The sequence below is a fragment of the Polyodon spathula genome, chromosome 7 (genome assembly GCF_017654505.1).
Source record: "Polyodon spathula isolate WHYD16114869_AA chromosome 7, ASM1765450v1, whole genome shotgun sequence".
Taxonomy (NCBI): Eukaryota; Metazoa; Chordata; class Actinopteri; order Acipenseriformes; family Polyodontidae; genus Polyodon; species Polyodon spathula.
The window spans coordinates 44,445,468-44,578,053 of NC_054540.1; the positions used below are offsets into that span (position 1 = coordinate 44,445,468).

Consider the following 132,586-nt stretch of genomic DNA (forward strand, 5'->3'; position numbering starts at 1 on the left):
GAGGCACAATCAAACTGACTGCCACAGATCAGATTGCTCTACTTAATAATATTCCTTTAATACAAATGAATATCCAAGATAACTGTCCTTTACTGGTGGGAAAATATTTTCTATGGAAATTTCACCTGCAATGAAACCACCCTATTTTCAGAAGTGATGTAATCCTACGTAAGCCCTCTTAACAATTTTACTCATTAAGGTTTTTTATTTTACTTTGCACCATTTTCTTGGTGAGCATCATATTCAACCAACTTCAGTCTTAAATTAAAAGAAGATACAGTTCAATCTAAGAAATAAGGCAGCACCCACATTAAAAAAAGATGGATGAAAAATAGGAAAAATGACCTTAAAATTAGCAGAACTGCAAGAATGGGTAGACATAGGCTTCTATACTATAAAAGTGTGGCAATAAAGAAATTAATTTCACCAACTACATCCTATGCATATGTGAAGCAACTTCTACAGTAAATTGCACAGAAATATTAGATGTGGTGCCCCAATCAAATTCACTTTACACACAACAGCACCTTGCTTTCTGTTTACTGTAGCTGCCAAACTGAAAATATGTCCCATCACATGCAATAATACTTATGCCTATACTTTACCTCCAAAAGGTAGTAGTGTTGTATACGATTTATAAAATCAGAAGTTTAAACATCCACTCTGTAGCTTTAGAAATGTCAGTATTTGCTTACGATTTGTTAGAGGCAGAACCAAGATCAATGTGTTGTTTCAGTTCAGTACTTGATGTGTAAATGCTTGATTACTTTTTTTATTTTCTCATGTGTGAAGACTGTTAATTGTTTTTCTGTTCTCTGATAAAAATGACACCCTGTCAATCTGAAGCTACTCTAGTGGGTCTTTCTTGTCTAAATATGCAGTATTTTTTATCCACACATAAAAGCAACACAGAACAATACAAGCAATCCAGACATAACTCAGTTTTTAATTTTTTTTTTTTTATTGGATAAATGATTAAATGGTAACAATAGTGTTTTAAAACTACAATATAATTGCCACAACCTTCTCAAAGACCCACCGATAACCTGCCTAGATATATTTAATTATTTATTTAAATTTTTTTTGCCTTTTAATTTTTTTTGGTTTTTTTTTTTGGAGCCTTACTTACTATCATGTTAAATGCTCACTTGGAGCGTTTGTCACACTAACAGCAACTCAATGTGGAAGGAAAAGGAAGGAGGATCTTGTTCAAATCAAAGGGCACTTTCTTTCAGGTCTACTTTCAAGTTTCTATGAAGTAAAACAAGTGAGGGCCAGAAACTACACCAGGCAGCCCTTAGCCCAGAATATCACATCTCTCTGTTGGCGATAAATTCAAACTCATTCTCTTGGAACATGTAAAAACACTAAAATAACTAGATCCAAAATATTTTGAAAAAAATCAACTTTGATATACAAAAACAGTTATTTATTTTGTTTTTTTTTTTACAAAAAGTTCCAAACACAAGTTTATTGTAGTATTGTATTATTATTTTGTATAATTCTATCAGTGCGATTGTATACCAGCGCAGCTACTGGGTCCAGGGTAAAATAAAAAGTTTTTTCTTAAATGACATCAAAACAAGTATCAACATATCTTTGTATATAAAGTATAACTGCTGGTCTTTAGGAAGAAAAAAAAAAAAAACAGTAACAAACAAACACATTAAGAAACCCATAAATCTAATAGGCACGCTATGGGGTTTTCTTATTTAAAAAAAAAAAAAAAAAAAAAAAAAAACCAACCAGTTTTTAAAACATCTGATGTCATTTCATAGGACATTCAGACTTTGAAATGAAACTTGATTGAATTAAGTTTGCTAGCTAAAAAAAACTGTTAGAAATTGTACTACATTTTATTAAAAAAAAATAAAAAATTGAAGCGCTTCTCCTGCAGGGTGTTTTGGAAGGACAGGAAGGCAGGCTTTCTGAGCAGCATTTGGACATGGCTGGAGGCCTCTTTGGTTTGATCTAAGACACAAAGGTAATGTAGCCTACATGCTCCAGACACACTTAAAAGAAGGAAACGAAAACAAAACCTTTGTGGCTTATGCATTTCTATAGACATTGCATCAGTGAAGGAAAGTGGCAGGGCATCGAGGAGAACAATGCCATTGGAGACCGACGTACAGCACAGATGTACAAGCCTGTAGGTTTAAGATGGCGACACCTACAGACATTTTAAAGTTTAAATCTCTTACTCTGGCTCTTATCTCAAGACATGGACCTGGTCACATTCCCTTAATGTTATGCATTGTATGCTTCAAAGCCAATTTAAGTTATTTTAATTAATATGTTATTAAAACAATACCAAAAAAAAAAGTTGCCTCACCAGTTCTGAAGAAAGCAGCTCTCCTGGACTGACAAGACAAGCTTAATGTGAAAAAAAAAGAAAGCAAGACACCACGCAAAGTTCATCTGACATTAGAATGTGCAGGTGTAACATTTTGCTAAACAAAACTATTTGCAATAGGTATATATTTTTAATGGTTATTGTGCCCAATTATTTTACTCCCTAATTTGAAATGTCCAGTCATTTTCCCCTAAACAGGTAAGGAGAACTAAAGGTTCAGTCGACCACGACCCCGCCAACTTCCTCTTTTACACCCAGTAACTTGAGCGCAGATGTCAGCTAGCTACTGGCTTCTGGAGGACAAAGGTCAGCCCTGCAGGCGTTTGCTTTTGAACTCACTGGGTGTCTGGCCTTCAGGGTTCGGTGTAGCGTGATGAGGAGAACAATCACTGCTGGTTTTGCTCCCAAACCAACGGGAGCGCCAGCGCCAATGGAACGCTCCCTTCAGAATCCCTATGACTCACCATGCACACCTTGTTAGCCAATCTATGACCCCCTGCCAAATCACTAATGGGATTTACAGTAGCACAGTAATATCTAAGATTAACTCCAGGTAAAGTTTATCAGTTTATTTTTTGTTGGTTTGGCTATTCCAATTCAATTCATTTTCCTGGGGCTCACAACATTTTTTCAACCCATAATGTGCTTTGCATGGTATACGGTTTTTGTTTTTTGTCTGGACTGAAAGAGGTCCTGTCTGTATACAAGTATGAACCACAGAGTAAAACCATCTTTTAGTAAAGGGTAACACTCTGAAGCATGGTGAATTTAATAACAAATACAGAAATCACTGCCTGGATTCATCAAATCATCTGAAACAGGCCAGACTGACACTTATACTTGAATTATATATAAAAGAAATCCCTATCAAACACCAATTATTAAATATATATGTATATTTTTTTTTGTTGCCGATTCTTGCATGTTAACAGCTAGCAAACCGTATAACATTTTCATTTGAACTTGGAAAACTAGCTCCTTAATAAAGTCCCTAATTGGTTGTAGTATATCATTTTACCAAATGTATATCAGTGACCAAATTAGAACAAAAAAATGTAGTGCCCACATAAAAAGCACTAACAGTGAATCCTATAACAAGATATGTATGTAAACAGAATGTGCTGTACAGCATTTTGCAGAGAGAGAGAGAGAGAGCGCATGCATCTCAGAAGTGAATGCTCCAGGTCCTGTTCTGAGAGCAGATAGACAAGGGTACCCCAATTAGGAAAACCTGCAAGATCTCGGTTTCACAGTCACCCCTTGTCACAGCTAAAGGTAAAATGAATTTGACCGCAATCTACAATGGAGCCTATTAAAACCTGCCGTTTCCCCCAGGCAATGGAGGGCATGAACTGTTCATCCTGGTCCTTTCAAACCTGCAGGATTAGTTTATCATCACTGTTACACTGGTAAGAAACATCTGTAGAACAGATCTGCATATATCAAGGATTATAGTATGATATGATTGAGTCCACATGACCAGTCATGAGACCCCCTCCCCAACACTAGGTCCATTAGCACCATAGAAATTGTATTTATTTCTTTAATAATCTCTAGCAGTAGGATGAGCATGCCGAAGCAAAAACAATGGGTTGAATGTTTATAGATTTTGTTTTTTTTTAAGGAATCTACTAGACTTGGTTTTGCAGCCGACAATATTCAGTTTGTACTCATTTTCAATAGGGACCAGAAGCAACATGGAGGTGTGGATGCTCCATCCTCACCGTGTTTACAATTACTCAGATACTTGGATTGCATTGCTTGGAAAACTAGAGAGCATCCAACCACCATTTTTTTTCTGGTCCCACTATTATTTATTAATATTAAGGCAACACAACTGAAGCTTTTTTTGGACTATAAGATTGCTGTGGATGGAATACCAAAAGCCCTTAACAGTTAAAGTTGCTTCCTTACACTAGCTAGAGGTGAGTAAGTCATCTTAAATAAAACACACTCAAATGAGGTCAAATCTGTACCAGATCCCTGATCATTGCTCTCTTCTCTCACCAATCACATAGACAATTCTGGTCACACTGATCTCATACAGATTCGACCAACTGAAGAAAACCTACCAATAAATAGCAAATAGTGGTTTTACCAAACTTGGGCTTTGAAATGAGAGCCTGCAATGAGATCTAAAATAAGAACGTACTCCACCCTATGCAGCATGACATCCAGCACGGACAGCAAGGGGTTACAATTCAAAGTGTGGCAGAGTGGCTTTAACATGGCTTACTCACCTAACTTCTTTACAAACTACATTGTGTCCTTCGATTTCACAGACAAGCCTATTTCCTAACATTGCTGACTGTTACAAGCACTTCATTTTTCCGGAGTGATTATATTTTGCTTACATGCCCAAGAAGCAACAAGGACTCCCCTTTAAAACACAACAAACCACACCTCAAAACCTGTAGCATGCTAAAAACATCCAATACACACTGATTCACAACCATATTGTCTTGCTGGCACTGTTACTAGACGACAACACACTTAAAAACAAATGTACTTCTCCAAGGAATATCACAGATTTCTGTAGTGTCCTATGGAAATTCGATACAGTTGGAAGACGACTTAACACCAATGCAAATAAGTACCAAACTAAGTGTTTTTTAGTTTTCATAAGAAACCCTTATGAAATTTGATGATTACAGGGTCCATATTTCTTAGCAGCGGTCTTGAACAGTTGGTGGAATTTCCAAACAACAAGAGAAAATCCTGAAATCCCAAATTAAAAGCCTTGAAATTTCTGCAGCATTCCAGTATTTATGGCACTAGTGCACAACACAGCTGCAGCATCCCAGCTCCAAAACATTACAACTCTATCATCTTCCTTAAATATAAAACAACAGATACATGCATTATAAGAAGTATGGCTTTTAGTACATTTTCTCTTCGCATATATATTTATTTTTTCAGCCCTCAATTAACTGGTTTTAACCACGGTAAAATACCTGACAGATTATGCAGCTATTACATGATCTTTTAAAAGAATTAAGAAATAAATCAAAGTCAATGGGGCCCTAGATTCTAATGGCTACTCCTGCCTCTTAATTCAGATGCAATTCATCTCACCTGCCTTTAGAGATTAGAATTACAATCAGTTTTACAATCAGTCTCTTAAATGTAGAATGAGCTATCTCCTACTTTTATTCCACCAAAAAAAGGAAAAAAAAATGTTATTTTAATAATAAATGTACCAATATCAGATATTCATTCCAAAATTGATTATATAACAATTAAATTACCTGTGGACGACTAATTGTTACAACTTCAATTCATGTGGAAGGCAAATTGGGCAATACACATTTCTATATAAAAATCTCATTTCACTGTTATATCGTACTGGCTAATTTGTTTCAGTTACAAGTTTTAAACAAGCAGAGAGATTAAAGCCTGGGGGGAATTATTTTGGATAAAATGAAAAAAAATATTTCAGAAATTAATTTATTTGGTAATTGTCTGTTCCCGACAGGTATGTCTTCAGATTTGCAATTTTCACAATATTTTATCAGCAATCGTGATTGTAGGACCTAGAACTAGCTTACCCCAAGCTGGTTTTCCCAGACTTCTCCCACCTGCAGCACACAAGCTAAAATACCCAGCACACTAAAAACTGCCACCTCACAAACAGCACACTTGTCATTACATTGCTGAATGAAAAAATCAACTACTCCATACTGCAAACGCACGCAAAAGTAAATGGATACTGTCCTGATAATTACAATGTACATAATGAGGTCAGATCGGGGCAAGATTCTGTCAAGTCAAAAATAAAATAACTCCTAATTAATATGTTCTACAAAGCCTAAACACACAAACTAAAACAAGCCACCCTAGACAAAGTAACCCATTATCAACTCAACTCTTCCTTCCATCCACAGACACAATAACCTGATTAGGATTATGATATGAATTAAAAAGAAAATAATGGATTATACATTAAGATGTTATCCTAACTAATGGATTATATATATTATATATATCTATATATATATATATATATATATATATATATATATATATATATATATGCTGCAAAAACTCAGTAACTTATAACACAAAATAAAAATGAGAAATGTGTGTTTATCATAATTTGATATGATGGAGTTGCCACCCGTTGCCATGCCGAGGTTGTGCGACCAACGCCATGGCAACGGAAACTATCATCATAAAATGGTACAGTAGTAGAGATAGCTAGACCAGGAAGGGGCGGGCTCTCCTGGGAAGAGGTCCAGTGACTGGTCATGCGGCTCGCTGTCAGGAATAATGGTTGTATGGGGGGAGAGGGTGCCCAATGCCGTTCTGGTAGTGATGGTGCTGCTGGCGAAGGCTGATGTAATCCGTGTAGTTTATAGTCACCTTTTCACTACGATACCTGGGAGGAGGGGGAAGGAAAACACAACTTCAGAAAAAAAACAAAAATACAGTTCTGCCTTAAATGCGGCTATAAAGCTTATAAGCCTGAAACAGTATTAAAAAAAATTGATGGCCTTGAAGCCAAATCTAAGGAGGAGTCCCCAGTGGGTTTGATCCAGCTTACACAGAGCTGCTGATCTTGACCCAGGTACCACAGGGAGCATTGGTCTTTGCACTCCCATATGCTGGTGCTTATTTCTCTCACCATGACACAGACCTGCAGGGCAACTAATCTCCAGGCTTCAGTTGCTGAGCAAACTCTGTTGCTTCGGTTTGCCAGGTGAAAAAAGGCAATTGGCTCAACAGTGGGACCTGAGGACACTCACTGATCTTCAGTCAGCCCTGTGCTGCTATTACAGTTACAACAGCGCAATGACACATTTAAACTGGGGTTTATCCATGTTGTTTACTGCAGAGTTGCTCTTAAAACACAATGAAAGCCATTTCTACCATGGCTCTGGGTTCTTAATACAGCACATTGTAAAGTGAGCATTAAGTACCTAAGATTTAGTGTCAAGGAAGGTTACATACAAACTCTGCAAGGAGCACTGCGTGTAAGGTAGAAAATCCGGAACCTGGTACCCATCATGAAAAATACCGGGTACCCGGATCTTTTTCAGGCAATGATATACAAATAAGTAAAACATATTAAAAGTTTTAAGTGCATGATACATATTTAAATACTATATAGCACACATATATTTAGTACTTTCAGATCTGTAGACTTGCGTAACCTTTTTCACTAAATTCTCTCTTGTGAATACATAACAATGGCATCCAAGCAAAGCACTGGCTGAAATTTCTTTATCAAGCAGGAGAAAACGGAACTTGCAAACTCTGCCAAGGAAATATTTCATTCAAAAGGAGGAAGCACACTTACTTAATATGCTCCACGTTATTTTATTTATTTCGTTATTTATGTTACCTTTTTGGTAAGAAACTATATCTGCACAATAACTGTAGATAAAGCATTCTATATTGGAAGCCACACAGTTATCATTATTAATGGATAATTTAGAGTTATCACTCACATAAACCAACAGGATGTTGTAATGTTGTTTTGTTTCTGATTTAGTTCCTGAGAACAGTCACCACAGTTATTATTATTGAGGTGTACTTGCCACTCTGTGTTACTGTTTTCTGTAAAACACTGATATCCTGTCAGTTAAGAAAAGGCTTAATGGAAAGCGTGTTTTAACATTGCCTTTATTGCGCTGGCCAAAGACCCGCGCTTACAACTGCATTGTCATATTTTCCACATTTTCTTTTAATTCTCAAATTAATAAATCTTAACACAAGTAGTAAAAAGAGACCCGGGTAGCGTTGGGTCATTTAGATCATGACCGGTGCCTGGGTTTTCAGATACACGTGCCAACCCCTAGTTCATAATAAATCCAAAGTCTTTCTGCACAGAAATTACTTGGCTTTTCCTTCTGCGAATTTAAAACAGATTTATATTCTCTTGATTTGCAACATGCTGTTATGTATACCGTGGCTGGAATAACACAAATATATTATTTATTAGGTGCATGTGAAAACCCGTTCTGAAAAACTAGCACACTAGTGCATGGTCTCACATGACAGTCCATGATACCTGACAGCCATACCAAGGTGTCAGACAGCAATTACATTTAAACTGATAAAGAATGCGTGCAACAAATGACCCAGCTTATTGCCAACTGTCACACGTTTTTCCATGAGTGAACCATCGCACTATACCATACTGCCTCCGATACGCAACTGTAAATTGATAGCACAATTACCAGACCAAATCAAGAACCTGTGGGTTTGACTGATAGGACTGTGCATCATCAAATGTATTCCACATAATAGATGTGCACGCCTCTGCCATGGTCAGGGTAATTTAAGATGAAAATTCCCATTTAAGAAGTGAACTGAAAAATACATTATTAATCTCTCTAATCAACAGTTCCCTGAAATCAGCTGTGTGACAGGCCATGGATATAAATCACTTGATCAGTGATTAAAAACACAGCATTAATTAAATGGACTTGATCTGAAGTCCAACATCAACAGGATTCTGAAATAGAGCCAAAAGCACTTAACATGCCGATATCTTATTCCTGGCCTGCTTGAACAATTTAGATTCAGTTGATATGGGGGGGAGGGGAACCAATAATGGGTATCGCAGACGAGTGTAAATTGTTTTATCAAAAAATAACAAATGATAAAATGTGATTAGATAATGCCTCTCTGCCCACACATACACGGAAGTCTTACGAGTTTAAATATCAATGTTTTTAAATAAGAGTTATTAAAAAACCTTTATGAAGTAAGTGTTTCCTGTCATTGGATGTTTTTTTTCTGTATCTATAAATAGGAACACATTGTCCCAGTATATTTCTAGTGTTTGTTTTGCCTAAAGCAGGCTGCACACTGACAATTCCACTGCACATGACCAGTGGGGAGTAGAGAGGCCCCAAACTCTTTACATTATTTTAAGGTCAGCTCTATCACTTTGCATTAAGGGAGATTGGCATAATTTTAAACCCTTTTCACACAAGGTAAATGTGTGCAATCCAAGTGTCTGGATTGTGGAACACTGGGCATGATACAGTTCTGAACACCATTAGCAAGCCGCATGGCAAAAATGATTCCTTATCCACAGATTACTGGAATAATTCAGTAACACCTTTTAAAAACAGCTGGGCTGGAAGGGCCTCAAGACACTCTCCTGTTATTATATTTTGCTTGCTTACTGTATGCGAGAGCATGGTAATAAGTCAAATTACAATTTTGTTATGTTCCTCCCAGAAATATTATTTTTAAAGAGCATCTTGGCTGATAGTTTGCCTACCTGGTCAATTTTATGGTCTTCCTGAAGTCATTAGTGATGGGAGCTTTGTAACCGCCCTTTCGCAATAAGGAATCTATGGTCTGAATGTGGTCCCAACCTAGGAAATAAGCAAACACACACATAACTAACAATTGTAAAAGCACAACCAGAAAACCAATAAGCCACCCTGATCCCCACAGATGTAGACTTAGCTCCCTTGATAAACCCCACATGCTAGACTGGGGACTATGGGCATTTACCAAGCCTGCCTTCCTTTGTTTTGACTCTAAGCACTATAAACATCTCTCTCTCTCACACACACACACCACTGACCTTGCTCCTTTGCAACCTCTGGCAGGTAGGTGGCAGTGCGCTTTGATCCTTTCTCATTGAAAAATTCTATCCTAATGCCATGTACACCCACCTGGAAATAAAAGTGGGAGCTCTTTAAATGCACAGGTTACACACATAAAAAAAAACAAAAAACCCTGAAAAATAAATACATATAAACTGCACATTGAAAACGGCTGTTTCTTGTGCAAAATCATCCATCTCCTTGCGACAGTAATAGTAAAATACTACCAAAATTAGCATGCAAATACAAAATATAATGCAGTACTATTAGCATGTACATACAAAACATAATGCAGTACTACTATTTTTTGGATACAGCAACTTAAACAATGAAATGAACAAGGCAGGATGATTGTAGTATTTTTATTTATTTTTTTTTAAAGGGTAGGATGTTTTTCTTTTCATTAGGAGTGAAAGTTCCTGCCCAGAAGACACAAAGTTGGATTTCTGTTTATGCCTTTACTATGCAACCTTAATATAAAATGTTGTACTTGATTTGAAATTTGAGACTGCAATAGCTTGAACAGTGCACATGCCCTTTAGAGACAGTTACTGATACCAGTATGTCTGCCAGGCCTGGGAATTATTTTCCAATCTTGTGCCCTGTAAAGTATTTAGTTTGAAGCATTTCTTACTAACCCTGACGAGCACCGTACGAGAGAGGCTTACAAACTAGGGCAGACAGCTTATCAGTTCTTCAGTTCATCAACATATCTAGTGGTAACACAATTAGCGAAAGAATCAGACTAATATCTACTTTCTTTAATAAAAATTAAACATGGAAAAGATGCAGCGACAGCAGAAGATGTCTGCCAAAGGACTGCTGATTTTAACTTCCTGGGCTTGACGCAAGTTCTATTCAGATCATTAGCTTCTACCACACTGTGGCGGGAATACACCTTTATCCAAGTTGTTCAGAGATCTGTGTGACTCCCAAGAGCTTGGGTTTCTACTGCAAACCAACAATGAGATGTGTAGATGTTAAAATCCTTCCATTTCTAGTGCATGTTCCGATCACTCTCTTCAAAGTGTCTGAAGGTACAGTGTGACACTATGGAGCTCTGTGTGGTGCGGGCAGCACCTCCCGGTTTCACCGGCAGGCTTTTTTGCTGGGCAGTTTCCAGTTAAGACTCCACTAAACACATGGTGTGCCATCTGGCCACCTTTACTGAAAATTATGGGAGTTACATATTTTCTCTGAAAGAGACACTGTGACGAGTAATGGAGGACTCCAACACCAGCAGACCAATATTGTGGAGTGTTGCTCTGTAGTGTTACAGTTGGGGATGCTGTAAAATGGTAGAACTAAATGTTAAAAACAGCAGTAGAACTGGCCTTGGAGTCTATCCAAGTATTTTAAAACCTAACCTGAGGGAGAACACTTTATTCAAAACAATAGTGTAGAGCATAACACAGGTTCTGTTGCAGTCGTCTCGTTTTCCACAAACACACAGAATACATTTTCACAATTTTTTAAAACCTCAAAAAGATTAACGTTAAGTTTAGTTGAGTTGAGTGCATTCTGACAGATCAATAAGTGACTAAGACTATATCGGTAATATACAGTGCCATGTGACTAGGGCCAAATGTAAATGCAGAGGCATTGCTACACACCAACAAACAAATAAAATCCCTCTACACAATGTACATAAAAAATTTATAAAATCAAAACATTCAAAAGATTACTGCTATAAAAATACATGATAAACCTTTGACAATGCAAGTTACTGTACGTTAGGTTATAATCATAACCCTGGCTCCTTGAAACAGAAATGTAACCATTACCTCATGGGTATTTATTACTTATATTTATAGTCTTTCAACTGAATCAAACAAACTGCCTAATGTCTAGAAGTTTGCCTATGCTGCACCTCTCTTAAAAGTGCATTGCAAATGCATTTGATACAGCTGACCATGCATTACTCAATAAAAAATTGTGTGTTGGTATTGGATTACATGCAGCTGGATGGTTTCAAAATGACCTTAATAATAGATCACAGATGGTCAAACATGCAAATCTGATGTCAAATCCTGTTTTGTTAAATAAGGGTGTTCCTCAAGGGCCTATTCTCGGCCTGTTATTGTTTATATTATATATTAATAACATTGGTGATAACATCAAATACTGTAAGTCCTATCTTTATGCAGATTATACTATGTTATACATGTAATCCCTCCCCTTCCTTGGCAATCAATAATTATTTGCAGGCTTATTTTGATTCCATTCAACAAGTCAAATCTTTTAAATTCTAGTAAGACAATTCTCTTCTACAAGGTCAAACGCTACTAAAGAATTATCTTTAGTTACTTTAGATAACAGTTATTGAGATAGTTGATAACTAGAAGTATCTGGGTATCTGGTTGGATAGTAATCCAGATTTTAAGGTCCATATTGATAAATTCATGATATGCTTATTTTATAGACTCTGATATTGTTTTTCTATAGGAAAAAAAAAAAAGGCTAATTGCTTATATAGTCTTACCACAAATTGATTATGGTGACACAGTCCATATGGTTGCATCACCCTTCATATTAAGCAAACTGGATCCTATATATCATGCAGCCTATATCACAAATTCAAGTTACATTACTTATTATGTGTTATAGGTTGAAGCACTGGTATATTAGGCTATATAAGGCTATTCTTTGTAAATTACCTCCATATATAATTTAATACTTTTTATACTTGCTTTTTGTAACTACAATATTCAATGGCATATATATATTTTTTTTATTTTACAGTTCCTAAAGTGCGTACAGAGGCTGTCAAGCGAGCATTTTCCTATTTTGTTCCTTAGTCTTGGAATGATTTACAATCTAAACTTAAGTTGCAGTCCCAAATAACTAGTAAAGCTGACGATTACCTGCTTGAGAGTTGCGCATGTTTAGTTTAGTAAGTAGTTGAGTAGACGTGTTACTGTTTGTTACTATTTGATTGTTGACTGTTTCACTGAATGTTGATTGTATTATGATTTGTATTTTATTTTTGTATCTGTGTTTTATTGTGTTGCTGCTGCCTTTCTTGGCTAGATTGCACTTGTAAACAAGATTTTAATCTAAAATGTGCTTACCTACTAAAATAAAGGTTTAAAAATATATATCCTTAGACCCCGTAACCTGAATAGATATAACAAAGCTGCATAAATAGACTGTGCACAGAGCTCAATATCATTTTTCCTTTGAGACTGCTGCAATCATAAATGCAGCGACCTTGAAGGTTAATGGTTAGATTTCTATTTCACGGAACCAGGGTTATGATAATAACCTAACGTTCCCTATCCACTACAAAATGTAACCATTGACTCAGGGGTAAAAATACCAAAGCTATCACAAGGTTATTATTGCAGACAATTGGAATGCCACAAGGCTTGGCCAAGGCCACCTTGTGCATTACCGTGAGGAACCCCAGTAGTAATAGCTAAAAAAATTTAGAGAGATAGCGCCTCTAAGTTTTTGTTGGAAGGGTCGACCAGGAAGTAGCACTCAACATTCTTGTTCCACAACCAAGGTTTTGAGGATCTGTGACCTTCAGCCGACAGAACCGCGTAAAGATATGCAGAGTAGCCCACACCGTTGCATTGCAAATGTGTGACAGATGCACCCTGGAACAAAGTCCACAAAGTTACCATACCAGTGGTGGAGTGGGCAGTGAGCTTTTCTGGAGAGGGCAAGTTGGCTCACTCATATGCAGTCTTGACTGAGTCTGTGATGCATTTGGATAGCCTCTGCTTAGACAGGGCTTTACCATGGAACTTCGTCCCACAACAGACAAATTGTTTAGACTGTCTCCACCTTTGTGTTTGGTCCACATAATATGCTCGCCCACATTGGACAAAGCGTATGGAGCTGCCGCTCCCTGTCAGACTGGAAAGGAGGTGGATTAAAAGCTTCTATTCCAGTGTCTGGTTAATGTGGAAGTTTTCGGCAAAAAGCAGGATTGGTAAGAAGGGCAACCTTTGTCCTGGCTTCTGCAAAAATTAAGGAGGCTTTTGCAATTGAAAATGCTTGCATCTCACTCACCTGCTTAGCAGATGTGACTGCAAGCAAGAAAGCCACTTCCAAAAGATAAATATTTCCAGTCAGCTGAATACAAGGGCTCAAAGAGGGGCTTCATAAGTGCTTCAAGCACCACACTAAGCCTCCAATGAAGGACAATGACTTTCATAGGTGGCTGAAGCCATTGAGCTCCTTTTAAAAACTGCCCTGCCAGAAAGCTGAGCTCCTGTGGAGACTGAATCAATTTTGATATGGCAAGCTGAAATAGCTGCCAAATAGATCTTTAATGTGAGGGGGATTCCCTTAACAATAGGTCCTGCAAAAATTACAGTACAGCTGCCATGGGACAGGTCATGGGGTCAAAGCCCTTTGGCAAGCACCACGTCTGAAAACGGCCCACTTGTACCCATACAGGGAGCGTGTGGACACAGATCTGGCATTCTGCAGGGTGCCAATAACCCTGTCGGAAAGCCCCGGAAGGCTTAAATGTTGCCGTTCAGGTTCGATGGGTTGATGCCACAATGTACCCTGAGCCTGAATGAGCAGGTTGCGACATTCAGGCAGGCTCCACCACTGACCGCTCAGGAGCTGCATCAGAACTGGAAATCAGAGTCTTCTGGGCCTGTAAGGAACTACTAATAGCACCCTGGTCCAGTCCTGTCTGATTTTCTCCAGACGCAGCAGGAGCATAGCGAGAGGTGGGAAGGCATACAGCAGCTGCCTCGGCCACTGGTATGACAAGGCATCTATCGCCAGTAGGTCCCAGGGTCCTGTTATCGAGAACCAGCGAAGACAAGGGGTCAATTCCTTGGAGGCAAGAGGTCTATCTCTGCTCTCCTGAACCATTGCCAAAGGATGCTCACAACCTCTGGATGAAGCCTCCATTCTGAGGCACTGGGAACTCTGAGAGGAGGTCCGTCACCTAGCTTATCACCCCAGGCTCGCAGGGAGAGGAGGTGATCGTGTGCCCAGAGCAACAGCTTGCGAGCTACTCGATGGAGACTGGGGGACCGGAGGCCACCCTGGCCTCACTTGAACCTTGTGTAAACATTCTGCAGAAACTAGAAACACTGCCTGCAACTCCAAAATACTGATATGGGCAATAAGGCTGGGCACATCCGTCTCGCACCTCCCTCTGGTGACGCTACTCAGCACTACACCTAAGCGCAGGTGGGCAGGCTGTGTTCACCAAGAAAACGCCTTCAGACAGTGACGAGACACTGTCTCCAGGTGGCCACGGTTCAATGTGGGCAGAAAAACCCTGCTGTTGAACCAAGCTTCAGACAAGCAGTCATTCTCTGCACCCTGTTGTCCGACAGACTGTACGGCATGGACCTGGAGTCCTGGCGTACTTCCAAATAGGAGGCTGTCTGCGAGGGTTGAGCTGGCTCAAAACGTACGCTTGGAGAATGAACATTAAACTTGCAGAATGCGATTTACCAGTGCATCCTCTGCGTGCTGTTGCCTCAGGCAGGACAAGCATCTGCTTGTCCACAGGTAGGCTGACCTTGCATGTGTCACAGGGACAAAACCCAGTCATTATGCACACAGCAAGCAATGTTCCATACAAATGTACAGTTGCTGCCTCAGCTTGCTAAAAACAGCAACTGGACTGTCAACGAGGCCTGCTTGGAACCAGACTGGGGATTGTAAAACCCTGAGTCGGTAGCAGGTCAGAACCGGAACTATACGGGATTGGTACAGAGTCGGTTTGCTACCGGTGTGGTGGCTGTAGCACCTAGTTGGTACAGTACTATTGCTGCCCTCAAGGGGGCATCTGCTCAAGCAGTAACGCCACTGTACAGTAATGCAACAGGGCGGACCCTCTGCAGACCAGGGCACCCTTTTGATTAATGGCATAAGCTCTGCCGTTACAAGGAGAGCTTAACCGCAGGGGATTCGCTATCTGACTCCATGTATGGCAGCTCCTAGAGACGCACAAAACTCGCAGAAAAGCGGTTTGATAAAGACAGTAACTGGGCTGTCAACAAGACAGACTGGCCTTGCATGTGTCACAGGGATAAAACCCTGTCATTATGCAAATAGCAAGCAATGTACAGTTGCTGCCTCAGCTTGTGTTTGGTACCGATTTGGTGTGGGTAGGTACATTGGTGCTCAATGGGGGTTACACATCCCCTACACCCCCACTGCTATTCTAGACAATGTCCCAGCCAATGCTGGACACGTCTGCTCAAGCAGCAACGCTGCTGTGTAACTGCAGCTTCTGTATACAGTACGTACTGTAACAGGGCTGGTGCAGTATACAGTACTTAAAAACTTGCTGACTTGGACAACACAAGCAGCAACACAGCTATACAACTTGTTACAGGCAAAGTACTGTAAAAACAGATAAAAACAGCACAAGTTGAGACTCAAATCGGACCGCTAGTCCTGGACTAGGGATGGTATCACTTTTTTGCACCACAATAACCGTGTTCAAGTATTGCGATATTGTGAAGAACGGAGGTTGAACCAAGCAGACAGCAAAATGAACAGAGATGAACTGATCGGTGACTGGTTCACAGCTGCACAGTGCCTGAGCACTAGTGCTGTAAAGTACCTTGCAAGGCACGGTTCAGTGAGTACTATACTCTGTGGAGGAACACTCGGTACGGTACCGTTTAGTGATGGTTCACCAGTCAGTGGTGGACACTCGGTCCGATACCTTCGCTACGGTCCAGTAGTACGCTCGTTACAGCACAATTCGGGTACCCCCGTGCAGTAACCTCGTTCGCTGTTCAGTACGTATATCGTGTCGGGAACGGAGCAGGTCTGTGACTCAGTTACTGCAGAAGCAATATATAGGAGTGCCCACCTTTATAGCTGTAGGCAAACCAACACAGCCCTAAGACTGGGGAAAGCCTACTGTCAAAACCATGCCAGCCTTCACATTGGCACTGCACGCAGATACCACGGTGGCAACGTAACACTACGGGAGGAGCTTCAGATAGCCAGACCCAAAGCAGAGTGGAGCCCAGAGACTGCTAGCGAATCTGAATGGTAAACTCGTTCGATGTACAGTGTACCGACGGGAACGGGAGCAGGTCTGGACCCAGTTACCACAGGAGCGATCTACAGGGTGCCTACAGCGCTTCTAGCAAACCCAAACAGTCCAAAAACTGAGGAAAGCCAGAGCCCGAATAGTCTTCACAATAATTTTGCACGCAGAATTAATGTAGCAACGAGACAATGAGGGAGAAAACTGCAAGCAGTTTTAACCTGAAGCACGTGTCTTGGTCCAACAGGTGTGCTAGTATTTCTGTGAAAAGAAACAGAAAAATACACGAGAAACAATTTTCACACAAAACAGTAAACACTCAATTACTGTTAATTATGTATAATATTTGTAATTTTATTTTCAACTTCAATGAAGCTAGCAGCCTGAGAGAAAATAAGTAGCTGAATTATGGTTATTTGATCCCGGGGAAGAGGCGTCGGAGCCACCGGCTTCACATGGAGCACAAGGCAGCTGACGCTTAACGGAAACCACGGCTGAGTGCAAACGTGGAAATAGCAATTACTATAAATCACGTAAATATAAAAAACTTGCATTAACCGTGTAATTACACAAGCACGGAAGCTGATAAAACTATATTCAACACTTAACGTCAGTCTCTAATCTCATGTCGGACGAAAGGAAAAATTATATTGAGATCTGTGCATGCAGTCTATTTATGCTCTCAGTGCAGTCTTTGCTATATCGATTCAGGTTACAGGGTCTTTAAGGATAAATACCCAGGAGGTAATGGTTACATTTCGTACTTGATAGTGATCTCCATTGAGGAAATGAGGAACCACAAAATTGCTGTGAAATTACAAAGAGGGATATGTATTGTCTTCAAGTCATGCACTTCATTAAATGGCGCGTCACTTTGGAAAGGAATTGAGTTTGGTTATATTGGCAGTTGGTTTGCAATATTCTTTGTTCGTGTAAAAAAAAAAAAAAAACACACAATCTCAATGCCAATAGTAAAATAGTGTTTGGTCTTCATTATACAGAAACCAAAGTCACATGTACACAATAACTATACTCAATACTGAAAACATGAAACTGGCATCTTTAAAGGATTTGCTGGAATCAGTCACTTTAGATGAATTCATTCATCTGAAACAAACCCATTTGGATCTCAGAACAAGCAAATACTCTATGCATTTTTTTTTTTGACAAGTGCAATATAAATTAGAGATCACAGAATATCGAGTGACGCAATGCACTGCTAATGTACTCAGCTATGCTTCAACAGCTTTCTTCTATCAAATCAACATTTTCAACATCATTCAAAACCAATCTGCATGCGTTATTCCCCAAGCATACACATGCCCTCCCCTCTCCAGCCACTGTATTGAATTTCTCTGTGCATTTCTGAGAAGCTCTCTAATCTCTTACCTCCCAGTCTAGGTAATCACCAACATCTTCAAAGTTGGTGAGCAGAGACACTGAGCAGAAAAGCCGTGGCAACTCTTCCCTCGTCATGGGGGGAAAGCGGCTGTCTTTAAGGGCACTGCAAAACAGGGAAACAAAACACTTTGAAAGAGAGAGAGCGAGAGAGGGAAGGAAGGAAAAGACAGACAGGATTAGATTTTACCAACCCCATAACTAAAGCTTGCATTTTAAATCGAAAGTGTGCAGGAAGAGATTCTGCCAGATAACACAATATATGTTTCACAAACAGAGGCTGAGTTTTGTTTTTAATCAAGAAAAATGTTCTGGCAGTTTACTGCTTTGTGCCCAGTGTCTTAAATCAAATCTGCTGCACTTTACAGAAGTCATGCAGACATGCACTGCAGGTTCTTGCTAGTCACACCATGTTTAAACCAATGTCCGTTCCTGTCCTCTAATTTATGTTGCCGGTACATAATTTCTATATGGAGTTGGAAGAGGGGAGGGGCCTGGGGAAGAGAACGTTCATAGATATAGAAGGATTAGATCGGACACGCCCACGGAAACTCCAAAAAGCAGAATGAAAACCAGGCAGCGTTTCTGCCTATGCAAGGAACTTCATACTCTATAAGGCAACAGGTAAGAGCGGAGATAGAGAAGGGGTGCTTCATTGTTTAAACTATGACTTGTTCCAATCACAATTATGTGAAAATATTGATTTACAAAACGGGTGTGTTTATTGGTGGTTAAATAAAAGCCCTGTATGAAGGGTGGTAAGAGAGAAGGTCAGGCAGCTCATCAACAGCTTAGGAGACTGACCTTTTTACGCAGGCTATTATTGTCATTAATAAATAAAACACATAAATACCTACTGTACATACATACATACATAAATACACCCGATTACTTCAACGCTCCCCTCGTGAATTTAATCCAATTATCTAATGCGACAAAAGTACAATTATTTTTACATACAAATTCTGATTCCTATTTATAGAGTTTTCACTGGAGCAATCTGGGTAAAGTACCTTGCTTAAGAGTACAGCAGCAGTGTCCCACCTGGGATATCACAGCCACATTTGTGTAACTTTACAATGGAAATGATGGGGCTAAATATTCTAAGACATGTATCTTAAAAAATAAATAAATAAATAAATGCTATACTAGGATTTTAATAAGAATATTTAAGGTACAGAAAGTATGATATGAAAATAGTTTTGTCTTACATAAACTAACATTAAGGATTTTTTTCTGTAACTTTTCCTTGACACCTTTAATCCCCTTACTTTTTTCTGATGAAACACAACATTAAAATCTACAAGTCGAGTGTATTAGTCCTGATGTAAAATTGCACAAGTTGAGAGTAACTTTACATAAGCAATGACAAACTTTTATAGCTTAAATGAGTATTGCACAGAATAAAAATAAATAGCAAACTGATAGAAGATTTACATTATGATTTTAATAAGATCTGGAAAGACAGGAACAATTGAGTCTCTTAATGCTACAGGGAAGAAATACACTAGTCGCCCCATTCAAAATCCTCCTCAGCACCCTCATTTTAGGCTGTGTTTGACCTACCACTTCACCCTGGGGGACCTTGTCTGAGCTTCATAATAAGTAACATAACTTTTAAATTTTCCCGTCTGTTACAAATAGAGATTTTATGTCAGGGAATAGAGAAAGAAATGTAATCAAATCACATATCATTTTAAATTATAATAGATTTTAGTAGAAATATAATATTAATATACATAGGAAATGGAACATAATATTATTATTTAGTTATCTGGCAGATGCCTTTATCTAAGGCAACTCTGTGTTTTAAAAACATTAAAATACAACATTCTATATACACACAATATAACAAATTCACTCACATTATGAGGTTACAATGATTTTTTTGACAAACATTAAGTTCAGTAAAAGGAAATTTGAAAATGTACAGTATTTAAAAACTGATTTTTAGAAAACTGCAAAATATAAAGCAAGATGAATCCGAAATATAACCACCAAGAAAGCAGCAACAATAATAATAAACAATAATAATAATAATAATAATAATAATAATAATAATAATAATAATAATGTTTGGAGGAGTTCATCAAAAGTTCATCATGCCCAGTGTTAAACATGGTGGAGGCTGTGTGATGGCATGGGCTTGCTTTTCTTCCTCAGGCACTGGCAACCTTTGTATTGTAGAAGAATCAATGAATGCTACAAAAGATCATATTGGCCAGAGCTAATTAACAATCAAACAATTAACTCTGGTCACATGACACACGTGTTTGGCAGGGACGGCTTTTAACCCAATGTCTGCCAAACGCAGTCGAAACAAACACCATTTACATACATTATTAAATTAATATACAAATATTATTTACATAAACATGACATTTTATATTACAGTGCCAGGGCTTCATCCCTGCCACAGCATGTTATTTTGGTTTTTATTATAAAGCTGAATCTTTGCTTTAAATTATATATTTTAATAGAAGAATTATACAGATCACTTTTGTGGTTTTTCTTTTACACTGAACGAGTCAACATTTAATCTGACATGTTAAATCAGGGAATCTAACAAATAAATGAGTGAAAAAACACTAAATTAAAATGTGATTTTTACACTTGGACTTACATTAAGTCTGAAAAATATTTTTTTGGTAAAATCAAGGTGGATTTTATCAAAATAAATATTTTGCAAGCTAAATCTGAAGCCAACGTACAAATGATTCCCGCCAATGTGACCAGCCCTATTAAATCGGGCTTTGTTTGCAAAATAAATACATATTTAGACAAAACCCAGATTTACTTTCACATATTTAATTTTCTAATTTATTTTAAATGTTGAATTTGTGACTTAAGCGTTTTCAATATTTATAAATTATACCTGAAAGTACGTATTTCAAAACTTCAGAATGCTTTTGTTTATCAAAAAATATAAAATAAAATAAAAAATAATAATATATAGCTAAATCTGGGGGGAATGTTTTTTTTTCCTTTTTACACACACTTGGCACCCCATATTCACTTGCTATAAATTAACAACTCTTAATAAGGCACAGCTTTGCACAGGTTTCAATTGTCTATATTGCAAGCAAAAAAAATAGTGCTGGGACGAACACAGGATTTTCATGTTCGGACATTCGCTCACAACTGAAAAATTCGTTCTGATATTCGTTCATTTTTCAAAAAGTAATAAAAGACATTATATTGCTGAGAATGCAGGCAGAGACAGAACAACAGCAGGGGCAGGGGGCGTGGCCCCTGTGTGTGTGCCTTTTATTTATAGCAAGACCTTACAATATGCAACATGTTAAAATAAAACAATATCCCAGGAGTAAGGACTTGTGCAGGATTTACTTTAGCCCAGTGAATTAACTAAAAAAACAAAGGATGCCAAATAGCAGGTCAAGTTAAACATTGTTTTGTTTACTCCTGGAATAAATAGCACATGAAGTTGACAACACATTTTATTTATTCCTTGCCATTGCCATCTCTTCACAGTAAACAGTACCCATCGACACGTTTTCATAAACTTGCTAAAACACTTAAAATAAAAAGTGGAAATTGCGTTGTAAAGCGAAGTGGAAAAACTCATCATTTTGGTTCTTATTTTACATTCCACATAACAGGAAGTCGCAACAAATTTTATGTCTATCTATCCATCCACACACACATATACATACACTCAGTCTACATAAAAATCACTACACATTCAGGATGTTGTGTACTGTTTAAGCGAGGCATTTCAGAATGAAATGCTTGCACTTTTGACCCAATGGCTTTCCACAGAGATCACATACATACACACACACACACATATATATATATATATATATATATATATATATATATACATATATATATATATATATATATATACACATACACATACACACAATACATATGGTGTGCCATTTTGTGAAATAAAAAAACAATGCATACATTTTTTTTTTTAAACTTAACATTTTACTCAAAACTTGAATGCTTAAACTGAAGACTTCTAAGGGTAAGGTAAGTGCCAGTAAATGTCAGCAAAAACTAAAGCGAAAAAACTGAAATATGTTGACTGCATAAGTATTCAGACCCGTCAACTCAATATTTGCTGGAAGCACCTTTGGCAGCAATTACAGCAATTTGCTCCAGGTTGTTGAGGTTGTTTGGACGATGCTTGTGGACCGCAATTTTCAAATAGTGCCACAGATTCTCAATAGGATTGAGATCAGGACTTTGACTGGGCCACTGTAGAACATTTACCTTTTTGTTCTTGAGCCACTCCAATGTTGCTTTGGCCTTGTGCTTGGGATCATTGTCCTGCTGAAAGGTAAATTTCCTCCCAAGCTTCAGTTTTTTAGCGGACTGAAGCATATCCTCTTGCGGTATTTTCCTGTATTTTGCTCCATCCATTCTTCCTTTAATTGTAACAAGATGCCCAGTCCCTGCTGATGAGAAGCATCCCAACAGTATGATGCTGCCACCACCATACTTCACTGTAGGGATGGTGTGTCTTGAGGCATGGGCAGTGTTAGGTTTGCGCCACACATAGCACTTTGAGTTTTGGCCAAAAAGCTCTATCTTGGTCTCATTTGAACACAAAACCTTTTCCCACATCGCAGCTGGGTCACACTCATGCTTTCTGGCAAACTCCAGACGTGCTTTCAGATGGTACTTTTTGAGTAACGGCTTCTTTCTTGCTACCCTCCCAAACAGGCCAATGTTATGCAGAGCTCTTGATATGGTTGACTGGTGCACCATTACTCCACACCCCCAGCCACTGAACTCTGTAGCTCCTTCAAAGTGATTGTTGGCCTCTCTGTGGCTTCTCTCACAAGTCTCCTTCTTGTTTGAGAGCTGAGTTTTGAGGGCCTTTTCTTGGCAGTGCCTGGGTGGTGTGATGCAGCTTCCACTTCCTGATTATTGATCCAACTGTGCTCACTGGGATATCCAAACACTTGGATATTATTTTGTACCCTTTCCCTAATCTATGCATTTGTATTACTTTATCTCTAACTTCTGTACAATGCTGTTTGGTCTTCATTTTCCTTCGGATTCACAGCCTTACCAATGATCCTTCAATAGTGGGGTTTTTATCCAGAAAATGTGACAGCAACTTTAATGGTTCACAGGTGGAGGCCAATGGTAAGGTTATTGTGTCCTTGTTAGGGCAGTTTCTTTCACCAGTGCAAACTAGGAGCTTCCACAGCACAGGGGTTGAATACTTATGCAAGCAAGATATTTCAGTTTTTTATTTTTCTTAAAAATATTTCCCAACATAAAACCAATGTCACCTTACAATAATTGATTCAGAGTTTCAGTGTTTAAAAATAAAATATTAAACAGAACGAAATTTCAATGTACCATTTGTAATTCAGTAATACGAGAGAATTAGTCAGGGGTCTGAATACTTTTGCAAGGCACTGTATAAATATCTCACTTATCACACAGATCTTTTTCATTTGCAATTTTTTTAAACTGTAACACAAATTCTAGTGAGACGGTAAACAAGTGCAAGGTATTTTTGCCATTTCTCAGGAATACGAACATCTCTTTTGTATCAGAATACATGTCAAAAAAATATTCATTTGAATATTCAGATATTTGTCCCAGCACTATTTATAAATAACTCAATAAAGTAAATGTCTATTTGTTACCCATGAAAGGTGAGCCCCTCCTCAACATGTCTTCATTGCGGAGTTCTGAACAATTTATAGCAGCACAATAGACAGGCATGTCGGATAAAATACACGCTATAAATGGAAAGAGAACAGATGTGTATAATTAATATAATATTGATTTCTAAGAAAACCCTCAAAGAAACTAGTCTAGTTAGTTTTCATAGACTTTGTGGTATAATTAATTGTCGACTCAAAAGGCATTATTTCACAGCTTGATACTTTCAGCAAAATATATAATATTTTATTTGCACACAGTAAAATTAAGTATGGTTTGTATTTTGTGAGGCATAACACACTGCTAACTGTTAGAAAACAAAGATGCAAAAAATAAATAGAAAAAAACGGGACCACTGTACATACATGTAGCTGTGAAGTGGCTTTGAAACACTATACTGATACCCTAGATAAGATGGTGTTTTTAAACTCACATCAAAATTATGTCATGTAATATTTAAACCTTCTATATCTAGGAGAATGCTCTTGTAATTACTCAGAAAACCTGCTTATCTTGTATTATAATAACCCACAATGCAATACATGTAGAATCACCCTGTATTAACCCTTTTAAAATGTTCCTTGACTGGATGATTCCTTAACAGACTTCAGGAGAGACCCAAGGCATTTCAAGCGCAGCACAGTATTCACAGGTTAACATATTGCAATAAAACATTACTAGGCAGGTCAAGGCTAAAAATTGCTTTTAACTTCATGATACATTAGATGTACAGTTCATTTAATACAATGGTACCAGGGTGAAATAAGGCCATTACTTACTGGTAAGCCCTCAATTTACGTCACATTTGTACTTTTGGCTTCAATTACTTGCCTGAGCTACATTATACAATCCTTAGTTTCTGTATTGGAGCGCTTTCCTTGGAAGTTGCAGGTTCTTTAAATTCTAGTATGTGCATGTGTGTTTGCAGAAAACTAAAAGTACCAACCCTAATACTGTTTTTAAAAGAGGCTATGACTTATTTCATTGGCAGCCCCTTCTCATCCAGATCAATGCACTTGGATATGGATCTGTTATGATGCTACAGTATGCTCCACGCTCATTTCCTTGCAAAGTTTGCATGGTAAATATGTATCAACATCAGTCTCCAGATTCGTCACAGGGGACCAAGGGTCACAGGCCAATAAAGGATTGATCGAGGATCAAAGAGCAGAGTATCAATTATGATTGCAAAGTTGCCCTAGCATTCTGCAATTTAAAAACAGTTATGGGTTGAGAGAGAGAGAGAGAGAGAGAGAGAGAGAGAGAGAGAGAGAGAGAATGACACACATTAAAGTCTTTTCTCCAAATTACATACTGTTTTTTGTGAGGTCACAACTAATGCTTTATTTTTTTTTTTACACTGCCCTTAATGCTGGTGAAAACCTCCCCTTTACATCAAAGAGATGCTTTAATCTGTGTGTTTCTAGGCGCACTCTCATACCGTACCAACACCGGCAAGCAACAGCACTATTGCAGCATGCAATGTACTTTTATGTCAAAGCCCAAGCTCCCCTTTGTTATTAATTCAGTTTGTGGTGGATTTCTGGTAGGTAATTGTTTTAGACATTTCCGTGTGACAAACATAACAAAATGACAAAAAAAAATATCATATATATGTGTATAAGTGTACCTTTTAAGCCCACCAAGTCTAGTTTGAACCCTTTAAGATGTTTAGCTCAGGTTTTCTGCCAGTTAAGAGTGGTGTAAATGAAATATTAAATCATTAATTTGTTCTTTCATGACTTTATATAAACTAATATTATTTATGAGCTAAATCTGGACTGGGCTTAACAGGGACCACTTAAGCCCAGGGTTTATGGCGTCCTTTTTTTAAATATTACTACAGGTTTTTTAAAATTAAAATACAAACCGATTTCACTCATCAAATTGTGTGACTTTAAAGCCACATCAAGCACATCCTTCATCATGGATGGAAAATCATTCTGACCTTGTCACGACTGACACGGGCATGACATCGTTGTTTTACCCCGTTTTGCCTCTCCAAACACAGCTTTGTACAGGAGTTGTAAGATCAGATGGGAGCCTCAAGAGGCTCTTAGAGCTAATTTCAGAGAAACATGTGATGTATGTCCATCAAAAATAAGGACTAGGAGACTTCATCCGTGACCTTGGAGGACTCTTCAGTGACCTCTCCATCCAGCCACGATCAGACACAGCATACTCGGCTAATTCTGGACCATTCTGACATGTGCTATAGAAGCATTTACCTTTGTATATTATGTATGGAGGCAGACTTATCCCAGCCGCCAGTCATCCATATGGTTATTTGTTCTCTTCCACTACCCCCAGGGATTTGGTAGATATTTTTTGATCCTCTTGGAGCCAGGAATTGGTCAGGTGCAGGGTCTATGATGAAGCCAGTTTCACCTATATTAAATATGTTTTGTGGTTTGTCATTGATATTGTTTTCATTCAGTGCAATTGTAAGAATTTCATTAAACCAGTGCTCCAGTAAGGTAGGATCTGACGTTGCCTTGGCTCACACAGAAATTGTTCAGATTTTCTGACTGAGCTCTGGATGATCTTTTATGAACCTGGCATATCACTCTGGATGATATGGCATGAGCCTGGCGTACCACTTCCTTCCAGGTCTCTGGTTGGCAAATAAAGTTTCAGTGTTGTTGGACTTAACATATTCTTCTACGAGATCTAGAAGATAATCTTTAGTAAACCCCCAATCCCACTGAGCTACTCTAGGACCTGCATGATATAAAAAAGTGCTATAAACTAAAGAAATATTTATAGAAATATGAATCGGCAAATAAGTTACATATTTCAATCAAGCACTTGGCCTACACTGATATTCAGCCTAAAAAGCACTCCTTATGGCTAATTTTGACCTACAGGATATAGCCTGCTGTAATATCAAAGATGAACTAAGCCTATGAATTACTGTTAAGTTTTTCAAGTTATGCTACCTGGAGACAGCTTGAAATTTCACAATACTGCTGCAGTTAGATGAACCTCAGGTCCCTGATGCCCCTCAACCTTGACCTCTTTGGTGACTCTGTCTAAACTTCCTGGCTAGCAGTGATAGGTTGATGATGGTGCCTTCTTGATAGAGGCAACATGCCTCCAACATGCAAGGGAATGAACTATGGTTCTGATGTTTTTTACTCATCCTGTGTAAAATTACAAATTAAAATAAAATAACGTTGCAGGTGATTTTGATTGGTTTTACTACATTGAAGTACTTGACTTTAAATAATTGTTTTAAAATTGGTTTAGTTTGGATTATCACCTAAATGGGCTTAATGGGTGCAACACCATTTACTAATTATAAGGTAGAATTATATAATTAGTTTACTCTTCCAATAAATACAAATACAAGACATCTTCAGATATAACTGTACTTATTTATGGTCATTGTGGGTTAAATTATTAAAACTGGGATCAGTGCACAATGAAATGTGCAGTGGCTATGTGATCTGAAGTGGTCATGTACCTTTTAATCCTCCTATTAGGTTTCGGGTCTATTTGACACTAGTTTCCATTTAGCTTAAATGCTATTTTTCTTTTAATTTTCACAGAAAAAAGAATCTTTGAGATGTTTATTTTGTATACATGTATACAAATAGATGTTTCGGGTCACTGTGACCCATGGCATTTATCTGTGCAGATTTGTATGCAGGAATAAAACCAACTTCTTTATTATTATTATTATTATTATTATTATTATTATTATTATTATGGAAATGGCTGCACTTGTCTGGAGATATTTATAAACAAAAAAACTAACAATATATATCTACAAGGCAGAGCCTAATTTTCTCTGTCAGTACTGCAACAGCATCTCACTGGTAAAGACCTTGCCAACCTGGAAGCTCCTCATTTTGGAGTCAAAGTAGTTTTATCACAGCTCCTGGACTAAAAGAGCATAAGAGTAAAAGATTTGCAAATAAAAACATTTAATCAATTTAAGGCTGTTTAAAATTAGTTTGAAATTGCATCGGCTCAATATATGACCCAAAACATAATGGGTTAAGCCCACCTTGAAAAAACATAAAATTGCAGAAAAGCATGTAAAATATTGCTAATGCCTTTTTTCATTTTATGATAAAGTCACCAGAAGGTATGGGATATTCTGAATTTTAGGCTTTTTTTTTGTTTTAAGTATGTAAATACCATACGACTAATCTGAAGACTAGCACATGTTTAGTTTCTAAAATTTCAAATAACCCATCTTTGTAGATGACAATATTATTTATAAAAGTACTAATTAGTAAGATTCAGAACATTAATCTCTTAAAATTTACTTACCTTTAAAATCCATCAAAAAATATGTAAAATAAAGTTCTCTTTGGTTACTTGGACAGTGAACTGCCTTTCAACATGGCCATCAGGAAGTACAGACAGAAAAGCAGGCATATCTTAAGAACAAAAACTCTGACTGGCTTCAAATGAAAAGTAAGATGAGTAGAACAACCCACTGGATTCATCATTTTTTAAACTGTTGAAAATAAGTGTTGGTGAGCTTAATAGGCGCATGGGCTTAATGGGTACACTTACCCTATATATGGGCCTAATGAGCCTTGTAATATTGATGAACAAAATGAACATTAGTAAAATAATGCATACATATAATATACTTTTTTATTTAATCACCGATACTGAACGTGTCATCTGTGTCTTGGCACTCCAGGAAAGGTCTCAGTAAATGACAGACGCAACACCTTAGACATACGTACATTTTTAACAGTCATTTGGAAACTACAAGTTGTTCCCACCAGCCTTCTGATCAGAAGATCTACCAGCATGGTACTGCAGATGGTCACCAGTGTATTTAGCAGTGCAGAAAAGCAAAACGGAGCGTAGCTGTGCTAGACGAGCTCTCGATCAATTATGTACTGTACGTTCTTCCAAAATCATAAACAAAAACAGCCTCCATGCTGCCGCCGCCGCCACACAAAATTAACGAATGTCATGTTATGGTGGTCCGAGTTCAGGTGTTAGTTTAAACAGGGAATGCGCTCACTTCAGTAATGAATGGCGTGTGTGTACAACAAACAACCACAGCAAGTGCAGTCTGTTAATATGGTTGGCGCGCTAACCTCAGTATGTGTGTACAGTGGCTTGCGAAAGTATTGACCCCCCTTGGCATTTTTCCTATTTTGTTGCCTTACAACCTGGAATTAAAATTGATTTTTATTTGGATTTCATGTAATGGACATACACAAAATAGTCCAAATTTTTGAAGGGAAATGAAAAAAATAACTTGTTTCAAAAAATTCTAAAAAATAAATAACGGAAAACTGGTGCGTGCATATGTATTCACCCCCTTTGCTATTAAGCCTCTAAATAAGATCTGGTGCAACCAATTACCTTCAGAAGTCACATAATTAGTTAAATAAAGTCCACCTGTGTGCAATCTAAGTGTCACATGATCTGTCACATGATCTCAGTATATATACACCTGTTCTGAAAGGCCCCAGAGTCTGCAACACCACTAAGCAAGGGGCACCACCAAGCAAGCGGCACCATGAAGACCAAGGAGCTCTCCAAACAGGTCAGGGACAAAGTTGTGGAGAAGTAGAGGTCAGGGTTGGGTTATAAAAAACCTGGCAAGAGAGGGCCGCCCACCAAAACTCACGGACCAGGCAAGGAGGGCATTAATCAGAGAGGCAACAAAGAGACCAAAGATAACCCTGAAGGAGCTGCAAAGCTCCACAGTGGAGATTGGAGTATCTGTCCATAGGACCACTTTAAGCCGTACACTCCACGGAGCTGGGCTTTACGGAAGAGTGGCCAGAAAAAAGCCACTGCTTAAAGAAAACAATAAGCAAACACATTTGGTGTTCGCCAAAAGGCATGTGGGAGACCCCCCAAACATATGGAAGAAGGTACTCTGGTCAGATGAGACTAAAATTGAGCTTTTTGGCCATCAACGAAAACTCTGTCTGTCGCAAACACAACACCTCTCATCACCCCGAGAACACCATCCCCACAGTGAAGCATGGTGGTGGCAGCATCATGCAGTGGGGATGTTTTTCATCAGCAGGGACTGGGAAACTGGTCAGAATTGAAGGAATGATGGATGGCGCTAAATACAGGGAAATTCTTGAGGGAAACTTGTTTCAGTCTTCCAGAAATTTGAGACTGGGACAGAGGTTCACCTTCCAGCAGGACAATGACCCTAAACATACTGCTAAAGCAACACTAGAGTGGCTTAAGGGGAAACATTTAAATGTCTTGGAATGGCCTAGTCAAAGCCCAGACCTCAATCCAATTGAGAATCTGTGGTATGACTTAAAGATTGCTGTACACCAGTGGAACCCATCCAACGAAGGAGCTGGAGCAGTTTTGCCTTGAAGAATGGGCAAAAATCCCAGTGGCTAGATGTGCCAAGCTTATAGATACATACCCCAAGAGACTTGCAGCTGTAATTGGTGCAAAAGGTGGCTCAACAAAGTATTGACTTTGGGGGGGTGAATACTTATGCACGCTCAAGTTTTCTGTTTTTTTTGTTTGTTTCAATAAAAAATATTTTGCATCTTCAAAGTGGTAGGCATGTTGTGTAAATCAAATGATACAAACCCCCAAAAAATCAATTTGAATTCCAGGTTGTAAGGCAACAAAATAGGAAAAATGCCAAGGGGGGGTCAATACTTTCGCAAGCCACTGTACGTGGCTTAAATTTATGCACGGCAGGGCTGCAGAGACTTTTACTTGCATTTTTAGCAGAAAATGCTTTGAAAGATAATTTTAGGACTCAACACAGAAATAGAAGTCTACAGATCTACCAATAAAGGAGTACAGTATACGTCTCTCTAGTAGCAATGCATGTGATCTGGCCTTTCTGAACTGTGTGAAATGGCTCAGGGCATTTCAGTACTATTTTCAAACGGATCTCCCCATTTTTTTATGAGATGTGTGTGCAACTCCCAGAGTCTGTTAAGAAACCTCCACCCAAATAAAAAACATATTTTGTAACTTGACAAAAAATGCTGGCTCTCCCTTTAAAAACACGTGCCAATATTTATGTGCTGATGTCGGTCCAAAAAGAGAAAGAAAAAAATCACCATCTCACGTGTTTTAAACTGAAGTGCGAGAAGGACGATAACAATCTGATCGAGCACAAATGCCTGGAAGTCCAGTGGTGTTGTATAAACACCAGCAGAATACGGTAACCCAAGTTTCACTCAACCCTTGAGATGGTGACCAAACTTGTGCGAGTGCTGTTCTTTAGCATCAGCTTTGTTTACCATTAAGAGTTTGAGGGTGATTAACTACACAGCAGCTCCCCTAGTCAGATGATGAGCCGATAACATCTCTTCAGCCAAAGAAGCAGGCACAGTAATTTAAGATGTTACCATAATGAAAAGCGGTGAATGTAGAAGGAGTTGTGTAGGGTCAGCTGCTGCAGGGAAGAGAGTTTATTTCTCAAAACTGACTATTTTAAGAACAGTGACAGCAGAACGCATTAAAATACTTGGGACTAATTAGTAAGTGTATTACTGAGAAGAAGAAAAAAAACACTTAGGGAATTAAATTAAGCTTACTGGATTGCATTAGAAAAACTGCTATTCATCACATTTAGCTCTCAGATTGTGGCATGAAAAAGAATGGCTTGGAGAATTCTAAAACTATGACAATGTGCTTGCTGTGCTGTATTTAATATCACCCAAAACTGAACAAATTCACTGAAATAAACTTTTTTTACTGAAAAAATAAATAGTAACATAAACATAAGAGCTGGCTGTTACAAGCTCTCAGCAAGGACTTCACTAACAAACACTGACCCATACTGCACAACTGTACACAATTAAAAGATGAAGTCACCACTTTCACAAACATTTGCAAAATATCTAAAATATAAAATATAAATATGCCCATTCCAGTCATCAGCTGCATAGATTAACCAAACAAGCGAGTACAAACATGAATGTTACTGTATCACTTTGCATGACTCCTTGGTGTGAGATGCCATGAATAAACCTTCAAGCTCCTTCATTTCACTCGTTCATTTCAGACACCTTTAACCAAGACGACTTGCAAAGGGAGATTGAACCTGAGAACCTGACATTCTGATGAGGAAAACTAAAATAGTGTTGGAAATTAATTAGATGGCAGTTTTTATTTAAATTTGGTTTTGTAACTTTTTTTGTAAGACCCCCCACCCCCCACTTCTAAAAAGCGAAATGCAAGCACTGTGGCTTGTGTATGTGTTTTATTTTTTTAATGTGAACATTAAGCAGGTTGCCATTTATTTTATAGTTGAATACAGTACAATATAATTGTACATGCAACAAGAAAACACTGCAGTAAAATGATTAGTGACAGTACTGTGCTGTTTATTACGCATCTGCACCATAGTGTTCCTCCTCTCTGAACAGTATTAAACACACACAAAGTATCATATGAGCTAAACTAAGCAAAAAGACATTTCATTGAAATGAACAGCAGCTAGCTAGCTAGCTCTGTAGATAAATTGGGGGCAATGCATCACATGTTTTGACCATTTTTTCTTCTTTCATTTATTAAAAAACAAACTAGCTAAAGTCAGCTAATATAGCCAGCCCGGCCTCAGAATTTATAACTTATTTGGTTTATTTTCCATCTTATTTTGATTTCTTAGTGTCGCTCAAATATGCCATGACATATTCTCTCTGTATAATTTACGTTGCTAGCTAACATTAAGTTAACGTAACTATCTAGCATTAGCTAACGTTAGCTAACATTACTTGTTTCACAAGTTGCTTTGGCACTACTGATCTTGCTAAGTTAGCTAACATCATGTGAATGTTAAAAATGATTTGTTTTTCGAAAAGGATTGGTAAATCTGTTGTTTTAGTGAGTATTCATCCGTTTGAAGCCACATACTTAACGTTATTGCCTACTGTAAGTTACATGTTTTGTGTGCATTAGCAAACGTTACTTCGTCCATTCTAAAAGTAAGGATTAATTAATTTGACATATTTGCTGTTTTTCCAGTCTTTACTAAGTGCTTGTTGCTAGGGAGCATCTTGCAACTAAATCATAAAATGAGGCTATATGTACTGTCTTTTATAAATGGTTCACCTTATGTACTGTATAGTAGCAAACAACCAAGTTTACTCAACATCGGTATTTAAACCAGCACCGCTCCACAAATTTAAAAACCATATGACTGTTCACTTGAAATGAGCAGTGAAACATGGAGGTCTGTTAACCCTTTTATAATCGCCATTTTAAGTGAATTCTACCATCAATGTGTTTATATTCCAACTTTTTTCTTTCTTTTTATTTTTTTAGATTTCGCAATTTATAAATGTCACTGAGACTGTAGGGAAACAGGCCATTTTCATTGCTTCCACTGTCAATAGACAATCAATCATCAAGAAAGAATTTCATTAAACACTTGCAATCTGGATGCAACCAGGCTCAACCGATTGTTGAAAAAGCAGCAGTATCAGCAGTTGGAAAGAAGGTAGTCGCAGCTGGAAAGGGGGATCCCGCAGCTTCATTCATTTTGGAATATAAATTTTCACTCTTGTTCTAGAGTTTTGAGTTCATACTATAGGCTTCTCCTCAAGACAATGGAACTGTTGTGTTGTGCCATTGTAGTGCTTCATTTGCAGAATCATACTTTAACACTGTTTTCCCTGGGTTTTGAAACGGATTAGGTGGTGAGGCCACACAGGGGTTGGGCAACTGCGGGATGGATGGGTGAAAAAAAACAAAGAAACAAACATGTTTCTGGGGTCAATTTCATACAAAACAGGTTTGAGTGGCTTTTTGGTCATGTCCCCTTTAGGTGGGCGACCTAGCAAGGAGATTGGCAGGGAAAACCCTATTTAAATTACGAGGGAGAACCTGCAAACTGTTTCTTCAATTCAGTTTACACTAATGTAAGATGTTTATGGTGGTTCTGTTTTAGACCGTACATGTTTATATAATTTCCAATTACACAATACTAACTGCTTGTGTTTTGTGTTTTATGCATGCTTTTCATAAATCACTAATTTGCCAACACACCAACTAACATGTAGAACTAACAATTTTGGTGTATTTACAGCAATCTGACAGAGTTGATTGTCAAAGGACCTTGGACAACCATAACTAGCCTAACAGTAAGTTATATATACTTGGTTGTAAAGGAAGGTATGGGATATTTGTTGTCATTTTCTATGTACTCATACTATCACAATTTGCAGGTTCTTCCAGAGGAATACACAGGCATCGATCATGGCATTTTTATGTTGATGGTGAGTGGGTAAATAAACAGGGTATTTCAGCAATAAAACTCTTTGTGAAGTATGCTAATGTATTGTTTAATTCTTTTTATAGCATGCCTTTTACATTACAACGGATAGAGCCTTTGATTTTACTTTGGTGAGTGCTCACAAACATGCAGCAGATTTCAAGAGGAAATATGCAGAATGAGAATATGAAATCAATATTTATTTTCAATAGCGTTTGTTAGTTAGACACGCAGGTTATTTGTAAATGGTTGTGTGTACTCCTCATGGAGAACTTCTCCCTTGGAAGGTAGGTGTAAGATTCTGCTACCTCTTGTTATTTTCGTAAATAATGATTAACTCTGTATTGATATACTAAGTTAGTATATTTTTTTTTTTATGTTGATAGCCATGGAAGATGCTTTGCACACTGGAGAAGAGGCCGCCTTTCTGCTAGAGGAAGAGACTATTTGTTCTACAAAGGGACCACGTATTAGTCTGTGTATTCAAAGTTCTCAATAATTATGAATAACGCCTGCAACGTAACGCCAGATTCTTCCAATACATGGAAAGTATTTAATTCATAGTTACATGAAATTAAAGGTGACGCAACAGGAAGCTGAGAATGGAAAAAACCAGGTATTGTTCTTTGTGGCGTCTCCAGCGTATTCCAGTTGTAGTCTCATAAAAGAAAAGTATCTAAAGCAAAGAAAAATAACAATTAAATGGAAAACATTTCGTCAACTGCATTAATAATTACGCTTTCTTTGAAGGATCAAAGTGAAGGATCCATTCAGATAACAGTATGTTTTCACTCTTACTTAAGTGTAGTACAGTGTATGCCATATTTGTTACTGCACGTAGGTTGCTGAGAAAGTCTTAGAGAAGAAACATTATCATGGCAGCATTAACAAAAAAATGGAATAGAATTTTGTATTGGTAAATACGTGCACAGACACAGATATGCTTTGCTGTAGTCTACATAGGGGGAGTATGTATATTACAATGTGGGTATCTTATGTGTCAGTCTTTGTTAACAATAGCAATTTGAAGTTGGCATGGCAACTCTGCTTCAATAAAGTATGATGTAGCATGTTGCATCGTTCTCTTAATATATTATTTGTTGTGACTCTTCCTTATTTATGTATTTGTGTGTATTAAGACTATTGCAACATGCTTTTCTTTTTAGGAATCCAGAGTGATGCAGGTCATCCACTCAGCTGTCCAATGGATGCAAGAATTCAACCCAGCTTTCTCTGACATCGTTGACTCTCCAAGAGTGCTGACCATGAATGAAGAGGAAGCACAAGAAGCTTTTTAAGGATGTACGAAGAATATTATAACAAAATGCAGAATATAGGACTATACATAATTGAGCCTTTAATTGAACTAATAATATGCCTAATCTGAACTTTTTACTTATTTTAAACAGAAGTAGATTTCACTTTAGGTATAAAATTGTATAATGAACATAAATTCTTAAACTTTTTATAAGCTACTCTATTTAAAAAGCTCAGATTAGGCAAATTATTATTTCAATTAAGGGTTCAATTATGTAATTGAGTGCTTGGTTGGAACAAAAACCAGCAGGGCTGTGTTCCCCCAGGACCAGGGTTGAGAACCACTGTGTTAGAGGACTAGTGGTTTACTGCTCACTGTAACATTGTAGTACGGTGTATATATTTGGCAAGGAAGGGGTTGAAATCCTTCCCCTGCCTAGCAAAAGCCTGCAGGTGGCTGGGTGGTGATCGGAGTTAATTGAACAAATCAACCCCAGCCACCGGCTACAAAAGCAGCACTCTCTCAATTAGGAACCTTTTTTTTCTTAATAAAACCCCTTTATTTACCTGCATTGTTGTCCCTGGGCCTCAGCCATTTGAGCTATCCCATCACACGCATATATAGAGCACTCTTGCTGAGGCTCTCAATCAAAATATAGCTAGCTTAAAAAAGTCACTGGAGTGCATCTAAACACTAGGGTATTGTTTTATGCTTCATTATGCTTAACAATTCACTTATAAGTAACAGTGTAAACAGAACATGCAGTTAGCCTACATCAGTGGTTCCCAACACTGAGGTCAGGACCCTAAGCCATATACAATCAATTTACAAAAAGATAATTGTAGAACATGTACATATTAGCATGTTGTGTTAGTCATATTTACTTTAACTGAATAGTATAAAACATTTGTATATTTAAAATATAAAAGTATACGGCTATTTAAAGTTGTATTTGTAAGGCTGTATTTATGCTCAAAGGTTTATCTTGTCCGCAACATTAGAGGGTCACCAAACATTTTCTTTTTTGGTATGGGGTCATTTGGGAAGGACTGGTCCACATTAGTGTCTTAGCAAGCAGTTTCTGATTACACTAGTAGATAGCATGAAATGACACCACAGGCTACACAACAAGCTAGCTAACCTATCCATCCGTGAGGCAGGACTACACCCTGGACAGGACGCCAGTCCATCGCAGGGCACCACACACACACACACCAATTTAGAGTTGCCAATCAACCTGAACAGCATGGCTTTGGACTGCGAGAGGAAAACAGAGTACCTGGAGGAAACCCACGCGAACACGGGGAGAGCATGCAAACTAACCACCACGCCACTGTGCTGCCCTACAAGCTTGCTAATATGAAGCTAAAGCAGGAGGTGGGACCTGACATCTGGGAGTGGAGTTTGAGACTTTAAAAAATAAATTATGTTTTTACTTTTATTTTGTTGTCATAATGTTGTCCCTTATTTTAAGCACCGTACGTTAGAGTAACTTATGCTTTAGTTAACGCTAGCTGTAATAAGCTAAAGTTAATGTCAATTAGCGAGGCTGGCTAACGTTATTTATGACTCAATTTGTAGTCAAGGACTGTTAACTTTAGCTAGTAAACTAGCTAGGTTGGCTGATATGACTAAATCTGTCATGTTTCTTAATTTCCCCTTAAAAACTAATATGTGGCTAAAAAGACTTTCAATTTGTTGTCATGGAAGTTTAATGTCCCAGACAGGGCATACATCCGGGAACGTCCCAGCCTGGTCGTGTCTGCTACATCACAACCGGAGTCTGGAGAAGGACGGCTGAGAGGGAGGTCCCTCTCAGCCTAGGTTTGCGGGGATGCAGCCATACATACTTGCTGCACTTAAGCATTTGTATGTCAGCTGACAACAGCTGATATCCCATCACGTCTTTCTTCTTAACGGCATACAGCCTCTATACATGAACCCCCAATATCTCTCACAAGCACCAGGGTACATATTGTTACGATATCATAATAAAATGAATATGCTTTTTTTTGGTGCATATGTACAGCTATTATGTACAATATAGCACCTTACAGTACAGTAATACGACAAAAAATTGATTGAATGATAAGACCCGAAAATAAATCGTAGTTTTTTTTAGCTGGTGCAAATATAGTATTAGGTGGTGGATTGCGACGATCATGGCTTATTTTGACCACCAGCATTCATAGTCACTATTTTTGCTTTGAAAAAATTGGTTCTTTTTTTAGCAGTCATTTTAACCTTTTAGCCTCTCGAAGTGCTTAACACAGGAAAACCTGTCACTCTCCGATTGGTTAAATGTTGTGTCAAGACATAACTATTCTGTCATGTCGTTTTTCACCCAGCAACGCACAGCTGATCTAGAAGCGTAATCAATTCTTATTGTTAAAGGCACAGTAGCATCTGCAAGACAGCGGATCGGGTTTATTCAGCGGGGCTGAAAAGGCCTGGGGAGAAAACCCTGGGGGACTCAAAGATTCTTATGTTAATGTTTTGCAAGAATGCTCTCAAAATTATGTTAGCCTTGATTTGAGTCTCGATTGAGGTTGATATTATGATAACTTGTGAAAGTTAATAAACTGCGTGAGAAGTCTGTTGCCAGTTATTGTGAAATGTAACCTTAGCGGGAACGCTGATTTCGAGAGGGTTTTGGCACAGCAGCCCTTAAACAGAAAACGTTCAGCATATTTACTTTAAAAAGGGAAACTGACCACTTCTGTAATTCCATTTACCCCACAATAATATGACTACACTGGGGTGTTCTAAACTCCAGTCGAGTCGCCATCAATCAGTGGAAGATGACATGATGTATTCATTACCAATAGGAACAGTAACCACCTGCTTCCATTTTCAATTACAATGTCGTACTGAACAAGATAGACACCTTTGTTAGTTTTTAGAGCGTGACACGCAAGTGATATGCACTTCCTGGGTGGTTGAAGGACTCTCAGCTCAACCAGGGCGTGACTTTTTTTTTTTTTTAGTAAAATGAACACACTAGATTTTAAACTTCACATTTATTTTTACTGAATGTATCCTTCCATCAGTACAAAATAATCCCTATACTTTGTCTACAGTGTCTACAAATGTTAATTACGTTAGTTTAATGGCTGGTTTTGTACAGGTTTACAATCAAAGAAAAAAAAAAAAAAAAAAAACTATCCTGCCTGTCAAACAGGAGGGGTCATTTAATGGCTTTGCACAGCTGTATACAATTCACTAAATTAATGCACCCTGAAAACCTGATTTACGAGGCCACTGCAAAAGGATCACCCTCTCTCCAAAGACTAATTAAAAAAAGAATACACTTCAACTGACTGACCTCCTTAGTAATGCATTCCAAATGGCATTCCAAATGTTACGTTATTTCCACCAATTCCACCAACATGAACTACATTCATCAAGCAATACTAATGACATTTAGGTAGAGATATTCAACAAAACGTACATCTTTGCAGGGCTGAGGTAGTCAATTACTCATGTAAACTTCAAGTTATTTAATCTGTACAGCAATGAGCTATATGCCCAGTATATAGTTCAATAGTGAACATATGCAACATTCAAGACAGTAATGAATGCACTCAGTTAGCAGATTCAGGCAACTAACAAACCTCTTTGTAAAATATAAAAGGCTATACCTAATGAATATATAGGTTAAGGAATATTTCATTTCACCCTGAATTTGCAGAACTGTGGTTATATATTACAGTTTCAGCACTCATGATCATTTGGCATGTTTAATAAAGTCACCAGCACATTATACCAGTCACTGAGTAACCCATTATAGTCTATAAATGTCATCACAGGATGTTAGCCTTACAATACACCACCCACTCAATATATCGCGGGTGTCGGAGTCCAATATAAATCCCCTATATATCGTGGACCGCGATATAGCGAGAGACCCATAGAAAAACAAATAGGCTAACAAATACTGTACAACCACTACCTTGTTCTAACTGGGGCATCAGGGTCCAATATAAATCCTCTACGCAACCCGCCTTTTCTCATTTTTCTTATAAAAAAGCAGCACGCCGTTTTAATTCGTACTGCAAAGGGTAATTGCTTCTCATCAACTTAAGTCTCCAATTAATTTCTCAAATTTCTCAAATGCACAAACCCACTGCATTGAAAGGATCTCATTCCAAACATAGGAGGCTTGTTGCTAGGGAGCTGACGTCACTGCCCTGTGACTTTTGCTAGTGCATTGCTGCAACAAGTGAACATCTAGTTGCCTAAAATAAAAAACACTTTTGCAAGTAGATATTTAATATGCTTTGTGTTACTGTGCAATGCGTGCGTATATGGTAACAGTATATTAATGCTTGGTTTTATATTTTTTGTATATTTTTGTTTGTGATGTGCAGTACCAAATAAAATGAAAAGTGAAAAATGAAAAGTAATTCTAAGTGAAACTGTCTATGTATATGCAAACTGTAAAAACGTGGAGCCAACTCCAGGACCGTGATATATCCGAATCCGCAGCATAGCGAGGGCCAATATAACGAGGGGTGGGTGTATCTGAAATGCAAATAATTTTAATGAATTTAAAAATCAGTGAACAATGTCAAAATGTACAGATCAGAGATGACATCATCTAGAGAGAATGTGTTTATATGTGCTGGTTCGACTTATTGAACAAGACAATAATTAGCTATGGCAGTAAAGAGGACTTCAGCTTTCTGGGGCTGTTGATGATATTACATTTGAAGATGAAACAGGCCTGTTTACAAATACTATGAATCTGGAGGGCACTGCTGCACATCAACAAATATCAGTTGCTATGGAAGAAAATTAATTAAACTTACATAAAATACTTGTTTATACACCTTTACTTCACATACAGAACCAAAACCACCAATGCAATCAGTTGATGGACGCTCACATTTACTTTTCATTTTTATGTTAAGCACTTGGGTGTGGGGGAACAAGAGTAATACCAAACACTTTTTTTGGGAGAACAAAGGTTGCAGAAAACATCCACTGTGCAGATGTTTAGAATATATGACAGTTACGATGAACAGAAAACAGTTAAATGTTTGTGATCAAGAAATTCACTAGACTTCTCATTTATAAAAATCTGCAAAATTAACAAGACACAGACTTTGTCAATTACTAGAGTGCATGATGTATGCAGTATATGTGCAAACATTCAATGCCATTAATATGTCCGCAAAACTGAGTTGCTGCCGTTGCAGCATTTCCCGACCACTAATTCATTTTCCCATTTTAGTAAATGCTACTGCTGGTATTTGTTCAATAAATCTCAGGTCCGGCAACAGCTCTGTTAATTTATGGTGAGTGCTAAATGGGTCTGGAGTTAATTTAACAGGGACGTCACTGCAGTCTGGTAAATTGGGCAGTATATTAATAGCTTGGGGATATGATGGTTACAGCAATTCGGTATGCAATTATCCATATCGCAAACTTACATCCATGGTAGCGTGGTTTCAGTTTATTCATACCACACATTGATTATTTATCATTTGGAGCAATGGTGCTCATTTTATTCTTTCCTGTTAAACTAAATCCAGTACTTGCTCTCGCTATTTGTTTTTTCAGGGGACGCAGAACTTTGTATCTTTTCTTCTGTGTGTTTTCTTTAAGATGTTGGAAAAGCGGTTGATTGGATCAGCAGGATAACCAAAACTCGACTGTTTTTGTATTGCTATTATTCCAGCACTGTAGTCTCACCCTGGATTACAGCTACCGATAGGAGACTAATGCAATCCAAAGGCTTGTGTTATCACGGAATCGGCACCGAAGAGCTAGAAAATGTTTCCATGCATCTTACAAAAAACATTCTTTAGAATCCTCAATTCCATCCCATTTTGACAATAAAAAGAATAAATTGCACCTTTAAGAAACAAGTCATTACAATTTAGCCGGTCGTATTCAGCTCATTTGTTTTCAGCCACAAAAATACGCTGAGGAACGGAAAACAGTAAGTGAAACTTACCACTGGGACCATTAAAAAAAAGACCTCAAAACTGCTTATTACAAATAAAATGTAGATTAACAGATGCAGCCTAGTGACAGCATTATGTTCTGGCTGGAATATATTTGGCAGTCAAACTTGCCAAAAGTAAAAGTGGAGAAATAAGTTTCAAGTTAGAGGAAATACAGAGCATTGTAGCATAAGAACTGTGTTCATTTAAAAATAAATAAAAATAAATAGTCAGACTGGCTGTTCCCAATATATGCTCTTGGTACTGTGGTGAAGACACTGCCAAAAGAAAGCCAGCCTGTGTATATAGCAATGGTAAAACCAAAATTAGCCTTTTGGTGTACAAAAGGAGCAGAAATTAGCCCTCTCCTTTTATAGTGTTTTGCTTGCATTGAAAAAAGGGCCAGTCGCCCTATGTCAATGTTTTGGACTTGAAAATAAAAGAACATTATTGACTGCACATTACGTGTCAGAAATCTGCCCACAATCTGGAAACCGCAGCAATGACGTGACAATGAGTGAGGATAGCAGCCTAGCCACACTACCAAAAGAAGCCGCTATCTCACCAGTACCAAAACACACAATATCATTGTGACAAATTTGCATGGAATACTGTAAACCTAAACTTGTTCCTTTAGACTTAGCTAACAAACACCCATTAAATAAACACAAAAGACTTTTAATATTTACAAAAATGACTCCTGAACAGAAAGGTCAGCTGGATACTGAACCTGCTGCCTCCCAGTCCACCAAACCCAGAATTCGAAAAAGTGCAACGACATCCCAGGTAAACAACATTCATTACCTTGGTTAATGAGCCAGCTTTCTGTGGATGCAAACACTGCAGATTTTACTGAGTGAGCTCAAATGCGAAGGAAGGTGCTTAAACAGTGTCAACCAGGGTAAAGCATTTTCCATTAGAAACAAAAGCCTATAGACTTTTCATTGTGTATGTACAAGATATCAATATCTGTTTAAATAATTCTTCCAGAAGAGCACCAACATTTTCCAAGTTGCTCCCCTATATCTGCAACTTTCAGTGCAGGAAAATCCTGCAGAGATATTTTAAGCCACCAAGCTACTGTATTTTTCACCCAATTTAGAATGCCTAAAATGCTACAACAATCTATAAGGAAGTGGATGTTGGTGACGAAAGCACTATGTCATTTACCGATAAATCTCAAGAACCACCAAGTAGCGTTGGGTAATGACAAATGTCTCGCTTTCACGCATTGTAAGGATTCAGGAGTCCTGTGTAACTCCAAATACCAAAAGAGTCTACCATGCTGCAATAAGTAAGTACATATATCTACTCACTGCTTGTATTTGTGGCATTGTGCCATATTCAAAGAGCAATTTTTTGGTGGCTGGGAGTCCTAAATGGCTTATTTTAAATTTCAAACAGAAAGCAAATAAACACTTTTTTTTAGAAAATTAGCAATTTTTTCCACAAAAGCTTTGCTGATGCCCCTTGTACAGAGAGGATGTGCTGCACAATGCACTGATCTCTCTCGCTACTGTTTTACAGCTGGACGTGACACTGTCTACAGACATGTGGTGTTTAAACCAAGCCAAAGGTCATTCAGACTAACCCACTGGGTTTGAGTGGTGTTGCTGGAAACACAAAGGAATGAACTCCCTCTAGTGAAAAGTCGGAATCCTTTTTTCGGGGAGCATACTTACAGTGAAGTCAAAATTGCTATTTTTGCTGTACACTCAAGCAATATGAAAATACGAGTAAAAATGAATGAGGCAAAAGAACAGAATGTCACCTTTCATTTCTGGCATTTTCAATGCATACATGTTTTACCAACTAAGAATAACAGCACGTTTAGAGTTCCATCCCCCCCTTTTATGTGAGTAGAAGTATTGTGACAATTCAACTTAAAGCAAATATAAGAAGTATAAAAGTTAGTATTTAGTTGCAAATCGCTTGCATGCAATAACAGCAGCGAGTCTGCGACCCACTGACATCACCAAACTCTTGGTATTGTCCTTTGCGATGCTTTGCCAAGCCTTTTTCAGCTGTTGCTTGCTTTGGGGAGTTTCTGACTTCAGTCTCCTCTTCAGCAAGTGAAATGCATGTTCAATCAGATTTAAATCAGGAGACTGACTTGGCCAGTTTAAAACTTTCCACTTTTTTCCCCTGATGAACTCCTTGGTTGCGTTGGCATTGTGTTTTGGGTCACTGTCCTTTTTCATTGTGAAGAGCCGCCCAATGAGTCTGGTGGCATTTCCTTGTACATTGGTAGCCAAGATGCTTCTGTACACGTCTGAAGTCATTCTGCTGCTTCTGCCATCACTCGTTACATCATCAATAAAGATGAGTGAGACCGTTCCAGAGGCAGCCATGCATGCCCATGCCATGACACTACCTCCACAATGCTTCACAGATGAGGTGGTATTCTTTTGGATCATCTGCAGTTCCTTTTTTTCTCCATACTTGCCTTCCTATCATGATGATTAAGGTTAATCTTCATCTCACCCGTCTATAAAACTCTGTTCCAGAACAGTACTGCCTCACCTCCGTACTTGTTAGCAAATTCTAATCTGGCCTTTCTGTTTTTGGTGCTGATCAGAGGTTTGCAGTGTAGCCTTTGTAATGTTGCTGCCGAAGTCTTCTGCGAATAGTAGATTGTGACACTTTCACCCCAGCATTCTGGAGGTTGTTGGTGATTTCATTGACACTTGTTTGAGGGTTTTCTTTCACAGCTCTGGTCATTGTTCTGTTATCAACTGCTTTTGTTTTCCTTGGCCGACCTGGTCCTTGCCGATTGCTGAAGGCACCAGTGGTTTCTTTCTTTTTCAGGACAATCCAAACTGTTGATTTGGCTATGCCCAACTTTTGTGCTATGGTTCTAATTGAGTTCCTCTTTTCTTTTAGCATCCAAATCGCTTGCTTTTCTATCATAGACAGCTCCCTAGCCTTCATGTTGGATTATGCCTACTGACACCAAATGCAGACTCCAAAGGCAAATGCAAAGGATAGAACTGAGACTACACATTCACAACTTTTATGTGCGAACAATCAATGCAACAGAAAACACCTGAGAGCCAAATGTCCCAATACTTATGCTCACATAAAATGGGGGAATGGAACTCTGAAAGTGTTATTCTTAGTTGCTAAAACATATGTGCTGAAACAGCCAGAAATGAAAGATGACATACTGTACTTTTGCCTCATATTCATCTTTTAATCATATTTTCATATTGCTTGAGTGTACAGCAATTTTGACTTCACTGTCCCAACACGTATGGAGAGCACTGTATGTCTTACTAGTTTGATAACCGAAAACATAATAAATCGTTGAACACAGGTCCTATTATTTGGCCACCTTCCCACCAATTATTTTACCAAGTAGTTTCAGTATAGATTTAGCAACATTTCCCATGGTGTCATTCTTGCATGTGTGTACTTTGCTTGACGATCGAAATCATTCCACTTTGTGATCCAATTACTTCGTAGCAAATCAGTATTGTGTGGAGGAATAATCTACAACAATAATAAAATGTACTTTTAAATCTTCATTCGAAACTCTCTTGCCTGCAAATCGGCCCCTCATGACGCACTAGCCAGCCCTGTGTAACCAGGTTGTTTGTTTTCATTTTCATATTAGGATAACTACAAGACTGAATACCTCACTTATCCTTAAGGTACAGAGAATATTGTTTGCAATTTGTCTTTATTGGTTGGTATTTTACTTGATTTATCACACATGGACAATAGGTTTCATAAGCACCAGTCGCACTACACTATGAAAACCTGCATTTTATAAACGCATCATGCAAAACACACTCTTTCATAGTTATAAAATATAAGGTCACGTTACTGTCTGCCTGGCTATGATGAGTAGGAATGGTTTCTACATCGCACAATTTTAGACAAATTTTGAAGTGTCTTTCCTGCTTACTGTACAATATACAAAATACTGGGGCTCACTGGGTTTGAGTTCAAAGCTCTAAAAAGCAATACCCTGCACACTGGTATGTGTAATCATAAGATCTGTAATGGGAGTACTGTACAGTACTATGTATAAATGAAGGGACTGCAAGTGCACCAATTGAATGTTTTATACAGAGAGAATCTGTCTGCTATTTGTATTGATGGTTTTCATAGAAAATCTATGCACACAGGTGTTGATCTTTCAGTGTTTTCATGGGTGAGGAGACACAGGGTTATCAACCGATAGGAACCCCTCCATGTCTAAACTTCTAAACGACCTTCATTAGGAAACTACAAGAATTGAGCAATACTATGGAGACAGCGGAAGGTAGCACTGATTTATTACCTGTTATTATCTGGTACTCTCGGATTGTGTTTCCTGGAATAGCAATTATACATCCTAATCTGAGGTCCTAACGCCAGGATGCAGAGCAAGTAGTATACCTGTTGAGGTAACCGGGGGGACAAAACAAAACTTTATTGCAATCATTTTAAGAAGTCATAGGAGAACAGATTATACATGTTACAATATCGATGAAGAGGAGGAGTTGAATACAAGATGAGACTTGAAATGAATAAAGTGGTCCTTTTTGTTTTATAGCACTAATGAAAGCAAATTCTACTGGAGCAGCACTAACGATCAACAGAAGACAGAAGCTAATCACTTGTTTTTATTTATTTTTTAATGGTATTGTTTTTATGACAAAGTATTATCATATATTAGATAAACAGGTGTGTATATATATATATATATATATATATATATATATATATATATATATATATATATATATATATATATATATATATATATATATGTGTGTGTGTGTGTGTGTACATATATAGACACACACACAAAAGAAAGTCTGTTTGGACTTGCACTGACTTCTCAAATCAATCCACCAAACCTGATTTACAAATTGAACTCCAAAAGAATCAAAAACAGGACAAGATTTACTGTAGTCTTTTTTTCACACTACAAATATTACAAAAAGTAGTATATTACCAAAGCCTGTTTAATATCTAAAAGGAATACATTAAGATAAGAGGGACAAGCTTTGAGGGATTAAATAACAATAAATCTATTTAAAACCTGACAGCATACTGCAATACCCACATAGTTTCTATTGAAAATGCAAAAATACTGTCCTATCTTCTTGAACACTTTCACAAATTGGAATTGTGCGCTTTAATACCAGAGCAGAAAGTTAATGTCCAGTTTGTATAATACCCAAAGGTACAGTAGTTTAGTAATAAAGGCAAGCTTTCTCCCACCTTGAAACCTAGTACTGTATGTCACCCTGTAGTGAGCAAATAAGCACCTGCTAACGTTGCCTGGTAAATACAGTAAATGCCATCCTCAAGCTTCCTTACAGACTAGAAACTAAAGTAATAGGTTTTAACAAATGGTGTTATATTGCCAATAATATTGTATAGGAAACACCCAGTGAAGGCATCAGATCATATTGGGGGTTGTTAAAAAAACAAAATATAATTTAAAACATATTTTTTTTTAACATTAAATTTGAATGGTTTCCCTGCTTTCTGTGTTGTGCTTATTAACCAAAGGGTCACAGCACAGGCATCTTTGATCTGAACATTCATGACGTTTTGTAATCAGCTTGTCAAGTTTTGTGTTTGCGGAATGACTAAATTACAATGAGAAAGCATGACCGTTTTTTTTAAATATCTTCATGTACGACCTACCCCCGAGCCTAGGTGTTAAATTACCCTGGCAACAGTGGCAGCCAATGAGAGATAACAGAAAGCCTGTATCTTCAGCCAATAAAAACACTCCCAGATGATTCTCTTGAGAAGCTCTCATCCTGCTGAGCAGGCACACACTGTGCATCCCAGCCACCTGGCCTCATGCATACCTCCCTCATTACACTGTAGACTCGGATGAAACAGTTTTTCTAATTTGAGGATTAACAGTATCAGGTACCACACCCCAGACTAAGACTGAATCTAATGTACTGCCAGACAAAGGCTACACATTATACATAGAACATCAAAAGAGCTGACATCACTGGCTCTACTCCTCCTCCTCCCTCTCATTACCATCAGACCCTATTCTTTCACTTCTCACTATCTATTCTTAGTACAAGCATCTCCACATGTTCCCCATGTTTAGTAAACACCTATTTCCTTTTTTTTTTAATTTTTTTAAATTAGCTGTGTCCTTGTTGTGTCCCTGTCCCCCCCCCCCCCCCCCCCGGATTTGGATCCAATCAATTTTTTTTACAAGACTGTGCTGCAAATGGATTTCTTTGTCAATAGCCCCAAAACAAGGCACAAGGTTGGAAATATGTAATCCTGTTAACTGCTTCATTTGAAATGTTTGTGCTAACCCAGCTCCAACTGACCCTCAGTGCATGTAAGCTTTTGCTGGCTGATCCGTCTGCAGCTAGAATTTTATTATACAGGGTTGTTTCATACGGAGCTACCTAAGGGCTGCATCTGATTACAAGGCATACTCAAATGACAAAATGTTTTGACCAGTAGTTTTGTTAAACCTGTTTAATATCCACTGGTGAACAACCAAAATTACATGTTAGGCATGAGAATTCTGCACAAGAATTCACCTAAATTACTACACTGGTGGGATCAATAAAGATTGCAGGTAATTTGGCAGAACCACACAGACTGTTTACTGGTACAGGAGCAGCCCCCTCCACAACACACACAGAACTATCTAAAACATGCAATACAAGATCTACCAATCCTGCTGTCCACACAACCGAACAATGCCTACTCCCTATTCGAGTAATACATTCCTGCTGAAATGTGATGGGGTCCTAATGGGTGAAGAGTAAGAATAAGGTGGTGTATTTCCTCATGTTTACTCAAAGTATGGAAATGACAAACAATCAAAGTAAATGTTACATGTTATTTACGGGGTGGGGGTGACTGTCCCCTTTGCACCACTACAGAGGTATTTATTTAAAATTTCCAGCAGCGCAGCAGAAATGTAAATTTCAGGAGATTGCAGCAAAACATACAGACACTTAGATTTTCAACAAGGTCAAAGAAAATGGAACCATGTACTGCACCGAAATTAACCAGTCACCAAACGCACATTAAACCCAGATCTCTACCATTCAGACAGGCGAGTTGGTCTCCCATTTCAGGTTTACTATGGATTAGGTACATACATACTCAAGTACTAATCAGCTTTCTCACCTAATTTCACTGGTAAAAGTGAAGGTTTAGTAGCACAACTTGTAGGATGTGCCGATGCTCATATTTTCTGAGTAACTGCATTTAAGAAACTTGAAGTTGTTAGGTATTAATGAAATGGAATAAAACATAAAAACAACACAGTCCCTTGGTTTCTCTTGTTTACACAATAACAATATCAGGGTTCTCATCAGGAATTCTGTACAGCCGGGCGGCAGAACATTACAGTCTGAAGTACTTTTAATGGAAAAATAAACTTGCCTTACCTTAAATATACAATACGACAAAGAATTTGAATAACGTGCTGTCTTTCGTTGACAAGATCTGGTTGCTCTTTTTTATGTTTTACATATTCTTTTCATTACTGTTTATTAAATTATCGTGCTTATTTAAGCACTGTACGATTGGACAGGGGAAAGATAACGTAGGTTTACTGGAGTTTACAAAAAAAAACATCTTTCTTAACTTAATTATTGAGCTTATTGCTTCATTTAAACGGTTTTCTGTGTGTTAAGTTTTCAGGGCATTTTGTTAATGCACATCTATTTGTGTTTTTCGCTGCTCGACATTTTCTGAATGCAACTGTTCATTTAAATTCTTTTTTTACTCAACAGTACTCACACACATTTGGTCACCATCATAACTGTTGCATGAACTGGAGTGTAATAATCCAGCACCTCTGCACTTAAGCATTTGTATATCAGCTAACAAGTGTTCAGTTGATACCCCATCATACCCTTCTTCTTAAAGGCATACAGCCTCTAAACATTAACGCCCAATCTCTCTCACGAACACATGGGTACATATTTTTACGATATCATCTCGGGAGTGCAGGATGTGCCCTACAGCTTGGTGATCGCCGGTTCGAATCCAAGCTATGCCATTGCCAACTGTGAACGGGAGTTACCAGGGGGCGGTGCACAATTGGCCAAGCGCTGCCCATGCAGGGTAGGGATTAGGTCAGCTGGGAAGTCCTTGGCTCACTACACATCGGCGACCTCTGTGGCTGGCCGGGAGCCTGCAGACTGGCTTGTACACAACTCAGAACTGCGTGGTCTTCCGACCCTAAGTTCTGAACACGGTTTGAGGACGAGAGTGCTCGTCTTCATCTCTCCCAAGTTAGTTTGGGGGTTGCAGTGGTGAGTCAGGTTGAATAATAATAATAATAATTGGAAAATTAATAAAAACAACTTGTTCCAAAAAAATAAATAAATAAAAATAAAATAAAATGTAAAAAGCATCATCATCTGTCCAGTGAATTGTAGGATTGTAGTCCTGAGCCAGATAAACACATATCCCAGTTTTCACAGTCCTAGTTAGTGTTAGGTTTAAGGAAAGGGCACATTTATGTGACAAATCAGTTGCATCTGCTAGTTTTGTATAATAAAATTTCATTGTCAGTTTGTCTCGGTGTGGCAGTAAAAAAGTCAGTGCCCCGTACGAGAGGAAAATTCACCACCAAATGGCTTCTAAAACACTGAATGTGAAAGTTAGTTGATATTGATTAGTACTTAATTGTAAAGGCGAGGGAAGGGCAGCTTTTGTAGTTTTGAAATTAACACATTAATAAACAAGTGTGTTTTGATTTAATACCTGCTGACCAAATTACTCAGAAAATACAAGTATCCGGAAACACCTAATAGCTTGTATGGAGGCAATCTTCACTGTCTGACACATCATTACGATTTTATTATAATGCAGCCTTATAAAAGCTACACGTTTATCAACTTACAGACAGCTCTACTAAATGTAATAGTCAATGTATTCTAATTCAGTGTGAACTGATTATTGTAATGGCTTGCGGAAACTGTCAGCAACACACATTTCAACATCTACATTTATTAGCAAAGACAGGCGTCTGCAGCTGGAAAGCCTATTTATTCTCAAAGCAGTTTTGTTTAAACAAGTTATTTACAGTTTTCACAAAGTTTTAAGTGATGAAATATTTTTGTACAAAATCCAGATCATTTGTTAACATTAGAAGCTTACTTGTGCAATGTTATGTGAACTGTAGACAAATCCAACATCGTACATCTGTGTTAAAATAGAACTAAATGATGCGTTGCAAAAATCAAATCACTCTCTTCTGCTCGTAAAGAACCTGTGCTAGTATTGTTTGTGTTTTAAGCAATATGACCGATCATTTCCTAATTCTGTTCAAAATCAACAAAACAAAGCACTTTTTTTTTTTTTTTTTTTTTTAGTATGTTGCAGCACCACACTGTTTTGAGCAAAGGATAGATATTAATAGTTCAAATAATACACACTGTGGCAGTATAACATATTGTACAACTCTAGGGTGTTCTTTTAAAGTTAAAATTCTGATTGTCTATCAAAAATAAAGTTACATTTACTTAGCCTTTTTCAGCTTTTGGTCTTTGTGAAATATAAAATAGCCAAAGTTTAAGGCATTCTGTGAAAGAAAGTGTGATTCTTAAATTACATTTTTTGCACTACATTTGAGAATGAATCCCATTTTCAAAGTCAATTACATTATTTCTCCATTTTAATAAGCCTTAATTTTATAACTTGCATGATTTATACTTTTGAGGCATAAGCAATTAGGAAATAATACTTACTACCCAGGAACAACAAAAAAAAAATTTGTTACACGGTGTAATATATAAAGAATCCATTCAAGCAGTCTTTGTACACTTTCTATTGGGTCTTGTACAGTATACCTTTGGATTAATCACAGCTCTGCTAAGCAACTGCAGTAACAAGCTTGATGATGTTACTCTCATAATTACCATTTTGTCCCATAATCAAATTGATTGTGCTGGATTTTGAAATGAGAACACACGACTACATAAATGCAAAGAGTAGAGTCTGAGTGTTCCACAGCAGGATTACACAGCATGCCCTAGCAGACTCTGAAAACTGTTCATTGTTTTGTGACAGTGCTGTTTGACGGTACAATCAGTTTACGGTAACAGCTCCAGCAGAATGAGAGTGCAGGAAGCCCTTAGATTTCTCTATGCACTAAACTAACTCCAGCAGGGCTGTGTTCAAGCATGCAAATTGTTTCAAACATTAGTGATAGAGTAAAACTATGTAAAAACATTTAACCTCTGGTGGAAACAATCATTACCATTTACATATTTACAGTAGTGTAAAATGCATCAAAATACTGAACATAATGGCGCCAATTAAAGGATGTAAAATGTTTCTTTACTGTTCAGGTGTTCAAACTTTTAATTTTTTTTTTTTTAACAGCCTCTGTAGAATAAAACAGAAGACAATGATTCAACAGCTGATAAGTTCTTACCTGGTAAGTGTGTACTCCCTGAGTCCAGAGTGCAGGTTCATGGCAGAAAAAGTACCTATACAACCCCTCAATCGCTTATCACGACCAATCTTCCACGTGACAAACAGCGGGCTGGTAAAAAAAAAATAAACACAAAAATAAATAAATCATAATGAAATCAAAAGGTCAGTAAGACTACATTATTCCAACACGTGGTTCATAGCTTCTGACTGATCACATCTACTGAGTAAGATGACACACTGGGTAATGACACAGAACAAGCCACGAGGAACATAATGACACAAAATAAATACAAAATGCAAGTCACTGCATCACTGTGTCCTTACTGCTTTATGTGCCAGTCCTGAAATTCAGCATTCTACTTTGACAATGTTATCCTGTAGGCCCACATCAGTGTCACTCGTTGGATTAGGCAAATCCCTAGATCAAAGTTGTAAGTGGACAGCTTGGCAATGGTTAGCAGGTAATGCATGCGTTGAAATAGAGTACCTAAATATTGAACCAAAAACAGGAATGGCCTTAAGGGCTCAACATCTTTCCCTCACCCCTTTTTTTTCTTCTACAGTACCATTACATTTGCTTCAGGACAGCAAGCTAAATATTCCTACAGCATTCAATCTCCTGGAAATCAAATAATAAAAACTCTGCATTTTGACAAAGATGAATATTGTCTGCACACACAATTTTAAAGCTTAAAATCAACTCCAGTAAAGCCATGACACTAATCAAATAGCACTGTACAGTAGCTCTCTGCAGATTGATGATCAGGCCAGTTTTCGTAACTCAGTCTGAATAATAGTTAACAAATTTCAACATCAGCTTTCCATTGACTTGAATGTTGTTCTTGATATGGTATCACCTGCTACTAGACTCTCATATTCATTTTTTTTATTTGTTTTTCTAACTGCTTGCTCCTCCATTTATTCCATCAAGTTTAAGTTCCAAAACCAATTTAAAGCTGTAGACTCTGTGTGCCTGTGGCAGGGCAGAGGAAAAGCCCTGTACATAATTCAGAGGGGCAGGACAAAGCAATGGTGAAAATGTATTTCAAAATGGGTGTTTATTTTGTGTTAAAGTATTTTGTTTTTAGTTAAAACATGCTGTATTATGATTAAAAAATGTATGATTTTGCATTTTGCGTTAACTGAAATAGGGATGGGAATTTTAAATGTTTAAAATCTAAAGAAGTGGTTAAATGCTGAATAATACTAGGCTTATAACTGATCACGTGACAAATTTCACCAAAACGCATATTTTTAATTTATTCATTTTAATAATTTATCATCGTATACAGCAGCCAGTCCCGTCACAGTAAGGTAATGGCGGATATCATAAAGGATGGGGTCTGGCAATTAACTCCAAGTAGTTTTTTTAATTTGTGCAACAAAATGATTGACACTGGGGCGGGTTTTATTTTCTGTCAATCTGGCGCTTCATTGGTACACTGTTCGTGCTGTAGTGGGCTTGGTATGGTTCAGTCCACATGGTAAGAAAGGTGTTTTTTTTTTTTCTGACGTTTGTTATATATTTAATAAAACTGCATCTCTAAACAAAGGAATGAGGCAAAGTCAAGTTTGTAATTATTTTGAGGAACCAGACGAGAAAGAAAATTGCCGTACCACTAAAAGACAAGTTCAATGTTTCATTATTTGAAATGAAAACATTCAGAATTACTGTGGATGGAGTTACCGAATGCAGTAAAAAGCAAACATCCATAAACATAATACTCTAGATGGAGACTGAATATGTATAAAACGATTTTTATATTATATTATATATATATATTAATTCTGAGAATGCATAAATATAAATTAATTATGTATAGGTTTAATATACAAGTTTTTCACTTTTACCCAAATTATTTGTTTAAAAAAAAAATGTCCTTGATATCTAATTTGTCAGCAGAAGGGAATATTTATATTTTATTTAAAAAAAAAAAAAAAGAAAGAGGTGCGGGTAGGGGATTAACCCTTTGTGGCACTGCTCCCTCAACAGTAGTTGTTATAACAATGTTTTGGGATCTGTGCATTTGATAGATTATGTAATATACGTAATTTGTGTTTTTAAAATTATTGTTTTGTTCTTTGAACATCATATAATGAGAAAAAATAAAATAAATAAATACATACAAGTTTAGTTTATTCACTTTGTGCCCACAGTGCCAGGTACATCTCAATAGCGCAGTACAAATACAAAAGAGAGACATCTAAGAATAACAACAAAACAAATGCTTTAAAAAAAAGACCGAATTCCTATTGTTAATTTTTTACATTTTTTTAAACTATTGATTTTAGTATTGCATGCAGGACAGCCGCTACAGTATAATCGTAAATCTTGAAAAACTACACTTCTAAATCTGTTGTAGTCATTTTTGCATTACTTACATGTGTTAATTTGGATTCATATGTTGTTTTTTTCTGACTATGTGAATGAAGAGACACAAATTCGCCCGTTTTCTCATTGGAAATAGCGATACTTTGAAATTTACCTGTCCTGGTCACAAAAGCAAAGTTTGTGAGGAATAATAGCCATTTTCTACACTTTTGAGGCATAAGCAATTAGGAAATAACACTTACTACCCAGGAACAAAAATTGTGTTATAGTGTTATTTACTTAAATTAGGGGTTCTTTCCGTGGAAAATACTAACCAGGGCTATAATGTACTATAGCGAGTGTGTGTGTGTGCAAGGTTTAAACGCTGACACCGGCATAGCATTTAAACATTCATAAAAAATGTACCACAAGCTCATTCCTTACTTAAATACAATGGTGTTTTGTTATTGTGTGGCAGCGTGGATGGGGTTAGAAGCCCATCAACAAAACTTGTGCAAAAGGTGACCATCTCCACATTATTAAATTGATTAATTTGTTGCTAATCTGGAGATGGTCACCGGTACATAAACCGGCAGCTTTCCATGCTCAGTTGGGTGTTCAAGAGGAGGAACATGCGATTGAGACGGGAGAAAAAGCAAAAGAAAGAAAGCATGCACGCACGCACGCACGCAAGCGATTGCTACTAGTGCTGGGCAGACCAGCACGGTATTTGTTTGAACTTTGTGTTTGGGACTTGTTTTGTTTAAACCTTTTATTTTTCCTTTGTGAGCAGTGTTTTTGTTAAAATTGTATTTATTTTTGTGTTTATAAAAATGGCGCCTTGAGCACCCGAGTAACGTCGTCAACCCTTGGCTACCCTGTCACAGCGTCCCACAATCCTGTTTAATTTTACTCTGGTCAATGTTTACTATAGTACATGCAGTTCAGAATTGATCACAACCCAGACTATTGGCTTACCAGTTTGTTTACATTACCTAAAGTAAACAGCTGCAGGCTCAAGTTTATTCCCTCCTTGAAGCTTTTTGGCCACCAAATCTACTACTATCAGGATGGAAATAAATAAGACTCCTATTGCATAGCAGTTTAATCCACTCTTGGCTTTACTATGCATTTAAGACACACCTGAACTTGCTACCTATACACAGTGGCTAATGAAGCATATCGTCTTATTCCCAGTCCTGTGGCACATGCACTGAACGCTGTTATATATCTCCTTTTCTTCCATTAATATTCCATAAACAGGCACTGTATAAAAGCTTGTTTCCAGCAGAACAATGCAAGGGCAAGGCAGTAAGTCGAAGTGGATGGAATGCTCCAGTGTGAGGAAGCGGAGCAGACTGAGACTTGTTTTGCACAGCATGTTGAATAAAAAGGTGTTCTGAAATGCCTATTCCTTCACTTCGTTCATAGGAACACAAACAATGCAGACTCACCAGTACAGATCAGACAGCGATCAGAACACTTGGGTCATAATGATCAGAGCAGTTGGCTCATACCAGTATTACTGTAGGTCTGTATTCACTTTAATACTGATACTTGCATGTATCCTTTCTGTATGCCTCAGTGTTTACATGCACTACTCTATTCGTTTCCCTGAAATATTAAAAGGTAGTTAATACAGTACTTCCTCAGAAGGCTCCTCACTACAAGATGCAGTGAAATGTAAGAGTGCAACAAGCCTGTGCAGACTCACTGCTACCGATAACAAGGTTTCCCGGTGCGACCACGCCGTGTTACTCTCCTACTTGTGTCAGCACACATATTGAAACTTCTCTGAACAATACTAGCTGGACAGCAAGTGTGCTTTTGTGCAAAAATTAAGAGAGCATCCTGTTCGGATGTAGGACAAATTATTTTCAACACAAATTAAGCTGAAACCGGGGTCTATGTGGAGGAAAGTCTGTGCAATGCTGCATTATGATTAATACAACAACTGTTTGAAAGACAATAGAAAACGAGCAGTAAGTCAATCCAACGACATTCTGGAAACAAGAACACTAATGGTTACAGTCAGCATTCCCTTTAAGTTTTTTAGATACCAAAAAACGAAGTTTTGACTGAGAAAATGTAAATTATCAGTGAGAAACCTTCGGCCACGCATTAACCCTTTCAATATATTTTTGTTCCATTATACAATTTTGAAACAATATTCCAACACAAGTATCTCAACAACTTTACAATTTACTTAATTTATACAAGACGTTTACCATGGCTCTGATTTTGAATCATCCTCTGATCCTATGCAGCCCTGTCAATTATCATAAATATAAACTGCATACTTAACTGGTGGCCTGCATAAAACTGCTTTATACTACTGAATAAAACAGTGGCATCTGCACTGCCTTCAATTATAACCATCTTTTGGGCTACTAATTGTTCCATTCTTGGGAATACCAAATTCTGTTTTTCAAAAATGACCAATTTCACTTGGTCCCACTTTTTATCAACCTATTAATTAAATATGGCATTTGAACATAAATATTGGTAGTTAAAATAAGTAAATTTAATAAATACTAATATATATATATATATATATATATATATATATATATATTTTTTTTTTTTTTCCCCACAAATCATACTGTAATAGCAAGTAAAGCACCTGAAGTCACTTCAAACCCGTCATTTGTACCCGTCATCCGTCTATGTTTATAGACATCACTTGGCTCATTGCTGGCACTAAAATAACCAGGAAAACCTAAGAATTATATTACAACAGTCCAGCAAACCAAATGTCCAGCACAGTTGTGATAATCATATTTACAGTCTTCCACTTACACAGTAGTTCAATCTGCAGATAAAGGTGTTTTGAAAAGACATGTTTAGCTTATTGCTGGCAATACAAATATAACAGTTTAACAGTCCAGCAATGTCATGTGAGAGTAATCCTATGTACAGTACTCAACACATTAAGTTGAGCATTTTACTGGCATTATAATAACCAGGACAAAATATGAAAGTGATGAAGGCGTGTAGACCGACTCGTTGCTCTAAAACAGGTTCACTGCTATGTACTACCTGACTAATTTAAATAGCGTCCCTTTTAATGTAAACACCTAATTAATCCTCTCAATTGTTTCTTTCCTAATACTGTAGTGTTATTTGCAAGATTTAAAAAGAGGCATATCTCCAGACAGAATGTCTTTATGAACCAACAGTGTGTAGTGTAGTGACTACATCCTTTACACAGTACAGTGATCGATTTCCTTTAAGGATTGCACAGCTATAAAAATAGTTTGGGGCTCATTTCTTCATCGTCAGAACATGTAATTCAATTCAGAAATGGCCACGGTTTAAAATTGTTAATTATAGCTTAATTAAAGGGAGGTAGCATGGAAAGAAATAAACTAAACAATGAAATACGCAATTAATTTAGCTTCGGGAAAGCTCCGTCTTGAGCGCAGTATCTTAGGTCGTAGTCTTTCAACATACAGTGGCTTGAGAAAGTATTGCCCCCCCCCTCGGCATTTTTCCTATTTTGTTGCCTTACAATTGGTGAAGTGAAATGAAAAAAATAACTTGTTTAAAAAAATTATAAAAAATAAATAACGGAAAAGTGGTGCGTGCATATGTATTCACCCCCTTTGCTATTAGAAGAGCGACCAGAATTATTCCGGGCTTAAAAGGCATGTCATATGCAGACAGGCTAAACAGAACTGAATCTGTTCAGTCTTGAACAAAGAAGACTACGTGGCGACCTAATTCAAGCATTCAGAATTCTAAAAGGTATTGACAGTGTCGACCCAAGGGACTTTTTCAGCCTGAAAAAAGAAACAAGGACCAGGGGTCACAAATGAAGATTAGACAAAGGGGCATTCAGAACAGAAAATAGGAGGCACTTTTTTACACAGAGAATTGTGAGGGTCTGGAATCAACTCCCCAGTAATGTTGTTGAAGCTGACACCCTGGGATCCTTCAAGAAGCTGCTTGATGAGATTCTGGGATCAATAAGCTACTAACAACCAAACGAGCAAGATGGGCCGAATGGCCTCCTCTCGTTTGTAAACTTTCTTATGTTCTTAGCCTCTAAATAAGATCTGGTGCAACCAATTACCTTCAGAAGTCACATAATTAGTTAAATAAAGTCCACCTGTGTGCAATCTAAGTGTCACATGATCTGTCACATGATCTCAGTATATATACACCTGTTCTGAAAGGCCCCAGAGTCTGCAACACCACTAAGCAAGGGGCACCACCAAGCAAGCGGCACCATGAAGACCAAGGAGCTCTCCAAACAGGTCAGGGACAAAGTTGTGGAGAAGTAGAGGTCAGGGTTGGGTTATAAAAAAATATCAGAAACTTTGAACATCCCACGGAGCACCATTAAAGCCATTATTAAAAAATGGAAAAAATATGGCACCACAACAAACCTGGCAAGAGAGGGCCACCCACCAAAACTCACGGACCAGGCAAGGAGGGCATTAATCAGAGAGGCAACAAAGAAACCAAAGATAACCCTGAAGGAGCTGCAAAGCTCCACAGTGGAGATTGGAGTATCTGTCCATAGGACCACTTTAAGCCGTACACTCCACAGAGCTGGGCTTTACAGAAGAGTGGCCAGAAGAAAGCCATTGCTTAAAGAAAACAATAAGCAAACACATTTGGTGTTCGCCAAAAGGCATGTGGAAGACTCCCCAAACATATGGAAGAAGGTACTCTGGTCAGATGAGACTAAAATTTAGCTTTTTGGCCATCAAGGAAAATGCTATGTCTGGCACAAACCCAACACCTGTCATCACCCCGAGAACACCATCCCCACAGTGAAGCATGGTGGTGGCAGCATCATGCTGTGGGGATGTTTTTCATCAGCAGGGACTGGGAAACTGGTCAGAATTGAAGGAATGATGGATGGCGCTAAATACAGGGAAATTTTTGAGGCAAACCTGTTTCAGTCTTCCAGAGATTTGAGACTGGGACGAAGGTTCACCTTCCAGCAGGACAATGACCCTAAGCATACTGCTAAAGCAACACTCGAGTGGCTTAAGGGGAAACATTTAATTGTCTTGGAATGGCCTAGTCAAAGTCCAGACCTCAATCCAATTGAGAATCTGTGGTATGACTTAAAGATTGCTGTACACCGACGGAACCCATCCAACGAAGGAGCTGGAGCAGTTTTGCCTTGAAGAATGGGCAAAAATCCCAGTGGCTAGATGTGCCAAGCTTATAGATACATACCCCAAGAGACTTGCAGCTGTAATTGGTGCAAAAGGTGGCTCTACAAAGTATTGACTTTGGGGGGGCTGAATACTTATGCACGCTCAAGTTTTCTGTTTTTTTGTCTTATTTCTTGTTTGTTTCACAATAAAAAAATATTTTGCATCTTCAAAGTGGTAGGCATGTTGTGTAAATCAAATGATACAAACTGTAATACAAATGATACTATTTCCTGCCTGTAACTGTGTAGGTAGCCGACCATGTAGATGCATTTCAATGAGATTTCACCTGTGCCCATGTCATTTTAACCATAAAAGATAATAAATCTCTCATGAGGCCTATGGAGTGGTCATGCGAATGCTCGGTTTCGTACACGTTCTCTAAAACACATCAATATTAAAAGCAATGCTTGTTTGGCTTTTTTTCTCTTTTTAAACTGCTGTCAGCAAACAGTGAATTTATGGATAAAATCAGCTAATGTAGTCGTAAGAATACATGACAGAGGGCAACTGCTCTGGAGAATGTCATTATCAAGCCTCATCACAGGTGGAGTGGCAGTTCTCTACAAACAGGAACAAATATATTGGTGCAGAATTATGTTCCTGATTAATCACATTTTCTATAAAATCAGATAAATCCATAATAATGCCTTTAGAATTTAGGATCTGCTTATTAAATTAATGTCTAAATATTAAACATTTAAAAAAGTCAAGAGCAATTTTTACATCAATAATAACAACAAGAATAAGAATAATACTTCAGAATAATCATTTTTTTAAAGAAACTCCAAACTAGCCCTGACCTACATTGTAGAATAGACTTTAACCCGAAAATCAGCCACGAAGCCAGTGCAAACCAGCTGGAAATAACCTGCAGTCTCACTTGGACAGATACCACAACACAATCCCTTAAGGCACTTTGCTAATTACCTGGATCCCAGACAGATCTATCTCAGCCAAGCCACTGACTCGGTGTGAACCTGCACAAACCCCTCAGTCCCACCCAGCTGTATGAATGGGGAAGCCAGGACCTTGCTGGAAATGATGCTGGAGGGGATCCAAACCGCTCAGGCTCTCAGGGATGTTCTGCAGTAGATGTGCAGTCTCTTATATTAATGATCTAACCAGGGGTTCTCAAACTTGTTTTTTTGTGCCAACCTTTGGAAATGTATCATGCTGTGACCACCACCCAGCCAAAGTATGTTATCATATGAAAGTGCTGTATACACTACATAGGAACGTGGACACGTAATCATTATGCCTGCAGTCTACATCGCCGGACCCTTTCTAAAGGCGTGTGGGGAGTGGGGCAAAATCCACAGGTGAGGGGGTTTGGGGGGTAGCAACAGTATTAAATCAATTATCCTTGTAGCTAATATAAAATGCACTTTGATTTCGACCAAATCTGTCAACTGTAAAATAATCAGATTACAAAATGAAACCATGGCATAATTAGACCCACAGTGGCGGAAGTGTTTAAAATAAACAGCAAGCTTGTCATTCGTGTCATTTGTGTTTCTGCTTCAAGATGGTAGTTCTGTGTGAAGATTTAATTGTCATCAGAAATGAAGCGAAGCATCAAACTTGCATATAGTATCGGTGCCGAACTTGCGAACAGACGGAGTTTGTCATCGATTGTGGCAATAATCATAACAAGCAGGTTTTTGCCAAATAGCCTCAACAGGCCTCCAGAACCCCACATGGAAGGGGAATCCTTCAAAGGCTTTTCTATCCCTTGCATCCAAAATTTTAAGGAAGTCATCCTGATCTACACAGCTCTGGGTTTGTACTTTGAGAGAGAAATCCCTCTCAGTACAGCACCTGCATCGGTGTACTTAGGAGAGAGGCTGCCTGTATACTCACAAACGTCATCCTCGGGGGGGCAGAATCGATGAAGTCATCCTCTCCTAGGGTGGGAGCATCTGGAAAGTATTGCTCCTGTGAACTTCCGGGTGCAGCAGTGTCCATTGTTGTAGGAGTTACAGGCTGTAAAAGTTGTGCTTGTTTAGACTGCTCATATTATTTTAAATCAGAGAAAGAAAAGCTCTTTAGGTATAGGTAGCTGCGAAGGGGGTGTTTGAGCCTTGGCTTCCTTAATGGCGGTAGCCGATTTCACAGATACGTCTCTCTCTCGGCTGCTGTGGGAATGAGTTGACTTTCTTGTTCTTTTCCTGGGAGGAGAAACTCCAGGACCCTGACGTTCTCTGGGGCTACCTGCTCTTTTAGAGGTAGAGGGTGTACAACGACCTTTAATCGGAATAGTGAACCACCAAAGGGGAAGGAACTTCCTTGAGAGTAGGAGTAACTGACATGTCTACACAGATAAAACAAATTTGTGTTAGACAAAGGGGAAAGTGGGGAACCACGCTTAGAATAGATGGAAGGCATAGAGGCAAAAAGAGAGGAGAGAAGAGGAGAAAAAAAAGGAAGTAGCCTTTTCTTTTTTGTTTACAATCAAAAATAAAAAAGCTCAACACACGTAGTCCTTACCCAGGCATATGCAGGAGAAATTTGGACAACCTGACACTGATATGAGGTGGATTTTATGGAGGAGGAGGAAGGAGCACGCTATTAGCGCCAATACAGATTATAAAAAGGATCTCTGGGAAAGAGATCTGGTTCTTTCTCCTTAACCAGATAACATGGAGACCGGGAGGTTCATGTTGTGTGGAGTTCATCAGACAAGGTAAGAAAGCATTGGATGAGATTTTTAACTAGGAGGTACCGGGAATATGATTCTGCACTCCGCAGAGGTTCCAGGGCTGGGCCCCGGCACAAATTTAGCATTGCGCAGCGCAAAACAGTGTTGTGAAATAAAAAAAAAATTCTTGTTTATTTGTTTTTCACGTTTCTGAATGCAAATACAAACCAAATCATTTAATTTCATATTATTAAAGTTAGATTAACCACTACTACTACTACCTTTAAAACGTTCCAGATAGTATTTGAAAAGTCAGTAAACACTTCAGAAAAATAAATTTAAAGAAGGCCTATTAAAAACAAAATCTAAAACGTAACATATTTAAGACATTTCTTACAACTTTTTATACATGCAGTGTTAATATACAGAATTTTTTGAAAATCGGTTGTTGCAGGTCTGCGACCAAGAACTGCGTCCATTAAATCATAATATTTACTTTTTTTTGCTGTCTGACCCGCTTTACTGTTATGATCTTCAGTTTTTTTGTGATCCTGTTTTTTTTTTTTTTTCATAACACTGTTTCTCGCTGTGGTTTAGTCCAGTATTTCTCAATTCCTGTGAAATCCTTTGGTAGACTATTGTTTTGGACAGTACAAGTTAACCCCGGCCCCAGCCTTGCTCAGCACTGATCCCGTAACAGATATCTTGCGAGGCCAGAGTTTCATTGTTCCAGCTCGGCAAAATGACAAGTGTGAAACTAGCCGTACTGTGAGGGCTCGGCTCAGGTGTGCAAGTGTGAAAAGGCTATTGGTAAACACGGCAGGTCTGGCTTCATATTAGACCATTTACTGTATATGCACAGTAATGTAATGCTAAGGACCTTAACTAGGGCTTCTGTTTATTTATCAATGCTTACTTTCATCTATTTGAGTTAATTATTTTTTCAGGGCTTGCGTGTTACTTTCCAAAATGTGGTTTTCTGTCAATAGTAACGTGACAGGATTTGCACACAGATGTACCTTCTTTCCTTTGCTGTCTTCCATAACAAAATCCTCATGGTCATGCCCATTCTTCTGGGGTATTTGTGTGCAAGCATTTTTTCACATTTCAAATTTCCCACAAACAAGCCTTCTACTGTAATTGTAATCTCGTTTTAAATCTCGCAAGCGGAGTCTTCAATAGAAATGTAGAATTTGCTGTCACTTAGTAGTTGGGTGGGTTTAAAACATTCAGAACTAATCAATGATAGATACCACACTGGGAAAGGTGGTTTTGTTTTAGTTTTTTGGTTTTTTTTTTTTTTTTTTTTTTTTTTTTTTTTTTTTTTTTTTTAATGGAAAAGGGGACAAAAGGAAACTTGACCGGATTACTTCTCAGTGCCGATTGGAGGGATTCAAGAACTTATCTAACAGATAATAGCGACACATTTCAGAGGGATTGTTGAGTGAGAACTGCAGGAACATCACGTGTGTGAGGAGAAAACAGGAAACAAAATCTAAAAACAAAGTAGCGAGGGACACAGTTGTACACTCAATGAATCTTCCAGCTTTGTAATAGGTGCTTTGGATTAGTTTATGTGCTGTTCCAGCCCAGAGTTGGACTGCAATTGGACCAGTGATTCAGGCTTTGCAATGCTGTGACGGGATCCTTTGTGACATTTGTTAAATACAAAACTTGACTATGTACAGTTATAGCAGGACTATAGGATCTGAAATCCCAATAAAAGTAAATGGCATTTGTACTTTTGACAGGATCATAAACATGATACCTCTACATCTCTATATATTTGCAAGAACATGTACTGCACAGTGGCATATATAGCACTAAACAATATTTAAATACCCTTTGTTCTCACAGATTTTAATGTCACTTAAGGCAAGGCGCAGCTACAGCTTTTAATATCTACAAGGTTTCCTGGAAGAAACACATGTCTAGAAACTTGTGTTTAAGCATTCACAACAGCCACCCCTCGTGGCAGGGGGAAAGATGCTAATTGTAGAGATGCAGGAATGCATGCAGCTTGGCCTAGCAAAGACAGCTTAGATGAATGAAAAGACTGCAAAACTGGATCAATGTCAATAGAAAGGGTAGAACTGTTCCAAAATAATTTTATATATAAGATACATAATAAAATATTATTATTTTATGTTATTAATTATTGTTTGGTATTAGTAGACAGCTGACACGTTCCAGAGCTGTTGCCAAGGGCCAGCGCAAAACCTGGAACACTACACTATGGAAGTCACAGATAACCTTGTATCACCCACTACAAGCACTACTGCATGCACCCAGGACTGGTGATCGTGTTAGTATAGTGTGGGATAAGCGTGATTATTGTTTGGGACTGCAACCCTGTTGTTATTTACCCTGTGCCGAGGATTATTATATGGTTACCAGATCTGGAATTATAAAAATAAAACCACCACTTTCCAACTGGATTACAAGTCTGTCTGTTAATTACGCAACATCACTCCTGTACCTGTACACTGCAAACCACTTTGCCACAACCCCATAATACTGTTTACATTCTCCCACATACCTGTATGTTAAATACAAAATTTAATTATACAGCAGCGAACTGTAGTAGTGCAGAAAGATACCAACAGCACATACGGACTACGATATTTACAGAGCAGAAGCACAAATACCAAACCAAGAGGGATCTTTCTACAGACAATAGTAAGAGTTTACCCACGCAGAAGTGCTGTGCACTCATGACTAACTTTTACCAGTACATTCGGACTCTCTCCCAACTATCCAATTAAAACCCAACATCTTTCTCCCCCAATATCAAATCAATACTAGTATCGCAATGGTTCACTCCACCCTGGGAATGCAGCTGCGTAAACATGTGCTGCACCAAGTCTAGTGTGGATGCAGATATTGCTTTAACTGCCTGTACTTTGTCAAAAACAGTATTTCAGGATCTGCTGTGAAAACAAACCGTAGCAAGCCTGGCCTTGTGGTCTCTCCTTTTACTGTAAAATACCTGAGCCTAGTGTGAAAAATAGTGTTCATGTAACATGGCAGCTAACTGCAATGGGAGTAGCAGGTTTCTGATACGAGAGCCTAAGTTTTTAATCTTCCTGCCTCCCCATATCATCATCATCTTCATTACCTATTGACAGAAACAGACGCTATGTCATAACTGATCTCTAAACCACAGACATCTTGCTTTGGAAAGTTAAGGGGCAAGGTAAAGGAATAAGTGTCGTTCGTAACAAGGCAAAAAATGTGTTTTCTTGGTAACTGTAAAGCTCTGTCAAACCATTCAAACTTACTAACTATTTTTGTCATTTCGATAGAAAAAAAATTTATAAAATCACAAAACTAAGGCTGTGCTCAAATGTTCGTTCGCTAGCCAGGGAGTCGAAGTCTGGACAGACGCCACTGATGAACTGTTTTTTTGGGGTTTTCTTCCCCGTTAACAGAAACCGTTTGACAATAATGAAGACTATAAATATCACACATTAAATGTCACTCGATCATTTGATTTGTACAATGTATATTATGTAAATAGAAGTTGCTGTATTAAAATCCGCTAACAAATCATTATTCGTAGTAACTCTATATGGTGTCGCTGCCGTGCACGGCTGCAGTGCTTCAGTAAAGCAAGTACCAAATACCTTGTGTACAAGACAGTGTAAGAGAAGTGTTATAGTAGAATGTTTGAAACATACAAAATATACAATAACACTAATAAATTTTAATATCGGAAACTGACACCTTCGTCCCTCCCCCCCACCAGCTCATGTTATCCAGAAGCAAACCTTTAATTTGTTCATTCTCCATCTCAACATCAAAGCGCTGTATAGTGTAAACTGTATTGGAAGACAATGTCTCGAAACCCCTCTGCTGTTTGGGATTTTTTTGTTAAATGCCCAGTCGACCCAAAAAAAAAAAAAAAAAAAAAAAAGTGAATGCAAACTGTGCAAGCGACCCATACAGGAAAGACAGGCAGGACAGAAGAGGAGGAGGGGTAGCGCTATACATAAGAAACAGTCTTGAAGCCCAGGTGTTAAACCTGGACAAAGAAAATAAAACCGAATCAATATGGGTCAGAATAACAGACAAAAATTCAAAAGGCATAATAATAGGAGCATGCTATAGACCGCCAGATTCAGACGGTGAGCACAATAATCTGTTATACAATGACATTAGAAATGTGTGTAGCAAAGGAGAAGCCATACTAATGGGGGATTTCAACTTCCCCCAAATAAAATGGGAAAACCCGGTGGGTAGCGCGAAGGATGAAATAGAAATGGTGGAAATGACAAATGACTGCTTCCTAACACAATTTGTCAAGGCACCCACTAGAGGGGAGGCATGCCTTGATTTAGTCTTTTCAAATAACGAAGATAGAATAACTAAAACAGAGGTCAGAGAACCACTGGCAAACTCAGACCACAACATGGTCTCATTTGAAGTGTTTTTTAAATCCCCAAAAGTAAAGACTAAAGCTAAGGTTTACAATTTTAGAAAAGCAAACTATGAAGGTATGAAACAGAGACTAACAGAAGTAGATTGGAGTAAAATAGAGAAAACACCCACAGAAGAAGGATGGTTGTTCTTCAAAAATGTAGTACTAGAGGCGCAAAACAATTATATCCCTAAAGTAGACAAATCTAAATGTAAAACTAAATTGCCAAAATGGTTTAATAGATCAATTAAAAAAAATATTCAGCGAAAAAAGGCACTTTACAGAGCATTAAAAAAGGACCAAAAAGAAAGTACGCAGAAAGAGTACACAGAACTGCAAACGCAAGTCAAAAAGGAAGTTAGAAAGGCCAAGAGAGAAATAGAAATAAACATTGCTAAGGGAGCTAAAACCAATTCCAAAATGTTTTTCCAATATTACAACAGCAAGAGAACATTCAAAGAGGAGATTAAATGTTTAAGAGATACAAATGGCAAAATCGTAGAGGAAGAAAAAAAAAATAGCAAATATGTTAAATGATTACTTTTCAAAGTTTTTACAAAGGAAGATACTGACAACATGCCCCACATGTCATCCAGTTCCTATCCAGTTTTAAATAACTTTAGCATAACTGAGGCAGAAGTGTTAAAGGGACTAGGAGCTCTTAAAATAAACAAATCCCCTGGGCCGGATGAGATCCTCCCAGTAGTACTCAAAGAAATGAAAGAAGTAATTTACAAACCGCTAACCAAGATCATGCAGCAGTCTCTTGACACAGGGGTGGTACGACAGACTGGAAAATTGCAAAGTAATACCGATCCACAAAAAGGGAAACAAAACTGAACCAGGTAACTACAGACCAGTAAGCCTGACTTCTATTATATGCAAACTTATGGAAACTATAATAAGATCCAAAATGGAAAATTACCTATATGGTAACAGGGTCCTGGGAGACAGTCAACATGGTTTTAGGAAAGGGAGATCGTGCCTAACTAACTTGCTTGATTTTTTTGAGGATGCAACATCGATAATGGATAATTGCAAAGCATATGACATGGTTTATTTAGATTTCCAGAAAGCTTTTGACAAAGTCCCGCACAAAAGATTAATTCTCAAACTGAACGCAGTTGGGATTCAAGGAAACACATGTACATGGATTAGGGAGTGGTTAACATGTAGAAAACAGAAAGTACTGATTAGAGGAAAAACCTCAGAATGGAGTGTGGTAACCAGCGGTGTACCACAGGGATCAGTATTAGGTCCTCTGCTATTCCTAATCTACATTAATGATTTAGATTCTGGTTAGTAAGCAAACTTGTTAAATTTGCAGACGACACAAAAGTAGGAGGAGTGGCAAACACTGTTGCAGCAGCAAAGGTCATTCAAAATGATCTAGACAAGATTCAGAACTGGGCAGACACATGGCAAATGACATTTAATAGAGAAAAGTGTAAGGTACTGCACGCAGGAAATAAAAATGTACATTATAAATATCATATGGGAGATATTGAAATTGGAGAAGGAATCTATGAAAAAGACCTAGGAGTTTTTGTTGACTCAGAAATGTCTTCATCTAGACAATGTGGGGAAGCTATAAAAAAGGCTAACAAGATGCTCGGATACATTGTGAAAAGTGTTGAATTTAAATCAAGGGAAGTAATGTTAAAACTGTACAATGCACTAGTAAGACCTCATCTTGAATATTGTGTGCAGTTCTGGTCACCTCGCTATAAAAAAGATATTGCTGCTCTAGAAAGAGTGCAAAGAAGAGCGACCAGAATTATTCCGGGCTTAAAAGGCATGTCATATGCAGTCAGGCTAAAAGAATTGAATCTGTTCAGTCTTGAACAAAGAAGACTACGAGGCGACCTAATTCAAGCATTCAAAATTCTAAAAGGTATTGACAGTGTCGACCCAAGGGACTTTTTCAGCCTGAAAAAAGAAACAAGGACCAGGGGTCACAAATGGAGTTTAGAAAAAGGGGCATTCAGAACAGAAAATAGGAGACACTATATAGTGAGGGACAATTGTGAGGGTCTGGAATCAACTCCCCAGTAATGTTGTTGAAGCTGACACCCTGGGATCCTTCAAGAAGCTGCTTGATGAGATTTTGGGATGAATAAGATACTAACAACCAAATGAGCAAGATGGGCCGAATGGCCTCCTCTCGTTTGTAAACTTTCTTATGTTCTTATGTTCTTATATCATGGAGGTATAACCAATCTCTAGGGTCACTTTGACAAGCGTAAACTCAGATTATTATTAGTATTTGTTGGAAAACATGGATCGAGAATTGATTAGCATGTAGACTGGCAGAGCTATACTGGTGTTCTTTTCTGAAAAGAGACTAATATTGCAGATAGCAGACTGTTTGTTCAAATTGCGTGTACTGCTAACAACTGATAGAGCCCTTGCGTCTACAAGCTTCTTGCCCAGCATTGACTGCAAGCTAACGAGATAATGCTGTGGACCAGAAGGGGCCAGGCTCTAAGACTTTTGGAATATAAAGCATAAAGGGGCTAAAAGGCTCCCAGGGACTGGCGTTGGACCCAAAGGTTCTCAGACAGAGCCAAAGAGATAATGCCACTGGAATCAAAGGGTCTCAAGAAGACCTTTTGGGTACCAAGGGTCTGAAGAATGCGCTGAGTTCAGAGATCATCACAAAAGACTACACACACACACACACACACACACACACAATAAATTAATATTTTCAGTAGTAGTAAAATGTGACTGATAACCTGCTTGGAACAGTGACTTAAATAAAGCTTTGCTTTGCCTAAGTCTGTTGCAGTTGTGCAATGGAAGCTTACTGTATGTATCGCTAACATCTTCAAATTACGTGTAAATAAACAACATGCATTTTTATTTAATTAATAAACATGACTACTTTTCTATATAACATATTTTTAAACTGCATGTGAATGTTTTATTCCATTTATACAGATTACCCGTAAAATAGGACTTTCAATCAAATATAAACAAGCAGCTATGGTGACGTCACCAGTAAATTATGCAAAGGTGTACCATTAAAGGTTCGAACCTTCCTTCAGTAATGTGTTCCAAACCTTCGAAGGTCAAAACGTACCCTTCATTGCAGCCCTACACAAAACTGAGCATGTGTTTAATAAAATGTTCAATCTGTATTGCACTTAATGAGCAATAACATTATATAATGGTGTGTATACACTGAGCGAAAAACCAATGGCGGGGCAGTTTGTCTTTTTAGTTAAAAGATCAATAAAAGGCCAGGGCTGATGCGATTTTACAAATTTTAAACTACAGTGGAGTTTAGCTCCACCAACAATGAGCTCTACTGAAGACAGCCCACAGTTTACAACACATTTACTATACTCAGCAACACTGACATTTTGGAGGTTATGCAGGAGGAGGTAGAGTTCAAGGTAACCCAATTAATTACAGTTTTCACATTGAAAATAGTGTAGTGCTGGAGATAGTGTATACAGCAAGTACCAGACACACCCCCCGAATCCTACAGCAAGTTCCAGACACACACCCCCACACCCCAAATCCAACAGCAAGTACCAGACAAACACACACCCTGAATCCAACAGCAAGTTCCAGACAAACACACACCCTGAATCCAACAGCAAGTTCCAGACAAACACACACCCTGAATCCAACAGCAAGTTCCAGACAAACACACACCCTGAATCCAACAGCAAGTTCCAGACAAACACACACCCTGAATCCAACAGCAAGCTCCAGACAAACACACACCCTGAATCCAACAGCAAGTTCCAGACAAACACACACCCTGAATCCAACAGCAAGTTCCAGACAAACACACACCCTGAATCCAACAGCAAGTTCCAGACAAACACACACCCTGAATCCAACAGCAAGTTCCAGACACACACCCCCACACCCCAAATCCAACAGCAAGTTCCAGACAAACACACACCCTGAATCCAACAGCAAGTACCAGACAAACACACACCCTGAATCCAACAGCAAGTACCAGACAAACACACACCCTGAATCCAACAGCAAGTTCCAGACAAACACACACCCTGAATCCAACAGCAAGTTCCAGACAAACACACACCCTGAATCCAACAGCAAGTTCCAGACACACACCCCCACACCCTGAATCCAACAGCAAGTTCCAGACAAACACACACCCTGAATCCAACAGCAAGTTCCAGACAAACACACACCCTGAATCCAACAGCAAGTTCCAGACAAACACACACCCTGAATCCAACAGCAAGTTCCAGACAAACACACACCCTGAATCCAACAGCAAGTTCCAGACAAACACACACCCTGAATCCAACAGCAAGTTCCAGACAAACACACACCCTGAATCCAACAGCAAGTTCCAGACAAACACACACCCTGAATCCAACAGCAAGTTCCAGACAAACACACACCCTGAATCCAACAGCAAGTTCCAGACAAACACACACCCTGAATCCAACAGCAAGTTCCAGACAAACACACACCCTGAATCCAACAGCAAGTACCAGACAAACACACACCCTGAATCCAACAGCAAGTACCAGACAAACACACACCCTGAATCCAACAGCAAGTTCCAGACAAACACACACCCTGAATCCAACAGCAAGTACCAGACACACACCCCCACACCCCGAATCCAACAGCAAGTTCCAGACACACCCCCCAACACCCCAAATCCAACAGCAAGTTCCAGACAAACACACACCCTGAATCCAACAGCAAGTACCAGACAAACACACACCCTGAATCCAACAGCAAGTACCAGACACACACCGCAAGTACCGCCTTCAGGAGATCCCAAAATTATTTGGAGACAATTACTGTAAAACTAGAAACATCTGCAATTTTGTGAACAAAAACAAAGCCAAGCCGGGACAGAATGCAAGAGGAACGACATATCAGATTGAATGCTTTCAAAGCATGAAGTAAAATGGATCAACAGCTGTGCATGTACCATGTCCAAAGGTTAAAACAATGTGGCACTGAAACAGGCACCACCTGGAATGGAGCTTTCTGAAGAGACTCACAGAAGCCGTTTTTCTAATATTAATAAAATAACTAAAAAGTGGAGACCGTGCTTATACACAATGTCCTCAAGGTACATTGAAGTCTTTCAGGTTATGAGTTACATTGGTCTCGAGTGATTTGTTTATTTTATTTCTGTGTGAATATAGTTTTGGTTCTCAAATATCTTAACTTCTCTCAAATATTTGTCAAAGAATTGCACTGGAAGGATTAAAGAACTATCAGGTACTTGGTTTTAGGAAAATACAACATTTTATTCCAAAGGAATAAGCAATACAAGTGTGAAATGCAGTTCAAAGCCCAACTGTGGCAAATGTGAATTTTCCACAGAGAGCTACAGAAGGTGAGAGCACCATTTCACTTGTGAATGGAACTGGATTTAAAACTAGAGGTCAGTACAAATCTGGAACAGGGCACCCTTTCTAAAAAACAGCCGGGTTTCCTCAGGGTAATTTCAAGTGCACCAGTTCTTCCCTCAATAGCCAAATAGCTAAACAAGACAGCACTGTGGTTAAACTGAAAGATTACAAGCAACTCTTAAATACTTTCCAAGATGTACAGCTCTGTAATTCCATGGGGTTGCCTTTCCAAGACACTGCAGTATTGCACATGGAAGCCAGTGCTCAGCGGGGGAGATTATTCAGTGTGGAAACTCAAAGAGGTTCAAATAATGTCCCCAAGCTGCCAATCACTGCTGACAAAGTGCAAATGTTGTATGTGAAAGAAAGGCTTCATTTTATAGCTCTACAAAAATCAAGTAGTTTGTTGTTGGAAAGCCAATATACAAAACTCATGCATGAAAACAGCCCAACTGTACGACACTTTAATCCAGCACCTCCAAAACACTCCCTGACAAACACGATTTCCATTTATACCAAGGAGACCGCGTTAGGTAGGCATAAACGTTCTACTAAACGTCAAGAAAAAGGGCCATTCTAGGTCATTCTTGGACCAACATGGTTTAACCTTTTGTGACATCATCAAAAAGATGTAAAAGCACAAGTCTAGGGTTGTTTTTTCTCCAGAAAAAGCTAAGAAAACCTTTCAATGGCCGAATGAAACAAAGAAAAAAATCACTATAGAGATAACGCAGACAAAAAGGATGTAGCTGTTTCCGCACCCAGCTCTCAAAGAATATCACTAACATTTGCAGAGCTTTTTGGGGGAGATGTTATAGTAATAAAATCATGATTTGGATCGCATTATTGAGGAGTTTGGTGATAAAACAAGTGATCAGGAGAGGAGTTATCAGTATGCACGTCCATAAAGAGGTATGTGAAAACTAAAGCGAACAAGGGGTGGAGCTTGGCTATAGATAGTCCTTTTGCGATTCAATGCCTTTTAAAACCTGTTTTACTCTGACTATTTTAAAACAGTGTGTAAAATAAACAGTATGTGTGAACATAAATTGGACCTGACAAGCGCTGAATAAATGGACTGCAAAGGGTTAAATATCTACACAACCCACAGTGGTCATGCTGTTAGGTGCTTTCCATAGTAAAACATTTACAAATGTTTAACAAAACATGCAAGCCTCTCTGCTACATTACTCTTCTGCCCCCCTGCTTCACAGCTCTGTGTTGCATCCTATAAATAGACATTTAATTCAAGAAATCCCTGTCTGTTTGTAAGCTGAGACACAAGCCAATGGCCTTGCTGCTGTTCTGCCAATTGATAATGAACAGAAAAGGAATGCATCCCAGCCACAATACTATTCTGTTGTTACTATGGTCATCATTTGCATCTTGTGAGGAATCCAGTACTATTTTCTCCAATTATGAAATCAATGCAGTTTTAGTCAAAGATTATAAAAGACTTCCAGCAAGTCATCTATTTCAGAAGGGTTCTGATCTTCATACTTTTTTGCTGTTATATGGAAATTTATTAATGTAACCTAAACCAAGCTTCAAGTAATGTATGAAAAGCAAGAGGTCTTGTTGCTTTTATTTGCACCACTGTAACTACTGTCCCTTCTGAAACAGGTTTTGTATAGAGATGTAGCAGAGGGGTCTGAAATTACAGTTGCTCACCCCTACTGGTCGCCTAAAACCTTATCACTCCAGAAATGCTAGTGGTTGAAAAATGTCATTAGTTAATAATTTTTGATCATGTCATGTCATTTTTTTTTAACTGAATCTGTTCAATCAGACTCTTGGAAAAGTGTTGATTAAGTTGATTATGAGTTGATTGAGACTACGTCTGTTTCATTGATAATTTTTTTTAATTTATTTATTTTAATAAAAATATAAATAAATAATAAAAACAAGCCAGCACCTTATTTGTTATTTAAACCCAACACAATGAATTAAGAGGAAACATTTGTAAGAAAGGTTATAACATTTTAGCAACGAGTCAATAAGATTTAAAATCTGGGAAAAGCATTTTAACATAACTTGCTTTTTGTATTCGATTTGAATAAAAAATGAGTTACCTTTTTTCTTTTTATATTATCAATGAACCAATCAATCACAGTCTCATTCACATTACAGGAGAAAAAACAAAAGTGATCTTGTTAAATCAGCACTTTTCCCAAGAGTTTATTTAAGTACCTGAGTCAGCTCAATATAACTTTAAAAAAAAAAAAAAAGGACATCACGTGACCAAAAAAAACTAAACCGAAGAGCCCTACGTATCTGTTAGTGTGCAAGCGCATTATATATTGGTGGGTTAGGACCAGCGTTCCCGCTAAGCTTTTTTAGACACTGAGAAACTTGCCGTTTTGACTGAGAAAGGGTAAATTATCAGCGAGAAACCTTTGGACACACATTAACCCTTTCAATATATTTTTGTCGCATTATACTATTTTGAAACAATACTCCAACACAAGTATCTCAACAATTTTACAATTTACTTTAAATTTAAACAAGACATTTATCGTGGCTCTGGCTCTGATCCTATGCAGCTCTGTCGGTTGTTATCATAGATAGACCATGATTAACTTGTGGCCGGCAAAAAATTGCTTTACGCAACTGCATAAAACACTGGCATCTGCATTGCCTTCAATTGTAACCTTTAGGGCTACTAACTGTAGCTTATTGTTGCCATTTACAATAACAATAAATATGAAACAGTTTGGTGGAGGAAACAGTCCAGTAATGTTATGCGAGAGTAATCCTATGTACAGTACTCAACACATTAAGTTTAGCATTTTACTGGCACTATAATAATAACCAGGATAAAATATGAAACAGTGATAAAGACGTGTTGACTGACTCGCTGCTCTAAAACAGGTTCACTGCTATGTATTGCCCGATTGTAATTTAAATAGCGCCCCTTTTAATGTAAATGCATAATTAATCCCCTCAATTGGTTTCTTTCCAAATTCAGCAGTGTTATTTGCAAGATTTAAAAAGTCATGTCTCCGGACAGAATGTCTTTATGAAACCAGTGGTGTGTAGTGTAGTGACTACATCCTTTACAGCTAGAAAAATAGCTAAGAGCTCATTTCTTTGTCAGAATATATAAATTAAGAAACTGCCATGGTTTAAAATTGCTAATTATAGCTTCAATAAAAGGCAGGTAGCGTGGAAATAAATAAAACTAAATAATGAAATACGCAATTAATTTAGCTTACATTAGGAAAGCTCCGTCTTGAGCGCAGTACCTGACTGGCCAAAATTCAAAGAATGGCAGTCTCAGCCACACACGTAAACGTGGCAGGAAAAAAAGGAACAGATTGGTAATGCGTTTCCTTTTCATACTGAAATGTTTTCCCCTCTTTTCCGTCCTAGAAAAACAAATAAGGAGTGACGGACCGCGAAATGGGAGGGAGCGTCTTTGAGACAAGGCTGGGGTCTGGTGGGAGAGTGCTGCAATGTTAACAAATGGCAGTCGAAGGGAGTGGGAACGCAGTGCGACCGAGAGAGCAAGGTTACCGGACCGACTAGGGCAGAGGCTATTCCAGCCACTCTCAATGTCCCGGACCCATGGTACTCAAGCGCGGACCTAGTGTGGGGCCAACAGAATGACCCGTCACTGCTGCACGCTTGGGGGTAGGTCCGGTCCATTGAAGGTAAGGATGTTGAGGGCGCTGGGGCGCTAGTATATCCACATTTCAGTATAAAGGGGCAATTACTGTATAGGGTAAACCTAGCCGTGGGCACAGGACAGCCTGTAACACAATTGTTGGTTCCCCCGTCTTGTCGGACCGAAGTCATGAGGCTGGCGCATGATATCCCTTTTGTGGGGCACCTTGGAGCCGAGAAGACGAGGGAACGGATATTGGCTCGATTCTGTTGGCTCGGTCTTCATACTGATGTGTCAAAATATGTAGCCACATGCCCAGACTGCCAGCGAGTAGCACCGGGTCGAGTGTGCCCCGCCCCTTTGGCCCCACTGACGATTATTTCCACTCCTTTCGAGCGCATTGCAATGGACATAATGGGCCCGTTGCTACCTTCTGACTCTGGGTATACGCATATATTAGTAGTGGTGGATTATTCAAATCGATACCCGGAGGCAGTTCCATTGAGGTCCACTAGTGTAGCTGCAATAGCCACAGAGTTAATACAGATTATGGCTAGAGTAGGGATCCCCAAAAAGATTTTGACCGATCACGGGACCAATTTTCTGTTCAAGACGTTACAGCAGGTGTACAAAAATATTAAAAATACGTCCCATCAGGACGTCTGTTTATCATCCGCAATCGGACGGTTTGGTTGAACGCTTTAATCAGACCTTAAAGTCGATGCTGAGGCGATTCATAACACAGGAGCAGAAACATTGGGCATCTCTTCTTCCCTACCTCCTTTTTGCAGTGAGAGAAGTGCCGCAGAGTTCAACGGGGTTCTCCCCCTTTGAGCTCCTGTACGGCCAGCAGCCTCGCTGCATTCTCAACCTGCTGAGAGAGGGGTGGGAGGAGCACAAAGGCTCGTCTAAAAATGTAGTGAAGTAGGTGCTCCTACTACGAGATCGCCTGGATTTGGTTGGTCGTTTGGCCCAAGACAATCTCAGATCGGCTCAGCACTGACAACAGCAGCATTACAACAAAAATGCACGGAATCAAACCTTTTGACCAGAGGAAAAGGTAATGCTGCTACTTCCCTCATCCGAATCAAAACTGTGTGCTAAATGGCAGGGGCCGTATGAGGTGATTCGGGCTATAGGGAAAGTAAATTATGAAATTAGACAGCCCGATCGCCGAAATGAACGTGAAATTTATCATGTCAATTTGTTAAAGCCCTGGCAGGCATGGGAGGTCTTATTTATAGCCCCAGGCAATATAGCCCCTGTCCAGAGACTGCGAGCACAAGAGCGATTTCTATGGGGGAACAATTGGTTCTGGATCAGCAAAGAGAGCTGCGAAAGCTTATTAAGGAGTTCAGTGATGTTTTTTTCTGACGTGCCCGGCAGAAAAAACTGAGTTGAATATGACATTATCTCTCCACCAGGTGTCACAGTGCGAGAGAGGCCGTACCAGATCCCGGAAAGTCGACGAAGTGGTGTTCGCAAAGAGGTATGGGATATGCTCGAGCTCGGGGTGATTGAGCCTTCCAGGAGCGAGTGGTGCAGTTCGATCATCAGAGTGGCTAAGAAAGACGGTACCAACCGCTTCTGCATGGATTTCAGAAAGGTGAACGCTATTGCTAAGTTGCGGGTCGACAAACTTTTAGACAGACTGGGAAAAGCAAGGTTTATTTCCACTCTGGACCTGATGAACGGATACTGGCAAATCCCTTTAACCCGCAGCTCCAGAGAGAAAACCGCATTTTCAACACCAGAAGGGCTGTTCCACTTTAAAACCATGCCATCTGGGCTACATGGTGAGCCCACTGCCTTTCAGAGACTGATGGACCAGGTTTTACGCCCACATCATGAATATGCAGCAGCATATATTGATGACGTGGTGATTTATAGCTCCACATGGCGAGAGCATTTGGCTAGGGTTACAGCCATTCTTCAGTCTTTAAGGGCAGCCCGGCTGACAGCTAACTTGAGGAAATGTGCGTTTGCCAAAACAGAGACTCAATAGTTGGGATTTTTAATGGGGAATGGAAGGGTGAGACCTGTAGTCACCAAAATCCAGGCTTTGGTTGATGCAGCGATCCCCAAAACCAAGACTCAGGTGAGGTAACTACTGGGCTTAGCCGGTTATTACCGCTGCTTCATCCCCGAGTATGCCACAGTGGTTAACCCGTTAGCCGACCTCACCAAAAAGAGTGCTCCAAATTTAATTAAATGGTCAGCTGAGTGTCAGGGGGTGTTTGATACTATTAAGCGTACACTTTGCCAGGCCCCCACTCTTATCACACCGGATTTCACCAAGAGATTCATCCTCCACACTAATGCATCGGATGTAGGTTTGGGTGCAGTCTTGTCCCAAAAAGTAGCTGGAGTAGAGCACCAATATTGTACCTGAGTAAAAAAATGTTACCTCAGGAACGCAACTACTCCATAGTCGAAAAAAAGTGTTCGCCATTTAATGGGCTACTCACTCTTTACGATACTACCTGCTGGGACACTCATTTGACCTGGTCACAGACCACGCCCCACTCATGTGGTTAAGCACAATGAAGGACAGCAATGCCCGGATAACTCAGTGGTATCTGGCATTGCAGCCCTTCATGTACCACATGCTACACTATGCGGGGAAAGACCACCAAAATGCGGATTACTTCTCCCGGGAGGGGGGAGTAATGGGGAAGGTAGATTTACCCGAGTGTTCCTTCGGCTCCACTCTGAGCAGTGTGATATGTGACAGAAATATGAGTTCTAGTGATAAATCTTCCTCCTGACCTGTGAGGGCGCTAAAGAATGAGAGAAGTATCTGGAAAGGCTGGCCTGACAGTTTGTTTCCGGGACAGGGAAGTGGGTCAGCCTGGAAAGAATCAAGACTCTGTTGCAAGACCGTATTGATCTGAAAGGTAAACGAGAGGCAGCTGCAAGTAATAAGGCAGCTGCAACCGTTTACCTAGATATCATGCGGGATTACATATAGGGGCCAGGGTAACGCTGATCTTTTCCTTCGTTTGGGTAAAAGCTCAGCAGAGAGAAGGACCCAGAGAGGAGCTCTCGTGCAGAAAGTAAAAAAGAGTGTGTATTGTGTTTGGTCTGTTTTGTAATTGTCTGCGTTTTGCACCACCAGACAGTTAACTCACCTATCCGGAGCTGTCGACCAGGGTCAGCACGATCCGGATCACCACTGCACAGAGCAGTCACAAAATTCCCGTGTCTGCACTCACCCAGGACTGGTGACTGTTTTTTTGTTCGGGACTGTGCCCTACTTTGTTATCCCCGCGCTTTACACATTGTTGTGTATAGCTGGGGATTTATTATTTTACGGTCACCAGACCTGGATTATAAATAAAAGCACCTTTGCACAGGAAACTGTTGTCTGCCTGTCACTCCTGCATCGCATCACCGCTACACCAGTTCCCCTCCACTAGCCACTTTGCCACACCGTCTTATTTGCTTTCTTATTCTCTACGTGTACTGGCATTATGATATTTTATGGTACAGACTTGCATATGATAACGCGAATTACAGCAAAAAACTAAGAATACTATCGCACCATCCTCATAGATAATCAGATTTCTTTTAGCTCTGTCTTACTAAAACATTGCTTTTTTTCTTCGTTGGTGCAGCCGCCATGTTGAGTCTCAGCACAGACATGGTGTGAAGTCATGAGATGAATAAACTTGCAAAAAAAAATTATATAATGGACATGGTATGTCTTGTTCAATTACTATACACTTAAATGTGTATTTTCAACGAATGAGCTAATTTTTACCAGTTTCAAAACGCTAGAGATGATTTCTGAAATGGTCGTTTTTTAAAAGGAAATAAAACAAACACTGTCAAAGTGTGAGTATTGTCATTTTTATTTATGTTTACCGGAGTATTGATACCTCTAAATAATGCAGGAAGATTGTGCTTCACCGATTTTAGTATTCAATAATATGACGAGTTAAAAACTGTAAAGCAAAACTCTCTACTGGCAGAATCGACAGATGCCTGCTTTGCCCACCCTGTAGATTCGCTAGTGCCCGAGCAAGCTCTGCACTAATGTGACATGCATTTATACAGAGGGAAATCAGAGAATCAGCTGCAAGACACATAAATATGCTTAATGCTTTGTAGGAATGGTCTCAAAATATTAGGTTTACCTTGAGAGGCTGGAGTCTCGATTGAGGTTGTTGCCAGTTACTGTGAAGAATGTACTCATTTTAGGGAACGCTGTCTAGAACCAAATAGAAATTGTTATCTGAGGTTTTTTTTGTATTGTCTTGTCTACTGATCCCAAAATGCAGTGATGTTTGAAGGTGGCGTCTCCTACTTTTTAAACAATTGTACTGAGTTTACATACATTTAGCCATTGTTACTGTAGTCACAATAGCTGTGGAGGTAGAGTAGTGGAGGTATTGTAGGTAGGTAGTTCACAAGAGTAATCTAGTAGGCAGAAAATTTTGTGGAATACAGCTTTAAGTAACAAACTATAAAACTCTGCATCTGTTTCAGTTTAAAGTCCACTCAAGATTGAACAGCTCTCCAGCCCATGATTTTATACTTGCACAATATTAAACTCACCTTAATGCAACACATCACATAGCAGGATATGTAACCATTACTGTTCCCTTATGCATTTAATTAAATAGCAGAAACAATACAGACAAGACTATGGATTTCATTTAAAATCTCCAACATACTAAAATCTACAAAATTAGGATATTACCATTTTACAATTCCAAAAGGCTTGATTTAAAAAGACCACCAAGACCTCTCCCCCAACCCCAAAAATTAAAGCTTTAAAAAACTACAGTAAGCCACAAAAACATGAATATTTCCATCAGGACTCTCCATGTAGGATCTTAAACAAAAATAACCAGTTAATCCAGATTGAGAGCATTTTGCTAATCGCACTTACTAACACGACAAGGATGATGAAAGCAAAAAACCAGTTCCTCTGCCAGGAGATTCTTACTAAACCTTCAGCTCTCAACCAACTGATGTCTGTGCAGCCATCATTAAAGGTGGCATGCAGTGCACGGTTTCTAGAAAACAGTTGCATATTTTAGCAGACTGTTACCTGGAAGTCCTGAAAGTATCTGCTCAGTAGGGATTTTCTGCAATAAAGATACATACAGTGGCTCTCAAATGTATTCACCCTCCTTGGACTTTTCCACATTTTATTGTGTTACAACATGGAATCAGAATGGATTTAATTAGGAGTTTTTGCCACTGATCAACACAAAAAAGTCCATAATGTCAAAGTGAAAAATAAAATCTACAAATTGTTTTAAATTAATTACAAATACAAAACAGAAAATAATTGATTGCATAAGTATTCACCCCCTTGAGTCAATATTTGGTACAGGCACCTTTGGCAGCAATTACAGCCATGAGTCTATTTGGATAATTCTCTACCAGCTTTGCACATCTGGACACTGCAATTTTTGCCCATTTTTCTTTGCAAAATTGCTCAAGCTTCATCAAGTTGGATGGGGACCTTTGGTGAACAGCAATTTTCAACTCCTTCCACATATTCTCAATTTGACTGAAGTCTGGACTTTGGACTGGGCCACTCCAGGACATTAACCTTTTTGTTTTTAAGCCACGTCAATGTGGCTTTTACTGTATGTTTGGGGTCACTGTCCTGCTGGAAGATGAATCTTCTCCCAAGTCCCAGGTCTCTTGCAGACTTTAGCAGGTTTTCCTCCAGGATTTCTCTGTACTTTGCTGCATCCATTCTGCCCTATCTTAACAAGCTTTCCAGGCCCTGACGCAGAGAAGCATTCCCATAGCATGATGCTGCCACCACCATGCTTCATGCTAGGGATGGTGTGCGGTGTTAGGCTTGCGCCAAACATAGCACTTACTTTACTGTGCTCCGGGGGATATCCTACCCCTGATTGGTGCTTTTGAAGAACCTTATTCCGGATTTGCTTTGAATATTCCTTCGTCTTCATGATGTTGTTTTTGTTAGGAAATGTACTTTTTGTGTTGATAAGTGGCAAAAACTAATTAAATCCATTTTGATTCCATGTTGTAACACAAAATGTGAAAAGTCCAAGAGGGTGGATACTTTTGAGTCACTGTAAATAAAATTCACAGTAAGAAAAATTGAAAAGATAAATAAAATGCACATCACGGTTACACAATTATGAACAGACAGGCATTTTCACATATCTGCAGGTTCTGATATGAATGTCCTTACCAAGTTACACCACAATTAGATATTGGAGCGGAGGCTAGGTATACAGGTACCTGTTGCAGGGACAGCACAGGCAGCAAGCAGCAGGACCACACCTGTTCCGTTGAGTTGAACCCACCTTTACGGACCGGGAACAAAGCGGAAACAGCACAGATGGCTTAAATATGATGAAGTAGTGAAGCATTACCCAGGATCATGGGTAGGGGGTTGGGCAGGGCAGCAGCAGCTTTCACAAAATGTTTTAGGATCACAAAACAAAGGAATGAGTCACAATAAGCCTGCATACGATGCTTACAAGCCTGTACCGAGGTATGTTACTGATGCAAATTTTGGCATTTTGCAGCCCTACAGGATGTACAACATTTTGTTCCAGTATTTTCTTTAAAAGGTTGTTTTGAGTTTTGGTATCGAATGTCTTAGTTTAGCTTTGCTACAGTAGTGTTTTGCAAAATAAGAAAAGGTCTTTGTTGCTCATATTTTGTAAATGATACAAACTTTTCACAATACATAAAGCTCATTCTCTTCTCACATTATAGACTAGGTGTTAATTAGACAATACTGGCACAATGCAACATTACGCAACTTCATAATTTTAAATTTGGGTGGTGTCAACTAAATTATTCCACAGCAAGTATCCAACCCTTTCAACAGCCTATACCCAGTCATGCAATACAGGACTGTGACAGAGAACGAATGACTCTTGGTGTTGGATCTTCCCCCTGACCTGCAAGGGTGCTGTGTAAACAGAACAGAGTTCCTTGGACTAGTCAGTCTGACAATTTATTTCTACGGTTTGGTGGAAGTCGGCCATCTAGAAAGAGGGCAAAGCTATGGTATACTAAACCACTGATCCCGAAGATTAACAGCGTGGCATCCGCGGATTGAGGAGCAGATGTGCTAGTTAATCAAGGTCGACAGTATAAAAGAGGGGACGTAGCTAGCAATCCGTTCCTTAGTATGGTTACGCTGAAACCGAGAGGACCTGTGTATTTATAAAAGAACCATGAGTTTTGTTGTTTTGTCTGTGTGTCCAATTCATTGTTCACATAGACTAGACTGCTAACACGATCCAGAGCTATCGCCCATGGCCAGCACCAAAACCCAAACATTTCACCACTTGTTCGCCAATAATAACACGTATTGTATTGTACTTCACCACATGCACTAACAGCACTCACTCCGGACTTGTGAACGTGTGTGCGTCTATTTGTGTGTTCACTAACTGTGCTTATTATTTACGGGACTGCAACCCTTTTTCATTAGAATTGCTCTGCATTGCAAACTCCTTGTTATTTTCTGTTTGGTCAACAGACCATTGTATTATAAAATAGAACAAACCATTTCACCTATATCTGTTGTCTATTTGTTATTGGATTCCTGCACCTGCACTTCACCTGCTCTACGCATGACAACTTTGCCACAGGGATAAGTAATAATAACTTAACTGATTGACTGAGAAAAGCACAGTTTAATTGTTCCACTAAAGCCGTCTGAAGAATTTTTAAAATAAATCCAGCAACAAACAAGATTGCATCAGGTGGAGAATATGCCTCAACAATCATGAGAAATTGTTCTTCTCATTTAACATTAATATAAAAATGCATAATTTTGGAGACTGCTCATGTTAACATTTCGTTCTATCAAATGGTTACTAAAAATGATGTATCCTTTTCAAACTTGAGACTCCTTCAAACAAAGCCAATCCATTTCCTTAATTAACACAAATAGAATCCAGAGACTGCACACTCCAATTCATCCACAATCCTGTTTTAATACAGAGTCTGGACATTACTGTACATCACAAGTCAGTCAGTATTCCTCCACTTCTAAAGACTGTCTTCATAAAACACAAAGATATAGAAGCATATGTTTAATTATTAAGTAATTAACTTAAAACGGTAATACACTGGAAAGATGTCCAATCAACCTGTTTGAAGGACAACGCTCATTTTCCTGCGCAATAAAACCCTCTTAATGTGATCCTGTGTGTTATTCTGCAGGGATCTGGCCCTGGTGTACAAGGAGGCTCATTCCTGCATGTTACTCTGCAGGGATCCGACCCTGAAAAAAGCAATACTGATAACATGCATCATCTCACATTTTAAATATTCTAATAAACTTTACTGTGAGCATGTGACTGCGGAGTTCTGCGTTTGTTTTCGTTGTTAGATATATATATATATATATATATATATATATATATATATATATATATATATATATATATATATATAGATCCTCCAAACTCAAGGTTTGTTACCCCCTTTAATTCAGGACCCAGGACACATAAATTGATTTTTTTAGCGCTTACGCGCACTTTTAATAAACACAAACAGAAATAAACAAAACAAACCCCTAGCTCTTTCTTGAGCACTAACTACAACACACAGGAACCTAACTAACACAGGACAGCTAGGCTGTTTACCTGTAACACACATTGACAAAACACAACACACAAAAAAGGCTCTCACACTACCCTTTTTTTTTTTTTTTTTTTTTTTTTTTTTTTTAACTACGATTGAGCACACCTTCAAATTGGGCTCCTCACACACCAGAAGCCCTGAACAAACTGACTGCTTTCTTTAAATACCCTGCACCTGGCTCTAACTGACAATACACACCAGGTGCAGGGGATAACTAATAATTAAACAATGAACCCACTAAACACCCAAATGTGCATTCTCACATGTTTTAGGCAGGGAAGGATTTTAAACCCCTCCCTGCCATATTACTATATGGTTGCACCATTAAAATATGTAACTTACACTTGATCACACATGTGCTTGCAAAAATAAGTGGAAAACCCATTTGTCACTGTTGTTCCATAGTTAAGGAAAATACAACAAACGTTTTATCCACTTATTGCAAGTAAAACTGGACATGTACTGTGTCCCACATTTTATATTTTAAAACCTACACACTATATGAAAATCTATCTATGGGAAACTGAAGTCATACTAAAGGATTATTGTAAAATTGTGGAACTTTGGATTTTTGTCTGAAGACCTTGAAATAAAAAAAAGACTGAATATCTCAAAACTGTTTTGAATACACATTACTGTTCTTCGTCTGAACGATTTATTTATTTAATCCAGCTTGTTATGCTACGTTCCTGCTAGACGCTCGTAGCCACAAGCGAAATGTTTTCTTTTGTAGCTCAACTATTTTTCCCAAAATTTGCCTCGGTGGCAAAGGCTTTTAATATGTACTTGTGTAAGACTATCAACACATTCAACGTGTGCTGGTAGATGAGTCAATACAGACTGTTTAGTTTGACTTCATTTTGCCTTCTTTTGCTCTTCAGCTTGATCACGTAACATATGCATGGCACAAACGGGAGGACAGAGGCTCTAATAGAAACAATCAGCGGACAGAGCTGCTTGTAATAAACAAACAAAACAAAACAAAAAAAACCCCACATGGCATAAAAACGGAAAAAAAAAAAAATTCTACAACAAATTGTACAGACCAATTACCAGAATCATGTTCTAAGTGATGCAACCCAAGGAATACCAGTCACCCATGTACACAACTAAAATATGACTGTAAAACTAGGCACAGTGAGGTAAAAGAAAATTCACAGACAGCAAGCCAGAAACACGCAGCTTCAAGATCGCTGCTAAGTGTTTTTTGTTTTTTTTCGTCTTTAAAATGTGTTGAAACATATTTTGGAAAATAGTAACAAAGTGATTCGAAGGAGGAATAATTTAAAATAATAAACATTTATTTTTTTTAAAAAAAGAAGGATTCGTCTCACTATGATTTACTGAGTTTTAATGTGCAATATTTTACTGTTAGTAGTTGCAGATGAATGAACAGGATAAAAAAAATATTTTAACCACAGTAGTGGCTGTACAATCCTACCAATATTATTAATCACATTAATACAATCTAACAAGAGCCATGGTTGGTCAGGGAGGCATTAATATTGTAGCGTTCCGGGGTAAAAAGAGAGGCGGACAACCACAGCAAAAAAACATTGACAAAAAACGGAACAGCGACACAAAACCAAATAACACATACCACAAATAGTCCACATCGCTACAGTATTAACACACTATAAGACTGTGTACTGGCACAATTTTGCTTTGCCGTTCTGTAGTGGAAAGAAAACCACGTCAAGTACAAATAATGTAAAGGATTATGCAGTAATATCTCTGCAAACCTATTCAGAATTTAGGAAATCTAAGTTTTTTTTTTATTGTTTTATTTTCACGTGGGACTAAGTTTGCCATTTATTAAATTGGAATCAGAGTTATAAAGCAAATTAAATACAATATTTGTGTGTATTGTAAAAAAAGTAGGGTCTGGCACTATGTCAAATATCTACGTCTTTTTGCCTTACTGAAACAGTATGTTTAACTTGTTTACAGTTTTAAGTGGCTGAAGTTTTTCCAGTGTGGCTAAAAAATGTTGTTACTTTAGTACTTTAGTATAATAAGACCTGCAAAGGTGCATCAGAGGCGCACCCAGATCTAGTCTCGTCTGTCAACAGGGGGAATGTGCTAATAAAGTTCAGTGAAATTCAACCCCATCTCCATGTCGCATACATTACACGCACCAAACTAAAGAACATGCTGTCACAACCAACCCATTGAAGAGTACCGAGAGCTGAAACAGGTATTTTAAGCAAAGAAATTTCTCACATAAAATGAATAAATCAACAATGTTGCACAGGATTATTTTTTTGGCAGTTATGCAAACTGAAAACCCAGCGTAGCGGCCTGATTACAGCCTCATTTTTCCAGGCAGCAACATAGCGGCCAGTTACGCTCAACAGCGCTGGCGAGAACCCTGATATATATATATATATATATATATATATATATATATATATATATATATATATACACACACACACACACACACACACACACACACACATATATATATATATATATATATATATATATACACAGCTCTGGAAAAAATTAAGAGACCACTGCAAAATTATCAGTTTCTCTGGTTTTACTATTTATAGGTATGTGTTTGTTTTATTCTATAAACTTCTGATAACATTTCTCCCAAATTCCAAATAAAAATATTGTCATTTAGAGCATTTATTTGCAGAAAATGACAACTGGTCAAAATGACAAAAAAGATGCAGTGTTGTCAGACCTCGAATAATGCAAAGAAAATAAGTTCATATTCATTTTTAAACAACACAATACTAATGTTTTAACTTAGGAAGAGTTCAGAAATCAATATTTGGTGGAATAACCCTGATTTTCAAGCACAGCTTTCATGCGTCTTGGCATGCTCTCCACGAGTCTTTCACATTGATGTTGGGTGACTTTATGCCACTCCTGGTGCAAAAATTCAAGCAGCTCTGCTTTGGATGGTCACAAGCCATCAAACATCTTCCTCTTGATCACATTCCAGAGGTTTTCAATGGGGTTCAGGTCTGGAGATTGGGCTGGCCATGACAGGGTCTTGATCTGGTGGTCCTCCATCCACACTTTGACTGACCTGGCTGTGTGGCATGGAGCATTGTCCTGCTAGAAAAACCAATCCTCAGAGTTGGGGAACATTGTCAGCGCAGAAGGAAAAGTTTTCTTCCGGGACAACCTTGTACTTGGCTTGACTCATGCGTCCTTCACAAAGACAAATCTGCCAGATTTCAGCCTTGCTGAAGCACCCCCAGATCATCACCGATCCTCCACCACATTTCACAGTGGGTGCAAGACACTGTGACTTGTAGGCCTCTCCAGGTCTCCGTCTAACCATTAGACGACTAGGTGTTGGACAAAGCTTAAAATTGGACTCATCAGAGAAGATGACCTTACTCCAGTCCTCTACGGTCCAATCCTTATGGTCTTTTGCAAACCTCAGCCTGGCTCTTCTTTGCTTCTCATTGATGAAGGGCTTTTTTCTAGCTTTGCACGACTTCAGCCCTGCCCCTAGGAGCCTGCACTTCACCCCAGCTGCCGTTTGCCATTCTTTTTGTAGGTCACTTGATGTCATCCTATGGTTGCTGAGTGACATTTGAATGAGTTGGCGGTCATCCCCGTCAGTGGAGAGTCGTTTTCGCCCTCTGCCGGTCTATAGCTTTGTTGTCCCCAATGTGTTCTGCTTGACCGCCGTCTTTGAAATTTTAAGGATGGAAGAAACCCGACACTCACTGTATCCCTCTGCCAGTAAAGCCAGAATTGAACCCTTTTTTTCCTCGCTCAAAACTTTCCTTTTCAACTCTTTGGGCATGGTCAATAGTTATTTTTTGATTCCAATTACTTTTGAGGTACTACTAGCACTGTTTTGCCATCCAGCTGGTCCTATTGCAAGAGGATAGTGATGACCACAGGAGTGGTTTTTATACTTTTCCTCGTTAAATAAGATTTGGTTCAGGTGATCCCCTAATCAGTACCTCATTCAGTAGAATGAGGAGTGCCTGTGTTGGAATTCAACAGACAATGGAAAGGAATGGCTACAATACATGTAGAGATGCTGATTTAAGAAAAATTTGCAGTGGTCTCAATTTTTTCCAGAGCTGTATGTATATATATATATATATATATATATATATATATATATATATATATATATATATATATATATATATATATATATATACACACACACACACACATATATATATATATATATATATATATATATATATATATATATATATATATATATATATATATATACATACATACATACATACATACATATACACAATGTTAAGTATTTTCTTTTTGTTATGTATTCATCTCCAAGATGAATCTATACATTGTATTCTATGACCTGAGGGATCTTGCAATACTAACTAGAAATTTTATTATGCAAAAAGGGCAAGGCCAAAATGACCTTCAGTTCAGCAAATTTCTAGAGCGCACCAAGGCCATATACACTATGTCTTTAAACTGGCTTAAAAGTGCTAAATACGGTCAGCGTCTAAACTATGCAGCTTTTAATACTGTACTCAAGACCACCTCAGTCTTTTTATTCCCATTTATATTTCATCTATTGTAGTCCCATTTATTCAGAAAATGCAATTTTGTCAACCAGCAGCCTAGACAGGGCTTCAGACTACCTTTCTGCATTAGGAGCCAATGGCTCTAAGGCCAAAAAAAATTGGTCAGCACATGGGTGCTTTAGGAGCAAGTTGGTTGCTATCATATTTAACTGCTTAAATTACAACAACTTGTTAAGACAATAAAGTGATATTAAAACAGTAACTTATGTTCGTGCTTGCTTGTTGCCTCACTATGTTGAATATGTATTCTATGCAGCTGATGACTGCAATGAACTTGGCATTTTATATCTGAGATATAAGTGTTGTGTATGGAATTGCTGACCGCACCTCTAATTGTGTCCAGTGATAATGTGCAGCTCGCATGCTCAGTGTTAGTAGAGTACTGGTCTGAGAGAATGTAACACAACCAGCTCTTATGTTTTTTACTGTACATGTAACCATTTATTGTTTCAGTAAAAAAACAAGTTGAAGTTTCAGCAAGTTTGTTCTGTTATTTACAATATTAAATAGACCATAGTAAACACAATATTTTAAGATATTTCCAAACCATTCTTTCATTAGCTCAATCTGAATGCTAAGTTTTTTTGAATGGCAGGTTTTCTGCTGCAATCAGGTAACGCTGCAGAACATTTAATTTTTAATTACCTAAATGTTTGGGTTTTTTTCCCCCTCAGAAGTACATTTCCTAATTACAGTCCAAAGTATTTATATGTGTTCTGCTGTCACCATTCTTAGAATGGTCAGTTTGAAATAAATTCAGTTATTCTTGCAGCAGCTGACCCTGCTTTAGTACAAAGTCCATGCTACATTTACTGTTTTTAACATGGTAACGTCTTAAATTACCATGCCTGCTTCTTTGCTATTATCAGCTTGTCCTGTAACTAGGCAAGTTGCTTCGCAATTAAATCATCCTCAGACTCTTGAACAATGTAACCACATATATATGGGATAGATAGGGTGGCTAAAGAAGGTGTAACAAACTATACAAATCTGTTTGTATGTAAACTTTGTTTGTACAACTTTATTTAGGCACTCCACGATTTGAGTGGCGAAAGACAACATTGGTTTGTAGGGGTTCACAGAAACCTTTTCACTTCCTTTTTTTGTTTGTTTTATTTAGATTATTGATCTTTTGCCGTTTTAAATTTTTAGGGCACCTTGTTAACTGTTCCTGTTCTAAAATGTTTGAAATGCAATGTTTCATTTTAGGCTACATTTTTACACAATGGTATTCACATACGTTGGGTCACCATCATAACTGCTGCATAAACCTGCGGTTCCTGTGTTCTGCTACTGTTGATAGTATAGCACCTCTGGACTTCCAGGCATTTGTGTTTGACCATATCGTTATAGTCTCTCTCACACTTCACTCTAAAAAAAAAAAAAGCTTTTTTTTTTTCCCCTTTACAGACTGACATCATAGAGCATTCATAAAATGTTGACACAAGTGTTGTGTATGGAATTGGTGCACACAAATCACGTAATAACGTTACTGTCTGAACCCAAACACTTCCTAATACAGGCGTCTCTCTAGTTGATGTGGCCATAATGGGCGTAAATAGACATACATTTTGAGGGGCATTAAAGCAATTGGTATGGGCACCCATGCCAATTGGTGCATGGCCGGTATTAATGTCAAGCCCTGTTCTGACAAATACTTATTGTTACCAGAATATAAAACTTCTGTAAATCTCAAATAGAATAAATGTTTTTACCCTTTCATACTTTCACCGCTACTGTATTATAGACTCGACTCCAGGCAGTAACAAACTCTGTCATAACCTAGGCTTTTCGTTCTCTTTTGCAGGCATGGTTTTCTGTTCTAATGCGCCCCCCTCCCCCTCACACATTTAACACAACAGGGTTTTTTTTTTTTTAACCTTAACAGATCACAAAGGGGTGGTGTCTGCAAATACCACTTCAAAAGATCTTCAATCCGGATCTTCTTGTGTTCATCATTTCATAAACCCACTTCAGTTCATATTTTATAGTAATTCAATCCATCAGTTAAAAAAGACTCAAAAAAAGCTAAGGGTGAATTTTCAGTTTTTTGTGTGTATACTAGTGTTGTAAATCGAACCCTGACTTTGACCTCGATTATCGTGCAAATTCTAACGATGATTATCCATCATGAGTTAATTCTTTTAAAAAAAAAACAAAAAAAACACCAACAACTTGACTCACCGTAACAACTTGACTCACCGTAACAGTTTAAAAGGAAAAATATGTCATCTTTTTATAGAGCATGGCATAAAAAACTCATTCAAATAAATCCTGATGTTTAAGACACATTAGACAAATACATTGGTATTTAAATATAGCACTCTCCAATTTTCATATTCCTGCCGTCACTAGTCTTTGCCTTGTTTTGTGTAAAATCTGACATTTCCAGTGTAACATAACAGTAAATTATGGAGAAAAAAATCAACCCTGTTCAAAGGAGAAAAAAAACAAGGTTTTAAAACTACATTAACATTATGGCCTATTTACATGGAAATTAGATTTTCTTTTTTTTTTTTTTAAATTTGTTGTTGGTTACAATTTATGCATTACATAGCCCAGCTTCTGCTCGCGAAAGCAGCAGTCCTTTCCAGTGTGCCATGGCTGCAGAGATGCATTTAACTTTTTGCAGTCATATTTTAATCAAAACTTTACATGACTTTGCAGAACCACTTAGATTTACATTATCTTCAGTGAATACAACTACATCGTACATTAGAGGTAGCCTACCCTTTCCTGCAACAGAACTTTCGACAGCAACAACTCCGGTTGATAATTTTATTTTGCGCCTCGATACTTCAATATATATAAGACCACTCATACATATATGTGGATTTATTATTAATTGACTTAAAGCCAACATCGCAACCGAGATATGTAGAACAACTTTCATAAAAGTACAGGCCTAACCAATCCACATACCACATCGCAACCAAAAATGTGTCGCATACTGCAGTGCTCAGAGAAGCATTTCGCCAACACAGATTTATTTACACAGATTTCTATTACATGAGAGTAGATGTTAAAACTTCATGTTGATTTGAACTTGGCTATCGCCAAGATAAGCAACAACTAAGACTTAGCTTTACAGTAAACTAATGTGATCCATCTGCATCTCCATCCTAGGGTGTTTCTTTCCATCTGATGATGTAGCTATCCTTCTGTCTGGTGTTGATGGCTGAAGTGTAATGCTGACTCCAGGGATCAGCTTATTTTGCCTCCCCAGCGCATCAACACACACAACGGCTGCAATGCTGGCTCCGGGGATCAACCCAGTGCGATCTCCCCAGCGCATCAGCATGACAACCGTCTGGATCGAGTCAAGTAGGGTACATCTCTGGGGTCTTCAAGTGGGCACTTTCCATCCTCGGTGTTTTGTTGACTAGCCCACTACACCTCAAGAGGGCTCGACAGTGATTCCGGCGTCCCAGCACCCCCCCCCCCCCCCCCCCCCCCCTTCATCACCCCACTCAACTCAGCCCAGCTTACTTACCCGTACATCAGCATTGCTTTCTTCCTATTGTGCTTGAGATCCCCAGACAGAATTTTTCCACCTCAACCACAGCCAGTTGCTGCTCCTTTCTGCTGCTTCAGATAAGCTGTTCACTGTGCGAAGCAACTCTTGGCCACTGAACCCGACAATTGAGAAACCAGATTGTAGAGTGCCACAAATTCTCGACAACCCACCTCCACTGGGTAAACCCAGTCTCTCCACCTTCGCTGTTCTGCTTCAGCAGCTAGTTGAGCACACCAAAGTCCATTACTAAGCCCCTACCTATTTCATGGCCATGAAAAATTACCCTGCACTTCCAATTATGTTATGTGTATCCATCCAGGTTCCTGATGTGATTGTAAGCTTGTTTCAATTATAAAAAGAAAACTAGACAGGATTTATTGATTGACACTTATCAGCAGCCAATAACCACTTTAGTTTCACCTCACTGATTGGTAGATATGGGCATCAGGTTGGGTTTAGTATCCTAGGAGATCTCAACTAATACTAAGTGAGTGAACATTTTGCGAGTGTCCAAAAAAAAAAAAAAAAAAACTACAATAATTACTGCAGCGGATCGTGTACAATAGTTTTGCATTCTACTGGCTAACTATTTTGTAAAACCTGCAATGTTTCACTGGATCACATACGTCAAGCTACGATCCAGCAGTATTTAGACATAGCAATCAAACATGCAAATAGTACATTGCTTCAAAATGAAAAGGTTTTTCTGTAACAGCGGCACGTGACAACATAACAATGTTAAATATTATTAGTTTTGCTCAAGACAGACGGCTACAGTTGGGACTGTTTAAAACAATAATACGTATAAAATACATTAAAGCAGATTATGATCTCTGCATCATCATCCTATATTTGTTCACAGACACATATCCTCAGTGACTTTTAGAAGCAACAAAACAGATTACATTCTTAACAGTAAGTTAATATAATATAAGACACATTTTTAATTTCATGGAATATTTGATTTCATAAAAACATTGTCGATTTATTGTGAGATCATAATTGATAATTTCATTATTATCGTTACAAGCCTAGCATATATTGTAGTGTGTAAAAAAAACCTCAGCCTGTACAGCGTCCCATTATGCGGTTGAGTGTGAATTGCCCCATATGTCCAAGAAGCATTTAATAACTCAATTGCAGTACCCCAGTGTACAAACCCCCCACCAGTCCAGTACATGTAATCAGTTACACAGTGTGCTGAAGCAGACAAGGGCATTGGAACTATGGGTGTGGTAGGACCCCCTGGCTTTGCATGGCTTCCATCATACACAGGGGTTACAGATTTGTTTAATGGCTTTCAGCACCCCCACTTTAAAAACTGTTCCAGTGTCACTGGAAGCACATGTTGAAATATCAATGGAACTGATTAATATGGTTGAAATCCCAATTTGTTTCCACAGCCCTCCTTTTGTGCCAGTTTTACTTTTCTGAACACTGTCCTGAATTCAAGCAAAACCATGTACTGAGAAGTAGGACTGTGTCTGAAGGTTCGTTTGCTAGCCAGGGATTCGAAGATTGTTTTAAACCTTCGAAGGTTCATCAGACGGGTTCACACACTGCGTTGTTTTTTTAGTTATTTTCCCCCCAGTTAACAAACTGTTTGAAAATGTGTGAATACTATAAATCATACATTAAATGTCACTAGATGCAAAATCCGATCTTTTGATTTGTATAATGCATATTACGTAAACAAAAGTTATTAAAATCTGCTACCAAATCGTTACTGCAGTGTGTGGAGCAGTGTTGGAAAACATGGATTGAGAATTGATTAGCAGTTTGCTACGCATGTGGACTGGCAGAGCTATACTGGTGTTTTTTTCTGAAAAGAGACTAATATTGCAGATAGCAGACTGTTTGGTTCAAATTGCATGTACTGCTTACAATTGAGAGACATTGCGTCTACAAGTTTCTTGCCCAGCATTGACTGCAAGCTAAAAAGATAACAATGCTGTGGACCAGAAGGGGCCAGGCTGTAAGACTGTGGAATGCAAAGCATAAAAGGGCTAAAAGGCTCCCAGGGACTGGCGTTGGACCCAGAGGTTCTCAGAGAGATCGAAAGAGATAATGCCACTGGGATCAAAGGGGCAGATTTATGGGCCTTTTTTCTCCAGGAGTGTGAAGAATGCACTGAGTTCAGAGGTTGTCACACAAGACTACACACACACATATACAGACACACACACTAAATTAACAGAATGTGTTGTACCTTGACCATTGGTTAAGTGTCAGAGAAAGGGGAGGTGGACCATCTATACAGAAGGGTATTTAATGTCATGCAAACATTGTAATGATGAGTATTCTGTTTGTCAGGGTATAAAGTATCCAAAGCAGTGTGCTCATACCTCTAGGCTGTATTGCTTCAGTAAAATATGTACTGAATACCTAGTATTAAAAAAGTGCTATGGTAGAATATGTTTGAAACATACAAAATATACACAAAAACTAAATTTTAATTTAAAAAACTGAGCACCGTCCGCCCCTCTCTGCTCTAGCTCGTGTTATGCAGAAGCAAACATTTCATTTGTTCATTCGCTGTCTAGACAGCAAAGCATTGAACTAGCGTGCGTAAGGTATAAGCTTTACTGAAAGAAATGTCGCGAAACCCCTATGCTTTTTGGGATTTTTTTGTTAAAGGTCCAGACAACCAAAAGTTCATAATATTAGTATTATTATTAATATTTTTAGTAGTAGTAAAATGTAACCGATAACCTGCTTGGAAAGGTGACTTAAAGTTTTGTCTGCTGCAGTTGGTGCCGCTGCTATACAAACTTACTGTATATATCGCAAGCAGCTTCAATTACATGTAAATAAAAGTGTACTTATTTAAATTATAAAAACATGATTATTGTTCTATATAACGTATTTTTAAACTACATGTGAATGTTTTATTCCACTAAAATGGATTACCTGTAAAATAAGCTTTTCAATCAAATATAAACAAGTAGTATGATGACGTCACCAATAAATTATGCAAAGGAGTACCATCAAAGGTTTGAACCTTCCTTCGGGAATGTGTTCCGAACCGTCCAAGGTCAAAACGTAGCCTTCGTTGCAGCCCTACAGAGAAACACTGGTACATTTTTCTAGGAAAAAATTCCTCCATTGTTAATCTGTACACTGGAATGCAAGAGAATACCATGGCCCAACTGAAAATACCTTGGCTACAGTAGCCTTGACATCTTCACCAGTGGCAAAGCCGAAATGAGAACTTGTAACAACTTCACTTTGTGAGAAACACCACCTGCAGATACAAGTGGCAGCAATGGGTACACACCCGGCTCCATCCTATGCAAACTTATTCATGGGAAAACTACACTATAAATCGTTGGTTGAGTTGCAATACATTGATTTTTACAACAAAAACACAACTTGTACTCCTCAAAACTGCTCAAAGGCATTTAATTCTATTTATAGCTGTCTTTCATACCCACGCAGCAGAGAAGGAATTCACAGCAATATTTCAGGACAAATTTAGACTGCCTTGTACTGCGTCTCATACCATCAGCGATTCCCAACACGAGCCCTATCAATGAACAATGTATTAGAGTGCATTGTTCTAAATTTGAATGGCCAGTTTCTTCATCGCAATCATCAGTTAAATCTTCAATCAACTGTCACTAAATTCCATCAGTGTAGCAGCCAAATAGAATATAGGCAATTATCATTTTTCCTCTGTCAGTTGTAAAGCTAGCAGCCTGTGCAGTAAAACTAGTACACAGAATGCTCTGAACTTAAATATTAGTGTTTGTCTACAACGACTGCTCCTGAAGATGGAGATTCTATTTAATATCCTTAAATGTTTAAACTTTCAGTTGAAACACACTTACCCATAACTTAAAAAAAGACAAAATAAAAAAAAGGTACAACTTAACAAAAGCAAATAAGAATGATTAAAAACTTGCAGAGACCAACTAGATTATTTTATTGTTGGTGCCTTTAAAACTTTAAAACGCTGTACAGCAGCATGGGGTGTACCTGGTTGTGACAATCCAAGATTGGAATGTAATCCAGAGTCAAAACACAAATCTGGATGTGCATAATGAAAAAAAAAAGTCAATCCAGGATTCAATCCAATCCTGGCTGAAACTCGATGTGCGCATTCCACCCTAAAATGATTCAAATCCAACGAAAAACACCAGACAATTTTCAGCACTGAAAACATATTCTACCAGACCAAGCAGAAAGCAGTATTGATCTGGAAACCTTACCAGACTTTCTGTTCCTCTAGATTTACAGCTCTGGCAAGAGGTACATTTCATGTCACACAGTAGTAGACTTTTAAGAATATATACTATACAGGCAAGTGAACATTCATTTAAAGTCTTACTGACACATGCTGCAACTGTTTTACTATTTGTTGATGTTACAAACTCCAAATTGGCCACAAGGAGTGCAGGCTTCTCCACAACAAAATCAAAAAATGAAAACAAAAAAATCACCAGGGTAGGGCAGTCGAACATCTTGCAATTCGTCAAAAATCAAAGAACTAACCACATTTCCAGTAAACCTCTCAAATTTTGTTGGTAAGGGCAACATTATTGTTTTCCAAATATTGCTTGGTCAGGTTGATTGAATTTGGCAAGGATTCTGCAGCTGGACAGAAGTTTCGCACAAACTCCGCAAAAGGACCATCAGCAAGGCCTAGTGGCTGCCCTGAAAAATAAATTCACTTACTGCGTAGTGTTGGATCTTGATCTTTCTGCCGTGCCCACATGAACGATGATTCCAGTGCATGCTGATTTCTAATTTGGCCGCCTTTTAGTCTTAAGTGTCGCTTGCTCTCCAAATCATCTTTAATCTGGACTGCACAAGTGCCAATTTCGATGCAACACCATTTGCAGCGCAAACACTCAACGTCACCCTGTCCTGTACTTTAGTATTTTTGTAACTCACAAAAGCCTCCTTATATTCTGCTTCATACTCTGATAGTTTATATTTTTCATCCCATTTTATTTTAAAACTTAACAGCTGGTATGATGAATTGAATTGTGTACATGGTGGGTGTGAGATTCGTCAGCACGTACAGATGCGCACGCACCTCTGAGTGCTTGCCTGTATTATGTGTGTATATCTTCATCTGCATTGCCTTACTTCAACAAGCAGCTGTACATATTAACATAACACATGTAATGCAATGTATTGTACTTCTATTTTTATGTACTTGAGTGACAATTCAGGTGAAAAAATAAAAATATTAAATCGGTAAAACCGAATCATAGATTTTGTAAAACCTGGGAATTTTTTGGTTTAAAAAAAAAAAAAAAAAAAGGATTAAAACCAAAAACAAAGGGGCTTGATTGTGTGACATGTCTTTCTTCTACAGGATCAGGGATACAAAAGGAAGGCCACAACTGCAACAAGTTTCCAGTAGTGTGCTGAAATCAATTGGAATCACAAAACTACAATACAATACACTTTTGATACAGTAAATTCTGAAAGGAAATAAGTGTAGTACAATAAACTGTAACCAGGCAAAAAAAAAAGTGGCTGCATAAAGGCTAAACAATTCAGCCAGATGATTTTCAGGAGACTTGCTTTACTTACTGTACATTGTAGCTCGTCTCCAGTAAATCAGTCAGAGGACAGGAATGTTTTCCACTTTTGACACATAAATGATCTCCCTGTAACAGACCTTTCAAGAAACAAATCATACGTGGATCATGGTATACTGTGGTTCCCATAGCACTGGAAATGGTTTCTAGGTCCATTGCAGGCTCCTTCATGATAAATTGCCTGCTGGATTTTTCACAGAAACAAGCTCCTAAAATGTACTCCTGTACTTGCCTGGGATCGTCTCCCCCACCCTTGAACACTGATCATTAGGGGGTACAAACTGCACTGGCTGGCTAGGGAAGTCTACAGAAGAAAAAAGCTAGAAGCTGTGAGAGAGGAAAACAGATTTAATTAAAAGAAAAAAAAACTAAATTAAAACACAGGCCAAAAGAAAGAAATCTGCTTTGGACAAACAAAAGAGGTTTAAAAAGTGTTAATCAGAACAGCATTAAATGTATTAGAAAAGAGTTTCCTCAAGCTAATGCGTGACAGCTATCTTTGAATACATTTATTTCAGAGAATCTAACAGTGGCGGATTTTTAAAACAACTTGGCGATGAAAAGAAAATCTAGCAATGCCATAAGAGCTATTCTTCAAAAACAGTAATTTACTGTATACTGGATCTATTTAAAAACACACATAGTGGGCTTGATCAGTAAATTAGGAGTGGCATGTAGTGGCTGTGCAGGTAGGTGAACTGCGCACTGATCAGATCTAAAAAGGAGGCATACTTTTTTTTATTTTTTATTTTTTAATCCAACAAATCTGAGAAAGTATAATTTACTGATGTGACTTGTTTCAGCTGTTTACCATTCAGTTGGAATTTTGGTTAGGGTTTTCCCAAAAATATTACATTCCTGGGAAAGAGAATTTAAGGTAAAGAGAGTAGAAGGTAAAACTTGTTACATGGTAACTTGTACTTTTTAAATGTATTTTAAAAATAACTTTTGGCTACTGTCGATATTTTGCAGATCAAACTGACAAAGTTCTCTTGTGGAAACACTGCTTATAACGCCTGTCTACACCTTGCATAACAATACATGAAAAGATAAAGACAGCAAAATTAAGTCATTTCAGGTAATTCACTCTTTGTTGACACCAGACACATTGGCCCATTTTTATCAAGGTCTTTATAACAAAATATAAACTGAACCTTTTTCCTCCCATAACAAACAACTCAGGCATGCTTATGAGTCATTAAAAGACACTTTCTGGAACATTTAGTGAGGATTTTGTGAAAGACTGGTCCAGGAAAATATAGCCACTAGCTAGCTACAGGGTTCTCCCCAGGAATTCTGTGCAGAGGGGATGCAATACTCGCCCATTCTTCTTGGCAAAATTGTTAAAGCTCTGTCATGTTGGATGGGGATCGTTGGTGGACAGCAATCTTCAAGTCTTGCCACAGATTCTCAATCGGATTCAAATCTGGGCTTTGACTGGGGCACTGTAGGAAATTCACTTTCTTGTTTTTAAGCCACTCGAGTGTTGCTTTGGCTGTATGCTTGGGGTCATTGTCCTGCTGAAAGGTGAATCTCTGTCCCAGTCTTGGGTCTTTTGCAGACTGAAGCAGGTTTTCCTTAAGATTTTGCCTGTACTTTTACAACACCCCCATTTTTCCAGTTTTTATTGAAATTTAAGCAGATCAAGTCAGGTGAATAACCTGAAATGGTACAAAGGTAAGCGGTAAACTGCCAGAGGTTAAAAAAAAAGTTTAGGTTACCAAAAACTGAAAAATTATGTACATTTCAGAGTTATACAAAAAGGCCTTTTTCAGGGAACAAGTAATGGGTTAACAACTTACAGCTGTTCTGCAGCAATGGAAGTAAATTAAGCCTTGAAAGTTGATGCTAACAATTCCTACAGGTGTCCCAACTTTTGTTGATTACTTACAAACCCTCTGTATAAAAGCAGTGTTGGAACAGACTGTGTTACTACACCCTCTTAAGCATTATTTGGACAGTACTGTACTGCAGGAAGTAGTATATTGCTATCATAATGGCGAGAAAAAGGCAATTAACAAATGAAGACTGACTGACCATTATAACCCTTAAAAGTGTAGGTCTTTCCATTAGAGAAATTGCAAAGAAAGCCAAGGTGTCAGGGAGTACAGTTTCCTACACCATCAAAAGGCACTTGGAAACTGGAGGAAACTCTGACAGGAAGAGGTCTGGCAGACCCAAAGCCACAACAGAATCAGAAGACAAGTTTCTGAGAGTCAACAGCTTGCATGATAGGCGGCTCACAGGACAACAGCTTCAAGCACAGCTTAACACTGGTCGAAGTAAGCAAGTCTCAGTTTCAACTGTGAAGAGAAGACTTCGAGCTGCAGGTTTGACAGGTCGAGTGGCAGTAAGAAAGCCATTGCTAAGATGGCAAAATAAGAAAAAGAGGCTTGCCTGGGCCATGAAGCACCACCAGTGGACTACTGAAGACTGGAAGGTGGTCTTACGGAACGATGAATCAAAATTTGAAATCTTCGGTTCATCACGCAGGGTTTTTGTACGCCGTCGAGTAGGCGAAAGGATGGTTCCTCGGTGTGTGACACCAACTGTCAAACATGGAGGAGGAGGAAGCGTGATGGTCTGGGGCTCTTTTGCTGGATCCAGAGACGGCGACTTGCACAGAGCGAGTGGCACCCTGAACCAAAACGGCTACCACAGCATTTTGCAGAGCCATGCAATACCCTCTGGTATACGCCTAGTTGGTCAGGGGTTCATCCTACAGCAAGATAGTCACCCAAAACATACCTCCAGGCTATGTCAGAACTACCTTAGAAGAAAAGAACAAGACGGTAGGCTTCAAATCATGGAATGGCCAGCACAGTCTCCAGACTTAAACCCCATCGAGCTGGTTTGGGATGAACTGGACAGAAGGGTGAAAGCAAAAGCAACCTACAAGTGCAACACATTTTTGGGAACTTCTGCAACAGTGTTGGGAAGAACTTTCCGAACAATATTTGATTTCCATTTTAGAAAGAATGCCATGAGTGTGTTCGGCTGTTATATCTGCAAAACGTGGCTAGTGTGAGTAAAAAATTTAGATTAAATTTTGTTAAACAAAACGATTTCATGATTTCTTTTGTATCTCCAATTGTTTATCTGTTCTATGCTTTAATTTCAGGTACACTGAGACATTAAACTGCGTAAATTTCAATAAAAACTGGAAAAATTGAGGTGTTCTAAAACTTTTGACCGGTAGTGTAGCTCCATCCATTTTGCCCTCTACCCTGACAAGCTTCCCAGTCCCTGCCGATGAAAAGCACCCCTATAACATGATGCTGCCACCACCACTACACAATCAATCCCTATTGTTAAAGATACTGTAGCATCTACAAGATGAGTGGATCAGGTTTTTTCAGATAGGCAGCGACAGCCACTTCACCTGGCAGCTACAGTGCATTTGGGTGTACATGAGCTTACTATTTCTACACTCATGGATACCAGACACATTTAATTAAGTCTCCCCAGGATATTGTACATTTGAGTGGTCTGAGTAAGCCTGAGCAAGGTGGAATTTCTGTAATGAGCCCTGTATAAAAATGGCCACTACAGTTCTCCTTGGGGTATGCACTGGTAATTTATTTCACTCTTAACTAAAAAGACTGTCCACAGTTAAAATATGCTGGTGGCTTTATTAGACATGCCAAACATCACCATAGTTAAATGAATATATTTCATAAAACCGGAACACTTCTGGCTAAACGTTTAGTGGAATACTGTGTGGTTCTGGATTTGTATTTCTGTTTACCTTTCATACATTTTACCCAATACAGTGTTCTACATGGAGTCAGGCAAGGCGTTTTACAGTGTTCTACAGTGTGTCCGGCAAGGCGTTTTACAGTGTTCTACAGTGTGTCAGGCAAGGGTATAATATATTATATGATATATTATAACTGATCATTTTTTCTAATGGGCTCATCCAGTTGATATTTCCCATATTAACCCTCCGGTTGATACAGGAAGCACACGCTGATTAATAGCAGCAACAGAGCGCAACCCCAGCACGAGCTGTCAAACACAGGAATTCAAACCGTATCTCAGTTACTGTCTTCTCTCACTCACTTCTCCACTGGGGAGAAAAACTGCTCACCAGAGATTATAAAAAAAAACACTACATGAGGTACGGTGTGATAAAGGACCTCGGGGTGGGATGCTTGGATAAACACCTCGGGTTTCACCGTCAGATTTACGTAGCATCCCACTCCTATTTTCCTGTATTCATATTTATATTTAATGTCACGTTCATGTTTTTCCAGCACTGTATACTACAAAATATTTACCGTAAGGTGTCTTTCGTATATTATTTTTAGGAAATAATGACAGGAAAGCAAACATGTACAGTTTGGTTCATGGATCAGGATGACTAAAAGACTGACTGCATTTGACTGGACTAACACAGTGAAGAATTAAGCTAAGCCTATGAACATGAGTCTAAAAGATGTGAAAACTATGGATGAAATATACAGTGTAGGCCAGTGTATTCATTTAATATTTTTGCAGTCCTTTCTGTATAATGAAATGCACATATATACACACATACTCAGTTATCACAGCCATAGACTGATTCTTTAGGGCAGAGAGGTGAAAGAGTGACACATACAGTAAAATGTAGCAGCCCTTAAATTCTACCCATGGAAATCTGCTGTTACCCAGAGCTACACACCAAGTATATTTATCAGGGGGCACTACTATTTTATACACATCTATACCAATATACATTTAAATCTCAAATAAGGAATTAATTTTAGTCACAAACTTTATCCATAAATAAAACACATCTTGTGATACAATTCTAGGATCAAATGTTAAATATGAAATCCTGTTTTGAAACTGCTTGTAGATTCCCGTTACTCTTCTAAACTACTAAATGCATCCTCAGGAGCTAAACAAGAGGGACCACGATAAACACAGACGAGTGAAATTACTCAAAAGCAGTATCATCATCTTCGTTGGGGGTTTTTGTTGACTGGCTATTTTAAAAAATCAAAAACGGTCACTGGTTGGGCATCACCATACTATGTCAGGATGGCGAACCTTTTTTTTAGCTGCTGTACCCAAAGTCAGATATATATACACACACAGTGCCTACAGAAAGTCTACACACCCTTGAACTTTTTCCACATTTTGTTGTGTCAGTGCCTCAGAGTTTTTTCCACCTATCTACACACCATACTCCACAATGTTGAGGGGAAAAAAGTTTTTTTTTTTTTTAGAACAATTATATATTAAAAATACAAAACTGAAAGATCATAATTGGATAAGTCTCCACCCCCTTGAGTTAATACTTGGTGAAAGCACCTTTGGCAGCAGTAACAGCTGTGAGTCTGTTGGGATAGGTCTCTACCAACTTTGCACACCTAGATTTGGTAATATTTGACCATTCTTCTTCACAAAACTGTTCAAGCTCTGTCAAATTGGGGATCATTGATGGATAGCAATCTTCCAGTCATGCCACAAATTTTCGATTGGATTTACAGTACAGTAGGTCTGGGCTCTGGGCCACTCAAGGACATTTGCCTTTTTGTTCCCTAGCCACTCCAGTGTAGCTTAGGCTGTGTGCTTTGAGTCATTGTCATGCTGAAAGGTGAACTTCCATCCCAGTTACAGCTTTCTTGCAGAGGGCAGCAGGTTCTCCAAAAGGATTTCTCTGTACTTTGCTCCACTCATTTTCCCTTCTATCTTGACAAGTGCCCCAGATAAGAAACATCCCCATAACATGATGCTGCCACCACCATGCTTCACAGTAGGGATGGTGTTCTATGGGTGATGCACTGTGTTGGGTTTGCGCCAAACATAACGCTTTGCATTTAGGCCAAAAAGTTGCATTTTAGTTTCGTCAGACCACAAAACTTTTTGCCACATGGCTACAGAAACTGTTCTGAAATGAGTGTTTTCTTTGCACACTTCAAACAGGATTCAAGGTGGGCTTTCTTGAATAATGGCTTCCTTCTTGCCATTCTACCATACGGGCCAGATTTGTGGAGTGCTTGGGATACTGTTGTCACATGCACACTTTGACCATTCTTGGCCACAAAGGTCTGTAGCTCTTGCAAAATTGCCATTGGCCTCTTGGTAACCTGTCCTGATCAGTCTCCTCCTTGCTCGGTCATCCAGTTTGGAGGGATGGCCTGATCTAGGCAGGGTCTTGGTGGTGCCATACACCTTCCACTTCTTAATTGCTATTACAAGGGGGTTGGACGCTTACCCAACCAAGCTATTTCAGTTTTTATTTAGGGTATTTATTCAGTTTTTAGGGTAACAATAGGTGAAAAATCTGAAAGGGGGTGTAGACTATCTAAAGGCACTAATTATCTATATCTATCTATCATGTCAAAGTGCCAAAGGTGCCAATGTTTAAGGGGATGTAAAACGTTACTCCGTAACTTTTTAAAACAATATCTACATTTCTCTTTTTTTGTAATTAAGTTTTTATTGATCACATAGCAACAAAACAAAGTTTTAATATTGCAGTTTTACTACACTACAGTGTAACACATGTATCACATTTCATCACGTTTGAGAATTTTAATGCTAAAACTTCATTAAAGAAACAATCACAATGCAATACATATAAAAAGTTTGTGTTGGTGTTGGTAACCCTGGTCATACTGTTAGTTTTTTTGTTTGCAGTTGCACATAACCATTACCAGTGCACCTTAATTTTTCTCAACTGTGATACAGTAACTTCCTTAAACATATCTACTGCTTTTTCATGTTGCAAAAATAACTACTAATAGATAATACACTTTGTGGCATTGTAGGTTTTTTTTTTTTTTTGTTAAAAGATAGTTGTGGTTGTTTCATAAAGTAGGGTAAAAACAGGCTGTAAAAAATTCTCAAAAAAGCATCTCAAAATAAATTATGCCTCTGCTATTAGAACATTTGTGGATAGGCTATTTGTTTTTTTCAACGTAGTTTGACACCTGCACAGTGTCAAGACTACATTAAAAAAAAAAAGAGAGCATAAAACATTGTTTGAGATACAAGTACTGTATGTGACAGTGAATATATTTTCACTCGGATTATGGTCACATGGTTTTTTAGGCTCCCCAATGTCGACAATTTTAAATTGTATTGGAGTGTGATGTATGAATGATACAGGAGATAACGGTAAGCAAAATTCTTCTTCCCCGGACCCCGCTGACAAATCCAGAGCTGACCACAATTACCAGAGGTTTTTTTTTTTTTTGTTTTTTTTTTTTTTTTTTAAATAAATTTACCCCGCTGACAAATCCAGAGCTGACCACAATTACACAGAGGTTTTTTTTTTTGTTTTTTTTTTTAAATAAATTTAGTCGTCGCCATTTATTATTTTCTCCCCAATTTAGTCGTGTCCAATTAATTACATTTTTTTAGGCTCAGGTCACTGTTACCACCCCTGCGCTGACTCGGGAGCGGCAAAGAACGAACACACGCTGTCCTCCGAAGCCTGTGCTGTGAGCCGACCGCATCTTTACACACTGCAGACTAACCATGCAGCCACCTCAGAGCTACAGCGTCAGAGGACAATGCAGCCCTGGGTACCTTACAGACAAGCCTGCAGGTGCCGGGCCAAACCACAAAGGTCGCTGGTGTGCAGGGAGCTGAGGACACCCTGTCCAACCTAGCCCTCCCTCCCCCTGGGCAGTGCTTGGCCAATTGACCGCCACCCCCTAGGTACTCCCGGTCAATGACATAGATTCGAACTTGCGATCTCCAGGCTATAGGGGACATCCGTGCGGAGCGCTTTTACTGGATGCGCCACTCGGGAGCCCCTAGACTTACTGTTTTTGTCTGCTTCCTCTTGGCCCAAGAGTGCAGCACAACAGCATAAAAACAGAAACATTCAGATAGAATAACGGCTACTGTTAGCACTGCTCAATTACTCAGGGACAGGGTCATCCTTGCAAATCAAACTGACTGGCTTTCAAAAGTGCCACTCAGCTCTGATTGTGGGCAGGGAACAAAAACAACCCAGCAAACAGCTGCTGACTTAACGTAACAACAAACATGACTCTGCATACCACACGTGTCATAGGTTCACCATCCACGTACTAGGGATGAAACGATTTTTCGATAGTGTGATATATCTTGTTTACGAATATTCGTGATAATCGTATCGTTAACATTTTTTAATTATTCGGTAATCGTAAAAAACAAGAGTCACACTCACTAAACGTGGCTGGAAGCAGAACAGATGCTTTACTCTCCAAATAAGGGAAAAATCATCTGTGTGTAGTAGGGCTGCTATGATTAAATAAAAAATACATTTTTAGATCGATTCCATTCCTCATTATCTACATGGATATAAACACTGGAAAATTGATTTAATAAATACATTTTTTGTAACATGCACAGTTAATAACATTTAAGTTTTTCAACAAAACTGCACACAACGCCCTGCCTTGCTATTTACAGTATTTTTGCCACAGACAAGCAGTGGGTGTGCTCTTCTTCGCCTTCTCTAACTAGCATCTGATTTGCTGGTCCCATCCTACCAGCGAATCAGTTTTGAAAATTCCTGGTAAGTACGCCCCTCTGTGGATTCACTGTGCAAATAAAACAAAAAAAAGCACCACCTTGTATCTAGAGCAGGACGACAGGCTTGTATTATTGGCAAACAGCCTGTAAATAAATAGTAAGTAAAAGCACTACAGTTTAGAATGGGTGAGCCATGGGAGGGTGGTGCTCCTGTGGGGACTGAGGCTACCTTTCCTCGTTACACTGCAGTGACCCCTACTGGTCTAGCGTGATCACTACAGGCGGTAACTTCAACAGCAGAATGAAGGCCCACCATGTCTATTAAGTTAATAATCCCAATTATCTTAAAATCATGTTTTACTGCCATTCTATTACTGACTCTCTCCCCAGTTAGGAGTTCTTCCTCTCACACACACACGTTTGTTTTTGTTCATACCACTGTTCAATACAGGGGGGGCTGAATCAGAGTTATTTTTTGATTCACAGTTTAATTGTGGCTCTTCCCCCCAGCCCACCCCTAGCATCGCTATGGACAAACTGGCTGTTACAGGAAAAGAGAAAAACAAAGTATGCTGTTATCATCAGCCACCTCTCTGTCTGATCATTAGTAAACCTCCTGCTTATTTTCTAAATGCTTTTTACTGATAGAGCACAATGCAGTAGATACATGGCAATGATAAACTTCTTAGTCCTCAGGTTTACTCCTGCCCAGCTCCGATAGCTTTACAACCCTGACTGCAGGAATACCAAAGCCTTGCACAGCGACTTGTTTAGGTTGCACCCATTTCTCTAAAGCACCAACTGATATATTGTGCTGTAAATGTGAAATACATTAAAAACAATGTACACATTTATGCAAGTCCCTCGAGTCCTAAACTGCACTATGAAGACAGCTCATACACCACAGTATTCACACAAAGAATGAGGGATTTCAAAACAGCCAGACTTCCTTTTCCTATTAAACAAATTTTCAAGCAAACGTAAAGAACTAAAACTGTAAACTAATGTTCTGCACTTCCACACACAGTTATTGTTTTTAAAATGTCAATGAAGATTTACATTAAAGCCCAACAATTAGGAACCGTCTAAAAGACACACACTACGGGACGGATATAGGATCAGCCATATTTGATTCTGTACATCTAACAAACAAAGGCTTCAAATATCGGATTTTAACTACAATGTGCAAAATAAAAAAAAAACAGTTTCAACAAAGGCATTACAAAAATAATAATAATCATCAGATCTACAAATAAATGCCTAGCGTGTATTTATTTTATTATTCCTAAACGTTCCTAACAACGGAGACGGTTTATTTACATTAAAAAGTAATCCTTAAGGTACTAGTGGTGAAATACTGTACAAGCGTTAATTGTGAATCGAGATGAATTGTAAAGAAATGCTTTACTTACTCGATGTGTTTAAACTGATACAGTATGTACACACTTCTACGTGTTGCTAAGAAAAGGGTTCCGGTAAACTGAATATCCAAAACTACATAATTATAAAAGACATCAACTACGGTTCTCGCAATTCACATTTGCAATTGTTCGTTATTGTGTTATAGGTGCAGCTTTACACAACAATGTTCGACGGCTCCTTTATAGTATATCATAACAAAGACTGTGTTTGGAGTCAGATTACTATACAAGTATTACCATAACATGAAACGCCTTTTAATCTTACAGATAATATTATTCTGTCAGGTTGTATTTAAAGTAACCGTCGTGTTTTAGAAAGCAGGGTAATCTCACAAAAGAGTTTGCCTAACTAGCCCCCTCTGTTCTCTTTGTCTCACATCTTCTGAACTTGTTCCACTCTTAAAAAGATCTGCTTTGATTAAGCTAGACTGAGAGCACTAAAGTCCGTTTCTGTAAATCTGCAGCGCCGGTGGTTCACAGAGTGTATTGTTACGTGTTTCTGTGTTATGTATTTGTTTTAGTTACTGTGAAAGTTTGAAGTAAAACTTTTGAAATGTTCTCCGACTAGTACAGAATCTTTGTTGTTGCATACGATGAGCTAGGAAGCAGTAGGGGATTGCATTAAACTGGTTATCAATTAACACAGTTTTAACAGCATGAGATCATTATCATTTGTATTGGGGTACTTACTATGGGTCGTTGGTAAACCTCGGTGTCCGAGGAGCCTGGTATCCGTATAGATGGCAATAGAGAACGTCAAAACAGAAGCAGCACATTTCCGCCGAAACAACCATCTTCCTGCCCCCGCTGCCAGAGCCAGGTCCGGGGCTTAGGTTCGAGGAGAGACCAGTAGTGCTGTAGCCCCCCGGAGTTGAGGACAGCCCGTTGCTGTTGCCGCTAACGCTACAACCCGGACCCCCCAGGCCGTTCACCCGATTCACGCTCCCAGCCGCCACTGCAGACGAGGAGCCGATCCCCAGGTCTGAGCCGCAATGTCCAGTCCCAGCTCCACCGCTCCCCGCCCCGCAGAGACCCCCCGAACCGGGGGACCCCGACAGCTTCTGCTTCTTCACCCCGCAGCACCCGGCCGCCATCTTGGAACAATCTGCACCAACACACCGCTTCCTACCCATCGCCGTCACCGCGGGAGGGGCGGGGGGAAACGCCGACCAGACGTAGAAACCCCACTGCGTCAACACGTACGACGGCAACTGCTCCACCTTCTCCCTTTTTCCAAATGTAATACCCAGCGTATCCCCTACGTTAAATTCTTAATTATAGAGTAACTGCAGAAGGCCGCCGAGAAAGAAAATATTAAAATCGCAATGTCACAGGTCCTTTTTATGACGCCCCTGACTATAAATCCTTACGTTGTTTTCTTAGTAGGGATATGCTGGTGGCTTGCAAAAAACGAAAAGCCTTGTTCTATACATAAAATGGGAGATGACTTGCTCCTTCTAAATACTAAACAAATATTCTTTGTAACATAAAACGGCTAACTTGAAGTTAGGTTCAACGCTTACAGTAATCAACGTTATCTGCTTAACTAAAGCAGGGCAGTTGGCAGTCTGCAGATAGAATATATATATATATATGTATTATTATATATATATATATATATATATATATATATACTGCACCGTCAGCTTGAATGGACGGCTTCTTTTTGTGGTTATGTAAGGCGGTCTGGGGCTCGAGTTCGTAGGACCCACACGTTTCACCATGAATAACAAGTAAGGTTCCGGGTGATCTGCCTCCCAACATTTAATTTTTTGCATCCGAACGTGTCCTTTTCACTAGTTCAATCTTAGCGCACCTGATGCGTCTCTCTGCTGCAGTATTGCCGGTGCAGCAAGGCACTGCAATGTTCACAAGCGGCATATAATTAAATAACTGCACTGAATTGCATTTGTGTTTTTCACTGTCTTTGTCTCACACAATGCTTCGTATTGGTATAGCAATTATTTTGTATATACCAGTGTTCAAAACAGACTTCGAAGTTTGCGGCAGTCTTATATATAGATGTCCATTTCTGTTTTAATTATACAAATTAAAAAAAATTCAATCCAAAATAAAACAGAGGTCTCCTATTTCCCCAAACCACATCCAGCATGCAGTATCTGCAGATGTGTCGTTGAATTTGCGGTACTTGAAATAACGACTACCCTCACCCGAACTAGCAAATTCTCACAGAACTAGGTAGGAGAGTATTCAGGGCGTATGTTGCGACGATTTCCTACGCATAGTGCGTAAAGTCTTCTCAGTCATCAAGTCTGGAACCCCTCGGCGCTGTTTGCGGGTAATTTACGTTCAAATGCAGAGCGCCAATTCCGTAAAGATCGTCTGTCTGAAACACTGTATTGGAATTGGGAGCACGAGCTGTTCCATCCGCTCCAATCAGGGCTCTGAAAGAGAGACCAACAAGAAAACAGTATAACGAATGTGTGTGCAAGCCGTGGGTTGTGCAATGTAGCGTTGTGATCTCTGGAATCTGGTAGGCAGCCGCAGTCAGATTACAAAACCCTGGCAATTAACCCTGAATCCACCGGAATCGCACACATATCGTATACTATTAACGAGAATGGTTTTGAGGTTTGTGTGTGTTTCAAAAACTGGTCAGCCCTCACTGACGATTATGGAAAATAAATAAAGACTATACTTCAAGTTCATGGTTTAAATTAATATTGCTTGTATCGCAAATAGACTAAATGTACGGGTTGTTTTACAAAATGCAAAATAAATGCTTCTAGAAGATTCTGGGGACCACCCTGGCAACATGTGTGAGAACCACTGGTTTAAATAAAAATAAAAATAAATACTCTTCTTTTCAAACTAACATTCTGAAAGTTCCCCTGAATCTTAACATTGACAGTTTAACAGTATATTAACACACTGTAATGAACGACACTTCCTTATATAAGTTTACCACAATATATTTACACAGTAACTTTCCAGTCTTCCTTAGGCATGTGTCTCTTACAATGCTTCCCTGTGCTATAGTCGATAAACCCCCCCTGATAAAAACCTATTGAAAATGGAACTATACTGTAATCATAAGTCTAACACTAACTTGTTGTCTTGTGTTTAAAATGAGTAACTTTGTTTTATCAGTCTTCATGTTTGAAGATGAGATTAAAATACATTATGAAAGAACGGAGGACTGGTTTGGCTGGTCCACAGACCCAGATTAACGCTAATCTTGGATTTACAAAACAAACAAAAGAACAGTGAGCACCTTATTACAGTATGCCAGCTAATGTGTCAGAACATTTTTTTAACTTTCCTTAGGCATGTGTTGGTTTTATTTAAGTACTTATTTTTTTTATAAATTGTCAATTTTTTTAAAGGGAATTCATTTTCGGTACAATTTTCGTTTTTTCAACTGTACAAATGAACTGTCAAATGAACTGTAGATTGCATTTTGATTTGAAACATACAGTCAGTTGTCTGAATTTAGTATCACTCCATGTTGTTCTTTCTTTGGCATAGTGATGCTAATTCACTGCCCTATTTAAACTGTGACACTAGGGGCTAGACATGTCCAAGAATAAACACAAAAGATGATGTGAACTTCTGACCCTGCATAGTGTGCACAGAGTAATAACACTAGTACAGTGTTCTGCAAAGCAAGCTATACAGTCATAAGAGAAAAACAGCTGACCAGACCTCATTCAGGGGCTGTGAAGTGGCCAGTGCAGATAGGCTTGGTGACCATTGTTGTTAAAGGAGTGCTATGTTTTAACGACCTTCTTCTTACCTCTAGTACTAACAATATTTCACCTGTCCTTTTTGGAGTTGAAGATGTCTTTTGTTTTTTTTTTCCAATATTCTTCAGACTATACAGTGCAGCATATCAAAGCATATCAAACAGTTTTTTTTTTTTCTGGTACCTAATCACTTCCTGTGTGGTAAGTCACGTGATCTGATTGCAGACAGACAGAATGGAACGAAACTGAACGAGAGCACAGGAAGTGGTTTGGCCCCAGGAAGCAGCAGCCCCCTTTAGTACAATTGTTTGCACTGCTGTAAGTTTGGGAGAAAATTCGGCTGGGGATAGTTTGCATCGTCACACTTTAATTACCCCTGCTGGTCAAGGGCATGACGAGTCCAAACAGAGACTGGTAACAGTATCTTGGTAACATCCAATGCTTAGGATTGGTAGTCAGAGGCAGCCAATACCCAGGTCGGCACTTGCAGGGTTAAGGAAGATTGCATGATGTTTCCAAGGCAGGACAGTCTAGTGCAAGGTGACTTGCCTTTCATAGCCTGCTTTGCTTTTCATATACTGTTTTGTTTTTGCTACTGTTATGTTTTTCACTAAAATGTTCTAGTGCAGAGTGACTTTGTTTTGCTTTTGATACAGCTGCATTTGCAAAAGATTATGGAAAGAATGTGTTAAAGGTTGCTATATTTGTGTGAGAGTGTAAAACTGTTTTCCTGAGCTTTGAGCAAAAAACAACTCCTAATAGGGAGGACTTTGAGACTGTTCTATGATATTGTTGACATATTGATCTGCTCAATGTTGCTGTGCTGAACATGTATAAGTATTGGGTCACCTTGTCTTAAACTGAGAGAGAGTGTGTTTGTGTTACTGCTTCGGTGTGTTCATGTAACTGCTTCTTTTCCCTTGCGCACATTGTAATAAACTTCTTGAGCTGCTACCGATCAGAGTCATCAGTCATTTTATACAACAGGATATTTTCCCCCTACTACAGAACTTGGCGACGAGGATGGGATTCACCGAAGTGTATATTTTTCCTTGTCTGGTACTGGTTTGCCAAGGAGGGTGAGTTAACCGCCTCTCATATTTAGTGGTTAAGCTGCTAGTAGACTTGATTGATGAAACTGAATTAGGTGAAATAAAGAACAGACTAAAAGTGTGTGTGATATGACTGGTGCGTGTAGGTGAGTAGAGGTCTTGAAGTGTAATGTGTACAGTACTGTGTTGTAGTCCGAGCTGGCTTTCCCCTGTGCCGGGCCCCATCTAGGTTGTTGTAGTCTGGAGTTGGCTTTCCCCTGTGCTGGGGCCCATCTAGGCTGTTGTAGTCTGAGGTAGCTTTCCCCTGTGCTGGGGCCCAACTGAGCTGTTGTAGTCTGGACTGGTTCTGATCCAGGCAGGCTGTGTGTGTAGTAGACAGAGTTGTAGCCTCTAGTGCTAAGGAGCGATAGGATATGACCAGCGAAATGACTGTAGTTATTGAGCATCTCTTAACAAAGCATGTGAAATGGCAAAAAACGATGTTGGAAGATAGCTGGGATCCTAAATGGACCCCAGTGCAGCACCGAGAATGGTGGTCGAAACAGGATAAATATCTCGCTGATAAAGGAATTGTAACTGTATGTAGTGTGTTGCCCCAGGTGCAGGGATCACTGACTACTGAGTTGGAGAAAGTGAAGCTGGGTCAACAAGTAAATGCTCTATTGAAAAGGCAATTGAAGTTTATACAATGTTCTATGACTAAGGCAGAAAGAAGATGCGTTAGTGCAGGATTATGGAGTAAGGAAGTGGGAAGTACATAGAGATTGTTCAGGGACAGACGACAGGATCAAGGGTTTGTGCAAGTGTTAATAAGGGGCCTCGGACCACACCTGGAAAAGTCAATTGAACTGTGAGTTAACCCCGGGAATACGTATGATGCAGTGATGGCATGGGGAGGTATGGTTGGGAACTGGTGGAGAAAGGAGAATAAAGAAGGAAAAGGGGATGTGAAGATAGTAAGTGTAAGTGCAGTTAAGCGTGCTGGGAACTGAACATCAGTACGATGTGACAGGCTGTTGAGGAGTTACAAACGTGATATGGTTTTGCAAAGGTAAATTGTAAGTAATTGGCTGTTAAGAATAAAGATTTGACTGAGCAGGAAAGTAATTGACACAGAATAGATGGCAGGTATAATATTTGGTTTCTAAAAATGCAGAATTAAATCAATGTTTTATTTTCAAGAGTCTGCATATTAATGATTGTTTAGTTCATGTTGAATTAAACAGGGAGATAGCATATTCTTTGAATGGAAAACACTTAGTTTAATAAAGCACTGAAGTTACTAGTATTAACTGATTTTATTTGCACATATACAAGGTGTTTTGTTGATGTTGGTCACAATTAATGTTTTACGGAGCTTCTAGCAGAAGAGGTGATGATAACTAGATTAATGTGGTAAATGAGACATTAATAAATCATGAATGGCGTGATTATTGATGATGCAATGGTGAACTGCAGGTATTGCAATTGTAGTGTAAGTCAGGGACTAAACCTGAAACAAACTAAGGGATCTATGCGAGAATATAAAAAATATTTTTGCGACTGAGATACTTGTGTGCATGTGTTGTAAAGGGCAGTTGTATTCTGTTTATGTTGTATTGTGTTTATGTTGTACTGTGTTTGTGGCCGGCCGTGCTAGCAAGCTGTATGGTTGTGAAGATTGTACCATATCTGTAAGACTATAGTCATATTTTAGGTAATGACAGTTGAGCATAATATGGAGTCTATGAACTGGGTGTTACATATGTATGTATGTGGCAGAGCAAAGCTCTGCCCTTTAAATTGGCAGGGATGGGGTTAACTTCCCCTACCTGCCTGGGTTTATTATGTTCAGGTGGCTGGGGTTGATTAGTTGATTAGGTTGATTAACGATCAATCAGCGCCCAGCCACCTGATATAAAAGGAGGCCTCTGCTTCTCATTTGGGGGAGAGGGAGCTGAGGAAGCAGGTTGGGTTTTTTTGGGTTGTTTAGAAAGTTTGAATCCAGTGAAGGCATCGCCCAGCCTGGAAACTGTTATTTTTGTAAGTTTTGCTTTTTATCTTTTTTGTGTTTAAATTGCTTTGTTTTGGCCCTTGTGCCCTTTCATTTTGTGTTTATTTATAATAAAATAGTTATTTTTTTGAACTGCAGTCTGTCTCTGGGCCTCTATCCACTCGCCAGCCTGCCACAATGTAATATATGTTTGTCTGTTGGCTATTACATGTTGACCTATTTGTGAGTTAGGATAACCTGTTAATAGGAAAAACCTGTTACACAAACCGTCACAAAAGTGTGGCGGATGAGGGTATTGGCATAAAACCCTAGTTAAAGTCCATGAGCGCACCAAACAACGTGTAAATTTAAGGTGCAAAGGAAACCAAACCATTAATAAAACCCACAAAGTACAGTAATGCTCTGTTTTCTCTGTGTCATAGTGGTAAAACGTCAGTTTAGAATGATCATTTTATTAATAATGGCTTGGGTTAGATTGGTTTTGCTTAAGCTACACATAAAGCAACATTTGAGAAAAGGCAGGTGTTTAACACTATGTGACCTTCACATAAGTGTGAGTGGGAACGTAAACCGTGTTCACGAAATAGCAGAGTGCAGCTCCGACTATGAAAAGGGACAGGATCTGTCATAGTTTGAGAACGGAAGCCAGCTTCAGTTCAGGAATTGATATAAGGGAGTGGATTAAATTAAAATATGGATTGCAACGGCGATGCAATGGGACTGGAAGCTAGAAGTTTAGCTCAAAGAAGCAGTGAAAGATAAGATTCTGGGAGCATTGCCAGAGAACAGGCAATATACAGATAAGGTGCCTGGGCAGTTGTCCAGCAGCAGAGAAATGTTACTAATAGATATTGAAGGCACAGTTTACAGCTGCAAGGTCACAACACAACTCAGAACGGGTTTTAGAATGAATACAATTTTAAGCAATGCTCTAATTGTGGCCGTATTGATACTTAAATTTAACTTGTTGGGAAAGTGGCAGTGGCTACAGTCTGAAATGGCGGAAGAACCGCAAGGAGATTATAAGAAATATATAAGAATGTTGCGGCAGCTGCAGGCACAGTTAGGGGAGTGACGTATGGTGGCCTTGGTCGGAGCAAAGGGGGGAGGTAATGATGATGGGGATAATAGAATGTTTGTTGACGCGGAGGCAGGAGGTCACCCATGTAAAATGTTAGTTGATACAGGGGCGTGTGTGACAATCACTGATTTGGGTGTGATGTCGCTTTAACAAAACAATATGTAATGATTGAAGGTGTTGATGGAGGCACACAAATTGCCTTCAAAACACAGCCAATAGAAATAAAAATTGGAGCTATCACTGCAACAGTAGAAATGTATCATGCAAAATGCATGAACAAAATATTTTAGGACTAGATGTAATGTCACAAATGAAATTAATTATTGATACAGGTGCATGCACTATGTCAGCAGGCATAAGCAATGAAACACACAGAAATGGAGTCTGGCGAAAAATAGCTACACTCACATATTATGATATCTCATCTTTCCCTCTCACACTCCAGGACTTGACTGAGAAGTACTCGGAAATGTGGGCTCAGCATAGCAATGACTGTGGTAAGGCAGCAGGCTTGCTTATCACAATTGAAGGAGACACCCATCCCCAATAGAAACAGTACCCAATTAAACCTGAAGCAACTGAAGCAGTAAAGGGTATTATTACAGACCTGTTATAGCAGGGTATAGTAGTTGAATGTAACTCACCCACGAACCGTCCCATTTGGCCGGTGCCCAGAGGGGAAGGGAAATGGAGATTAAACCAAAGATTGAATCAAGTATTGCCTTTAATGACACAAATTGTAGCTAACCCACGTACAATCTTCACTGAAGTACTTGTTGGTGAAAGTTGTTTTTCAATGATTCATATCAGTAATGGTTTTTGGAGTCTAACTATTAGACCAGAAGTCCAACGGAAGTTCGCCTTCACCGTGAAAGGTGTACACAAGGGTATCGCAACTCACCAGTGATATTCCATCAATGTCGGGCAAAGGCAATATGGTCCCTAGACAACAACCAACATGGAAGTGTGTTACAATATGTCTATGACTTGTTGTTATGTAGTTCTTCTCTTGCAGAAGCGCAGAAGTTGTTGCATGACATGCTGGCTCTACCAGTGTGTGTGTGTTCAAGGAAACAACCAAGGACAATGGGTACACAAGACACAAACCAAACTATACAGAACTAACAAAGCAGAGTTTGTTGGTGCTGCTCCTGTGACAAAAACAAAAGAATGACAACCTTTGATATTGGAACTTGTGAAAATAACTGAACATGCTACGACCCCAACCAGAGTATGACTTATATAGTGCCTATGACTGTGTAAGCGTGGCAATGGACAAAGCCACAGTATGGACTGACTTACAAATTAGACTACCACTAGGAGGGTATTATGCCAAGAGCGAGACACTCTTGCTAACATGGCACATGGAGCCAGTGGTTATGGCTCCACAGGAATACATACTAATTGAGTTTGTTTGTATTACAGGAACTCCAAGATGTACCCTAACCTATTTTGTGTTCACAGGGCAGTGACCGAAACGGACCCCTGCGAAGAACTTGAAGAAGAGCCAATCCCACAATGGTTTGTTATGATAAGGGACTAGCCCCTGAAATGAAAATTGTATTAAAATAGAGCAAAAGAGAAAAAACGAAACCCATGCAACCTTGAAAAATATGTACAACAAAGTACAGTTGCTTCACTAAGTAAAAAACGTAACCGACGTGACATACTGTCTGAATTATGGGATGGTTTGGGGCAGCCCAATCTACCACAAATGGAATAAACGCTGAATTCCAACAATGTGATAACGATGTAACAAATACATGGAATGCATAAGGTGTGATGCATTCCGCCACCGGGGTGCACCATGCAGCTAATGCAATACAATTAATGGTAAAGTCTATCAAACAGGCTATTAGGGATGATGTTAATGTAACATGAAGAAAGGTGTTACCATATGGGAATGGCCGAAACAAAAATGATCTCCTCTTTAGACGTTTACCAGTGTTGCATAGAAAATCCCTTCAACCTGTTAGGGCGGTTGGTTCAGCTATCGAATGGGCTGCTGATGTATGGGATGCCATCCTCACCGCTCACATCGAGCCCTGTATCTTACTACTAATATCACCTTTCAAATTTGAATACCCTCAGGAACCTCTAGGGTACCTGTGGCGGTAAAAGCGGTTCAACCATTGGGCCAACAAGAAGGTAACCATGTATATACTTTGTATAATGTGGGGTGGGTAGGAAATGGTAGTTTGTACAGCCTTGATTGTTGTACACAATATAATTACGTGCTGACTGTAGCACTCTTTCTCTTCGCTGCTGTTTCCACTTAACCACTTAAAGGCTTTGAACAAATGACACATTTGTGCATCACCTCTGACTCTACACACATATCTATGGGAGCTGGAACATGTGAAACAAATGTCTCTTACTGTATATATGTGAACCACACAGTCACACTGGGGTCCAGAATAATACATCCATTACCCCCATTGTACGTAACCAACATCCTAAGTCATTCTGAATGGCTGGCAGCAATAGACCATAGAAATCCAACATGAAATGATGTTAGCAGAAAGACATGCATGTATGGCTCAGGACATTGCAAAGATTGTCAAAACCCAGAGCTTGAGTCATGTGTGGGGTTTTGGCCCAGGTAAAAAAAAAAAAGGTTGGTTTGGAGTTGATAATGATTCTGTTTATGTTTTGCCATATGAAATGTGCCATGAGGCTCCAACGATGTGAACGCCATAGTACTCAAGGTGTAAGGTCGGTATTAATGATGTAAAAAAAGAGGATACCTCAAGGCAAGTACTGGTGACCTCTGCCTTGAGGTATAGAAGAAAGAGAACGAGAAAAAGGAAGAAGGTATGGCCCTTTGACCGAATGGTCTGTAGGAGCCACTTTGCTTTTCTGGCTCACTGCACATGCACAGTGAAGATACTAAGAACAGAGGATGGAAAAACACCAGCAATTGACTTGTATTTGACTTGTACAAAGAGTGCAAGAACAATGGAAGATTACAAAGTGTGGAATGTGTGCAAAACAGTAATGGTTAAATAAAAGATACATAGATGAAGTGCCAGCACTGAGTGGTGCAACCCCTGTGGAGAATGTTCAAGGTTACTTATGCAAACTGTTAATATGCTGATAGTGTTATTGCAAATTTACTAACATGGCTGCGTGCAGAATGCTACATATATTTCTTAGTGATACAGACGCATAGGGGCAAGTGCTGGTAACTTCTGCTTCATGCCGTGGACCGTCTCTGTTTTGGGCTATTCGAAGGTCCAAAGGAGGGACTGAAGAGGCAGCCAATACCCAGGTCGGCACTTGCAGGGTTGGATCGGGTGATATTTCCAAGGCAGGACTGTCCAGTGCAAGATGACTGTTTTGCTTCTCATATACTGTTTTATTTTTGCTACCGTTATGCTTTTCACACAAAATGTTCTAGTGCAGAGTGACTTTGTTTTGCTTTTGAAAGAGCTGCGTTTGTAAAAAATTAAGGAAAGAATATGTTCAAGGTTGCTATATTTGTGTGAGAGTGTAAAACTGTTTTCCTGAGCTTTGAACAAAAAACAACTCCTTATAGGGAGGACTTTGAGACTGTTCTATGATAATGTTGACGTACTGATCTGCTCAATGTTGCTGTGCTGAACATGTATAAGTATTGTGTCACCTCGTCTTAAACTGAGAGAGAGTGTGTTCGTGTTACTGCTGTGGTGTGTTCATGTAGCTGCTTCTCTTCCTTTGCGCGCATTGTAATAAAGCTTCTTGAACTGCTGCCGATCAGAGTCATCAGTCATTTCATACAACAAGATATTTTCCCCCTGCTACAGTAGATGAGATCAAGCATTTGACTTGACCACGGGAACAGAGAGCATCTGCTGATCATCAGTCATCTGAGTCAGTAAGTGGGTTGCAGTGAAATTCTAATTGAGCATTTAAAAAAAAATAAGATAAAAACTGTTCCTTGTTGATACTGTAGTGTGGTAGGTGGGTGCTTGTCACAAAGATGGCTGTAGTGGGTGACGTCAGACCAGAACCAGGAACCAACACAGAATAAACAGAGAGGTGGAGTTTGGTGAAGCTGAGCGATTGTTTGCGCTCAGCATTTAATAATTAAACAGAGCAGAAAATAAAAGTTTGCAAGACAAACAAAACACAGGACACGGCACTTTAGCCAAAATAAATATACAAACAAAAACAGACTACACAGACAAACACGATGAGATGATATTTCTATTATTATATTATTATTATTATTTATTATTATTATTATTATTATTATTATTATTATTATTATTCTTCCTCTCCTCTCCACACCCGTTCTCCACTCACCGAAAACACAACCCTGAGTGAGTGAAAACATTCTGCTTTTATGCAGCTGTACCGAGACTCAATTGCTTAATCATTCCATTGGAGTCTCGGTACACTTTATTAATAAAGTGCAATTCCCAGTGCTCGCATATTATTACATTTTTACCTGCACGTGAAGTGCTGTGCAATCCTCGTGCCTAAATACAAATATACATTTTAAACATCTCGTGTTACACAGACCCATTTATCTCCCATGTACCAATGACTATACACGAACATTAACACACTACACGTAACATACAACACAAATAAATAGCCCGGGGCAGGGCAATTTGCCACAGTGTTTAATAGAGAAACCGGCGAGGCTGTTTGGTCCGATCAGATCTGTACACATAACTGAACAACAATGGTGTGCATTAAATATTGCGTTGCACATTTTGTGTAATTTAATTTAAGAGTAAGAACAGTGTTGACAAAGCACAGCATGCTATTTTGTTGTAAACTGACCCAATTACTTCCTGATTTTTTTCATTCATGATGTTATTTGGGACAGAAAATGTTCAATATTGGCACAACTTTATCGTCCCCCCATCAGAATTTTTCTGAAAAGCCGCCAATGCTCTGTAGATCTGTAAATTGTTAGTAAGATTTAAATTAAAACAAGCCGTCAGAAATCCTGGATCTCAACACTGCACCTCAAACAGATGCACTGCCTATGTGATCATCTTGAACAAGAGTTCAAATCGTAACACAACAAAGCTGGGTGAATACTTTCTATAGGCAACGTATTTGTAAGAGATTGAAGTTTTATTAACAAACACAGATACTGAGGTCATGGGGAGACCATTTGGGATGGTACGGGTTGAATATTTAAGTTGGATCCCTTATTAAAGCTGAAATTAAGTCTCTTGAAAATAACAACAGTGTATGTACTGTAGTTTCCAGACTATCAAGTCAAGTGCATTGAAAAGGAGAGGGCAGCGGTGTTGCTGACACTAATGAGGAACCAGGAAGGAACGCCCCAAGAATAAAGCCTCTCCTAGATCCTGTCAGAGTGTGTTCGCCTGCCCAACTTCACACTAATGAGCAGCTCCCACTGCCCAGGAAAATCACAACCTACCAGCTGAGACATGACAACGATTTGGTCAAGAGAGGAGAAACTGTACGGGACAAAAATATAATGTTGAGATCCTGAGTTAATTTATCTTGTGAATGTGATGGTTTCAGGATTGTTGGTTTCCCGTTTACAGATTGCCAAAATGTGGCAAAATTCTTATCCTGTGTACAGATGTCACCCTGTGCATAGAACACATGGCACAATTCTGAAGTTAAAAAAACAACATATCCATTAATTTAGTGTATCATATCCAGCAATTTATTTTCCCAATGAGGGGTACAGCCGCTCTCCTCAAAGTCAGATGTAATTAGGCTTCTGCTGAGCATTTACTGGCAGGGAATACACATGTGTTTTATATATATATATATATATATATATATATATATATATATATATATATATATTATATATATATATATATATATATATATATATATACTAAGTGTACAAAACATTAGGAACACCTGCTCTTTCCATGAAATAGACTGACGAGGTGAATCCGGTTGAAAACTATGATCCTTTATTGATGTAACCTGTTAAATCCACTCAATCAGTGTAGATGAAGGGGAGACAGGTTAAAGAAGGATTTTTAAGCCTTGACACAATTGAGACATGGATTGTGTTTGTGTGCTATTCAGAGGGTAAATGGGCAAGACAAAAGATTTAAGTGCCTTTGAAAAGGATATGGTAGTAGGTGCCAGGCGTGCCAGTTTGAGTGTGTCAAGAACTGCAACGCTGCTGGGTTTATCATGCTCAACAGTTTCCCGTGTGTATCAAGGATGGTCCACCACCCAAAGGACATCCAGCCAACAGCAGGCCAGTGGTCGAAAACGGCTCATTGATGAAAGAGGCCAAAGGAGGCTGACATGAATTGTGCAGAGCAACAGACGGGCTACAGTTCAGTCCAGTGCAACATTGGTGCCGAAAGACCCATAAAAGAAAGCACAACTCATCGTACCTTGACACGAATGGGGTATGGCAGTCGACAACCTAAAAGAGTTCCACTTCTTTCAGCAAAACACAAGAAACTGCGGTTGCAGTGGGCTAAGGAACGAAAACATTGGACACTGGAGGATTGGAAAAACATTGCCTGGTCTGATGAATCCCAGTTCCTGCTGTTTCACGGTGATGGGAGGACTAGGGTATGGAGAAAACCACATGACTACATGCATCCATCATGCCGTGTGTCAACATTACAGGCTGGTGGTGGTGGTGTGATGGTGTGGGGTGTTTTTTTCATGGCTAACATTGGGCCCCTTGAGAAAAGTTGAGCAACGTTTGAATGCCACAGGATATCTGAACATCATTACCAATCAGGTGCATTCCTTCATGGCAGCAGTGTATCCATCTGCTAATGGATTTTTTCAGCAGGATAATGCCCCATGCCACAAGGCTAGGATTGTCCAGGAATGGTTCCACGAACATGACAGTGAATTGAGCTTACTGCAGTGGCCTGCCCAGTCACCAGATCTCAATCTAATTGAGCATCTGTGGGATGAGATGGAACAAGCTATTTAGAGTAGAGATCCACTACCAGCCAACTTGACACAACTATGGGAAGCATTGGAGTCAACATGGGCCAGCATCTCTGTGGAATGCTTTTGACACCTTGTAGAATCCATGCCCCGACGAATTGAGGCTGTTCTGAGGGCAAAAGGGGGTACAACTAAATATTAGGAAGGTGTTCCTAATGTTTTGAACACTCAGTGTATGTATGTATATATGTATATATATATATATATATATATATATATATATATATATATATATATATATATATATATAATATATATATATACAGTGGCTTGCGAAAGTATTGACCCCCCCCTTGGCATTTTTCCTATTTTGTTGTCTTACAACCTGGAATTAAAATGGATCTTTTGGGGGTTTGTATCATTTGATTTACACAACATGCCTACCACTTTGAAGATGCAAAATATTTTTTATTGTGAAACAAACAAGAAATAAGACAAAAAAAAAAGAAAACTTGAAATCCTTCAAGTTGGATGGGTTCCGCTGGTGTACAGCAATCTTTAAGTCATACCACAGATTCTCAATTGGATTGAGGTCTGGGGTTTGACTAGGCCATTCCAAGACATTTAAATGTTTCCCCTTAAACCACTCGACTGTTGCTTTAGGAGTATGCTTAAGGTCATTGTCCTGTTGGAAGGTGAACCTCCGTCCCAGTCTCAAATCTCTGGAAGACTGAAACAGGTTTCCCTCAAGAATTTCCCTGTATTTAGCGCCATTCATCATTCCTTCAATTCCGACCAGTTTCCCAGTCCCTGCCGATGAAAAACATCCCCACAGCATGATGCTGCCACCACCATGCTTCACTGTGGGGATGGTGTTCTCGGGGTAATGAGAGGTGTTGGGTTTGCGCCAGACATAACATTTTCCTTGATGGCCAAAAAGCTCAATTTTAGTCTAATCTGACCAGAGTACCTTCTTCCATATGTTTGGCGAACACCAAACGTGTTTGCTTATTTTTTTCTTTAAGCAATGGCTTTTTTCTGGCCACTCTTCCGTAAAGCCCAGCTCTGTGGAGTGTATGGCTTAAAGTGGTCCTATGGACAGATACTCCAATCTCCGCTGTGGAGCTTTGCAGCTCCTTCAGGGTTATCTTTGGTTTCTTTGTTGCCTCTCTGATTAATGCCCTCCTTGCCTGGTCCGTGAGTTTTGGTGGGCGGCCCTGTCTTGCCAGGTTTGTTGTGGTGCCATATTCTTTCCATTTTTTAATAATGGCTTTAATGGTGCTCCGTGGGATGTTCAAAGTTTTGGATATTTTTTTAATAACCCAACCCTGATTTGTACTTCTCCACAACTTTGTCCCTGACCTGTTTGGAGAGCTCCTTGGTCTTCATGGTGCCGCTTGCTTGGTGGTGCCCCTTGCTTAGTGGTGTTGCAGACTCTGGGGCCTTTCAGAACAGGTGTATATATACTGAGATCATGTGACAGATCATGTGACACTTAGATTGCACACAGGTGGACTTTATTTAACTAATTATGTGACTTCTGAAGGTAATTGGTTGCACCAGATCTTATTTAGAGGCTTAACAGCAAAGGGGGTGAATACATATGCACGCACCACTTTTCCGTTATTTATTTTTTTAAATTTTTTGAAACAAGTTATTTTTTTCATTTCACTTCACCAATTTGGACTATTTTGTGTATGTCCATTACATGAAATCCAAATAAAAATCAATTTTAATTCCAGGTTGTAAGGCAACAAAATAGGAAAAATGCCAAGAGGGGTCAATACTTTCGCAAGCCACTGTATATATATATATGTATATAAAACATTAGTGAAATGCGTTTCAGCCTCACTTAGCAGGATATTGATAATTGGGTCCAAATATATATATATATATATATATATATATATATATATATATATATATATATATATATATATATATACACACACACACATAACACATCAAAGGGCGCAATTGAATGTGGTAGCAGCCAATAAAACGAAGACCTGAAATATCCCACCCAGTCACTTTGCAATTCTGGAATTAAATTGGAAAATATTCTGGGTACATTGCAATTGTGGGACGGATTGCTCATTAAAATCTGTTGCATGCATCTGAAGATGTAACTATCATCTGTTCAGAAACACCCAGCAGGTAACTTTACAGAAAGACATAAAATAGCTAAAGAAAATAGTGTAAAATGTGTACAGTCCATAGTCCATGAGATTAGTTTACTAGTCTTTGTTTTGAGTGAAATTATCTTTCCTATACTAAAAGAGCAGTCTTCCCTAGACATGTATACCATTCTGCAGTGTTGAAACACTGTGTTCTATGTTGTGTTTACCATGTCATCTAATGGACATGGCTAAATGTTTTTATGTTTGCCATTGAAGGCAGTATGTTATGGATCTCCTGTGATAAATTAGCTTTTTGTTTGCAACAATTTAGTATCAATTTTTTTTTGTTCCACATCCGTATGTGAGAATGCAAGAGAATGTCTAAAAAGAAAGGTTATTACTCACAGGCTGAGTTCTCTTTGGTTTTCTGTTTCTTCTTAATTGTGAGCTTGAGAAAATGGTCAAGACCAAGGTTGAACCCTAGCTGGGGTAGAGTTGCTGCCCCTGCCCCGTTGCCACACCTGCAACGAGACAGATATTTAACCTCTGCTCCTGCCTTCCCCCCTTCCTGTTTTAGATGCCAACAGCTGGGACACCAGGCCAAGTCATACCCATCTGCAATGGAGTACGACGTGGTGATGTGCAATTGGGCATCAGAAGCGGGTAAGCGAGGGGAAAATGGTCGGGAGGGGCCTTGTATTGTTAATGTGGTTTTAGGGAAATTGAAAACCCAGGCATTAGTGGACACAAGGTGTGAGCAGACATTAATTAGGCTAGCTCTCTTGGGCGTTGTGTTGTGGCAGACACAAAGTCAGTTGGCTATCTCCTGTATCCATGGAGACATGGCGATATACCCCACAGTCAAAGCATACTTATCAGTAGGACCGATAAAACGTCACCTAGTAGTTGGGGTGGCGGAAAGGCTACTACACCTAGTAATTCTGGGCTGAGACTGGCCAAACTATAAAGAATTGTTGAAACTGATGGCAATCTCGATCGTAAACGTAAACATGGCATAAAAGAAAGAAAGGGAATAATTGGTAATATTTTTCACTTTCAAACTAAAATGTTTTCCCCCATTTTTCATCCAAGAAAAACAAATAAAGAGAGATAGATACAAAAATGGGAGAGAGCATTAATGAGATAAGGCTGGGGTTTGGTGGAAGAATGCTCCAATGGTAACAAACGCCAGTCAAAGGGTGTCAGAGCGCAATATGACCAAGGGGGGTGAGGTTACTGGGCCATCTAGGGCAGATGTTCCTCCCGCCTCTCTTAATATACCACACATGTGGCACTCAAGCAAGGACATAGTGTGGGGCCAAAACAACGACCAATCACTAGTGCACATTTCGGGACAGGTCTGGCCTATTGAAGGTAAGGATGTTGAAGGCACTGAGGCACTAGTGTTTCCACATTTCATTATCAAGGGGCAATTACTGTATAGGGCAAACCTTGACAGGGGCACAGTACAACCTGTGGCACAATTACTGGTTCGTCCATCTTGTCGGCCTGTGGTCATGAGGCTGGCGCGTGATATCCCTTTTACATGGCACCTTGGAACTCACAAAACAAGGGAATGAATATTGGCTCGATTTTATTGGATAGGACTTCATAATGATGTGTCAAAATATGTAGCCACATGCCCAGACCTCCAGTGAGTAGCACCGAGTTTAGTGTTGGTCCCACTGCCAATTATTTCCACCCCCTGTGAACTCATTGCAATGGACATAGTTGGCCCTTTGCTACCGTTTGATTCTGGGTATAAGCATATATTAGTGGTGGTAGATTATGCAACGCGATACCCAGAAACAATTCACTTGGGGTCCACTAGTCCACTAGTACCACTGCGATTGCCAAATAATTATTGCAGATTATGGCTAGAGTAGGGTTCCCCAAGGAAATCCTGACTAATCATGGAACTAACTTTCTGTCTAACACGTTACAACAAGTTTACAAAATACTTAAAATGCATCCCATCAGGACCTCTGTTTAGCACCCAAAGATGGATGGTTTGGTGGAACGTTTCAATCAGACCTTAAAGCAGATGCTGAGATGATTTGTGAATCAAGAGCAAAAAAACTTTCGCTGCTTAGCGCCCTCACAGGTCGGGAGGGAGATTTACAACCAAGGTTCATTATATTTCTGTCACAAAGCCCTGGCAGGCAAGGGAGGCCTTATTTTGTAGCCCCAGGTGAAGTAGAGGATGATTTCGGCCCCGATCTAGAGACCTCTAGCACAAAAGACATTCCGATGTGGAAACAGTTACTTCCAGATCAGTTAATTGAGGAGTTCAATGATGTTTTTTCTGATGTCCCCGGTAGAACTAGCCTTGTTGAATATGCCATTATCTCTCCCCCATATGTCACAGTATGAGAGAGACCGGATCTCAGAAAGTCGATAAAGTGGCGTTAGCAAAGAGGTATGGGAGATGCTCAAATTTGGGGTGATTGAGCCTTCCAGGAGCGAGTGGTGCAGTCCAATTGTGATAGTGGCCAAAAAGGACAGCACCAACCGCTTATGCATTGATTTCTGTAAGGTAAACGATATTGCCAAGTTCGATGTGTACCCCATGCCTCGAATTGACAAGCTTCTCAAAAGACTGGGAACGGTAAGGTTCATCTCCTCTTTGGACCTGACTAAGGGACACTGGCAGATCCCCTTAACCCACAGTTCTAAAGTTTCAACACCAGAAGGGCTGTGTCATTTCACAACCATGCCGTCTGGGCATCATGGGCACCTGCTGCCTTTCAGAGACTGATGGACCAGGTTTTCATCTACATCATAAATATGCAGCAGTGTATATTGATGATGTGGTGATTTACAGCTCCACCTGGCGAGAGCATTTGGCTAGGATTACAGCAGTCCTTCTGTCTCTAAGGGCAGCCTGGTTAACAGCTAACTTGAGAAAATGTGCATTTGCCAAAACAGAGACTCAATATTTGGGATTTTTAATGGAAATGGAAGGGTGAGACCTGTGGTCACCAAGATCCACGCTTTGGTGGATGTGGCAAGCCCCAAAACCAAGACTCAGATGAAGTCTCTACTGGGGTTAGCCAGTTATTACTGAAGGTTTATTCCCGAGTATGCCACAGTGGTCAATCCCTTAGTTGACCTCACTTAAAAGAGTGCACCAAATTTAATTAAGTGGCCAGTAGAATGTCAGGGGAAGATTGATACTGTTAAGCAGAGACTTCACTAAAAGATTCATCCTCCACACTGATGCATCGAATGTTGGTTTCAGTGCAGTCTTGTCCAAACTGGTAGACGGAGTAGAATACCCCATTCTGTAACTCAGTAAAAAGATGCTCCCTTGGGAGCACAACTACTCCGTAGTCAAAAAGGAGTGTTTGGCCATTAAATGGGCTACTCACTCTTTACGATACTACCTGCTGGGACACTCATTTGATCTTGTCACTGACCACACCCCACTGAAGTTGCTAAGTACAATGAAGGACAGCAATGCCCAGATAATTCAATGGTGTCTGGCATTGCAACCCTTCATGTACCATCAATGGTGTCTGGCATTGCAACCCTTCATGTACCATACGGTACACCGTGAGGGGAAAAACCATCAAAATGCAGATTATTTTTCCCGGGAGGTGGGAGTAATGGGAAAGATAGATTCAGCCAAGTGTTCCTTTAGCTCCACTCTGAGCGATGGGATATGTGACAGAAATATAATGAATCTTGGTTGTAAATCTTCATCTCAACCTGTGAGGGTGCTAAGCAGAGAAACTAGGGTCCTTTCGACAGGCTGGACTGACAATTCTTTTCCAGGGTCCGGAAGTCGGTCAGTCTGGAAGAAGGCGAAACTTTGTTGCAAGAATGTATTGACCTGGAGGGGAAACGATGTAGCAGCTGTAGGTTGTAGAGACATCTGCTCTCTTTTACTAAGGGGTCATGCGTGATAGCATAAAAGGGGCCGGAGAATCGCAATCTACTCCTTCGCTTAGTTTTGCATTTAAACTAGAAGGACCATGAGAGATGCAGTAAATATTGTTATAAAAAGAATATTCGGCAGTGTTTTGTTTGTTTGTACTTGTTAGTAATTGTCTTTGTTTGTAAACCACCAGATGGCTAAAACATATCTGGAGCTGCCACCTTGGGCCAGCACAAAGCTAGAACAGCATTTCACTATGCCATTTCACTATGCCACTAACACCATTTCACAAATAAATTCTTATCATCTACCATGAGCACCCGAACTGGTGGACGTGGCTAGTATTATTGTGGGGCGGATAACTGGTATTTATTATTTGGGCCGCAATCCTTGTCTTTTCTATCTCTGTGTTTTACATATTGGTGTGTATAGGCGGAGGTTATTGTTTGGTCATTAGACCGGGATTTACAAAAATAAATGTCCTTTTTCCAAACCGGATTACAAATTGTTTGTCTGTGATTATTCCTGCACTGCATCACCTCTGCATCTGTTCATAATCAGCAGCCACTTTGCCACTGTGTCTCAATCCTAAAATTCTAGGTGATGCAAAACATTTGGCCATAGCGCTACATGTTTGTGATATGTTGTTTCTTTTCAAAAGTGCACATTTGAGACTTATAATGTGAATGTAACTGGTAATATTTATGACAGCAACAACCAATTGAAATGTGTAATATCGAAAAAAGAAACACATATTTAAATGCTGCACTTCCGTGAGCCATTTTGCGTAATTCAAGTGTTCACATGAAGGAATGCAGAGACATAAAAGGTATGCAAGTCCCAGAAAAAGTAGATTTGGTTACAAAGAGGGAGACACAGCTTGAAAGAGTTGCAATGGCGTTAGAGATATTAGGTGAGGTTGTTTTGTTGCTAAATTTATACCATTCAGAGTATTGCAGTCCTCTGCAACGTGCTTCAAGAGAGGGGCACACATAGTTTCCTGTGGAAAGCAAGAAATCAGTTTGGTTTGGATTCTCTGTGCTTCAGCAGAGCTTGCAGATGGCATTCAGAACCCCCTGTCGCTGAAGGAGCAAGAGCAGCAGTATGCCTATTCTGTTCACGGGCATCTCTGTTTACATTCCAGTGATTCTGCTATGTAATCACCATTTTCATGATTATCTGAATTTTGTCCAGATGTTGCTTACTTGTACAGATGGCTTCAAACTTATCAACTAAAATAAATGAAAAGGAATAGCAGTGTTCGTCTAGGGGATATTAGTTACCAGTAACTGATTAAAGGAATAGCTAAACAACTGTAACCCTAACAATAATATACAATTTGTCCATAAGCAATTTTATATTTTGCTGCTCGCTCCTCCAGATAGCGAACCTTCATGACAGACATGGCAGGGAAAGGATCTTTTAAAGCCTCTAGAAAATGCAAAGTCATGTGCCTAATTGCCTTCTGATTCACTTGAATGGAGTCAACTTTGTACTCATTTCATACTCCCAGACATGTGCCTAATCTACACATTCTGCAGTGTCTGTGCAGGTGTTAATTAAATCACTGTGGGATGAATCAAAAACAATTTCTTTATAGTTTCATACTGTTACAATTGTTAATTATACATAGCCTCTACCTTTGTGACAGAGCCTGTGAATGGAGCTCCTTTTGACTAGAGATCTAATAAGACACTAATATGCAGGTTGCGATATGATATGTATCACTATACATGTGATGGTCTTGATGGGTTACTTCTATGAAGCTCAAATAATCAGATCAAAGATCAAATAATGACTTACTGGACCCTGGTAACTGGACCCCCCATGTGATCCTCTAGAGACCAGTACGCGGAAAGCAGAGGGCTGTTTGTGATAGTGGGTGCTGCCCGTGCAACAAGCTTGACCAGTGTCACCACCAAGTCTCCTGGGTGTTCCTGGAATGGCAGCACTGGCAGAAGAGCAGCAGCAGAAACAAAGCCCAGCTTTGAAACGTACTGTGACAGGTGACAGACGAGCTACACCAGAGAAACCTTGAGACGAGACCAGCACCCCTGCTTCCATTCACACAATGCACTCTGATACGTGCTTCGGACCACAATTAAAACCATTCTCTTAGTGTATTATCATCATAACACTGAAGCAAACGGAATCCTTGTTATACTTCAACAGTCAATACACAATTAAAAATTATTATTATTACAAAAAAGACTTTTATTTCTTTCATAGTTTTTAAAGGCATTTCTTTTAACCAGTCTACAAGCTTGGGTCTATTCTTACAGTGCTGGGTAGCGATATACAATAGCTATTTTTATAAAATTATCTAAAACCTGTTTATTCACATTACTTCCTCAGTATGAAGCCAACCCTAAACCAAATAAGAGAAATACCAATGCATAAAGCAGTCGATTTCCCTCAGCGGTGACAATGTATTAATAGTAAACATTTAAAAATCAGAGTAAGATACTGGTGTAGTGTTATAAAGTGGTACACCATCAGAATGTGATATGTATACAAAAACTTGACAGGTGTAATGTCAGAAAGTGATTTGAAAGATTTTGGTACAGGTGCAATCAATTGCAATCTGTTGACTAAATGAGAAGCACAGTTGCACAAGTAAAAAATGTACAAGACCCAATGAATTACATATGATACAGATGATTTTTGCATAATATTTTCTTAATGGTGGAAAAATATGATAAACGACATTAACAACGATGTACAAGTGGAAAATATTATAAATTCAATTTAAAAAGATGTAAAAGACCGAAAACAGCATAACATACCAGATTTGTATGGGCATTTCCCTACTTTCTTAGCGGAAAGAGCAAGCGCAGTGCACTGCATTTCAGACATACCAGATTCTCAGTACCTGAAAATAACACTACACCTGTACGAGTCTATTGAAAAATACGCCAGCAAAAATAAATAAATAAACAATGTAATTTAAATGAACAAGCAAATATGCTTACAGAAATCAAAACCTGGTTGATCCAGACAGATACTTAACTAGCTATGTTATGGTACACACATTGTAGTGATTAAAGGGAAGAGAAAATAGAGCACCTAAATTTGAGAGACCGTCTGCCTTGCCAGCAATGTTAAAATCTTGAAGTGGATGGACACGCAAATAAAAACAATTCAGCACAGCTCCAATATGCATGCACAGAAAAACAAAGCACAACGTCCATTATTACCGTGTTAAGCTGGCAGGCAATCTTTGTTTCGTGTACCTTCTGCCAGGCAGTCGGGAGTTGGCGTAGCAGTGGGGGAAAATGTCCTGGTGTGTGGATTCACCCAGGGAAATAACAAACCCAAGAAAACAAATATACAACTGGGCAAATCGATTCAATAAAGAACCCTCTTTTATTTATCATTCTCCCTGTGCAATTCTCCCCTGCAATACGGAGAATGTCCCTCAAAATAGAACAGGCTTCCAAAAGCTCTCTGTGAAACCTGATAAAGAACTGCTAGATTTGGGTTAAGGAAAGTGAGAAGCAGCTAGCATGTTACAGGACCTAACACCATGTCTGGGAAGAGTTAACAGTGTCGAAAGTGTGCCATAAATTCCTACAAACATAGCTGCCATTTACCCAGATTCTGGTATTCTCAACAGCTTGTGCGAAATTAAACCCAGACCAAATTTCACAGTAAATGGTTCTCGACATAAAAGTTCACCACAGAAAATTTGCACGGTAATTTTTCACAGTAAATTTGCACGGTAATTTTGCACAATAAATTTGTATGGTAATTTTGCACAGTAAATTTGCATGGTAATTTTGCACAGTAATTTTGCTGTTTTCCCATGTTTTTCCCATAGTTTACCATGATGTGTTGTGTTTTTTTAATAGCCTTTACCATACCTCTTTGGGCTTTATAATGCTTACCTATGCTTTATTACACTGCTATACTGGTACTATGTGAAATCTTTCTAAGGGTATGTGTGCCTGTATTTACCCTTTATCTCTGTTCCCAGGGACATGCATCCCCAGGGGGATAATAAAAAGCCTGATGCTAACTACTATGTACTGGGTAAATCTAACTAGCATATTAAGGATGTTTCAGGTCCATTATCTATACAGTATATGATCATCTAAGATACACACACTTGCTGTACCGTATCCTTAGGAAATGATATGAATTAGCCTGTCCTTTCTAGCATGACATGACATCCAAAAATTTGCCTAGCACTCTGGAAAATGTGGATTGGGCTATTCCTCCAGACATTCCAAGTGTGGTCTGAAAGGAACCCGAGGCTACGTAGTGCAGAGAACACAACACTTTCATGTGTGCAGGGATTGCGGTCCCTAGATTGATGCTGGGGTCTAGCTAATCCCTCAGTTCAGCTATTAGGTCTAGTATGACCTACGGAGTGAGACGATAACACTTCAGCACCACATCCACCGGCATGCCAAACAAAGTGACCTCTCCTCAACATGAGTAAGTGTCGACGCATCAGGAAGTGCACCACAGCAGCCATC

At 39.0% G+C, this 132,586-nt stretch overlaps 1 protein-coding gene across 1 annotated transcript; it reads right to left on the bottom strand.

Annotated features, from left to right (window-relative positions):
* Window positions 1-6,393: 6,393 nt before the first annotated feature.
* On the bottom strand, window positions 6,394-108,614 carry LOC121318647 (AMME syndrome candidate gene 1 protein-like). The gene is made up of 6 exons (XM_041255545.1): window positions 108,105-108,614; window positions 51,775-51,885; window positions 18,308-18,422; window positions 9,903-9,993; window positions 9,591-9,687; window positions 6,394-6,731 (listed from the first exon to the last, which is right to left on the bottom strand). The coding sequence occupies exons 1-6, from the start codon at window positions 108,545-108,547 to the stop codon at window positions 6,614-6,616; spliced, it is 975 nt and encodes a 324-aa protein (XP_041111479.1). The 5' UTR covers window positions 108,548-108,614; the 3' UTR covers window positions 6,394-6,613.
* Window positions 108,615-132,586: the final 23,972 nt, after the last annotated feature.

What these genes read in the sequence shown, in the direction of transcription:
- LOC121318647 (XM_041255545.1), bottom strand. Translation starts at nt 108,547, where the DNA reads ATGGGTAGGAAGCGGTGTGTTGGTGCAGATTGTTCCAAGATGGCGGCC. An exon ending in AGAGGTTGCAAAGGAGCAAG is followed by an intron (nt 9,688 to 9,902) that starts GTCAGTGGTGTG and finishes CTTATTTCCTAG; the next exon opens with GTTGGGACCACATTCAGACC. An exon ending in AAGACCATAAAATTGACCAG is followed by an intron (nt 6,732 to 9,590) that starts GTAGGCAAACTA and finishes CCCTCCTCCCAG; the next exon opens with GTATCGTAGTGAAAAGGTGA.